Source organism: Buteo buteo, chromosome 10 (genome assembly GCF_964188355.1).
Source record: "Buteo buteo chromosome 10, bButBut1.hap1.1, whole genome shotgun sequence".
Lineage (NCBI taxonomy): Eukaryota > Metazoa > Chordata > Aves > Accipitriformes > Accipitridae > Buteo > Buteo buteo.
Genome location: NC_134180.1, coordinates 33,536,387 through 33,673,587, shown reverse-complemented (window position 1 = coordinate 33,673,587; position 137,201 = coordinate 33,536,387). Strand labels below are relative to the sequence as shown.

Here is a 137,201-nt window from a genome sequence, read left to right as displayed (position 1 = left end):
GGAGGAGGCGCCGGCAGGTCCCGGCACCAGGCGCTCGTTGACGAGGAAGATGGCGGATCCCCGTCGCAAGGCCAGCTGCCGGACCCGGGGCGTCTCCCGCATGGCCACCGGCTGGAAGCAAAAGGTGTTGGCCAGGTCCTGGGCCCAGCCCTTCCTGTAGGGCATGTGGAGGGAGATGAAGCAGGGGCGGCTCAGCAAGGCTGCCATGGCTGGGCAGGCTGCGGGGAGGACGCACGGGGTCAGGGGGGCCTTGCTGGGCGCAGGAAGGAGCCATTCCCCCACCTTGCACAGAGCCCGAGTGCATTTGCACGCACAGATGCACGTGCGTGTAAAGCTGCACCCCTGAAATTTGTGTCTTTTAAATAAATGGGTCTCACGGGCCAATATGCGTTGTGCAAGGGCACCCACCTTTGGGACCAGCTGCAAAGAGCTGCCCAAGGAGGCTGAGCTGTCCCGCCACCCTTTCGCTACGCTGCCCTGCCCCACGCCTGTGCCTGGGGTTGCAGAGGAGGAAAGCCCTTAGCCTTGGCTGCAGCCCAGCGGGTCCCCTCTGGACCCGTGTGTCCCTCAAGGGTGCCGCAGGGAGGTCCGTGGGGAATCTGGGTGAGGGAAGAGTGCTGCGTGTGTAAGCAAGACTTTGGGGACAAGGGTTGCGGGAGAGGGAAATGTCCTGTACCAGCAACCGGGAACACGGAAGTTGGACCGGTAAACATGGAGCGACACGCTGGTTACAGCTAAAAGGCTCCTGTGCCGCCCCAGCGCTTGTCAGCGGTGCCCCACAAGCGGCCGGGGGGAGCAGCGGGGTGACGGCAGGCTGGTGTGCCCTTCCCCTCCCCAGCAAGGACAGCGTGGAGCCACCCGGGGCAGTGACCTTGCCCTAGGGGCACAGAGGCCGAAACAGGAGAGACTCTGCGGGAAAAGCGACCTCCCTCCCCACCCAAATACCCGTCACGCTGAAGGGAGAAAAAAAGCTCTGTCCAAAACCGCGCTCCGCGTCGCCTCTCGAAAGCATCCCACTGACGTTTCCCAACCCCACGCCGCGCACCAGCGGCCCTGGCCCGACCCCACAGCGGTGCGCTGAATATTTCCATTTTAATATGAAGCAGGAGACCTGCTTAAATATCTCCTTCCACCCGCCCCCCCGGAGAAGGGCTGTGCACCGAGCTCCCCCTGCGCGCACAGGGCTCTGCCAGCCTTGGGGGACGGGGGGGGGGGGAGGCTGCGCTGCAACCGGGCACCCCTGCCTGCCAACGGGGGGAGCAAGGGACCCCGCAGTGCCCCGTTAGGACCCTCAGCTGCTCCACACCAGCCCGGGGAAGGGAGATCCTTTCCGGAGCCCCCGCCCCAGCGAGCACATGGGCAGGGGACAGCCCTCCCCGCCTCCCCCCGCGGCGCTCCACCATCGGTCCGGCCTCCCCTCCCCGTCACCCCCCCGTCCTGCCACCCACCCCCCTGCACCCACGGGGGGGCCCTGCGGGGCCCTCGGCCCGCCCTCGGCCTGCGGCTCACCGGGGTCAAGGCTGCAGGCGAAGGGGATGCCGGGGCAGGGGCCGGCCCCGGAGAGGCGGTTCAGTTCGCTCCTCCCCGGCACGCAAACACGACACGGCGGGACAAGGGGAAGGGGGTTGGCGGTGCCAGGGAGGCTGCAAGGCGACCTGCCCGGCCACCGGGAAGCTCTCCCTGGCGGGAGGAATTGGTGGGAGCCATCCTGGGCAAGGACAGGGCCGGCACACGCGGCGTGGGGCAGCGCCGGTGCGGCGTGGGAGCTGCCGAGGCAGCTTTAAAGCCGGGGACGCGTGGCTGCCAAAGGCTGCGGGCGCCGAAAGTTTCTCTCGACCCCGGGGGTGCCGGGCTGTGTTTGCGGAAGGAAAAGCTGCCCACGCTGATCGCCGCGGGCGCCACTCGGGGATGAGCAGAGGGAGGAGGAGAACCCGGCTGCCGGGCGGTGGCTGGGGGTCCCCTGCCACCCGTGGTGAAATGGCTGGTGTCTGTGCTGGGTCATTCCCTGCCAGCCCAAATCCCTTTGGGGCAGGACATGCAGCGGGGTGTAGGTGCCCGTGCTGGGTGCTTCACAGTTCCCCGGGGTACCTGGAGGGGTTTTGGGGGGAGCAGCCTGCAGATGGGGGGGGGGAACACACAGCTCTGCGGAGGGTCCGGTGTCGGTCACGGCGTGGGTCTGCTCCAGGCTGACCCTGCGCTGCTGCGCCTGCTCCCCGATCCCAACCCACGGCCCCACATCCTTGCTGACATCCCTGAGCCCCTCCAGCAGCGATCCCCTCCCTCCCTGCTGCTCGTGGGTGTTTTCGGACGAATCCCCCCCTTCTTCGTGTGTCCGGGACTGTGTCGCTGCCCCCATTGTGTCTGCGTCTGCTGCCCTTCCCTGCCTTATCATGTTTTTGTACAGAGCCCAGGTACGATAAAACTGCTCAAATATTTGCGGAGATGTCCGTGTGTGGCCAAAGTGGTGAGCTCCTCTTGTTTGGTTGGGGGGGGGGGGGTGTTGGAATCCACTGGCACTGTGATTTCCCAAGGGAACACCGGCTCCTCATGCCACCACAGCCCCCCCAGCATGGGGCCAGGCAGGAGGCACAGGGCTGGACACTGGGGGCTTGCTGTGGGGCCAAGTGTGGCCCAAGAGCAGCCGTGGCACCATGTGGCAGGACAGCACGGCCTTTGGGGTGGCACCTCACAGGGCAGGGAGCTCTGGCACCCCAGGGGTGTGGGGCAGGTACCCATCTACCCATCTTTTTGGCTGCAGGGTGGCAGAGGCTGCCCTGGTGGCTCCCCCAGTACCTTGTGCATGGATGGCACTTTTTGATGTCACCCTATGGTCCTGCAACCCTTTGGTGCAAGCGGTGCCCTTGGCAATGCCCCTGACCCTCCTGTGCCTGTGGGGTAGTTTCGAGCATCCGTGCCTGTCTTTCCCCCGCAGCACCGCCTGGCACCCTCTGTACCAAGCCAGCACCAGGCACTGCTTTGCCCCAGCATGGCTTGGGCTGGGCTGCGGCAGCAGGACCCCGAAGCCGCGTGGCACCGAGGGGGACAGTGCCTGCCTTGTTGCCGTCCCCCGAGGCAGGCGGTGGTGGCCGGGGAGCAGTCCCGCTGCTCCAGCCAGGCTCTTCTCCTCCCTCCTGGGCGGGGAGAGTGGACAGGAGATAAAAGGGAGACCAGGGCCAGCTGGGCATTGCCGAGAGCTGCTGAGGCTGGGAGCGAGGTCTGGCCAGAGGACAGCAGTGAGGAGAAGTGCGGTATTGAGGGCTCGTTCTCGCGGGGGAGAGGGCTGGGGATAGGGGGTACAACCATCCTGACCAGACCCTGCACCCCCTGCTCCCTCCCCACCTCCCTGGATCATTCCCCCCCAGCCCCATGTCCTCCCCCTGACCATTAAATATGCTGCATCCCGGAGGGACAGGGTATATTGTGGGGTGGGCAGGGTTTGGGGGCTGTGGGAGGAAGGGACTTCAGGCAGATATTGGGGGCAGGGGGGTTAAAGGCTCTGTGCCCCCCTCAAGCACTTCATGGGGCATTGAGGACTCTCAAGGTGACCTGAAGGTGAAACCATCCCTGTCCCAGTGACTCCCTGCTGGTGGCCGAGACGATGGGGGCCGCATCCCTGCCCATCTCCGGGGCAAAGACAGACCCCCGGGTGGGGCTGGGTTTGGTTTTTGAGTCAGGGAGGTGGAGAAGGCCCATGGGGGGGCAGGACCTTCACCCCCCGATGCATAGAGCAGATGCCTCAGCACTGGGGGAGACCGGGGCACCCGGCTGTGGCAGTGGGTGCCCACAAAAGCTGGCGGCGAAGGTGCCCCAATCCCCTCACCTCATCCCCCTTTCTTCACCCCCCCCCGGCACGAGGGTCCCGGCTCCCAGTGCCGTGCTGGGACCAGTCCAACGCTGCCCACCAGTCTTTGTTTGTCTGCCCCAGAGGGGGGTGCGCGGAGGCGGTTTGGGGGCTGGGAGGACCCCGTTGGGTCGAGCCCCAGGGCAGAAGGGAGGCAGAGGCCAGTGGTGGGGGATCAACGCCCTGTTTCCCCCCGCCAGGGCCGGGGGTCCGGGATGGGGCTGCTGGTGCTGGCCCTGGCTGCCTGGCTGGGGCTGGGGCCGGCCTTGGCCTCCGAGGGGGCGGCCAACAGCAGCCGGCTCTGCCAGGAAGCGCCGGCGTGGAGCGTCAACGGCTTGAGCCCCATGGCAGGGGCAGAAGGGCGGGTGACGGTGGTGGCCCTGCTGAAGGCCAGCTGACACTTCTGCCTGCAGCAGGCCCACAGGTGAGCCCTGCTCCCCCTACCCCAAACCTGGCCCCGCCATCTTGGGGAACGGCGTGGCGGTCCCCCAACCTGGCACCCCCCCTTCCCAGCACCTCCTTCTCTGCAGCCTCGGGGGCCTGCAGGAGAGACTGGCCCGGCAGGGCACGGTCGACGTCCGCTACATGATTGTCAACGAAAAGGCGCCGCTCTCCCGCGCCATGTTCGGGGAGCTGGAGCGCCAGGCCCCGCCGGGCGTCCCCGTCTTCCAGCCGGAGCCAGAGGAGCCCGACATCTGGCAGGTCCTGGGGGGTGACAAGGACGACTTCCTCATCTACGACCGGTGAGCGTCCCCCATCGCAGCTGAGGCTTTCCTGGGGGGTTACGGAGCATTTGGTGGGCTTCCAAAAGCTCCCCCATGGCTGGTCTGGGGTGCCCCCGCCTCGAGCTGGGCCATGGCTTCTCCCCGCAGGTGCGGCCGCCTGGCTTTCCACATCCAGCTGCCCTACAGTTTCCTCCACTTCCCCTACGTGGAGTCGGCCATCCGCTTCACCCACAGCAAGGACTTCTGTGGCAACTGCTCCTTCTACCCCAATGCCACCCAGGAGGTACGGAGCAGGGATGCTGACTGGAGCCAGGGTCCCTTCTCTCCTCTGGGATTGCACATCAGGAAAAAAACAACCTTATCTTCACGTCAGGGACAGGCTCTGAGTTGGCAGCCACCCTTGGCCGTGGTTGAGAGGGAAGGTGACGAAAGGTCTGGAATAAGGGCAGTGAAATAGGTCAGAGCTTTCAGGCTGAGAAGGAACAGAGTAAAGGGGTCATAGCCCAGGTGTGGAAAAGCTAACCAGCGTTGCTGGCTGTTCTGCTATAAGAAAGGGGCAGGCAGTGGACCCAGAGGTGGCAAGCTCAGAGCAAAGAAAAGGATGTAGCTCCGGGCTCAGCCGGCAATTAGTCACTTCCTAGAAGAAAAATCCATTTAGAAATATCAAATGCAAAGTCCCTTTCCTGGCTCAGGAATTCCCTGTACCACAGACAACTTGAGCCAAGGGATGTAGGTACAAAGGCTTGTGCTCTATGTGGTCCAGTCTCTCCTGTCCTCCCTGTGCCCTAGGTCAAGGCTGGAGAGCCTTTGCTCTGACCCACACAGCTTTGTGTATGATGGATGCTGGTCTGCTTTCATCCCAGCGCACAGGCATTCTCCCGGGCTCACTGTGGGGCTCTGTGTGCATTCACATACTGCACCAGCCTTTGTGTTGTTACTTTTCTCAGGCTAACAGTACCATGGAGGTCCTTGTAACCCCGAGCCCGCTACCCCAACAAGAGGGGAAGGAGTCAGAGACCCCTATCCACCAGCACAACCCCCTCCATCCTCACCACCACCACGAGGTCAGCAGCGAGAGAGCCACAGACCCGAGTGGGGACCACGAACCTGCCACCCGCAGTCATCACCACCACAGAGACCACAGCCAGCCCCATCACGAGGGGAAGAAGCAGAAGGAGGGAAATGAGCACTAAGCCAGGCTGGGCAGCCTCGCAGAACCCAGTAGTGTGCAGACCACGTCAACTTGCTTCCCAGAGGCACTGAAGGACTTGCTTTGGGCTGCTGGTCACCAGCAGCATTGGAATAACAACCCCCTCCAGCATTCCCCACGTGGGTTGTACTCCCACGATGTGACCAGGGATGAAAATCCCCCTCAGACTCCCCGAGGTGCTGCATTTTCAGCCCCAGGGCTCAGTTCTGAGCCTTCCTCTACTGCTGCCTGCCTTTCCGTGCTCAATGAAGCCTGCCGTGCAAACCGGGAGGTCCCTGGTCACTGCTGGCTGACACTGCACGGAGCAGCAGGGCAGGGATGGAGGGGCCAGAACTGGGATGGGAGCAGCACTACCGGCAGGCTTTGCCCATCCTGGCACCCCTGGGTGTCCTGGCACCCCTGGGTGTCCTGGCTGGGGACTGAGGGGAGGGACAGTGTGTGCCCCGCAGGATGTGATCCCAGGGGATGGGGACACTAGGAGCGGTGGGAGGTCGCAGCTCCCCATGGTCTAAACCCTGTACCCCCATAGCTGTCACATCCTGGGGCCCCTCCAGGCCTTGCACACGGGTATGTGCAGTGGTGATGGGTGGCCGCAAGATGGTGGCCTTGTCCCCTCTTGGAGACCTAGGGGCTGTATCCAGGGCCCACAGCCCTGGGAGGACGGGGGTGAGGATCCTGGGGTCTCTCCTGGGGGAGAAGCGAAATGGGAGGGCGGTGCGGATATCCAGAGTACGAATAAAACCTCTGTGAAGCGAACCCTGCTCAGTCTGGCCTCTGGTGGGGCCCCTTCCCCAGAGAGGGTGGGAGGCTTGCTCAGCACCGGGCTGGCCATGGGCTTTTCTCTGGGCCCAGGGACTTGGGGCTGGATGTGGACCCCATGAAGCAGCAGCCGGCGGTGATTTGCATTCCCCTGTGCAGAAGCCTGGAGGTAAAGGGATTGAAGACCGAAGAGACCCCATCTCTTCATACCTTACCTCCTGCCAGGGTGTGAACCCAGGGCTTAGTCCCCCCCCAGGGCAGGGCATTAACCCTGCACTGCCAGGAGGAAGTTTGGCATGGCACCTCGATCTCTGGCTTGTAGGTGTGATGTTGGGGTGCCTGCCCTGAGCGTTCCAGGGTCAAAGTTCCTACACGCAGTCCAAAGTCATCTTGGGCATCTTGTCCCCAGTGCCCAGACCAGTCCCCATTGCGTGTATATTGTGGGGCTCCCAGCCCTCAAGCAGTCAGATGCTGCATCCTTGGCAGGCAGTCGTGCCTGCCTGCACCTTGGGCAGCCCCCATGCCTGTCTCAGCCCCATAGCCCTTAACTCCAGCTCCGTCCATCATCCCACACAGCCCCACTCAATGCCTCCCCTAAACTCTCCATCTCCTCTCTGGGCCCCGCAACCTGAGTGGGGAGCAAAAAGATGGTTTTTTTCTGCTCGGTGTTATGCAGTGCCATGTGTGGTGCATGTCCTGCTGATGATGCTCTGAGCTGAATTTCTGCACCCCTCTACCCCATCTCTGCGGGGGGATGCTCTGCCCAGGGCGAAGAGGAGCTGTTCCTCGTGGGGATGAGGACAACGGGATCAGGTGGGTCTTTCTCACCAACCTGGGGGAGTCAGCCAGGCTCTCCCATGGGGTGCTGGCTGAGACCCTGCTCCCCTTCCTCCATCTCTTTTGCTCCCTCCCCCCTCCTCCTCCTCCCCCTTCCTCTTCTACCTGCTCCCAGCAGCCCACAAGGGCACCTCTGTCTGCTGCTCCTGCCATCAATATTGAGGTTATCTTTTTCTTCTGGCAGCTGCTGTAATTGAAACAAAGCAGGCCGGGCCTCACGGGCTCCACTCCTCTCGCTCATTTTGCCGGTGCTGCTGAGACAACTAATTCATCTTATCGATGCGTGGTTGGCCTCTTTTCCAACAGATCCAGGCAGAGCCGTCTCCCCACCACGGCTGATGGGAGCAGCCTGTGTCCCTGCAGCGTGCTGCTGGGTGCTGCTCTGACCCAGCCTCTAGTCCTCAGCTGGGTGTTGGCCACCAGCAGGAGATGCCAGGGGAGCCAGCGAGGGGGAAGATGTGCAGACTGGAAGGACGCTGATGGCTTTTATCTCTTTCTTTTGCCTTCTGATGCTTCCTCAGCCCTTTTGTTAAATTCCACATCCTTTTCTTGCACAGGTCCTAAAGGTGTCCCTGGCAAGGAGGTGACAGGCGATGAGTGGGGCATACAGGGATTTGCATTCCCTTGCTGACGACCGAATTTGCAATTATCAGTGGTAGATAGAGGGATCACATCTGGTGCTGGGTGGTTAGTCCAGTGGCACTGTGCTGCACTGCTACCATTCGGTTATCTCCCAGCAGATGAATTTCCAGCCCTGAAGGCTTGGGTTGGTATTTTGCTTTGGGTAGAGAAATTGAGGCATGGGAAAGAGCTGTGACACTTGTTTGGGTGAAGTTCTACATGTCTGAGTAATGGCAAGGGTTTAGGGTGAAGCCGATGCTACTCCATATATTACTGCCCAAAGGCCTGGAGGGTTTGGGGGTGCTGTGCTGGGGGCCCCCGTGGCATTGCTCCCTCCTGAAAGGTGCCAGAGACCCGGAGCTCTGCAAAACCTGTGTTGGTGTCTGCAATCCTGCAGCGCTGAGGGAGATCTTTGCTCTGAGTGGGGTAGAGGAGAGGTGTTTTGGAGGCTATTCACACCGCTGACGTCTCAGGGGGTGATGCTGTTAGTCGGAGTCAGAGAGCCCCAAGGAGTGCTCAGATGTCAGGGGGGCTCGCTCAACAGGGGAGGGTCCAGAGCAAGAAACTGGGGCTGACTTCAGGTCCTGGCAGTGCTGCGCCCTGGTACCCTGGTGTCTGTGGCTGTGCCACCACCCCGGAGGAGGACAGATCCCAGTCCCACATCACATGCAGCCTTGGCCCTGTGTGCTGCTCCTGCCGAGGGCCAGGCAGATCCTCTCGGGAGAGGGGGAACAGCCAGTCCTAATGTCAACAGAGGCCTCTTGTGCAGCAATGCTGTGTCAAGAAGAGGAATGGGTCCCTCCTCCTCCACCCATTCATCTGGCAGCCAGGGCTGGCATGCCGCCAAGCCAGGCTGCTTTGGAAACATTTCATTGAGGAGGCAGCTGAGCCTAGGAAAACAGAATGAAAATATACAGAGAGATCACTGTTGTTAGGCAAAATAAACGTAGGCGGCTGCATTTCTGTCCCCCAAGTCCAGCCCAGCCGGGCCCCTCTTGCTTCTATGGGGTGAGGGTGAATACTGCTGCCTGGGAATGGCAGCCATGTATCTCCATCTTGGGTTAGGAGCTGGGGAACGAGGGCTGGAGAGATCATCCCCAGCTTTGGCCAACTTGCTGATGTCCCTGGTGAGTAGGTCCAGAGTCATCTCGGTGTAGCATCGGCCAAGGAGACGGGACAGAGCAGAGGAACAGCCACAGAAATGAACCAGCCCCAGTGACTTGTGTCCCCTGTGTGGCCACCAGTGCTGGAGGCTGGTGAAGATGGAGCTGAAGAAGTGCATCAGATACTGGCCTTGTTCATTCCCATCTCCCTCCCCAGCATCAATCATGGGTCCTGGCTAGGCATGATGCCACCAGCGGAACAAAGCCCAGTCGCTGGGTTTTCAAAGCCCAGTTGCTTGGCATGGCCCATCTTTCATCTGCTGGCAGAGGGAGAGCAGAGTCACCCCAAAGCAGTTCCCAGGGACAGAGGGTGGAGGCACCTCTCTGACTTTTGAGCAAAGGTGCATTTAACAGGTTCACCTCTCCTGTTGTTTCCCCCATAACCTCTCTCCTCCCTTCAAAGGCCTCCAAGTCTCTCCATGGTCATTTGCTGACCTGCAAGAGACCCATCCCACCTCTTTCCCTCCCTCCTGGTGGGTCCAGAGTGGTTTGAGGGAGGCAGAGCTGGAGCCCCAGCCCCACGGGATATCAAGGCTCTCACCCCTGCACAGATGCTCTCAGTGCCAGCTTTGAGTGGCTTCACCTCCTCTCTTTGTCCACCCAGCATTGACTGGCTGTCACTGTGCAAAAACAAAACAGCCATTTCTCTGTGCTGCTGGTTTCTAGCCACTACCTTTGCTCGCTGTCGATGGACGACGGCATGGAGGGAACAGTTTGCTTCTGTTGTTTATGGTTTTGGTCTGGGGGTTGAAAGGAGCCCAGTGTGAGCAGACAAAGCCCAACCAGCACCTCAGGAGAGACACATCTCGCCAGCCCAACACACATGGATTTGCAGCATGGAGCAGATGCCCAAGGCTGAGACTGGATCCTGTGCTGGTCCGTGCATTCGCAGGAGCTTTGCTAAAATTCTGGCTCCCCTCCTCTTGCCCTCCCACCAGGAAAGCAGCTAGCAAGCTACTCTTTTTTTCACTGCCATGTGAGGGGAGATTTGCCGTGTCTCTCTCCACCTGTGTCTCCTCAAGACAAGCTGGGTACGACGCTTGGTTTCCAGCCAAACCACGATGCAGCACCGAGCTGCCATGTCCTGCTCTTGTGCCGGGTGGCTTCAAGCGGCGCAGCCTCGTGCCAGGACTGCCGGCACCTCTGCTGACGCTTTGCTGACGTCTGCTGCCGGCTCCTGCGCACAGAGCGATGTGTGAGGACAGGCCGTCGTGGAGGGGAGCTGGGATGGGTGGGCTGTTAAAGGGAAGGTCGGCGCGGTGCAACCTCCCCTCGTCCCACTGTCTCCCGACTGCCCAATGCCGAGGGCAGCACTGGGATCTGGCCTCACGAATGGGTCCCCGCGTGGGCTCTCTGCGCCGCAGGGAGCTGAGATTTGTGAGCATCCTTCACGAGGAGTATACCTGACCTCCTTGTAAAGGAGCTGAGGGAAGGGGACAAACCCATGGAGCAGCCTCTGAGAGAGAGCACTGCAATGCCTACCAAAAAGACAGGGGTCTTTTGGGGGTGGGCAGCTCCGCAGCTACTGTGAGGGCCATGATAAAACTATAAGAGAAAAGCTGAGTTAATGGTATTCATTGGTTTTTACTATGGAAGAGGTCCCAGGCTGGAGGCTTTTATTTCTATGTGGATGTGCCTGTGGAAATGACTTTGGAATCAATTGTTGAAATGGATGGTAAGGAATGACCCAGCCCAAGATGCTCCAGGTGTCTGAGTCCGGCTCCTGAAACCTGCTGCTGGCAGCGCCCTGGGCCCACGGCAGATGTGACAGTGGTGGACCTAGCGGTGCCTGAGGGACTGCAGCTCCCTAGGGCTGGCAGAATGGTGCAGACCACTGTAAAGACCAGTAGGACCAGGCACAAGGAGAAATATTATAAACTGGGCTGAAATGATTTGGCTTTCTATCAGTTCCCCCCCCCTTACCACCCAGCCAATCAGCATGCAGTAATAAAGTCACACAGCCAATTAGCAGCCAATGATGTCGTCAACCAGCCAATCAGCCCTGTGAGACTATAGCTTCCCAGCCAATCAGCCACGTGGCATTGTAACCTGCCAGCCAATCAGCCATGGGTCATTGTAACCTGCCAGCCAATCAGGCATGGCGCATTGTAACCTCCCAGCCAATCAGCCATGGGGTATTGTAACCTCCCAGCCAATCAGCCATGGGGCATTGTAACCTGCCAGCCAATCAGCTGTGCCCACTGCAAGTGGCGCGGGGCCGTGGCAGGCGGGTCTGCCCACGCCGCGGGAGCCTCTCCCGGCCGGGCCGGCAGCCAGTGCCCAGGTTTTGTCCCTTCTTCTCCCTTGTGCCACCATTAATTACGCTCCGTCACTAAGGTTCTGTAGCTTCTCTTTGAGTCTGAATTTGTCCGGCTTTCAGCCTCTTCTGCGTTATTTTTTAGCTCGCAGAATCTGTATGTTATCTTCTTCTCATTATGGATCTTCTTCTTTTTTTCCTGAAAAAGTGAAGTTGGTTCAGTGTGTTGTTTCCCACCTGTTTAATTTCTCCCTCCTGCCCTAGAAGACCATTCCCCTCCCAAAATTACTTACATTTTAATTACCATTTGCAAAGTGTGTTAAATGTAGAGCGTAAAAGGTTGGGACAAAGCAAAGGGGTTATGGTGCGATCTACCCTTGGTTCTCTGCCCAGGGAAGGGGAGCGGGAGGGATGAGCCCCTGCCCTGGCCTGACTCCGACTTCCCACCCGGCTGGACCCCGCGACCCGCTTGTGTCTCCGAAGCCAGGGCAGACCCAATTGTTTATGCCTCGCTTTTTGCCATCATACTCTTGTATCCTGCAAAATGATTCCCCAGTTATTTTAGCATCTCTAATTAAGGGGAGGGAGCTTCAGCAGCTGAGAGGGGGGCGATCGGCTGGGGGGCTGCTTTCTGCTGAGCTCAGCTCCGCGGCAGCCAGGCCGGCCGGGATGGATGCCGCTCTCTGGTACAGGGCTCAGTAACTTTCTGGAGCACTCTGTGCTTTTAGACTCCGTGCCGGGGAGGCGACTGTTTCTCCTGGAAGCCGAGGGCCTTCGCCCAGCAGCTCCTCCATGCTTAATTGCTGGCCTGCACAGCAAATGTGTTTGCTGGAAGAGTGCAGAAATCTCTGTGGCAAGGCTCAGCACTTTGCTAATCTTATGGGGGCCGGGGAAGGCAGCCTTGGCAAGCCAGAGCCATAATGTGTGTGTGGGAGAGAGGGAACAACAGCTCCTGACAGCCATAACTCTCTGGTTGGGTACGAGGGGGAGTCCGGGTCTGCCCGATCCCAGCCTGACACCTGGTGCCCGAGCACCTCGCTCCTTTTTTCTCCCTTCCTTGCTGCTGCCCCAGACCATCTACTTGTTCCTTCTGCTCCTGGGTCCCTCCTCTCCAGACATTCGACAGAGCTTCCCGACCTCCACCCTGCCCCGCAGACCCCATCCCTGCAGTAGGGCTTGCCGGCTCCCCCTGCTCACCGCCCCCCAGCCTCCTACTGAGGTCCTCCAGGACCCCCAGCCCTGCCAGGTCCAAACTCGCGGTGCCTGCGGTGCATGGCAGGCAGGGGCGATGTGTCATGGGGTGCCCTGGGGACAGCACGGTACAGTGCTGGATGCAGGCATCCTTGATCCTGGATCAAGGATGGCCTAAGGTTTTTCTGGGGGATTGCTGTCCCCCTTGGCAGTAGATGAAGGGCAGAGAAGCTGCAACACCCTGAGCATCTTCTGCTTTAAACTTACGCATCCCTGAACAGATACATGGACATACAGGCAAGCAGAGCTGTTCCTGTGTCAAAGTGAGGGTGAGAGCAGCCATCCTGTACCTGATCTTTGAATTCAGCCTGTGCTTGGAGAGGGGAGATGGAGTACAGAGACAATTGCAGTCACACCTGAAGGAGGTCCCTGAGATTGTCAGTTCTGGAAAGTTTCATAAAATAACTGGCTGGCTAGCAAAAAGCAACTTCATTAGAGTCCCTGCTGAAAGAGGAGCACAGCAATAACTCAGTGCTAATGAGTTGGTGGAGAATCCACGGGGGATTTGAGCAGTTTGATGGCAAAAAGCTCCAGCTCAAGCTTCCGCTTTGTCGGAGACCTTACTAGGCACTGGAGAATCTAAAAATAGTGCTCAACTCCACGGGCAACCAAACCAAGGTATTCCTCCTCTTACTTGCAAGGCCAAATATTTCATAAGGCAATGCTCTCTGTCTCTTCCTGGAGAGACATTGGATCCACAGGGTTGCTAAGGAATAATTGTCCTGGGCAATAGATCCCCCTGCTCCCGAGTGCATTAAGGCAGGGGAGCTGCAGGCTGTGTTACTCCCGGTGTCCTTTCCCTCCTGCCTCTGCTCTGAACAGCACCAGCAACATGGGAAAGGCAGAAACAGCCACACTTCCAACCAGTGCCTAGGGCCGGTGGCTGTAGCAGGGAGCTTGGCTGCTGCTAAGCCCAGCTTCGGCTGCTTCGGAGCAGCAAATCCTCTGGGTGGCCAGAGCAGAGCTTGGTGGCTGCCTGCACTCTGCTGTCTAGCTCCTTTCCCATCGTTAGTTGGCCATAAAGCTGCTGCTGCTCTTGTATATCTTCATCTGTCATCAGAGGACTTCCTTGGCGCTCACTGGGTCTTGCAAAGCTCTGCTGTCGTCTCTGCAAGGCTCAGCCGGCGTTAGCCATGTTAGCGAAGGCACAACAGTGACTTTTCAGAGTCAAAGCAATGTTAAAGAGGCACAGGAGCATCCAAGAGAGGGGAAGATGCCCAGGGAAAGGCAGTCTTTCTGCTGAGGATGGGGTTTGGGCATGATGGGGAGGGAGGAGAGCAGCTACATGAGGGTGTGCAGGTGGGAGCAGCCAAGGAGGTGGCATGCCCGTGGGCTGAGATGTGGCACCTAGCAGCACTTAGCTTGTCTGCCACAAAACACAGCACAGGTGCCAGGAAAGCCACAGAGGGCATCTCAGCAGCATCCTTTTCCTCCCTCTTTTTTAGGGCTCTTGAATTTACTTTCTAGCAAGAGGAAAGCAGATTTCTTGCCCCACAGCACCTGCAACTTAAAGCTGGACTTCTGACTGAGCTGGCACCCAAAGAATTTCCCATGATATTCCATTGCACTGCTGCCTAACTGCAGTGTAGAGCCATGAGGGCTTCAGCCCCTTTGGTCAGTACATTTTCTAGCCAGGGACTCAAAATAAAATGCTTTCTGGGGCCAGCAGGAAAAATCAGCGCTTTATGAATAACACCACTGCTCAGGCCAGAAGGGCTGGAATCGGTGGGTCGCAGCACGGGCAGACCCCGACCAAACAGCCTCCAAGCCAGGAGGGGAACCGAGGCTGCCAGTGGTAGAGGCTCAGCAAATGGCCGGGCTCAGGAAAGCATGCAGTGAATTATTGATGTACCTGGTTCCAGGCTCTGAATGAGCAGCATCAGGGGCTGGGCGGGAGGCTGACATTTTGCATCCTTCCCCGGGGAGAAAAGGTCTGTCCGTGTTCTCTGGGAGGAGGAGAGCTCCCCCCTTGCGAAATTCAAGGCAGTAATGAAAGGCACAGGGAGAGACGGGGAGGAATGGGGAGCAACAAATGTTCAGATGAAGAGGGAGAGGAAAAATAGATTGATTTGTCTTTGAAATAACATGCTAACCCCCCAGAGACAGGCTGGCCAGCCACTGCACCGACCTTGCTTTGATTTGAGTCTGGATTATATGTTTTATGCAGTGAAAAGTCACCTCATTGGGAATGAATAACATCCCTGCTCGGGCTGAAGTCTAAAATCCTCTTTATTGGCACCGTCTGGGGACGACGTAAGTAAGGACACTCAAGGTTGTCACTAGGTGAGCTCTGCGGAGACTGGTGACAGAGGGACTGGACAAGCTGGGGTGCTGTGTCCGAGCTCTCGTGCAGGCTCACCCCCTGCCTGAGCAGACCCGGTGGCTGCGGGGAGACGCGGGTGCCAGCAGAAGCTCCCGGACAGTCGGGCTGCTCTAAGACCAGAGCCCGCAGCCTCCATCATCGGAAGAGCTTAAGATCCTGCTGGACTGGTCTCTGCCAGCAAGGCCTGCTCTACCTTGGGGCAGCAGGGTGCTTTGGGATGGCCCCCCGAGGTCCCTCTGTACAGCCAGGGAGGGGCAGAGGTGGACGAAGCCCTTCTGGTCCCCCCAGGTCCTGCCGCCACTGCGGCGAGCACAGGTCACGGGCAAAATGCTGCGCTCGCAAGTGCTCCCTGTCGCAACAATCCCTTACGGAGAGCGAAATGCCCTTCGGGGTTAAAGAAATGGGGATGTGATTCCTGGGGAAAATGTAAACAAATCTGTGTGTAGCTGCTGCCCGAGGCCAGGCCCTGCTGCCGGTTAGCACTGATTATCTTGAACAAGACCAGAGGCAGCAAGGAACACCTCAGCCTTCAAGGGAAACCTTTTCCTGACCTTCATCGATTAGCATGTGGCTTATTCTCTAAAATGGAGATCTCTCGTTGCAGTAGCTCTGCCTGCTTTCCCTACCTGCCTGAGATCTGATTCCTTCCCTCCGAGTCCTGTGAAGGAGATCTTGGGCTTGGAGGTACCTTGTGGCATAGCAAAGGTGCATAATTATTTTCTGTTCCCTAATTGCATCGCCCTGTTATTCCAGGAAATGTACTCTTGCTCTGTCAGTAAGAGTAAATAGGAGATCTCTGCAACAAGGGAGTAACCGGTAATGGTCTAGATGTGACTGAACTGCAGATAGAAAGGAATTGGTCTTAGATTCTCAAAGCACTGAGAATAACAGCAAGAAAACTGACCTCCGAGATCTGCAAGCTCTGCTCTTCCTCAGAGGTTTGTCACTTAAAATTAGACAGGACAAAAGAATGGGAATGTATTTCTGGGGTAAAGCCTGGGATGGTGTCCCGCTGGACACAGCAGCAAAACGACCTGCCCCGGCAGGGCAGCAGCCCTCTCCCCCACAGCCCCGCGCTGCGCTGGTCCCAGGGATGCTGCTGTCACCCTCTGCTGAAGCGGAGGCTGGCGAGGAGTCAGCTCCCTGGATTTTGGGGCGCCGCCTCAGGCGATATGTGCAGAAGGACCTCGCTTTAATGCAACCCCACCTCAGAGCAGAGGGAGTCAGCGCTGCCTTCATCCCCTCTCCCAAAGGCCGAGTGCGCCACAGGACCTGGTATTTTCTCCGCACCCACGGATGCTGCAGCGATGTGTGGGATGAGCGCCTTTACCACAGGGCTTTGAAAGAAAAAGCAAACCCTGATGCCCACTGAAGGGTAGGGCGCCGCTGTCTGCCCTGCTACCCGGTGTAAACCCCAAGGTGACGTGCGGGCTAGGTTGGGCGCTAGATTTGTGGGTTAGGCTGGGCGTCCAGACCGGGTGCCGCAGGGCTTGCGGCAGGAGCGGGCCCCGGTTCCCGCCGGACACCTCCGGGGGAGCGGTGCCGCGTCCGGCCCCCCCGTGCCCCTCTGCAGCCCCTGACTCAGCACAAGCTCCTTGCGCTCGCCTGCCCTCGACACCCCCTCGCCCACCCCCCTAGCGCCGCGGGGACCGCCAGCCGCGGGGGGCTCTCCCGCTCCCCCGGGCACGGGGGGAACGCAGCGTGTCGTCCCCCCCCCCCCATCACTTGCTGACACAGCCAGGAGGGCGCCGGGACGCGACCCCCCCCCGGGGCGACCCGCTCCCCGCCCCGCGGAGCCGGCCCCCCGGCATCCCGGCAGGTGCAGGTCGGAGCGGGGGTCCGCCGGGGGGACGGGCAGGGGGGGGCTGCGGAGCGTCCCGCCCCGGCGGGGGCCGGCTCCCGGCCGCCGGGACCACCCCCTCCAGTCTCCACCCCCGCCCCCCCCTCCCGTCCTCCTCGTCGTCTCTCCTCCCCTCGCCCGGCTCAGTCGGTCGCAGCCATGGCGGAGGGAGGAGAGGGAGAGGAGCTGCTCCGCCCGCCGCTGCCCGCCGGCGTCCCGGGCCCCAAGCGCTTGTGCTCCCGGGCCTGCCCGGCGGGGGGCACCGGGGCCGTTCACCCCCGTCCCGGGGCCGCAGGGACCGGCGCGGGGCCGGGCGCGGGGGCCAGCGGGGCCCCTCCGGCTCTGGCCGGTTGCTGCCCCGCGGCGGCGGCGGGTCCGGCGGGGGCGGCGGGGACGACGGCGGCGGCGGCGGCGGCGGCGGGGCCGGGGGGCGGCGGCGGCGGCGGGGCGGCGGGCAGCCTGCTGCAGCCCGAGTCGCTGCTGGACGCGGCGGCCAAGCGGGTGGCGGGGAGCTGGGCCTTCGAGCGGGTGGAGGGCCGCTTCCAGCGCATCCCCGAGCCCGTCCAGCGCCGCATCGTCTACTGGAGCTTCCCCCGCAGCGAGCGGCAGATCTGCATGTACTCCAGCTTCCAGCCCGGCCGCGCCGCCGCCGCCGCGTCCCCCGCCAGCGCCTCCGCGGGGGGACCCTCGGCCGCCGCCGCCCCCGCCCCGGCCGGCGAGGAGAGCCCCGCCGCCGGCCCCCCGCCGCCCTCCGCCCCCGCCGCCGCCGCCCCCGCCGCCGCGCCGCAGGGCGAGGGGCTGCCCTTCCGCCGCGGCATCCGCCTGCTGGAGACCGGCGCGGTGGACAACGTGCTGCAAGTCGGTGAGTGCCGGGACGGGGCCCCGGGGGCTTGTGTTCCGTCCTCCGTCCGTTCCCGTCCCCCCCCCCCCCCCCCCCGAAACACTTCAGCCTTTTGTCTGGCGCGGTTGTGGTTTGACAGGAAAATCCTGCCCCGGGGGCAGGGACCGCCTTGTGCTCTTCTGGGAAGGTGCCGGCTTTGGGTTTGGGGGGGTGGGAGGCCTGGGGGTGACCCCCCCCCCACCGGTGAGGGGTGTGTGTGTGTGCCCGGGTGTCACCGGCAGCTGCCCGCAGCGTGGACGCCGTCCATCCAAGCCCCTTGCGAGTGGGAAAATAAAGCCAGCCTCCCCCCCCCCCCCCTCCGCCCCCCAAGCGTCCGCCGGCGATATTTGTATGGAGGGCACGCAGCCCTGCCGGCACCGCCCCCCCCCCCCCCCCCCCCCCGACGGGGTCCCTCTCACCCCTGACCACCCACACCCGCGCTCCCACGGGGGTCCCGGCCCTTCCAGCGGGAGATGGGTTTACAAACACAACGCATCTCTCCGACAGCTCTTAGCATTTGCCTTTGTCTTCTCCATCAGGGGTTTTCCCCCGTTGGAAAATCTCTAGGGGGGCATCTGCCCCCCGCTTTCCCCTTCCCGGCCCCCCCCCCCACGGGCATCTTTGGTGGGGCCGGCTGGCAGAAGACGAAGGGAAGGGTTGGGGTGACAACTTGGGTACCACCGGTGGCCTGGCACGACGCGCGTTTCGGGGACGGACGCGCGCGGCCTCGCTCTCATTCGGTGACGAAGGGGCCGTGGGAACGACGGTGGGAATAATGGCATCGTGTTTTCTCTCCATGGGCAGGTGGCTTTTGTGTGCGCTGGCGGAGGGGGATTGTCAGGGAGGAAATGTTCTTCCTCTTCCCCTGTCCTTCCAGTCCCTGGCCCCATCCGAAATCTGCCTCCTATCTGTATACATTTAAAGGGAAACAAATTGTGGTGTTTTACATAAAATAATCAGCTCCTGGTCGTTATTGGAAGTGATTGAAATGCGCGTTCCCATTAAAATGACATTAGGCTAGAATTTGTTTTGCAAATGCGAAATGTAAATTCATCTGGTGCCAGAGTATGGCGTGAATGAGTGAAGGGAGGGTGGTTTTTGTTGTAAGGAATGGTTAGTTCGGCTGTGTCTATTTAAAGAGCCCTCCTTCCTTTGGGGGGAAAAAAAAAACCTGGTTTAGAAAAAAATAAAAATCCCATTTGGTACAGTTTACATTCAGAAGAGCATTATCAAAACATTTTCCATTTGAGACGTGAAAATAGGAGACAGCAGAACAATTCTTCCACCTCTGAGGATACGCAGTGAAAATTCCTGTAGCACAAAAGGTTTTTTTCTGAGGGTATGATTATACCCTTTTTTTGGGTGAATTAATATTTTGTAAGGGCTGCGTTAAGATGATTAATTATTCTGTTTAAAATACTTTGAAACTCAGAACCAAATAATTTTTTTAGAAGGAGAGGAGTAGCTCTTCAGGAACTTCAAAATTAGGAGGGGAGGGAAAATAATAGCTTACCGTGGGCGACGCTTTATTGGCCTGCCCACCAAGGCGTGGGAGCGGGAGATGGAGGTAACCGTTGCCTAAAACCAGGGCTGGTTCCATACAAAGGAATTTTCTTTTTTTAACGAGTTTTTAAATTTATTTATCTTTGAAGCGTGGCTCTGACGAGGCTTTAGCCAATGCTGTGAAGGATCTGGGTGAGCGCTGGGGTCAAGTGCGTGCGGGACACGCAGAGCGGTCCCGTCCCAAAGTGACGTCCAGCGCTGGCATCCAGCATCACGCGTGCCCCGTCTCCCTGCGCTTCCCACCGCTGCCTTGGGCTAGCCAGAGGACGGGGAAGGATGGTCCCAGCTCTGGCGTTTCATATCCCCTGACAAGTCTGAACCATCTCCCCGGCTTTGAAATCGGAGCTCGCGCCCATTGTCCTCCGAACCGTCAGCTTTTTAGATGAAGCAGCATGTTCTGGAAGCGCTCGCCGCAAAGTCGGTGGGTGATTTATCTCTTGTTTTTACAGCCTGAAACGGGCGCGCGGGATGCTCGCCGTGGGAGTTTGCCTTCGGGGGGGGGGGGAGGTCGGGTCTTGGCTGTAGTGCGGCTCGTCTTCAGACAGCAGCGGATGGGCGATGCGGGGTTGGACACCTCTGTTTTTGTCTCCAGAGCAGCCTTGTCACAGCAGTCCCTCGCAGCCCTGAGCTGGAGGAGGAAGATTTACATCAAACAAAAGGCTGTGAAGGGCTGCGTGTTTATCCGGGGCGGACGGGAGGCATAGCTGAGATGTCCTCCGCCAACTTTCCACATCCATCCTGCAGATGCTGCTGGAAGGTGAGGTGGAAATGCTCCAGCCACTGGAGACACAAACACTTTGTGGCTCTGTGTGTGTGTTTGCAATTAAGATAGGAGCTTGGTTGTTGGCTTATATGGGAACCATTATGTCTTGGAAAAAAATAAAACCCCAACCCTGGCTTACGTGATGCTCACCAGCGCTAAATCAAAACTACTGTTCCCCTCTAAGGATCTCTTTAATGGACACTGCCAGCTCCCGGCGTCACGACCTGAGGCTTGCACAGTTGAGATTTGCTGTTAATAAAGATCAGATGTTTGTACAGTTGTGTTTCTGACTCAGACCTGTGAAAAAATAAGGATAGTGCGGATGTGAAATTCCTTCTCTCTGTGGTTGGAAAAATCTCTTTGAAAAATTGAAAGCCAAAATCCAAGAGGAATGACCTTCTGGAGATGGAAGACGGTGTGGAGGAGTGAGGGTTGCACTCGTGGGGACAAACTGCTTTGGGCTCCAGCTCCCTTGTACTTACAAAACTGGCAGGTCTGAAAAAAACCCCCATATATGCCACATTATCAACCAATAATTCCTTCATGCTTAGTAAAACTTAAACGAGGCTTAAACCCTGATCTCACTGGAGTCATTAAATTGATTTTTTTTTTTCCTGCTCAAAGAAAGATCTTGGATGTTGAACACAGGCATCTTTGTCTTCTTAAAAACTGCTTTATTATTATGTGTACAGATCCTGTCTTTGTGTGTGTGTGGTGTGTGGGTTTTTTTTTTCTTTTAATTTTTAGACAAATGACAAAAGCATGCAGGAAAGGAATGCAGAAATGCCAGGCTTAATATAAAGCATGCAACTGCACTGCATGCCGGGAATCCTAAAGGATACAAAACCTTTAACGACAGCGGTTAATTTTTAACAAGTTCACTTGCATAAATATTTATGAACAAAAGTTTTTACACCATTATCTCTTGGGTTTTTGGAGAGAGACAAGACCTTTGGTGGATTTTGACAGTAGGCTGTGATCCGGCAGAACAAATTCATGTTTCTCGCCTGCGCTCCCCAGTACGGTATAATACGGTTTGCCCTCGAGTCGTCACGGCTGCTGATGGGTGGGCGAGTGTCTGTGGCAATTTTAGACGGGAATTCTCCTTTTTCATTGCCTTTATGATTACGCATGAGAGGGAGCATCGAGCTTTGTGGTGTTCTTTGCGTTGTAACCAGCCACTTAAGAACCTATATGGTGTGTGCTCCTTACCCACAGATAAGCCTTTGTGCCCTGATGGAGAGGTATGCAGTCCAGCCATAAGTACATAGGCAGAATTTACTTTTGCTGTTTGAGTAACAGTGAAGCAGGGCTTTAAAATGCACTGGCTTTGTAAACACTTGGAGTCTGGTTTTTTTCAAACCTGCGATTAATTCTGAATATTTTATCTGATGCTTTGCAGGTCAGTCCTGGGTACCTTCCCATGGTTCCTAGTCTTGGTGATTAAGCGGGACATCCAGGTGCGGGGGATTTTTGTGACCCTGCTTCAACAGCCTTCTGCCTGGGCTGAGGTTAGCTAGATCTGATACCTGTAAATAATACCTGTGAATGCATTTTAATTGGGGGAGTTTTGATTTGGAAGCTTTTTGTTACACTGTAGTTTTCAGTTTCTGTTGGTGTATATTTGTAATGATGTGTGTTGAAATGCAGCTTCAGAGGTAAAAATACCAGTGGGTTCCTATGCTCTTAACGTGGTTGAAACTACTTTTAGGTTTTTTTCCAAAACTACTTCTAGCTTTTTTAGATTTTTTGTGTTGTTTTTTTTTTTTTCCTAAAAATGCTTGCTTTTAGGCAAGCATTTGGTTTCCCTCCCCTGTGACGTGGTACAGGGCAGATTCTAAATTTGTATCCAGTTGTTTTTAAAAGTCTAGGTGGTGTGCTGCTTTATAGAGCTGGTTATTTTGGGGAAAACACTTTGATGGGGCTCTCTAGGGCCAGTTGTGGTTGCCTTTGTTTTGTGTAAAGATTGGTCTCCTCCTGGGTCTAGGTTTGAGGCTGTATCCAGCGGGAGCAGGTTTGGAAGGAACGCCATGGGTCATGAAACGTGGTTGTTTTTTTCCCATGTTGAAACCCGGTGTCCCTTTTCAGGGTGCTGCTAAACGAGTTTTAATTTTTCTGTATCCTCTTAGTTTTTGGGTGGAGTGGTTGTACAACATGTTTCCAATTTGCTAATTAATTTTTACTTTATTTTTCTTTATGGGTAGATTACTTTATCCTACTGTATATATTAAAATACTTTAAACCACATAAAAGGGGCCAGCAGAGGTTCATTAGCCCAATCGTGATGGAAATTGTTGAGTATTTTAAATAAACATTAAGCTCTTTATGTTTCTAATTACTTTTTTCTTAACATATATAATTAAAATGAAGGATTATTAGGCATTAAAACTTACGATCTGTTTATTGCTGATCCCTCATAGGTGAGATGTTTCTTGAGCGTGTGGTGGACTGTATTACAGAAACTGGAATTGGAGATGATGAAAACCACTAGAGCTTCTTGCTGGTAGTGCAGAGAGAGCTAGAAAGACTTTGACAGCTGGAATTTTAACTTTTTTTTAAGCAGATTCATTTATTGGCTTTTGAGTCTTTTTTTTAAGAGTATAAACAGACCCTCTGAAGCTGGGATGTCTTTTTAACTAGGTGGTTAATTGCTCCAGGCAAAGTGATGCTGGCTTAAAAGAGTCTAGAGACGTGAAAAATAAAGCACAAGAAATTAAATATTTAGTTCTGGCTTTAAGAATAAATAGGCTTGAAGTGTTTTTTAGAGAGGAGGTGCGACAAGTCCTGGTTTCTGGCTTGAGCAGGCAATGGGAGTTGGTTCTCAGCTTACCTGTGCTTTATAAAGCTTAGCCCAGGTGAGAAGCTGGCTTTCTCTGCTTCTGACCCGCATGTCATTCACAGCAGATTTTAATTTTGCTCACATCTAGAGGGAATCTTTTAGGAAATATTTAACTGTGCTAAAACTGCAGTAACATAAACCACATGTGCCTGTGTGCTTTGTTTCTGAAGCTTTGTGTGAGGGAATGTGCTTTGCTGTTATTTGACGCTCGCTTTGATGTTAGATGTTTTATGATTAGTCCCTCTAACCTCAGATAGGACTTTTGGAAAACTTAAATGAGCTTGTCTATACGATAGCTCTGTAAAGTCACATTCAGCTGTGAATCGTCTCTTGTGGTGTGTCAGCTTTTAATTTTCTTTGCAAATATATATATTAAAAAAAAATCTTAGTAGCATTAGGGTTGAAGAGAGAGTTCGTGGGCTTACGTGTTTCCTTGGCATGTATGTGAACCTAGCCCTGGAGGAGGATCTGGTCCATGGGGGAGGTGGCGAATCTTTGGTGGTTTTGGGATTACATCCTGCTCCCCTTTCCCAGCAGGAGACCTGCTCCCATCTGGGGTTAGCTCAGATGAATGGCATGGCCAGCCTTGTGCTTGTGTTTAATTTTTAGGGGTTTTGCATTCAGGTGGCACAGACAGCTCTGTGTTTAGTGGTGATGCAAGTTTCCCCCCCCTGGGGATTTTCAGTGAGAGGCCAAGGCTTGTTGCTGCATGATGATGCTTTGTGCTTAAAGTGGGTGAATTTTCTTCTGGAGATGTAGGGGTGTTGCTCTTTGTCCTGGGGGTGTGAGGCTCTGAGTTCTGTTCATCTGGCCGCTTGCTGAGGAGCCAACCTTGTGTGATGCCCCAGGTGAGGTGGTGGGGAAGGAGCCTTCTTTGCTTGCTCCCCTGTCTCTTCACAGTGCTTGTTTCTTCGGGTGGGGCGGTGGATGAGATTTGCTGGAGACCTGGGAAGGTGGGTGTCGGGGTCCTCTCCTGGCTTTGCTCAGCAGGTGATGGCTGAACCTGTGATTCTCCATCAATCTCCCCATCTGTGGCTGGTGTCGGTGACTTTTGCAAGGAACTGAAGGTGTGGAATAGCTATCTTGAGAGTATTAAAAAGAACTTCTAGTATGTCCTACCTTACATTTGATGTTGTCTTGAAGAGGTTATGTCATAGGAATGTCATACTCCTGGTCTTCTGGGGATGAGAGGAGGGGAGGAAAGCGGCTCCTCTGAGTAACTGGTTCCTGCCTCTGCTGAGTCTTGGCTTTCTCTGGCATCAGCATCAATAGAAATCGATCCGTTTTCCAATGAAAACAAAAACTCAAAGACACCAAACCTTGGCTATGTTAATAAGTGCTGTAAGACAAGTCCGTCTTCTGGACGGAGCCAGTTTTGGAGCTAGAGTTCCAAAACTTTTGGGATGGTGGTGGGGAGGTCTCCCTGTCTGCCTCAGAGCTGCTGAGGCCCTGGAGATGCTCTCCTGCACGCTCGGAAGGGCAGGACTGAGCACCGTTTCATTTTTCACCTGGTGTTCACAAGGGTAGGGTTTGGTGTACAGGCTTGACCCCTGACTTCTTGTGCCTTTGCAGCGGGAGTTGGGAAAGGGCCTGATTTACATCTCGCAGAGAGACACAGGTCCTGCAAAACCACTTCTCGGCGGGTGTATGGGGGGAAAGCATCTTCATGGTTTTACAATGCAATGTCCCAGGAGTGAAAATTCAATTTTTCAAAGGCTTTTTTTTTTTTTAAACCCTGATGTTTAAATATGAATAGATTCTACTTGGTTGGTGTGGTGGGTGTGTTTTATTAAATGCCAAGGATTCACCTGTGCACGACAGCACCACATTTCTCTCCAAACGGATTTTCTAGCGCTGCGTTTTTAAGAGCATTTGCTTTTTTGTCTCAAGCTTATGGCTTAGGATTTTGTGCAGGATTGGGGTTAGTCCTTGTAAAATGGTGCATTTAAAGTAGTGCACAAATTAATAAAATCCTGGGCTTTTACTTGTCGCATTCTAGGTGCATGTTGCCAGGGATTTTTCTTTTTTTTTTTTTCTTTTTTTTGTGTTTCTCACATCATTAAAAACAAAGCCACGAATGTGCTTAGGAGGCAGATCTGCCGGGATGCCAGCTTGGAAGGGTTGCATGCGGATACGTTGGTCCAGCTTGTCATCTGGAAATGTCCTGCTGCTGTCGCCCCTGGGTTACAGTGGGGGGTGGCGGCGGTGTCTGTGTCCGTCCCCCTCCCGATGCCCTGCTTATTGCTGGATGCCCAGCTACACCACCCAGCCTGTTTGACCAGGGGCTGCTAATCGTTATTGAGGTTCGCTCAGCGGGATGCGGCGTGGTATCTGCCTGGCTGCTGTCTTTGCACCTGGAGACGGTGCCCGTGCCCCGCAGCTGCCGACGGGGAGGGATTCCCCGTGGGAACGCTGGAGACTCGGTGTCTGGGACCTTGGCAAGGTCAGGACAGGCTGTGCCTCTCCGCTCCGGATGCCGGCCAGTAGCCCTGGCCTCCATCCTTCAGCTGATGCCGGTGTGTGGGTGACTGCTCAGGACGCCAATAATAGCCGTTGCTCGTTATTGGTGTTATGTGGTTTTTAAAGGCAGGGATCGCAGGAGGTGCCGCGTGCTGCGCTCTGGCTGTGGCTGTGCGGCTGCCTTGATGAAGACGAGTGCCCTGTCAAAGGGGTGGCAGAGCAACAAATGGGTTCCCGAGATAAATAAAATTTGCATTAATGAACTACAGTGGCTTTGGATGCCAAATTAAAAGAAGTGTGTCTGGAGGATGAAAAATAAATGTATTTTCTGTCTCACTCGCTGGTTCTCGTCTCTTTTGATTTTCTTTATCATCAGACAGAAATTTTTAATTTTTTTAAAGCCAGTTGTGTTTATTTTGGTAACAGTTCATTGGCTGCTCTGTGTACAGAAGCTTTCTCTTGAAAGTACTGAAACTATATTAAAAGTGCTTTTGGCTGTCATCTTTTATTTTGCTTCTCCTTCTTTCTTTTCCCAAAGCTGGGTTGTTGCTGTATCAAATGCTCTGAAACTGTCTGGTAGCATTTTCCCTGCGGTGCTCTGTATAAACTGGAAATAAAAAGGGAAGAAATTGCAGGATTTGGATTTTTGCAGCTTTTTTTTTTCCCTCTGTGTGTGTGTGTGTGTCCCATTGAAGTCTGAGCAGCTGTCTCCATCCGCACAGCCCGCCGATGGCATGCACAGATCTGTTTCTTGTGATTAAAGGGAGAAATAATACCCCAGTGTTCCGAGAGGGGCCAGGGGGGTGTGTGTGTGAGCGAATGCCCGGGGAGCCGCACTTCTTCCCTCCTGCCTGCTTGGCCCAGGGACCAAGGGAGCTGGCAGTCCGGCTTCTTCTCCCTGCATCCTTGTGGCTTTATATCCCTGCAAAAGAAGCATCCCGTGCCATTTGTGGTGAGCTGCCCTGCTGCAGCATCTCCACCCGGGGTGGGCTCCTCCATCCTGCAGCGGCGACCTGCAGAGGCCCCGGGGTTTTTATTCTATTCTAAGGATGTTGAAACATTTCGGCGGCGCTGCAGCCGCTCGCTACCGGCGTACTTTGAAAAATACCCAGCAAGTGTTGAGCATCTGTCTGTGAAGGGGGAGGAAATCCGCCCCCGTTATTATTTTCTCTCGATTGTCCTCGCTTGGTGTGGCTTTGGCTATTATGGGTTTGTAAAATAGAACTATATATGACCTTTTATCTTACAAGAAATAGGTTAAGGCATTTTTAAAGAAAGTGGTGGAGTCAGCAGTGCTGCTGAAGGAGCTGCTTTCGCATGGTTGATAGGCTGTGAAGCCGTTCAATGGACTTTGGTTTCAGAGACAATATCTGTTTAAATTAATCTTTGTCAGATACATGCCACTGCAGACAATTCAAATTCCATTTGCTTTCTGATCTCATAACAAAAAAGCACCTTACACTGGTTCTTTTATTGTAAAATTAACTTTTGTCTGTGTGTCCTGGAAACAGGGGTGGCATAAAATCTAGTTAAAAGGCTCTGTTATAGGAGGATTCTGTTTCTTTGTACAAGGCGGACTTTTTTTTTCCCTTCTTTCCCCTGCGTGCATTTAAAAAGAAGACGAGTGTTTGAGATAGATTAGGGAGAATGCCAGCAGATGGACTGATTCTGTTGTTGCTGCTGGCAACCATCTAAGCAGCCATTTTGAACAATGCTGATACCGGGGTACTGATAACACAAAGATGAGGATGGGATAAATATCCAGCTAGTCCCTTTCTCCCCGCCTGCTCCTCCTCCCTCCCTTTCACGCCGCTGCTGCAGCCCTGTTATTAGAGAGCCTGATTGTTTCCAGAGAAATGCTTCATCCTCTTAGCTCTGCTGGTGGATGTCTAGTGTTGCTTATCGCCTTGATTTTCCTCATGGTTGATGGAGACACTGGCAAATTGGCCTCTCCCAGGAGTGCCCGCTGCATGGGTCCTGAGGGGAATGGGTGCTTTGCAGTCGTGATGCTCTTTCCTTCCCTCCTTATACACGTTTTAAGTGCTTAATTACAAAGTGTGATGGCATCCGATGTGTGGATCCTAGGGTTTCAGGAGGTGCACCCTGAACTAAATGAGTTTGAGATCTCCTTTATGCCAAAATGATTAGTATGGCGCTGCGATCGCAAATTGAGGGTATCCCCTTTGCCCATATACTGGTCTCCTCTTCCCCTTTTCCCACTCCTGTTGTCTGCTGGCTCTTGGGTATCTGGGTCGTGTTCATGTCCTGGACATGCTGCTCTTGGAGCTTCCTAAGGTCTGTACTGGTATCTGTTTGGACTGCTGGATTTTTAGCGCTGGAATTGGTGGCCTTCTCTCTCTCTGTTTTGTTTCCCATCTCTAAGGAGATAACCCCTTCATGGATCAAGAAAATCCAAGCAAGTTTTATCTTTTCCTAGCAAACAACAAAAAGGCTGTTTTGTGTTTTGGAGGAGGAGTTGGGCCAGGATGACCGTGGGGTTGTTCTGGGAAACCTGCCGGGCTTTGCCCTGAGCTCGCTGTGGTGTAGGACAGTCCTGAACGTGTGGTCTGCAGAGCCGGTCGGGGGATGCCGTGTAGCTTTGGCTGTTCGGTACAAGAGCATCTACGGGGTGTGAGGGAGCTCAGTAGCGCTGCGAGGCATCTTGGATGGCAGAGGTGCCTTTGGGATCTGGGGTTTGGGGTTGCTGTAGGAAGAGCGGGGATGGTGGGTTGGGAGGTAGCGGGTAGCCTTTGGTTGCAGTTTGGTGTCTGAATGTGCTGTGCATAGGAATTGCCTGTCCCCGAGTCCTCTCTAGGTAAGGCTGCCGTGTTGTCTGCTGCAACCCCTCTGCAGTGTTTCTGCTGTCTGGGAGCGTGAAGTGGCCCAGGCTGGGGCTGAGCCAGGCAGCCGGAGCAGGCACGGCGATGGGAACGCCGTGCAGTATTGATACTGCTGCCTCTGGTTCTTGGCGAACTGCTTTGGGTCAGGGGTTTGCAACTGATTTCCAAATTGCAGGTCTTTAAGATGTTCCTGGAGCTGCAGGGCCCCACGTGAGGAGCTGAAGGTGAGCAGCAATAAGCTGGTGTGTTCTTGCTGGCTTTCTTTGCACGAGTCTGCAGACCACGGGCTGTAATTCACCTGTTTACATTGCAGCATCTCTGAGACCTTTATGTGTGAGGTGATGCTCTTACTGCAGCTTTTTTTCCAGTTAAAACTTCTTTAGGGTTAAAAACTGTACAGCTAAGTCTCAAAGAAATCTGTATAGAATAGAATCATGGAACATATATCTAATTATACACAGTAGATGAAACTTTACTGTAAAGCAGCAGATGTAAGAATTAAAAAAAGGAGTTGGGCAAGCATTTTATGGTTTCCCTTTTTAATCTGTCCCCTGACTGTGTTATGTTTTGAGGTAAATCTTGTATTTCTTTCTTTCCTGTTGGGAAGTATCTTCTCCCTCTTGAGTCTCCCCTCTTTAAGCTTGCCTTACTTAATCCATAAGCTGTGGACTAGCCATATATGACATACTTGCTAAAACAAGGGACATCTGGCCTGAAAGTTGAAAAATCAGGCTGTAAACTCCACTTTGGAAGTGTTGCTATGGTGTGTTGGGAAGTTCTTGAGGTCAGCTGAGCTCTCTGAAGACTTGGATTGAGAGACTGGGGGTCTCAGCAGGTTGGCTGTCTCCGAGGTCAGCTGGCATCATCGACAGATGCTTTTAGTGCACTCAGAGGGCTCCAGCACCTGGTGTGGTCCTCAGCCACCTCCTCTCGTGGTGGCTCCTGCTGTGTTGCTCGACCTGTTGTGTTAGGAGATAACTTCTGGAGACTGAGGGATGGGTGAGGAAAGAGTGCCTGTTTTAGGTGATGAGTGGGACGATGAAGTGTGCTTTTCTGCCCCTTTGGCTCACGATGAGGTTGGAACTTAAAAGCTCCTGCAGGTTTTGATGCAGAGGAACTGTGACCAATGTGTGACCAAGCGTGATGGTGAACTTGGTGGCTTCTGGTGGGTGGCTTCTGGTGTGCTGCTTCTGTTCACTTGTTTCCCGCTGTGGAAAATGTTACTCACTAAAAACAGGCGCAAGGCAGGTGCTTGTGAGGATGACCAAGAATGAGCAGTGGGGTTTGGAGTGCTTTTAAGCTATGATCTCTGAAATGGTGCAGAGTGGAGCTTAGCCCTGTTGCTCTTTTCTAGAACCTCCGAGATGGCATGGAAATGTGCATTGCCTCCTGTTCCTAGAGCTCTCTCCATGTCTTACTGCTCTTGAGTTTGACTCAGTCTGGTTTAGTTTCATGGACCCCATCCCACTACATAAAATTCAGGTTCTTTGGCTAAGCCCCCTCAGGTGGGCTTGATGGCAGCCAGTTTTTTTGATACCAAGGAGCATGCTCAGAGAGTGGTTTATGAGGTTGCTGGTTTCAGAGCCAGGACACAGCACCTTGCTGTTAAAACCTGCCCACAACCTTCTGTGTTGCAAGGACAATGGCTTCTGGAGCCATCTTACCGAATGGAAGGTGAAGAGCAGCACGCGTCCTTGCTTTCTGCTGCTTGGGGTCGGGGTGGATGAGGAGGTGATTGGCAAGGTCAGGCTGTTCCCATGCAGGTGAGGTGTCCTGGGAGCAAATATCTGGAAGTTACTGGTTATTCGAGAAAAGATGGCTTCTGGTCACCTTCTGACCATGTTGCTGGAGGCATGTGGAAAGAGTGGGGTGTCTTGAGGTTCATCACTCTGTCCTCTTTGAGTCACAGCCTTCATGCAGCACAAACATCCATTATCTCTAAAATTCAGCACAGTGACATGATTTGAAAGATTCCCATGCCTTGTGCCTTGCTTAAGCTGGAGGTTATTTGCCAGTGGCTCATGGTGGGATCCCTTCCCTGTGGGGTACCTGAAGGGCAGAAAGGGAACTGAAAGTGTGTTATAACTGGTGCTGTGCTTGCTGGGAGAGGGGGCAGAAGGCAATTTTGCTCTGTTGCCTTTCTGTCTGTCTTGTGATAAAAATCTGCTGTTACTTAGGCCCTGGAAAATCATAAAAACTTAGAAAAACTGGACAGGATAAAGATGAATGATTAGATGTTCCTAGCTATGGCTCAGCTCCTTGACTTTCACTGTAGAAAAGAGTGGGTGATGTGGTGGAATGACTTCATGGGAATTGTCCAAATTTGGGGCTTTTGCTTGAGTGCACTAGTTTTTCAAGAAGGGTGAGCTTCTGGGTACTGAGGGCTCTTTCTAAAAACACCAATGTTTCGTTCTTTTTTTGCACTTGAGTAATGCATGTAAAATAAGGCTTAGGCGAAAAGGACCAACCCAAATGAAGTCAGCACAAGGAATCAGAGTTGTGTTATGCTGGAGACCTGCTCCTGGGCAAAGGGAGAGTTCAGATGTTGTGTGTTGCCTCTGCTGACGGTGTCATCACCCAGTGCTGCCTGTGCCACCCAGCACCTCTGGGGATTCGCAGAGGGGCTTAGCAGGCATGGCTGGTCCTCACGTGGGGATGCTGTGTTTTGGAGAGCATCCCAAACGGGAGATTGATGCTTTCCATGAGTGATCCTTTGCTCTCTGCACTCCCTGTATCTGAAAGAGGCAGAAGGCAGCGGTGAGGTTTTCCTTTGCCTGCCTGCATGGTTTTTGGCTTGTTTCTGGTGGCTCCTAGCTCAGCCCAGAGCCTGCGGTTCAAGCTCTGTGGGAAGGACTGATGCCCAAGAGGATTGTCTTTTTTTTTTTCTTCCCCACCCGTCCCCACACCCACACACTGGTCAGCCACACTAGAGTTTTCCTGGACTGTGAGGTTTGATGAACCATTAACCTAAAAATGCCCTGAGTAGGAAGAAAATGTTTCCAAGGTCTAAAAATCTTGCAAAGCTTCTGAAGTGGGAATGGGAGCTGTGGTTTGCCTGAGCAGCTTTTCTTGCTCCTGGCTCTGCTGTGAACTGGCTTTGCTTTGTGGGTGCAAGGGTATGTTTGGGATCTTGCAGAGACGGGAAGGCAGCCCTCCAGGGCTGGGTCAGCCGGAGGGGCCGCCTTCCAAGCAGATGTCCTCTTGGCATGAGGCTCGGCAGGTTTAAGACAGGATGTCCCTGTACTCCAGAGAGCTGAAAGCATTGAAATAAGTAACAGGCTGGGAATGTCTGAATCCAGCTACGAATTCCTGGGGAAAAAGATTTGGCAATGGCAGGCTGTGTCAGTGAGCAGGCTCCACGTCGCCGGTGGAGGACAGCACCTCGTTGTCCCGTGGTCTCCGCTGGGTGCCAGGTCCAGCGTTAACAGGGCAACGTGGCTGCGCGAGCCCCTTCCCCTTCAGGGCAGTGCCGGGTTGGGCTCCAGTGCTGAAGGAGACCACTGCCCTCGTGTTACTGAACGAGGGGAGAAGCCACTGACTGTAGCGGGTAGGGACTCTTCGTGGTGCCAGCTGGACGCAGCTATGGAGGGCTGCGGTTGTTGAGCCACGGCTGCGATGCGGCGGTGTTGCAAAGCAGGGGTCTGGTGGCCACGGGGATGGTCCGGAGGAGGACCTGATGGATGGGGCTGTGTATGAAACTGGGAGGTGGGGCTGCCTGGGGAGGTGAGTGCTGGGATGCCCAGGTGGGAGGAGGTTGGCTTTATTCCAGAGCGGGGTTTAGTCGCTGTGACTCGGAGCCTGTCCATCACCGAGTCCCAGCAGTCCCGCTCCGGAGGGCTTTCCTATAGCTGCCTCTGTGGCACGGGTGACGCTGCAGCTCGGGAAGGAGCTGACAGCAGGATCCTGACCCTATTTTCATAAATAGTAACAGCATCTCTGAAGGCTTAGAGGGGCCGGTTGGGAACAGAGTGGCTGGGTTCCCCCGTGTCTGGCAGCGGTCAGCAGCAGATGCCTGGGGGGAGGAGATTAAGAAACGGGGCCAGAGCAGAGGGATGCGTCCCTGGTTGTGAGCAGCCTCTCCAGCCAAAGGGCTGCCCTGGCCCTCGGCTGCGATGCGAGTGCAGAAGGAGATGGCTTGCGAGGGCAGCCCCAGCCTCACATCTCCTGCAGCACCGGGAATATCGCCGAGTCTCCTCAGGGCGTAGCATCCCTTCTGCGCAGGTGGTGGGATGGCTGCTCCCCTGGCAGGACCACCGGCACTGCTCTGGGAGACAGCAGTGGGGCAGAGCTGATGGGGCCAAAGAGACTTTTGGAGAGACCAGCACTTCTCCACCCCACTTCGATGCTGTCCTGGAGCTGCAGGCTGAGGTGTGGGAGAGGGGACCAAAGCCATTAAGAGCTGTGGATTTAATGGGGTGGGAGAACTGTGTAATCAAAAGATGGGATGTAGCACCAGTCTCTTATCTTTTCCTTTCCCCATTGCGATCTTCTCGGTAGTTTGACTTTGCTAAATATTTTAATGCTTTTCTAATTGGAGGCCAAGTTAAATTCCCCATGCTAATATTTGAACAGAGTTAGTGATCTGGAGGAGACGACTCTCTGAAGGGTTGCCTCATCTTGGGGTGTCTGGTGTGTTGTCTGGCCCTCTCCAAGATGCCTGAGGTTATCTGTCGAGAAATAGCCCTTAGTGTAGGGATATTTGCTGGAAAGATGAAGGGCTCTTTGTCCTCCTGGCTACGACTTTTTACCATGCGGCTTGTTTGCTGTGGGCTGCAATGGAGGAGTTCATAGCCAGCAGTGAAACATGCGTGCAGAGGATGTCCCATGGACCACGCTGGATAAAATCCCTGCTACTCGGTAGTTCATGATGCTGAAGCCTGCGAGATTTCTTTGCAACATGCGTTTTGGGCAGCGTTTTTGCATTTGGAGATGCGGCTCTTATCAGGAGGTTGGGTGAAAGGTTTTCCTCAGAGCTCAGGAGAAAGTGTTTATTATTTAAAAGGGTAACTTGGGGTGAGAGAGAAAGAAAGAGAAGCAGCCTAATCTTGCAATTTAAATACATTCAGAGATTCCCTCTGTTCGAGTTTGCTTCCTAGCCTTGATCAGAAGGAAATGCTGTTAGCTACAGAGTGGAATAAATCGAGGGCACCCTTATCTGTGCAAGATAAATTACTATTGTTTAGGAAAGACACTCCAGGGATTGCAGAATTTAATTAAATACACAGGGATTATGAATATGCATGTAAATTAGACAATCTAGATATGACATGGCTACAACTGCAGGGAATTGTTCGAACTTAAAAGTGTAATCATTCTTTTTATCGGGATGTGGGGATGGGTAACAAATGAGAAGATTCCCTTTCCCATTTGCCTCTGCCTCGGCTGGTCTCAGGTCATTAAGCAGTGGGAATTACCCGTCACGGATCAGCCCTCGACAGGCCCACAGAGATGATGCGCCGGCTCCTTTCTCCACCCTAATGAGCTGCCGCAAGAGCCATCGGAGAAATGGGAGTTCGGGCGAGGGGCTGCCGCTGCCCTGACCCAGATAAGGGGTTTGGGAAGGTGGGGGGATGCGGTTTGCCTTCTGCTGAGAGAGGGGAGGAGAGCGCTGCTGGCAGGGTGCGTGATGCCGGCTCGCTGCCTGCTTGCTGCCCGTTCTCCTGGTACGGCTGCCAGAAAGGAGCATCCTCTCCGAAGGACTTGGAAGGATATTTGCTGTGGTTTCAGAGCATTTCCCTAAAAATCATAGGGTTAGGGGGTGGAAATATGATTGGTGGATCAGCTTTTCTGCCTTTTTCTGGTGCTTTTACAGGGGTGCTCCCCTCCAATTTGATCACTGCTGTTTAGAAAGCAGTTTGGAAATCACAAAATGCTTTTTTAGAGACTAAGGTCTAGATCATCATGAACGAGAGGCAAAATTGAAATGTTTCTTAAGAGTCAAGACTCCCAAGAAATTCAGAATGAAATGTGGGAATGTGCTTGTGCTGCCCTCCCAATTGGGTCTGGGCTCCTTGTAGTGACCTGGTGTCTGTGCTGAGCCAAGGCAGGTTCTTCAAAGGACATTAACTGCAATATATGGTACTGCCTTGAATGTGTTTAATTTGCAACTCTTAGAGGTGGCATCTAATAACAATGCAGAGAAATATTTTTCTTTTTTTCCCCCCTGTGTTTCCTTTGTTTGACTTTACCTCCATCCGCTCAGTTTCATTGTTCTGCTAAATCAGATTTCTCCGTAGTTTGAGTCCAGGACCTGCAAATGAAGAAATAAATTGCTACAAGCCCCCCACCTTGTGAATTATTTTTAATTCTTAAATAGGCAGTGAAACATGGACATGATCTGACTATGAACTTGACTAGTTATTAAAAAAAATAAAAAAATTACAGAGAGGCTGAATCTTGACTAGATGTTTTCTGGGTTTTTTTGTTGTTGTTTCCCCCCATCTTTCTGATTTTTGCTTCTCAGTTGGCCGGAGCTGTACGAGATGGACCTGTTCTGATGGGGGGTCCCCATCGGGCCCCCCGTGGACCAGGGGCAGGAGTGGAGCTGAGCTTCCTCAGGGAGCCGGGGGTGGTCTGTAGGGTCAGGGGGTGATGCTGCCCTGGGTCACCTCTCCACAGGGCATCAGCTTCTCCCACCTCCTCCACTCCCTCGAATTGAGGGCTTATGGTAATCAGGAGCTCGTTCCCGTCCTGTTCAAGCCACGTGGGAACAATTCCTATTTATCACTTTGAAAAGTGGATGATTTTTCCAACCCCTGGCTCATGGGTTATGATTAAAAAACAACAAGAACCCTCCCCCCGCATCTGAAAATGTGAAATATCTAAAGCATCCACACTGTACATTTTTAAAAAAAACCTTTGAGGACCTCCTTTTTTTTTTTTTTAAGGAAAAATATAATAGTGGGAGAGTATTTGTATGGGTGCACAAGTGCATGGAGACAGGTTTGAACCTTTGTAATAAAGTATTTCTAATAAAAATTTAATGTCCTCAAGACAGTGTTATGGCAGCTCATTACTATTAAAGGTCATTTGAAGAGTATTGATCCTAAATGTTACAGCTGAATGTAAACTTTGACTGTTACAGTTATTAATGTATATTTATGATCTATGGGATATGTGTAAAAGGAAAATGAGAATATAAATGGTATGGTGAGCTCATTTGTTTCAGGATTGCCAAAGGCTGAGTTCACGCAATTCACTTCAGTTTTAAGTGTGTCTGCCGTCTTCATGTTGCATAGATTGAACCTTATTTATTTTTATTTTTTTAACTGGCAAAATCTTTTAGTTCTGCCCTAGAAAAGGAATGCGTACTTGAATTTCTGGTCATGCTCATGACACGGCCTGAGCTCTGTATCTGTTTCTAAATGTATGTTGGGGAGCCATATTTTTGCGTTCAGCTTCCATGCTAACACAGAAGTACCAAGGACTGAACTTTGTGTGTCACCAAATTGTTAGCATAAGTAGGAGATCCGAGAAGCATGCATCTACTCCAAGTGTAATTAGAAGGTTATGCCAGCGAAAAGCAATTGTGGTTTTTTTTAATTGAATTAATGAAAAATGTTAAAGTTGTATTCTGAGAGAGCAGGTGGTATTATATTTATATTTTTGCTATACTGTAATGCACCTGTGTTTGCGCATCTGAGGCAGAAGGGCTGTATTCACAGTGGCTTTTAAGGTTCTTTGTATTTAAAAAAAAAAAAGACAAAAAGAAAAAAAAAAAGACAAGAAACCTGTGGTGGCAGGAGGAAGATAAACGGTGCTTGTGATATTTCAAAGTCACATTAATCTTTTTTCTCCCCCCACCCCTTTTTTTTTCTTTTTCCTTTTAATGTATGAATTTCTCCAGGGAAATTGTCTCCTCATGACTGCAGCGGATTAATGTGCACAGATCAGCTCCTGCATTATTTTTCTGTTTTGACAGAGTGGTGATTTTTATATGCGCGTCCCTTTCTGCCAAGATTACAGCTCGTGTTCTTGGAGTTTGGACCCTGCCAAGAAGTGGCAAGTATCGGGAAGCCGCCTTTCTGATGCACAATGCTAGCAAGAAACTCACCGTGGGTGCGGAGGCTGTGGTTTTGGTGGTGAGGATGGGAGCCTACTGGAGGTTGGTGAGGGTGAGTGCCTGGGGCCAAATCCTGCTGTACGTGCTGGGACTTGTGCCACAGGGTGCTCTGCATGGTGGCATGAAGAAGGTGAGGTGGTGGTTAGCCTCCCAGCGAGTGTCCGGTGCTGGTAGCAAGGTGTGGGCATCCAGTAGCACAGAGGAGCCAGCTTTGGATGGGTTTGTAACTGCACTGAGAGTCCTTCAAAAGATCCTGCTGTTCTTCAGGCTTGTTGATGTCAGCTTATTTATTTTAAATTGCAGTTAAATATACATTTTTCTGGTGAGCTTTGGTAAAGTTCCACTTAAACAGAAAAAGTGACAACTGAGCCAGCTCTGGCCAACCTATGTGAACGGGACAGATTTGGCTTTTTCTTCTCTCCCTGTGGCTCCTGCAGTATCTCTGGGCACGAACTTGACGTTGCATTTCTGATGATCATTGCATCCTGTTTTTAATGGTTTGTCTAGACAGTGCTGACATAACTATGAAAATAGTTTGGTGACCTAGTCTAGAATTAGTGTGCATAAAGAAATCAACCCTTGCTTCTGATGTTTGCAATCAGTTTGAATGACTATTGTAGCACGACTTAAGAGAGAGGCAGATTTGGAGTTGCTCCAAAGAGCAAGTCATGAGCAAAACACATCCAAACAAACCCGTGCGGTAAATATGCAATGGGTAGGGAGAACGCCTAAATGCAGGTTAGCTAAGGCTTGCTTTGGAGCTGTGTGGCAGGCTTATGGAGTCTGGTGAAAGGTTGGAGTTCCCCCTTGGTTGGCCCAAAGTTTTTCTGGGAAGCTCATAACCCAAACTCTAAACTTGGTCTGTGTGGTGGTGTGCCCTGTATTTGGAGAAGCTTTGTCAGCATAAAAATAATGTGTTCCTTGCAAACATCGGCTGTGTTGTTGACAGTGCCTTGGATTAGGAGTTTGTAAACTTTGGGATTGGTAGTGCATCCTGTCAGTTAGCTCAGAAATACCTGGCATGGCAGTGCTGGTGACCCTCAGCAGCGTAATTGTCCTGGACTTCTACTCTGGTCCTGGATTTGAGGCCAGTTCCTATAGCACTTGACTACCTCCCTAAGGAGTGTGTGACCTGCCTGCTTATGTTACTAATCCCAGGTATTTTAGGATAACATAAGTCTCCTCAGCTGTAGGGACTGTGTCGATGTCTCTATGGACCACCTCCCTCCTGTCATGGGGTTTGTTGTTGCGGTGATGTCCTGGGCACCCCGGGAGAAGGGTGCAACTTGAACTGAGGTCCTTGGTTGTAACATAGCAGCAACGAAGCTTTGGGACAGCTTCGGTTTCAGCAGGGGTATGCAGAGTGTGGTCTTTGTTGGGTTTGGTAGCCTTTGAGCTTGCTGCCCTCAGAGAGGACAGCAGTGTATCCCCCCATTCCTGTAGCGTAAACGGGGTAAAAAGGGCAAAATGTGAAATGTTGAGCTCATTCGCAGGGAAATAAATGATGTGTGAAAGGGAGTTGTTTGGCAGAGCAGTTCAGTGGTTCTGTGCTTCATGCATAGCAGGGTAGCATGTGGAGGCACTTCTCAGATGTGTGAAAACTGGCCTCTGCCCTCACGATCTCCCAGTCTGTGTGGGGATGGGAAGAGGTTTCCAGGCAGTGTGAGCAGAGGAGGAAGAGGACAGGCAGGGTGTGCGCAGGGGTTTTGCTTCCTTTAGGGTGGAAGTAGAGGGAGGGCATTGCAGATGGAGCCAGGAGCAGGGCCTCGTGCCAAGGCTCTTGGGGGACTTGTGGGTTTGTAGGCATTTAGGATGGAAAAGACCCTTTGGGTGGCGATGCAGTTGTCCATCCTGTCAGCCTGAGGCTTTGCTTTGTTTGCCCAGCGGTAGCTTTTATTCTTGGACTGCAATGTTGAGAAACGCTGGAGCTGCAAGTGTCTTGGTAGAGAGGGGCGAGAGCAGGAACCCACGAACAAGGCTGCCCTGGGCAGCTGGGATAGGGTGAGGGCTGGGGACAGGTATCTGCTTGGTGTGCACTGAAGGGTCTCCTTTCTGGTGTGTTGTAGGATTTATTGGTGCAAATGCCTTAAATGCTCCTCTTACTCTTCTTTCTCCTGGAGAAACCACAGGGCAAGCAAGAGCAAAGAAAGACGGCCAGTGAAACCTGTGGATGTGACCTAAATCTGGTGTTGAGGAGAGCTGGGAAGGTCTCCCAGGTTGATATCTGCATGAAAGAGCCAGGTGTGGGCTTTACTGGGGAGAGCGATCAGGGATTTGAACAGCTTTCTGAAAGTGGGAGACCTCTCCCACTCCTGCTGTGGGTGGATGGGAATTGGGGCGGGGGGGGGGGTGTGTGCCAATCCCATGTTGCACAAGGGGATGTGTTGGGACCCTCAGCCTGCTGCCTTCCCTGCCTGCACCGGCTGCTCCCCGTGCTGGGGAGAGGGCAGCGGGATGGAGGTGGTGTGCAGCTGTGTGCAAGACCGGCGTGCAAGGGCTTGGATGCCTGATGATGGCACGGTGACTTTCCATGCCCTTGAGCCTTTGCAAAAACACCGTCGTGATAACCGAAGGGAACCGGTCATGACATTTCCAGGCCGGCGGGGAGCCTGGCCCGCCTGCCTGCTGCCATTGGAGGAGGTGTTTCATGACTGCCATTAGTTACGTGCTTGAAGAGGGAGGAAACAAATCTTTACTGAATTGGAAACCTTGTGAAAAGGTCACACTTCTGAAAAGCTGTGCATTTTAAGACTGCTCAGCTCTGCAAAGCTGCCTTTGAACTGGAAGAGTGGGAGTTTAACACCCTTGCGACATCTCTAGGCGTATTAAACCCACAAAGTGGGAGCTGGAACCAGCCATGAAGTTAACTCTTGCTGGGTGCGTGGCCTTGGGAGGGGAGAGAAGCCTATCCCTGGTAGGTCTCCGGGGGGAGCAGCATCAGTGTGAACCCAACCCTTCTACCCTCAAAGTATCTACTGAGGAGAGAGGTTGTGCAATTGGGGGAAACTCCTGTTGTTGCTCAGATTTTGTGGACATTAAAGGGCCATGTGAGGATGTGGTTCCTAGGGAGCCGTGCTTCCCCAGTGCCAGTGGAAATACTCAGCTTTTTAAATTAAAAGGTAGGGTAAATGTATTTCTTCTTGCGTTTGGTCAATATATTGTGCTCAGTTAGTCCTTTTGTCTTGGAGACTTCCCTGGGCAGGCCAGAACAGCCCATGTTAGTCACTTACTCTTCTGTGATAAAAATACCTTTTTCCTGGCCCCTCTTCTGGGGCTCTTTGGGCACCTGCTCCTTCACTGTCCCTCTAAATTGCAGACTTCCCAGGGTACCAGCATCATCTCTGCCTGTGTCTTCTCTCCTCTGCTATGGCAAGATGAAGGTTCGCTCACCCCAGTGAACACTGATAGTGAAATTGCTGTTTATCATCCGCCCTGCTATTAGCATAGGTAAAATCCCTTAATTACAGGCTATTAGTTTGAGATTGTAGGTGCTAATGGCCCCATTCAAGAGAGCACTAGGCACTTGCAAAATCCCGCTGATGCACAGGAATTGATTGCTATCGATCAGTCCTGGAGTGCAGGCCGGATGTTTTGAAGAGGCTTTAATACTGCTTACAGGGCAGCTGGGCCCTCGTTATCTTTTGGACCCTTTTGAAGCTTATAGCTAAGGATCCCAGACTCTGTCTGCCTGGAAAGTCAGGACCTGGTTCCACATGCTGGGCATGGGTGCCCTCATCCTCTCAGCTGGAGGTTGCCCTCCATTCCTGTACTGGGAAGCACAACAGGTAGCTTAGCCCACTGCTCAGGGTCTCCTCACCTCGCACAGGGCTGTGGACGTGTCGGCAGATGCATCCTGCACCCTAGTCAAGGGGGTGGGACCATCCTTAGCCACCCAAATTCCTTGGGTTGTGATTCTTTGTCTGCATTCGTGGTGCAAAGTGAACTGGAGAACTGCAGGGAGAACATTTGCTGTGGTGGATCTGGGCCATGGTGGCATCTGGAGAACTTGGTCTTTTGTGGTCATGCTGTAGCTGAAACCGATTACCTGCTCCTCATTGCTCCAGGTAGATGCTTTGGGAATGTGACACGGGTTCTCCTGACGGATGTTTCTCTGCAACCCCAGTCTATAACTGAACTGGAATAAGGTGACAATGAGCCTGCAGATGGTGTTGGTTTTAGGAGCAGTATCTGTGGGCAGCGGGAGTACCTGCAGATGCTTAATTGACCATCTGAAAAACCAAAGTGTGTCTTGTTGACTGCGGTCTGCTCGGGCACAGAGGCTGAGTGCTCTTTGCAAATGCAGCATCCAGTCTGCACCGTGTGGCTTTTACTTCCACGGCTGGTCCGAGAGAGATTTTGTTAGAATTCCCCCTGTGGGTAAAGCATCCCCTGCTGCTGTGCCCTCGCCATTCCTTCTCAGCTGGGATGTACCTCAAGGTCCTGAAGCAGTGGGACAGGATTGAGAGGGACAGGAGACACTGTAAATAGGATATGCTGCTCCTGATGTAGCCTGATGGCTTACAGAGTTGGCGAGAGCTCAGGGCACTGGGAAGAGCACATGGGAGGGTGTCTGAAGTGAAGACTTGCTTACAACCAAGGGGAAAGAAAAGCAGGAGCATGGATGAATGGAGTCCAAGCAAGTTTGATGTCTGCTAGTCTCTGGTCAATATCTGAGCCACTGGGCACCGTGTTCAGAGGGACCTCTGACTCCTATGTTGTGAGTTGACGTCATTTTAATTAAATTGTGTCTATCTGGCTGGGTTCCTGCTGGCCTAAGGGATTATTCTGTAGAGTCAGCTGGGCTGCATAGGCACCTGTCTCACTGCTTCTTGTGTCCAGCCCAGTTTTCCCATGACACATTTTCATTCCCCTCGTCATTGATGGTAGCCGTGTCTTTTTCCTGCATCCCACTGAGTGAGGTGGGAAGCAGATCTGAGGAAAGGCAGGGTGAAAGGCTGGGCTCTGGACACCCCAGTAAATACCCAGAATATGGCTGTAATGCACTTGTGTCTCTGTGAGGCTGGGGCTGCTGCCTGAGGGTCAGCCCATGGTGGGTGAAAACTTCTAGCAAGTTAATAAATCAATTGGATGCCTTTCCAGGCTGCGTGGCGTGAGCTGGGAAGGAATTCTTCATGGCGATGAGTCACCTGTTTGTGGCCCGTTGGCAGACGGACCGCTGCGCTGCCTCCAATCTGCAGTCCTTCCCTGTTCAGACACCATCGGCTGGAGAAACTGCTGATGCAGCCTGCAGCGTTTGAAACGCGCCGTTGCCATCTGCCTCCCTGACGGAGTTGGAGCGGCTTCTTTTTTTAACCTGAGTTTGCTGAGTCTTGGCTAATTAGCCGCCTTTGGAATCTGTAACGTAGAAAAACGCCTTCTAAGTTTGGGATGGAGTGGGGGTGCTAGGGCACTGTACAGTCACAGGTTTTTTTGGGTTTTGGTTTTTTTTTTAAAGTCTAATTTGAGCAAAACCAGATATACAATAGTCTGATTTGCTTGATTTCTAAATCTGAACTCTGATGGCTTTGCTGTTTCCAAATGCAGTGAAAGCAGACATTTCTCTTGGTTGTGACCTTACCCTGTGCGGAGCTGTAGGTCATGCCCTCTTGCTGGTTTGTGGGGTGGTGATGAGCTGGGGGAGCCTCACAATGTGCCAGTTTGGAGCAGGTTGGTGGCATGATGGGAATGGGTGGGAGGTGCATGGAGATAACCATGGTGGGTTCCTGGTATGTCCCAGGTGAGATCTGGTTGGAGACTGTCTCTGTCTCAGTTCCCTTTGTTGAGGAAGGAGATGGGCACTTTGGGGGTGCTCTGACTGGAGAGGGAGGGTAGATGAGCTCTTAGGACAGAGGGTTTGTTGCTTCAGTCCAGAGTAGGACAAGAAATCCTAACTGAGGTGGCTCAGGGTGGTTCATCTTGGAAGACTTTTTCTATGTGAATGACCCACTAGGATTCAAGGACCCATCTCGGCTCCATTTTGTGATCCCTCTGTAGGAGTTAGTGTTTTGGAGTGTGGTAGGGATGTTTCTAGGTGGGGTAAGAAGTCCACTTTCTGTGGGAAGGGAACACCATTCACTGTGGTGTTGGCCCCAGGGTCAGGTGAACAATATGCTCAAATAGCCTTTATTGCTTTGGAAGGAGATCAGCATGTGAGGTCCATCTGGCACTTTAAACAAGTACGTTTATTTCAAAGTGAGCAGGCTTTTTTGATCTTTGGGGTTGAATCACCCGCTTGGACCTGTAACAATCTTTACCGCTCTATCACATTTCTCTAGACCTACTGCTGCCAGTGGGCAGGAGGGCACTTCAGACAGGGAAGTCAATTGAATTAGTTTTCTTTAGGTTTGGGCCTCCTGTCTGCTCTGGACATGCTGCCAAAAATTAATCCAGTCTTATTTTAACACAAATCTTCAGCTTGTAGACCGGAGTGACAATTAGATGGTGCCTGGGCAGCAGACCTAATGAGAGGCCAAGCAGAGCTGATGTTTCACCCTTGCTAACTGAGTAGCAGACTAGCTAGCTGAGACACATACCTTTTCTAAACAACTTTGGCATCCAGACATTTCACAGCAGCTAAACTAAATAAGCCCTTCTCCATTTTGTCCATCAGGAGAGGTTCTTGCTGTGCTGGGGGAGGTATCCTGGAGCCTTCTTCCCTGGGAGAGCTGGCTGTGAGCTGCCTGTTCGTGGCTGATGCAGATCCCCGCTCCTTTTCTTGCTGCTACAGCATGCAGGCAGAGGGAAGGTGGTCTGCCGCACTGAAGGCTTGAGAAGAAGAACACTCAGTCCTCAGAGAACTGTCCTCCTCTGCCTTTTCTGACCACATTTCCTAAGGCTTCTCTTTCTCTCTCATTTAAAAATATCCTCCTGGGTTTCTTTGAATAACTCATTCTGTTTGGGAATGGGCTCTTAATGTTTGTCCTTCTGTCTCTGCTTTTTGCAATTGGTCTTTGGGTTCCCCACTGAGCCTCCCTCTTGCAATCATGACCCCGTGTTGCAAGAGGATCTCTTTTGATGTCCCTGGTTGCCTGGCATCTCAGGAGACTTAGGGTGTGGGAGAACCTGGCCATTTGCTTTCCTTAGCACTTGCCTGTTTGCTCCTGTGAATGTCCTGCAAACAGCATGATGAAGAACGGATTGGTGGGATCGGTGGATCTCTGTGCCCTGCTGTTCTGGGAGGGGCTTATCAGGGCTTGGGGTGCTGTAGAAACCAGGCTCCTTTCTGATTTAATGCTTATTTGATGTTCAGATTTGTATTATTAATTGCAGTCACCAAAGAGTCAGGGAGGTGGACTTAGCCCTCTGGGCTTGGGACGTTCGTGCTGTTGGGACTAATTTCTTTGCACAGACGGAGCATTGCCTCCCTCTCTGCGTCCAAGCTGCTTTCTTCCCTGTCAGGTGGGTAAATAGGATGGGAGATTTCCCACAATCCTTAATTGATGAATTTCACTCTGGACTTATGTTCTGTGCCATTGGACAAAGAAGGGGAGCCTGTACAACTGCTAAGTGAAGAACTTGTCACCTGCTATGTTTGAGAACTTGCCTGTAATTGTGCATCCCTGCTGTGGCATGTTAACTTAAACCAAACCTGCACCTGGCAGGAATATTATAAGGCAAGAAGTTGCAAATGCCTCCAACATCAACCTTCTGCAGTACCTTTTAGCTTGGCCTGTCAGCTGTTGAGTGGCAGGGGGTATCAAAGGAATGGAAACATGTTTTGCTGATGCTCCTGCGGCAGGGATTTAGTATCCTTCCTTCCTTCATTTGTATTTTTGTAGTTCATCTTCTTTTCCAAATTCGTATTTCTTGCCCCCCCTGCCTTTCTTTTCCATCTTTGCCATCTTTTTGTCTCTTCTCCTGTCCCAGTCGCTGTGGTCTGAGGGCCTGGGGATTAGAGGATTACCCTAAAGAATCTGCAAAAGTAGTCAGGCTAAGAAAACCCATTCTGTTTTCAGGAAGCTGATGTTCATGCCGTGGCATTGCATCTCCACTGGGAAAACGCGTAGAGATCTGCAAACAGAAAAGGGCTGAAGATGTTATGCTCTTGTCTCTGTAGCTTCCCATGGTGTCCAGTCAAGCCGGACATTGCAGAGAATAGCTCTGTTGCAAAATTGGAAGGACGTGGGCAGTGTAGCCTGAAGGAGCACAGAGGATGAAGTTATTCAGCACATGTGAAATGCAGCAAGGCTTTTTTTCTGAAATCATTGTGCTTTAACTAAATAGTGACTCCCTGGGCCAATATATTCTTTGAGTTGGAGAAGCTCAGAAGATGACAAAGTCTCCAGTTTTAGGGAATATCTGGATGTAAGATCTCAGGGCTATAGGAGAACCTTAGCCCTGTTTTAGCTGATGGGCTATGCACCTGATTTCACCCCATGATGACTAGAAGTGATGTGTGCTAGTGGGACACTGCCTCCCCAGGTCTGTAGCAGAGACCAAGGGCTACGTGTTCGAAGGAGCTGAGTTCTCCAGGGCAGTTTGTGGAGAACCTCTATGGGTCAGGTTAGGGCTTGTAGTGGCCACTTTGGCAAGGCTGGTGGCAAAGCCCATAGTGGGAATGAAGTGGAAGATATCAGCTCCTCCTTTCCAAGCGTGCTGGTATTAGGCTGTTCCAGTTCTCAGGATGCCAGGAGCTTGGCTTTCTGCTTGTAATGGTTAATTCTGCTGTAAAAATCATTCTTGGTCGCTTGGGAATTGTGCTGCAGACGAGTCTCCAAAATAATAAATGGCTTTCAAACTCAGAAGGAACAAGCGTTATAGATTACACTTCTCCCCCACTTTCTTCTTTTTGTCTAAACCAAATTCATATTGCAGAACTTAAAAAAAAATATACAGTCTAATCTCCCTGAAACCTAAACCCATTGATCTTTCCTGTGGGGCTTCATGAATGTGTTTCATTTTTGCAGTGTAGCTGTCATCTTGAAGATCTGTGATTAAAGTAAGGCTTTTACCCCTAAAACCCCATTTTCATCTGCTGATGAAGCTGTGGTAAAGTGTTGAATTGATGAAAGATTCATAGCAACTTTAGCATTAGGAAGCAGAAATAACTAGTGCTTGTTTGCCACCAAGTAGCTGCCTCACCATCAGTGCCCTTGGTCATGTTTAGGTTATGTGACCATAGTGTTCTTGGAGTGAGGGGAAAGAAACACTTTCTGGGATGAAAAAAGCCTTGCTTGCAGATAATTTTTTTGAGCTATTTTGGGCTATGAGAAGGTGTGCTCTTCTCATGGAAGATGTCGATTGTGTGTTACAATGCTCAGCTGATGTCTTCTTTCCCAGTGATTTAGTCCCTGTGAGGACAAGTCCTCAAACCAATTAGATGCTGGAATGAAAAACTCCTGGAGAGAGAAGCTTTGCCCATGCGCGATGCTAAACCTCTGTGAAACATGTAGAGGTGTATTGGCAAACAGGGAAGGATCCCACTTGAGGGTAGAGGAGTGGGTCCATGCCATTTTGCGCTGTTGGGATGTCATCACACGTGCACAAGTCTGCCTATATGTCATAAATTGGCCTGTTTGATCCTTTTTCTGTCCAGGAAACTAAATGGAAGCGCATATCCTAGCTGTGAGCAAGGGAAATGTGTTTTTGCAGAGTTCTTGTTCCAAGCAGTGCCTTTTGGCGAGGTGCTGATCTCTGGCCACTCTGCGGCTCCTGACGTGACTGAAGCCGTGCAGGGGCTTGTTTTGGGGTGGGAGCGTCAGGGGCTGGCTGGTGGGTGGCAGTGCCAGTGGGGCTGTGAATCATGAAGGTGGACAGCACCATGTCCTCATAGCATCGGCAGTAGAGGAATCTTCTCCCAAATGAAGTTGTTGCTTTGAAATCCTGTTTGTACCTTGGAGGCCGCCTTCTTTTGCGGGAAGGAGGTGGCCCCAGTCTGCTCTGTGTCACAAGCTGCTTTACAGGCTTTACTGGGAGGTGTGGCCGAGGCCAAAGTTTGACGTGGGATCTCTCTGAATTCTTCTTTTTGAGCATTTCATGTGTACAATAGACTGATCTTACATTTGCACATTTGACACTTAGTATCTGCCTAGCATACAGCATGGTTGCGTAAGGTGTCCTGGTTAATAACCAGTGGGGAAAATACACAGTGCTAAACTCATCCTTCCAGTCTCTTGGGAAGGAGGTAGGACATTTTATCCCAATAACAGGCATGCTTGTGTTCGGTGGCTGCAGGGGCTTTCTTGTTCTTGGAGCCTGTGCTTTTAAACTCAGGGCAGAAGTTTGTGAAACTACAGATTTACTGCTTTATTGTATTGTATTGCTTTATTGTACCCTCTGCTTGATCTTCAAGTAGATACCCAAATTATATGGGTGTATGCGGATTTACAGTATAGGACTAGAGAAGTGCTAGGCAGGGCAGGTAGGATGCTGGTTAAATGGATCGTAGTGATCTGTAAATGTCACCTTGCCTTCCAGGTATTTATATAAGTAGAAATCAGAGTAAATATTTGTATTAGGATAGACCCTACCATTATGCCAGCTGATGTACTGACTCGGGAAGAGGTGATGTTGCCTGCCAGTGTCATCTTGGCAACGTTAAGTGGGGGTGAATGTTCCTGTTTACTCTCTAGGTCTTGAGGTAGACTTCTTTTTTTAAACGTTGTTGAATCAGTTGAATGTGGGGTGGTTTTGTTTTTTTTCTTTCAACTTTGAGATCAGAGTTATGTGCCCTCCAGATTAAAACCCAGCTTTCAAAACCAGAGTGAATTTATGGAGTGTGGTGCATTTTAATTAGAACATTTAATTAGGAGAGAATTCATGAGAGTGGGTCTTGTTTTAAAACGATCAAAGATGTTAAATGAAAACAAAAGGGAAAGAAATTATGGGGAAGCATAAAAGATCATTTATTTTGGGTATCTTCTCTACCAATCAAAGGAGATCACTTTCTGTCCTGTGCTTTTTGTTCCAAAAATAGCTAAGGTGCTGCCTGATTTCTGCAGGTCGATGTTGATCTCTCTTTGTAATTAACTATGAAAACAAATTGCACAGTTGGGAGAGGAGAGAAGTGAGTGTCAGCAGGCTGCTGAAGATAGCTCAGGTGTGTAAAATGGCTACTCTGTCTTACTGATGACTGCCCTGGAAGTAAAGCTGTGGATTTCTTGCTTGTGTTTAATGTCTGTGTCGTCTCCTCAGCCTCTTGCTGACGGTCATTTTGCATGTGTGGCAGATTAATCTCCTGATACTTGTGCCCATCTCCTCTCTGAGCTGCATTAGCATCTCCTTGCTTTTGGTATCACAGCATGAGCAGCCAATGTGGGCATCATATTTTTCTGAAGGGCAGTGAAGGAAGCAAGGAGGTGGTTTTCTTGACAAACTACTTCTGTCTTGCTGTCTCCAAGCAGCAAATCATGCTAGGTACTGATGCCAGGGTGAAAGACTAACCTGCAGGTCCATCAAAGGTTTTGCTGTCCTGACTCCTGCTCAGGTACGTGCCCTCCCAGAGATTTCTGTGGAAGCTTAAAACCCAGCATGCCTTTGCGGACCTAAAATACAAATCCGTATTTTTAGTATAGAGCAAGATCTGATGTCCTCAGGAAATGAAGTCACTGACTTCACTGCATCACCCGTTTCTGCCATGGAAACAGTTGGTGAATTAATGCAAGTTTTGCACAGGTTTAACAGCCATCCTCCTCTTCAGAGTGAGGGGTGGGAGGAACATTTTCTATTAAACTCAGAATTGTTGTTTTAAGTTATTAATTCCTTGCATCCTAATGTATTTATCTCTGGCTGCAGTGAGGAGTGGAGAGCTTTGAAATCTAGCTAGCTCAAAGGATGCTTTCTGCACTGGGGAACAAAGCAGCAGCATTGCTTTGGTAGGACACTACATGGATTTAAAGACTACTTTACATACAGTGTGCAAGCAGCATAGCAGAGCCTTGCTGCTGGTTTTGAGGGTGTGCAGGTCCTTGTGTCCTTCAGGAGATGCCATGTGTGATACAGGTTCTGTGTAAATGGAGTGTGCAGCTCCTTGTGCTTCATCCAGGTGAGGTCAGGACCACCACTGGCAGTCACCAAGCTGTCCTGGCCACTTGGGACTGAGACAAAATGAAGAGGCACTAGGATGGTGGCAGTGGAGGCTGTAGACCCTCCATACCAACGTGCTCTCCTCATCTGTCTTTCCCAGGTGTTATAGCAGGAAGGAGAACATTTTGTCCTAAAAATCTAGATCTCAGGACCTGGTTTTACCAGGAGCAGGATTAGATTTGGGATATTTGTGACTCTTAAGTGGTTTTTGCACTTGGTTTGTCTCCCTGCCAGCTTTGCAGTACATCTCCCTTGATAACTCTGGGCATGTAGGAGCACATTGCGGGGTGCAGCGTGTGTCCCAGTGCAAAGCACTGGCCTGCCCACCGTCTGCGGGGTGCGTGTGTGCGAGCTGCAGTGAAGGGGTGCTAGTTTGGCCATGTGGCTCTGAGCACCGTCCCTTTTGGGACCTTTTCAGACTGTGTTGTGCGGTTGGCCAGGCTTTCTGAAGCTGTTTCCATCTCCAGTTCCTTGGGCTTGCTCTTGGCCAAGAAAACATCAAGTTGCTGAAATTATAAGCCAGGATCATGCTATTTATGTTGGAGGAATGGTGCAGTTTACATAGACGGGCTCTTTGCAAAATCAGCTTACGCTGGCTTTTAGCAGTTGAAGTGAACAGCTGTAGCAAGTTAGAGATGTTGAAAGAGAGTCCAGCTTGAGAGCGGTGTGCTTCTCCGTCATGGCAGCGGTCTCTTGGCGAGTGGCAGACGTCTCTGACCGGGTTGTGCCGGGGTTTGAAGCAGGAGTGGTTTGGGACAAGGGGCCGAGCGCCTCGCTCCCCATGAGGAGCTGGGATCCTGGGGGCCTGCTGCGTTGTTTACCCTGTCCCGGCTCCAGCCCCGGTGGTGAAAAACAGGCAGGGCCCCGCTGCCTCCATCCAGCTTGTGCTGAGCAATGCCGTGGCGCTGGCTTGACGTTTCTGGCCTTGCTGGAGGCTGAATCTCCTTGACGTGGGTTTCTGAGCTCTGCTTTTGCCCTCTCCTCCATTGTGTGTGAGCCTGCTGCCACCCCAGCCTTGCCCCCCCCACCCCCTGAACTGGGAGCAAAGATGAGTTTTGGCTTGAAAAATCTGTGGGAGAGGGTGAGGACTGGGAGGCCAGTTTGGGTGTGGTGGGAGAGCTGGGGGAGATCAGGCTTCCTTCTGGTTTTGGCTCTGGTCTGAACAGGTTTTGATGCACTAGTCTGGTCTGCTAGCATGGTCTGGGGGGTGTTTGGGGCACCCCTGTCTAGGCATGGCATCTGGCAATGCGTGGGAAGGTGGTGGATTTCTTGGACCATGGGACAGCTGGAAAAAAGACAACTGTTGGGCAGATGTGTCCTCTTTGAAGTGGCTTGAAGGGTCTGTTGGCCCTCAAAGAGGGAAACTGTCTCTGAATGCAGCTGCCTTGTCTCTCTGGATGCTAACGGTCCCAAAACCTCAGTGAGTTCTTGCAGGGTGAGCTCAGGCTCCAGCACCTGGACCCCAGACAGGCACCAGCACTGCTGGAGGAGCCAGCTCCCTCCCACCACTGGCACTTCCCACGGACCAAGGGCTGGAGGAGGCTTTCGCTCTCCTTTCCCTTCCAGCCTCAGAGCTGCTTTTTGGACAGGACTGACCATCCCTGTCCTCCTGGTTTTCTGCTGGCAGCTTTGCCTGGCATCGGTGGATGTGTTGAGTAGGGGACTAGTTTTTCATACCTGGTGGCATGTTTTCTCCATAGAAGCTGTTTCTCTGACGGGCACCGTACCTGTCTTTGTAGGGAGCAGGCTGACCAGGGTCTGGAAATAACCATTTTTAAGGCAGCAAGGGAAGGAAGATGTTACAAATAAGATTAATGGCAGTGGGTGTGCAACTTAAACCTTCTTTTTGTTGTTATTTGATCTTTCTCCTGCAAACTCAGCAGCTGACTTCTACAGAAGATAAACACATGGGAGGAGAATGGAGAGGGGCTCTTTGGTCTTCAAAAGCAATTAAATATTGAATGTCTGACTTGAGACATCTTGAAGAGGCCCAGACTTCAGCAGGAGGGTGTTCATCCTTTTCGATAAAGCAGGCGCCATTTAGAGGGCTCTCAGATGGACAGCAGCAGTTGCAAGTCACTTGGGCAAAGTATGATTTCTTATGGGGGAGGTGCATGGAGTTGTGCTGGTCAAAGGCTGCTCCCATCAGGGCCACGTTCTCTCATATAATCTGTATTTAGGTTGTGTTTTGTGTTCACTGCTGTTGCTTTAAAATGGCTTGAAATACAGGTGATGTTGATAGAAGTTGATGTGTGTGATTGGAGGTTTGGGTCCAGGTCACTGTGAGGAGATGTTCTTGGTGCGATGAGGTCTCTGAGCAGATGGAAGCACTGAGATGAGTCAACGGGTCGTGTTTTTCTGGCACACAGGAAAGCAGATAAGTCTGGCCACCAGCGTTTCCGTAGCACTGAACTGGCAATGGTCAGCTCCCATAGGGCAGGGGCTGCTGCTGGTGAGCTGGTGCTTGAGGGGTTCCTGGAGGTGGCCCTGGGTGAAATTTGGCATTCCTTTGAAATGGGAGGTGGCCGCCACATGCTGAGGTAGCTGGCAGGAGGTGAGGGCAGAGCACAGGCCAGAAGATCTCTCTCCTTGGCTGCACCGTTTCTGATAGCGGGATCTGGCCAGACGTGCCGTCTGTCCATGCAGGCTTGTACGGGCTGTTTGCCCTTTCTGAAAGTGGTCCTCCCGTGTCCTGCAGTGCCCCACTTTGTGATGGTCTCCCATTGTTTAGCCTGATTCAAAAAGGAATTTTAAAAGACTTATTAAAGCAGTGACCAAGTCCATCAGCTGCATCTCTGTGTGAAGGACAGGCTGAATATCATCTCAAGGGACATGGAAATAGTTCTTGTTTGACTGCTTTATGTGTGAGGAAGGTGAACAGGGGCCAGGTTGCTGCATCCCCTGAGACCCTCTGCCCTCCAGTGTCCATGCAACAAAAAAAGTCTTGAATTCAGTCAAAGCTGAGGAAGTGGGCAAAGTTTAGAAAGAGGCTCGGTGCATACTCTTGTTCCTGGTCCAAGGAGCATGGTATCTGCTTCCGAAAACAGCCAGGGGCAAATTGTCTAGGATCCAAGTTGGAGGCAGAACAGCGGGGCCTCTCACTGGTGCCAGTGAACTTTTGATATGCTTACTGGCTGAATCCCACATTTGGAAGGTAAATCCTGGGGGGAAATTGCATCCATTACTCAAGCAAATGCTGTTTGAGAGGGATTCCTCTTGCCTGCTGTCTGTCATCTAAAAGTTGTGTGTCTCTTTTCAGTATAGTCCTCCTAGATCTCTAATAGCCACTGGGGAGACCGGTGCTGCCTGGAGGTGATGCTAGCTGAGTCCTTTGGGGTACGTAGATGATTTTCTTGCAGTTGATGGTAGAGGAGCCTTGTCTGCTAGCTTAGACCCTCAGTGGCTAGGAGGTGAATACCACCATTAGCCATGCGAGTGGGAAACAGACTGCTCCATTTTGCAGTGCTTTTAGCTAAATTGGCACAACATTCCCATAGCCATGGGTCCTTCCTGCTGGCTTGGCACCCTAGGACCAGAGGAGATGGCCCTGCTGTATAAGGACTATACAGGCCAGTTGAATCTATGGCCCCTGTTTGAGTGTTGGTCATATGCTCTGTAGCACACGTGAGCATTACCATGAACAAACCTTGAGAGCATATAACCTTACAGAGGTAAGGGGATGTGTTGGGAAATCTGGAGGAAGAAATAGGTGACTTATTCTTTGGGAACATTTGTCGTCTGCTCACATCTGTTACTCTGCCTTCTCCCACTTTTTCTCCACCCAAATTTGCACTTTGTCATTAAAGCCAGGAAAGAAAAATCCCAATATGCATATGACATTTTACAAAAGTGCTCTCTGTGCTCTTAAAATCCAACAGTTTCGCTGCACAGCATTCATCTGTAATCAATTAGAAGGTTTTCTGATCAACAGAAGCTGGAGGTTCTGCTCCCTGGAGCTTAACACTCTGCAAGAGGAGGTGGGATTGCCTGGCACTTGGTCTTCTTTCACCTGAAGAAGGAAATTGGAGCAGCAATGAATGAAACTTGGTGAGGCAGAATGAGATCAAAAGGCTCCAAATTTGCTTGTTAGCCCTATTCTAGCCCCACTTAGTGCTATTAAACCAGATGGTCCAGATGCAGCTTCCAGCTCAGGAAGTCCTGAAGCTGCTTCTTGCCAGAAGCAAAGGAGAAGCTCTCACTGTGTCTTTGTAGGGGTTGTCAGCCTCTGCCAGAGACCAGATAGAGGTGAAAGCTGTGATCCAGTGCAGACTGGCTTATTTTGGGGTCCTCTGAGATGTGCTACTGGTGGTAGGATTGAGACCTCGGGTACCTAAGCAAACCTGGCGTAATTTCCGCCCTAGACCCAGGAGCTGCTCGCCTCTCCCTCCTGAAACCAGCCCCGTGTTGCACAGATGCTTGATTATAAACCTAGGGGAGCAGAACTTTCTGGGGACAAAACTTTGCTTTCACACTGCCTGGAGCCTGCTCTGGCTGCTCTGCAGTGTGGGGACTTCCACAAAGGCCTTCATTTCCAGTTGCCCCATGGGCTTTGGAGAGGGCAATGACTGGGCGAAGGGGAGGAAGAAGAAGAAAACTTAAGCTAGATACTAGGAGGAAAACAAATCTCTCCAAGGGGGGATAAATGATCTGAGTATTTGACTTCTTAAAAGAGGGACAAAAACCTGCTGAGATGTCAAAACCTAGGTTGGGCCAAGCCTGAGACATGATCATGCAAGGAGGGATCAGTTCTGGATGTTCTTGGCCACCAAAACAGGTCTTTTTCCTCCATGCTCCTAGGAGAGCTGGCTCCATAGGAAACCTGTCCAAGGCTGGCGCCAGCTTCACAGCAATCGGGAGCAGCAGCAGAAGCATCATCCTGTCCGGTGGTCTGCGTGTCAGGATGTTTTCCTCCTTAGAGGGGGCAGGGGCATAAAAATTACAAATAAAAGGCAGAAGGGCTTTCGAGAGGGTAATAGTGTAAGATGGAGTATTAAGCCCATCTCCAACCATAATTAAACCTGCAGTTGGAGGGTCTGTCACATTGCTTCAGACCCTTGGAAAAAAAAAAATACTCAGTTGCTAGCTTCATTAGTAATTAAATGTCCAATTACTGTATGTAATGTTTCTGCTTTGCTGAACTCCACAACTGCATTCATAAACAGCCCTAAGGAAGGCCTCTAATCTGTGCCATTGTTCTTCAAGTGGTTTGCACATGCAGAAAAAGAAAAGAAAAATCAGGCAGACATTTATAATATGGAAAGGAAAGGGGGAAGGGGTGGGAAGAGGAGGAAATCAAATCAGCATCTTCCACCTCCCTCCCCCCCTCCCCGAGGTAGGATCTCTGCCAAGCCCACAGAGAAGCCCTCAGGCCCCTCGAGCATGCAAATGTAATTTTCTATCCAGACAACACACTATTTTTTTTAATTTTTTTTTATATAAAATGAAGTCCACCCCCACCCCCCAGAAAACCTCCTCAAATCCCTGAATGCACAACAGAAGCAAGAACAAAATTACAATGAAAGGAGGAGAGACGGGAGGGGAAAAAAAAAAAAGCAGCAGCAGCAGCCCACAAACAGAAGGAGAGATGGAGGGAGAATTGAGATGAATATGCAGTGTCCAGAGTTTAAATAGACATAAAAGATAATGAAGGTGGGGAGGGGGGGGAGGAGGGAGGGGAGATTGTAATCAAACAAAATGATTTTGGTCCTCTTCAATCATCCCTGGTTTGCAGGCTGTCATTTTATACAAATTAGAGCCGGGGTAATTTTATGAATATTCACTGGGATTGAAATCACGTTCATTAAAGGGAAGGCACCCTTCTTGGGGCCCACTGCGCCACTCGGCTTTTGTTCGCCTAGAACAACAGGAAAGCCACTTGCGCAGTGGATGAGCGCTGGATCCGTGTCCCCCTCCTCTCCTCGCCCCCGGGGGGGGCCGGGGCTGGGGTCCTGGGTGGATGCTGGAGGTGGCTGGGCACTCCAAGGGATGGGTTCCCCCCTCCCAGGGCAGGGTGGCCCTGGTCTTTGGGGCGAGAAGCGGAGGACTGGGTGGAAATGCCCTTCTGGGGGCTAAGAGCTGTAGCCTGGGAATTGGCTATTTGCTTCATCTGTGGGGGTGGGGGGACCACAAGTGCTCTAGCCTTTAATTTCCAGGCAAGCCCTTATTGAACCAGTAATAGCTGGAAACCATTCGGGATGAAATAATTGCTACATTTTTACTTTTTTTTTTTTTCCCCTCCCCTTCGAGCGTGGCTGCTGAATTGAATTCTTCTTCCTGCTTGAGAGTCCAACCCAGGTCTGCATTGCACATGTCTGGCACCACGCTGGGGATGGTTCCTCTCATACATAACCAATCAAAGATGTATTCAGGGCCGTTGTGAGGAAACCGGGGATGATTATAAATCGAGAGATCCAAGCCTTTTGCTGACTGCTCACCCTCGCATATTATGAAATTTCTCTTAGAAGGGCAGACAAAGCCTTTTGAGCCCATGTGTGGTGATGGCCTTGCTTGGATGTCTGGCTTTAACTGCTTCACAATGTTGGCCTCTCATTTCTGAAAAAAGGCAAACGTATCCTATTGTGGCATGTCAAGTACCCAAACTCTGCCATTCAGCAGCCTGGTGATGGCTCTAACGCATCCTTGGGTTGTCACGGTAATGCAAGGAGATCGCTCTGCCGCTTGGTAGCTGCTGGCAGGAGGAAGGCAAAGCTGACCTAGAGAAGAAACATTCATTTAAATATTTGATTGCATCTTAGCCCAGCGGTGGGATGACTTGTCCCTTCTCCAGGACAGCTGGACTGCAAGTGAAATCAGGGTGACTGGGTGTCGTGTTTGCTTATCATTGATGAAGCCGTCTGTAATAAATTGCAGTGCTGCGCTGTGGTTGCCCAGGGAAGGTGATGGGATGGCTGCGGGGGTTGGCACTGTTTTTCTGCTGCTGGTGGGGGCAGGTTCTCCATCAGCCTGGGTGCTGGTGGTGCTGTACATCTGCATGGCAAATCCAGTGGAGAGCAAGAAATCACGTGGTGGGGACCAAAAGCATTTTTTTTTCTTTTTAGGGCTTATCTTTTTTTTTTTCTCTTCAGATCTAAAAAAGATGAATTAAGATCTGAGGAAGCCAGTCATGCCAATGTGCACTTTTATAGTTACACAGGTAGTCAGAGTCTAACTTGAACCTTACAGTGAAAACAGCTAACTTAACCTAACCAAAAGGAATGTTTAGGGGTTGGTGTTTTTTTTTTTTTTTTTTTGCTGAATGCAGGAGCATCAGTGGGGCAGAGTGCAGAAAAGTGGTTGCACATGTAGTGGCAGAAGTTTCCTTCTGGAATTGGAATGACTGTAGCATCTGTCTGTGCTGTGGAGGGTCCTGCCTTCTCCAGATGGTAAACCAAGCACAAAGGGCTGACAGATATTCCCAACATTTTCCCAGAGCTCAACTGAGGCCACAGGGGTTTGGTCCGGTAGCACTGACTCTACAAGACCAGCCCTGATAGAGCAAAGTGTTGGGTTCTGTTGCCAGCAGTGGTTGTGTGTTGGACTGGGAAATCATCTCAGGTCCCTCTGCCTGCTGCTGGGTCGAGTAAAACTTGGCTTTCCCCTCTTCTGTCTGTCCTGCCCAAACCTTCCCGTTAAAGATACTGCCCCACCAGTGCAGTGGCTCTTCCTCAGCCTGGTGCTGCTAATGGCAGGGCTGGTCAGGTCATCTCCACCATGAGGGGAGGCCATGTCTACGCTGCTCATTGGAGCCACAACGCTATCTCGGGCTGCCCTGATTCAACACAGCCTCGTCTACAAACAATCCTTCGAGGCTCTGATGTGGTCGGCAGTGTGTGCTCTTTGGGGTTGTTGGGCCATGTGGTTCCTGGCTTAGCGTCCTTGCTGGGGGACCCTGTCCTTTGGATGTTCAGAGGCATCCTGAGCTTCCTGCAGGCTGATACAGAACGGTAGAGCTGCCCATTTGTTTTTTATCCAGGGTTTTCCTGTTCTGGCAATGTTTTGTCTTTAAAACGCAGCCCAAACCCCCACGGAGAGCCCCCCTATTGAACTGCTTGGTGCTGGGGGTTGTGCTCGGGGAGCTGGTTAGGATCAGAGGCTCCCTGCAGCGTCGAGGGCAAAGAGGAGGAGCGGGTGATGGCTTTAAGACACGGGATGAAATGGTTCCCTGTCTGTTGTTGTTGTCCTTATTGCTTGGATTGGTGCACGTGTGCTGGCCAGACCCTGCAGACCCTGAAGGCCAGATGAATTGGAGCCAATGCTTTCTCCTATGTGATGGGGGTCCCCAGGGACCCACAGGTGGGTGTGAAGCTGAGGTTCTTGTAAGGGGGAAGAATGTAAAGGTCAACCCCGCAGGCAGCCAGGCGGCAGCAGCATCTCTGCTCTTAGGTCTTGTTCTCTTTGGTGTGTGTGTTGCCTGGCTCCTCTTGGGCTTTTCCACTACAAATAACTTAGCCAGCCAGGCTGGGCTGGTTTTCTTCTCATTTGGATTCAGGGACCTTAAAACTTCTGAAGTGTATTTGAGCTTTTGGAGACTATGATAAACATTTTCTGACTGCTGGGATGTTCGGTGAGGAAGCTAGAGCCTGGACCTTTAAGATCTAGGTTGCTTTAGTGTCATCTAAATGGGAAACATGCAAGGACTTCTTGAGGTGGGGTAGAGGAGAAGGGGCTGTTCGTTAGGTCTGTGCTTTTTCGGTCTCCACGTAGGGAAACAGAATTTTTTTGTTGTTTTGTTTTCTTAACTCTGAGCTCAGCACTTGTTTATCATTGTCCTAGTTTTTGAGCAAAGCTAAGAAGAAGAGTTCTCAAATGGTTCAATATTTTATGATACTAGGAACGAGGAGTCTTTCCAACAGAAGAGATAATCCCCTGTCTCATTAAGTTTATGACTTTAAAAAACTCCTGCTGGCCATTTTCTGTGGGGACCATTTTCTGAGGCAGCTTCTTGGGTTTTGAATGGTTTCATTCCTCAGCGCTTCTTTTGAGTGGAAAGTTTAAAGATGCGTCATCTTGCTTGAGCAGGGCGATAAACTGTAAAGCAAATCTGAAGAGCCTTAAAAAAGGGCTGTACAAAATGCAGATGTAGGGGATTAGAAAACAGAACTGCACTACATCCAGTGATAAGTAAGGTCAGACTCAGCAATTTCTGAGCAGTTGCACCAGGGAGGAGCAGGGAATGATTGCTTTTTGGCTCCCAGCGGCAGGAGCAGAGAAGTATCTAGCGTTGGTTTGCGCCTTGGGTGCTGCACATTGCAGTGGTGGTCAGTAGTGTTCTCCTGTAAGGGTTGGGGGCAGCAGGGAGGTGAATTACATAGCAGCATGCTGTTGGGGGCTGTAATCTTGTCACCTGTTAACCAGACAGGGTAGAATGATAAAAACATCCCACCGTTTTTCACGTTTATCAAGTGTCGTGCACTCCAAAACAGTTGGCATTTCCATGGATGAAATATGGCTGCTGGCAGCTATCTGTTGCTGCTCTTCAGGAGATACAAAGGGAGAGGAAGGACTTCCAAGCAAGAATGATGCTTTCAGGTAAGGAAAACCCAACACACAGCTATCAGGTAGCATACCCAAGCTGTCGGTCTTGGGAGGTCGGAGAGCCCCAAACCAAAACTCAGAAGTATGGCTTTGGTGTCTGAGAGAAAATCAATTCCTGCCTGGACACAGGACCTCCTGGAGCAGGGGAGGCAGGGAGGGAAGCTCTGGACCATGGCTCTCATCTGTTCGTGCTCTGATTTATTCTCTTGCATCTCTCTTGGCCTAATCAAGGCTCAAAGTTTTGCAGTTTCCCCAGGGCTCAAGTTGCTCTCTTGTGGCTGCGGGCACCATACACCTTGTGTTTGTTCCTGGAGGGCCTGCCTTGCTTTTGCATTGCTGATCATCACCTGTCTAAGCAGCTTTGCAAGGTTTTTGTTTTGCTGAGAAAGTAAGCATGCAAAAGCTCCTGTTGAATGTTCAGCTCCCTGCTTCTAGCTTAGGGTTACCTGCACAGCCCTTTCCCGGTGAGATGAATTTCATGCCTTCTTTGGCTTGTTCATCTTACTGGAGAAGCAAAGCTGCTGTCAGTCCCTTGTGCGCTGGGGTAAGATCTGTTGATGTATCCTGAGGCTAGAGTTACTTTTTGTTTCCGAGTAGTTCCCAGGGCACAGATTACAAGTGCTATGATAAAAACATTGACTTGGATGTCTTTATTTTTTTTCTCCTGTGATCAGGTCTTTCATCGCTCGCCTCTCGCTAGCCTGGGAGCTCTGAGAGTTGGGCGGATTTCAGAATTTCCATCTACCCCAAAAGCTGCACAAATTTAGTCCAATGCAGTGTTTGGCATTGGCCCAGCCTCATGAGACTTAAAGCTTTCCAACTCCTTTTGACTTAGGGAGTAGCTGTGCAGGCTTGTTGGTGGACCAGAGCAGCTTCCAGATCTGTTTTTTGCTTGTGATGAGCCTCAATATACATTGACTTCCAAGGTCAAAGTTGCAGCACTCTGGTCCACTTGATTCTTTTCTCCTCCTAGCACCTCTCACTGCTTATTGCTGCTGTAACACGTGATGAGAACATGTCTTGAGTGTATGAAAGAGACAGTGTGAACAAGCCCCAGGGGCAACACAGCTCTGTGAAATAGATTAATTGAAGGTATAAAGCTGACGAAAGGGAACATTACGCTCTCTCTTAAGAAGCTCCTGTATCTCTTCCATCAAGGAAAGAGTCTTCCAGGAGGTCTGGGGGAGTGGAGACTAGTCTCCTGAGTGATACACGGGATATCCTCCTGCTTGGGAAGCCTAGGGTGCAAAGACAGCTGCACGCCCCATCCTATTCCTGCCAGGTGTGTCCCACCAAGATGGGAAGCCATGGATGTGGGTCTCCTTTCCACTTCCAGCTTCTTGTGGGAATGCGCAGGGAATGCTATAAGACTTCTACTGGATGTCTTTTGCTGTTTCTTTCTCCTAGTTTCCTTTCTGAAGACTATCCAAAGACATTAATATTTTGTGATGGACTGTGAAGGACTTGAGATTGAAAGCTGTAAAATGCACGTCAGCCACTCCATAAACATCAGAGATGCTGCGCAGAAGCACGGCTACTTGAGTTTAGCCAGTTCTGTGTATCAAGTGATCCCTGCAGATTTATTAGATGTTTCAAAACGGATTTGAAATAACTGGATTTAGTGTTTCTGGCGATTCCTTGAACCATCTTGTTTTTCAGCCAACTTGCATAAATGTGCCAGTCATGGGCTGCGGTGTATCAGCCAACTTAGCAAATGGTTTTATTTATAGCTGAAAGAGTGAAGCCAAGGAGTATAAATCCTGAAAAAAGTATAAACTGTATCGTGGAAATAATAAACTTCAAATTCATGGAATTTCTAATGTTCCACTGATGGCTAAAAAATCTGTTTAATGGCCGCTGAGTGATATTTGGCTGCAAAGCAGAAACCCCAAAGTTGTCTTAACTCAACAGTGATATTTTTTAGTGTTTCTTTATGTGCTGGCGCTGAACCTCTTTGCTGAATGATGGAAAGTTGACCTTCTCTGCCGCATTTCTGCAGCGACCAGATAAGATTTCAGATCACAGCTTTGCTTTTTCTGTTGATGATCTATGGCGGTAGCCCAAGACTCACTGTTAGATGTCGGGCTGTTTATCTGGAGGATCGGTTGTGTGCCTGGCTAACTTTGTGGGTGTGAAAGAAGTTCAGCACTTAAAGCAAGTGCAGGGGAAGGAGCTGACGATCAGACAGTAGATCCTGTGCTTTCAGGGTACATCTGCCCAGCCGAAGGAGGTCCAGCCATGTCTTCAGAGATACCAGTATGTGTTGGACTTTGAGAGGTAAGAAGATCTGGACTGCTGAAGAGGCATCCTCCTCCTTCATCTCTCCTCTCCATTGAAATTGCTAATGATAGTATATTTTTTAAGCTGGTGACTGTTGTATTCTTTTTTGAGGTGATTCATTAAATTTTAAGGACCTGATTGCGCATCCTTCCTCCTAGGTCAGTGTCCGGACAAATGTGTTGCAGGGGCCTCCTTGCTAAATGTATTCATGTGGGAATGCGTAGAACCTGTGTGTGCATTTAACAGCTGCTGGTTGGCAAATTTGTGTGTGGGTGCATTGTCCTGGGTGGTGTTGATCAGGGATTGTTCTCGGCAGCCTGAACTTGGGGTCCCTTTTCTGGGTGGGAGGTATGGAGGGAATGGTGACAGCAGAAACCATTGAGGCTTCATGGTCTCCAAGGCAGGGGGTTGCAGCATGGTGTTCTGAGCATGTGGGTGCTGCTTTGTGACTGCAGTAGAGGTGCTTGTGTGGCCATTCCTCCAGCCTGGCTGACCAGCGCCGATGTACTCCATGGCAGCCGTGGCGTGTCTGTGCCTGCTGTATCTGCAGGTGGTGGTTGAGTCACCTGCCCGATCGTGGGGTCCCTCATGGTTGGGTGCCCCTGGTCCCACACCAGAGCTCTCCCAATGCACCAGCGTCATTCCTCTTGGTCGCTCATCTCTTCTTGTGCTTTGTCAGCCTGGACCAGCCGGGCATTTCGTGCATTCCGTTGCTACTTCCTATTCGAGAAATGGTCTCTAAAAAAACCTAGTACTGTTTTATTTATTTAATTTTATTTAATTTATTTTAGGGCTGAGTTCAGCTAAGCAAGTTTGCAGTTTCTCTGGGTTCTGGTGATTGACATTGTGTTTGAACACCGCATTCAAAGCTAATACTTCTTGCAGATGCTGAGATAAGTATCTGTAAATCTTTGCATTTACCATTATCCCCAATTTTCTTGTGCAGTGCCTGCTGTCACCGTATAAGGGTATTTATCCTGGATATAATCTGATTGGAAAATAAGGCTTTGAAACAGAAAGGAAAAGACACATTTCAGGTGGTGTTAGAAATGTCAGTTGTGGATGCTTTAACAGTCCTGATTGCCTCCGGGCTTTGGGGCATTTGGGTTTTCAGCCCCCTATTGTTAGATCTAAAGCTGCTTATTGGAGTCCGAACAGGTTAGAAAGACATCTTGTTCTTCAGATCCTCAGAAGTCTGCCTCTCCCCCACCGCGGGGGATGGCCTTCTTACATCCCAGCCAGTCAAGTTTTAACCCTTGGCTTAGACAGCGCGGGGCTGAACAAAGAACCACTGCTTTCAGATGGAGCAGAATAAAAAGCTATTATTTCATAATAATACTCTGCTCTTCCCTTCCAAGGATTTCCTAAGGACTTTACAAATATTAAGGCCTGGGCAGTCACCCTCGTGACTGAGAGCTGGCGAAGTGGCTGTGTGTGGGCATCTGAAGGGTTGAGCGTGAGGCGTCACCTTTGTGCTGGGGTGGTTCCAAGCCCAGAGGTCCCCTGTGCAGTTCGTACTTATAAGAGGCCGAGTTGTGGCAGGACAATGAGGATGTTTGGGGCCAGGGGAGCCTCCCGATTTGCATTGCTTTGTACCCATTTCTTAGCCTTGTTCCAGCTCCTTGGCCCTTGCCAGTCCTTGTTGGGTCTTACATTGGGCTGGTGGCTGTGGGATCAAGGATGCTCTCTGCGCAGTCCGGACGAACTCCTTCACACCATCCTTCAAGCAGGGAAGAGGGAAAGATTTCACTGTTCACTTAGACACCATTATGGGGATGGTGGAAATCCAGCTGCTGTTTCCTGGGCTGGTTATACCCAACCCTCTGCCTCCGCTACCATCACAGCATCAGGTGGGTGACGGGGTGGGATTTGAGGTATCTTTGTATGGAGGCAGGTGCTTGCTGCCCCATGTCCCAGCAGTGGGAGGAGAGATTGGGGGAACAGGAGGTCTTCCCTGTAATAACTGGTCCTGTCATTGAGCAGGTTAGACCCCATCTCAAATTAAACATTGAAACTCCTTTTACAGTGAGATCGAGAGTCTTACTCTTTCATCCATCCTTTCCTGCCTGTGTGCTCCTCTAGGGCACAAACAGGAGCTGGTTTAGGTTGTGGGTTTTTCTTCCCCCGCCTCCTCTTCAATTGCTCCTTAAAATTGGCACCTCCAGGGAAGTTGCGGACTCTCAGCTTGGCGTCCGGCACTTTCTGCCCAGCCTGGGGTTGGCTGTCGCTTGGCGGTGAGCAGCAGCGGGTGAGCGATGCTGAGGACCTGCTGTTCCCGTGGATGTGGGTACCACTGCAGAGGGAGCAGGTGGCACTGCCCTTTTTGCCCACACTTCAGACCTCTGAAAAAGCTGCCTCTGGCCAGCATCACAAACGGGTAGATGGATCAGATGCCATTTTCTCCCTTGAACAGCGACAATAAGTCTCTTTCCTTTGCGGGGACAATTAGTTTCTTTCCTTTGCGAGAAGTTTGGTTGGAATGGGCTGACCTCTCTTCGTGGAAGGAGGGCCGTTGTCCCTTGTGTCCCTGGGAGAAGCCGCAGCATGGACCGTTTATGTTTTTTCCTTTTAACACAGTGACGGCGGCTTTGTTTTCTACATTTAGTTTGCATCTAAGACCAGGACATGGCTCATGCTGTGTCCCTGATCCAGTGTTTAAAGCTTTGCTGTGATTTAAGTTTGGCCTGGGCCCTGCAGGGTTTAGCTTAATTTTTAAAGCTCTCAATGTGAATAATTCCTTGCTGAATGCAGATCGCAAGAGGGGATATTGATTTAAAGCTTTAAAGCTGGTGGTTATGGATTAAAAAAAAAAGAAAAAGAGGAAGGAAGGAGATTTACTGTAGTCAGAGCTGGTTGCCTAAATGTTAGTCCCTTACAGACAGGCTTTTGCTGAGCTAGGTGTGGGAACAGCAAGGGAGCCTGGTGAATTTTAGCTTTAAATTGTTGGTTGCTGAGAATCAGCCCTGGGATACACTTGACTGTAATTCCCCGTGCCCAGGGACCATTTGCTGTAACTCCTTGCCCGGACTTTGTGTGGGTACAGCCGTTGCTGTGGGGTTGCAGCAGCTGACCCAAACCCTTCCCCACGCGTGGGGGATTGGGAGGAGGATGCGCTGGGTCGGGTGATGCTGCTGTACATCTGCACACAGGGGTGTAGCTGTGGTGGCAGGTGGGGAGCAGTCAGCAGAACAGGGGTGTAGGGGATCGAAAAGTAAATTATGGGAAAGGAAGATTTGGTAGAGAGCATGCTATGGAAGAAGGAGAGAATTAAAGGCAGGGAGTATGTCCAGTTAGCAGGCAGGGCTCTGAGGTCACTAATGCTGGTTATTTGGATTTCAAAGAGGATCCTATTAGCTGCTGTGGCGGAGAACCATTAATCAGTGGGGTGGGAGGCAGGAGCTCAGGCTGGCCAGAGAAATCAGTTTCCAGTGTCCTTGATGTCCTGTCGGGCTGGCGCTGCAGAGTATCGTGCACAATGATGGGTTTGTCTCAGACGAGACGCTTCCAGCCAGAGGCACTGGGCGGGATGGGGAATGCTGAGCCCCTCTGCCTGTGATCAGCGGAGGGGTACAAGGACGTTGTGTCCATGCAGACCCCTCTGCAAAATCCCATCTTGCTGCTGCTGTCCCGGGAGGTGTTGCTGAGCTGCTCTTCTTAACAAGTACAAAACCTAAGTTACTTACCTTTGGCAAGTGTCCCATTAAAAGTTTCTTGTTGCTATCCCACAAGTGCTAAATGGGATTTGGAAGAGGATTTGGGGAAAAAAACAGCGTTTCCAGGTGTGACTGTTTGTGATCCCTTGGAAGTATAATCTCTGGCCTGCCTTTTGTTCCGATCAGGAGTTTTCTCATGTGCCCAGGAGCCGTGTCCAAAGGAGCTTTAAGCACAGGACCTGAAGTCACACTGAAAGTTTGTGAGTTGGACTTGCACAGCGGCCTTGTTCTCCAAGCCTGGTGCTAGAACCTCTTTAAAAAACCCTGAAAGAAGCCTCTGACTGTTTGGAAGAGCCATTTGCTGTAGAAAGATGCCATAAATAATGCAGAAGGAGAGTTGTGAGTTTTGTCAGAGAAGGGTTGCTTAGATAAAATTAAGTTGTGGACGTGGTAGTTGAATCTGGAACAAAATTGGCTTGGCAGTTTTTCCCCAAGAAAAGTGGCTGAAACCTGCTTGCTTGCAATATTTAAATTTTTGCCAAAAACTGTTTATCTGGGATTTGGTCTAATGCTTCCTTTTTATTTAAATCCTCCAAATACCATTAGGAGGAAGATAATGACCAACAATTGTTATATCCAAACTCCAGAAACCCTAGTAATTTCTTCTACATTTAGATTTAAACCCGTAGTCTGACGCATTCAGACTTTGTAGGTACTGATAAGCAGAGCTTTAAAAAAGGACAATAAAAATGGTCTTGTGTACAAATAATGGCCATCACTGCAAGAAACTTGATTAAGATCAGCAAGATCAAGTCTCTGGCTGGACCAAGTATGCTTAAAATCCCTAATTGTCTGGCTTTTTGTCTGCAGCATGAATTTATAAGAAAAAGGAGAACCCAAGCCTACTATTTCAACACCCCTGGAATTCATGAGTAGAGTTGGGTTTCAGAGACTCCCGCCCCTTGTTTTGGCTAAATCCTTAAAATGGAAAGCTGGAGATTAACATGGTAGGCCTGGGGTCATCTCGTTGCAGAACATAGAGTCTCAGACACACAAGATCTTTTTCTTCAGACTTCCCTTCTAGTTGTGATGTTTGAGCCTTTGCTTTGGTCCCTGGCTCAGAGCAGCGTTAATCATAGGACTGGAATTTGTGACTTAACCAAAGAGGCGTTTTAATGCTTTTCCTGTCATTGATGAGCAGGCTGGAAGCCACTGTCTCGGTAGCCTTGTCATGTTGACCTCTGTGATGGTGCTTGATAGGTTCCCGTCCTGGATGCCTCCCAGTCCAGGAATGCCTTCCAGTGTGCCTGCCTTTCTCCTTTCAGAAGGGATGCTCTGAACTTGGACCCCTAAAGACAGAAAAGAGGCTTATTGTGCAGCCTGCAAAGGGCTCCTCTGTCTGCGGCAGGGCACAGCGAAGAGACCTTCCTTCCGAATCTGTACTGCTAGAACAAAAAAAACCCCTTGCATCAGAACTTGCTATTTATATTTCTAGCTCTGAGACTCCTCAGCTGCATTATTAATGAAGCGTTTACCAATTAAGATAGATGAGTCTGCTCTTGAGGGTGTTTGTTAAGGTAAGGTACCTTATTAGCATATCTGATAGATACAGTGCCAGGTGCTGATTAAAACCTCGTTGACTCCCCAGGGACAGAAGTCTTGAGGAAATAAGGTGGAGAAAGTTGTCCGTTTCCTGGCTTTGGCCATGCAGGGAGCAGGAAGAGGAGCTCAGCATCCCTCCCCAAAGGCACATCCCAGACCTTGTGAGCAGCTTGAAACGAGCACGGGGAGGAAATTAATCAGCCCGGATCAGAAATTCCAATAGCTGGAGCAATGCAAGTGTGATTAATGCCTCCTGAACACAAGAGGTGGAAAGATGCTAGTTTTGCTGCTCTTGCAAGGCTAGCAGTCTGTCAGGCGAGGAATTTGTTTCCGACGACCCTACGGATTTTGGAGGTCTGGAATTGATGCCTATGTTACAGTGTTTCAGCAGCTCACTAAATTAGGTTTGCAGGCAAAATGATGCTGCGAGGTGCAGTCAGCCCACATATGAAACCAATTTCCCTTTGAAACAGCACTAAGGAGGGCGACCAGAAGAGAAACGAGATCATCTTTAGGTCTCTCGTGACCTACAGGAGTTGAGAAGTGTGTATTCACTTTCCATATTTATTATAATATGGCAAAGGAACTATATTGTAGGCTTTAATGATCTGCATGTGAAGAGCATCTTAAAATAGACTTCACATCTCCTTGGAACATACATATGTGTTTATAATTTTATGGCTATAAAAATACATATTTACTGAATACATGTACTTTGTTTCTCCATCTGCTAAATATAGTCATGTATGAAAGTTATATAGAAAATGTAATTTTCCCCTAAATTATCCCGCTGTCAGTCTGCTTCAATTTCAGCGTCGGCATAGGCGAAGAGCAAGTTGAGATGGGCACTGTTGTGCTGCCGAGCGGCTGTCTGGAAGCAGTTTGCCTGAGGATGGGGATTACCGGAGGCGGGGTTGGTGGCACCAGCTATTATTAAGATTTGCCCAACAGTTCACAAGATAAGACCCTGTTTTCGGTTTTGCTTGTAATTTTGTGAAGGTTTTAACCATCTATGCTTTCAATTTCCGTGCTGGATGTTGGCCTCAAACTGTTTGATTTTAGGGGGGGGAAAAGAGGAGTGTAAAATGGTCCTGCCGTTTTGGAGAGCAAGCTTGGAGAAAAATGTTGGTTTTGCCCTGCTGAAGAAGTCTGAGGAGCTTTTCTTGGAGCTTGCTGTGAAGCTCAGCGCAAGAGGAAGGGGGAGGAGGTGCCCATTTTGCGAGACAGTCTTTGCCATCCCTCTGCAAACGTGGCCAAACCGATGAAAAGTTGGAATTTGCATGCACTCAGCAGAGACTTCTTTGATTCCAGCGGCGGGTAATTACCCGAGTCCCTTCACAATGGACAAGGCTCCTTCCCACATGGCTCCCCGGGGAATCAGGGCTGGATGCCGGCCATCCCCAGCCAGTGACTCCCTGCGTGCTAGCCTGGGGCAAGCTGCACCAGAGCAGGCTTTTCCCCTAATAGCTGCTTTAGGGAGCAGACACAGAGCGGGGAGCTTGTCCCCGATCACAGCTGGGCAGACAGGTGGGACTGGGGCTGGCGGGGCACATGGGAAAATAGAGATGCTCTGGACAAAGGCAGAAGATGGGATAGCGACCGGAGGAGGGAGACCTTCCAGGGCTGGGGAAAAGCATGGGGATGGTGTTGTGCAACAGGGACACACCAGGTCAGTTTGTCTCACTCTGATATTTCCTAATTGTGCAGCTTGAGTAACGGCCCTGCCCTGGGTGCTGTGTCGCCAGCACGCAGTCCTTGCAGAGGTCTGCAGAGGTGCTTGCGCCACGTTTGGGAGATCAGCAGATGGTTTCTTTAAAAGAGAGCCTGAAATGTAACTGTTGCTAAAATCAGTTTTTACAATAACCGCACGCACTTTAAAAAAAGGATCGTTCCTCTTGCAAAGTCCAGCTCAAATAGTCACTTTAAAATAAATACACTTCTGTACTGTCTGCAGTTGGGCCTGGCTGGAGAGCCTGGAGTCTGCCTCGTGAAAAGTGTCATGACGCTAGAGTTTGTTTTTCTTCATTTTTGGAGTGTTTTGCTGAGAAGGAAGGAGCCAGGCAGCCAGCAGAGCAGTCCCTGGGTAGGATCTGGGATGGGGGACTCCACCATTCCTGTTTCTACTCCACCAGGTTTGGAGCAGGAATTTGGAGAGCCCTGAGAAGCCAGTCACCAGCAACATGTCTCCGGACAAGAGACTGGTGAAGAAGATGCTGTCTCTTCATTGTTTGTTCCTGTCTGCTCATCGGGGACCCCATCACTGATGGATGTGAGTGCTCCTGGTTCGCTTCTGCAGCAGAGTGAGCGGGTCAGTCGAGCTCTCTTGGACCTTCTGCTTCCGAACTTGCTGGTGTCTGATGGCAGTGTGACAGGACATGCCACTGTCAGCGGCGACGTGGGAAGACGCCACTGCAGATGTGCTGAAGCTCCAGAAGTGACCACGGTGACCCCAGCACACAAAGACAGGTTTCATGTTTGTACCCCTAAATGCCAAGGAGGAATGTGCTACCTGGACTTGAACTGATGCTGTGTCCAGCTGCCAGGGCAGAAATTTATAGCCATGGGGAGTGCAAAGGTAGCAGCAATGGATCAGCTTTAAACGGTGTTAGTGGGTTTTCCTTTCAGAACCACAGTTTGCTATCAAAGGAGCGTCGTGGTAAAGGGCTGCCGGCACGTTGCTTTGGCCCGTCTTCCCCTGCCACGTGTGCGCTGTGGTGGGGTTGGATGCTTGTGGGAGTGGGTGGGTCCTGTGTTTGAGACAAGTTTCTTTCCTCAAGGATGTGATTTACTGAGAGGCAGCAGAAAGGAGAGTTTGCGGAGGGAAGGTCTGTGCGAAATGGGACCACATCGTGGCCTTCCAGCTCTCCCTGTGGGGAGCGGGGTGGCTGGCATGCTTGCCAATGTTTTCAAGAAGGATTCCTTGTAAGCGTTTGAGGAACATTTGCTCTAAATTCACAAATTCTTTCTTCTGTTGTACAAAAATGCTACCAGTGAAAATAGACGAGCTCTCTGGGTCATTTCCAGATGCCCTTAGTGAGGCAGAAGTGTTTATTTTTTATGGGCCAATTTTTGTAGTCTACCAGAACGTCTTGTACTGTCTAATGCCGCATGGAGCAATAGCTCTGCAGAGTGTGTTTAATAAAAGCAATGTGCTCTCAGGGATATTCAAATCAGAGTTCGTTTCCTCGCATGTACGCGCTTGATAGCGTGTGTTATAAAACATCTGGGTCCAAAATTGCACTAAAGAAATCAAATGGCCAAGTCAACCTGAAAGTCGTACCAGGGCTCTGCCTGGAGAATCACTGTGTGCAGCCCTCTCCTCTGCGGCAGGGACCTTGAGCAGATGGCCTGGCTTTTTTTTATTCCTCTTCCTCCTCCTCCTCCTCAGGATCTGCAAGTCAGGAGTAAAAATCAGCTTTGAATTTTCTGTCAGCATGAGGAACGGCAAGTCAAAAAGGGGCTCTCTGGCCGCGGTTCCATGGCAGCGTGGGAGGTGAAGAGCCCTTGCATCCACCCTTCTCCTGCTGCTGTTCTTGGCTTTACCTTCCAGGTCTGGACCGCCTGTTGCTGGTAGTGCTGGTGCAGCTGGTGGCTGATGTAGGAGGATGTTGGCGGCAGCAGCTCTACCACAGCATCCTGGCTGTCTTGCGTGCCTCCGGCCCGGGTTCCTGCATCTCAAAGGTGTGCAGTGTGATGCTGCCAACTCTGCCCTGCTTTGGGGCTTCTTGCACCTTCCGCCTGGTCTGTGACCTGCTGGGCAGGTAGCTGAGTGTCGTGCCTCCAAGGTGAGTAATGGTAGGTGTCTAGGGGAGAACATACGTGCAAGGAAAGCTTGCGTAGATGCTTCTGCAGAGCCCTCGCTGTGAGCTGTCTTGCTGTTGGACATACTCCTGGCAGGGCTTTTCCATCAGCCCCACAAGGTATGGGGTTGTTCCTTCTCAGAAGGACCCTTGTCTGCCCTCTCTGCTTTTCCTGGATTCTTTGTGCCTTCGCTGTGGGAAGGGAGAGTGATGGGACAGGCAGCAGCTGGAGGACTGCGCTGCTCTGGTGGCAGTGGCAGTCATGGCACCACAGACTGGGACACAGTCATTTGGGTGAATTTGCTTCTTTTGTTTGACCTTAAAGTCAATCTTGCGCTTCGGGATGAGCATGTAGGGGCACGATCCTCAAGATTTAACCCTTCCAATAGGAAATCTGTTCAACAGTGACTTTCATCAGTGGCCACTGTCCTTCGGAAATGTCCCTGGCATCCCCATGTCCCTGTCTGGTGTGACTTGGTTAGAAGACTTTGCTGCAGAGATGGAAGAGGGCTGTAAGCAGCTCCATCTCGCTGAAGGAGCTGGCAGAAAAAGCAGCTGTCAGGGAGCTGCAGTGCTTTCTCTGTCTTTGCTACATTAAGGAAAGCAAGACCAAGAGCTTGGCTTTAAGGCTTTCTGAAGTTACTCTTTGCAGACTCGGAGAATGTCTCCCCCTTGGCTTGGAAAGGCAGTGGGTTGTGTTTTAGACGAAGCCTGTTCAGCGCGGCTGGCATTGCACCATGTACAACCAGAAAACCAGCTATCTCCCATTTTAAATAAGGATGGGAGATGCAGTGGGAATCTGCCCTGGAACAGGCTGCTTGTTCCTGGTGTGGGCAGTTTGCCTGTGAAGTATGTCAGTGTGGGTGAGGGAGCTAGGAGGGACTGAGAGGCTCGTGTCCAGGGTTGTTCCCTTGGTGCTGCACCAGTAATTTCAGTGATGTCTGAACTACTTGCTGTAACCTGCTTGTGGATGCTGTAAAGCAGTGCTAAGCCCTTCCCAGCGTGGCTTTCTGAAGGGACCAAGTCTCAAGGACCTGGGACCCTTCTCCAGTTCACGTTCACTCTGTATGCTCTCAAGCTACGTCTGTGCATGTGGAACGAGCTGTGTCTGCAAAGAGCTGAGCTTAAGCCTGAGCTACGCCAGTCAGTGCTGGTAGGTCAGGGACCCCGAAGGGGTGTCTCATGCTCTCATACGCGCCGTGCGTGCTTCATGGGCATGCTGAGAGCAAACTGAAAACAAAGGGCTGACCAGAAAAAGCATTTCCCCAGAATGCAGCGCCTGGGTTCCCCCACCCCACAGCTGATGCCCTAGAAACCAAGAGCCCTTCTCTGTGCTTGTACATCCCAACTGTGCTCTCCCTATTCAGCAGGAGAAGGAAATAAATCAGGGTCCTGCTGGGGGAAGCAGGGGAACTTGCTGCTGAAACAGGTCCCTGTACCAGCACAGTACAACTCCAGACTGCACTGCTTTGGTCTAATTAATAATATACAAGTGGCATGATGAATTGTACACAGCACCACTCAACCATGCAGCTAGGTGTGTAGTGGCGGAGATGGGTCTTTTTATGCCCATGCAGCTGATAGGGGGGAGTCCTGCTGACTCCTTCGAAGATGCAAATCTTGGTGTGACTGCCTTGCTTGGGAGGCAAACCCACCCTTCAGTCTGATCCACTTGCCATCACATCTGTATGGACTGTCTGCAGGAGAGGAGGTGGTGAAGAGCATGGGGTGGGGCTGGTGTGCCAGCAAATGTCCCAGAAGACTTTGTGTCCCTTCCAGGGGGGCTTCACGCTCACTGTAGCAAGAAACTGGATAATACATCTCCTGCGTGACCTCAGGTCATTTTTTGTACAGCTCAGGTGCTGTGTGCTGAAGCTAAACTTATCAATGTGGACAGAAATCATGGGTCGCGGTGAGTCCATGCTTTACCTTGCAGCCTAGGTACAGTCAAGGGCTTTCTTCAGGAGCTGGGTGGTTGAATAACACTTGAAGGAGAAAATGTTTGTGCTGAGCCCTCATGCTGGATCCCCTGTTCCGAACAAGCCTTGCAATTGTCTTTATTTTTTGTATGTCTGTCTGCAGAGCGAGAGCGATAATTAATGCGGAATTGCTCTCCTGGGTTCTGGCAAAGCCAATACTAATTTTCCGAAGTCAGCTCAGAAGTACTGAAAGAGCAGTTTTAGGCAGGGCTGCAGGTCGAACATTTCTCCATTTGGCTTCTGCTGCTTTGATTGTCAAATATCACTTGAAGCTCTTCAGTCAGCATTAAAGTGAAAGCATCAATCTAAACTGGGGAAGCCCTGGACATCAGATGATTACATATTCCAAAAAATTACCTTAGCTTGACCTTGGAAGAGGGGGATGGTCAGCATCAGATTTATATATTTTTAATGCAGCTTTTCATTTTTAACTTCTTTCAAACGGGCTTTTTTCCTTTATAGATCTTTCTTTCTGCAGTGTTTTGCAAATACACCAGTCATTTCCTAACAAGCCAAACAACTTCAGCCTGCTCCTTAAAATACCCCTGTGAGACCCAGAAGGGACATTATTCCGGGTTTGCAGTTGGGGAAACCAAAGCCCAAAGAGGGCGAGAGCTTCATGTCAGAGGTGCCAGGCAGTCGCGATCCTCATTACAAGCAATAGAAACCGGGGTTGTTTTCAGTGGCATTGAGTCTACAGCCCCTGCAAGCTGGGTGGAAGACCAAAGGCGTTTGGAGAGCTGGAGCTCCCATCTTGCCCAAGTGCCGTTTGCCAGGAAAATGCTCATGTTGGAGAAGCACCGGGGAGTTTGATGGAAGGGTCCGTGTCCGGGACCGATGTGGGCTGGGTGGGTTGCTGCCACATCACCTCCCTGGCTGCACAGAGCAAAGGCGAGAGGGATGCTCGGAGGCAGGGTGCTCAGAGGCTGCCAGCCGGTGGGGCGGGGGAGAGGTGGGCGTTTTCGGAGGGGACCTGGGTTGTTTGACGGAGCTGAGACCACACAATGGCTGGTGGTTTCGCGTGTGTCTCTGGAGCAGAGGGGGGTGATGAGATACATACCGTTCGCATGCCTGTGCTCTGGCTTGATGTGGTCTCGCTGAGCGAATCAAAGCTTTTGCTTTGAAGGCGGCAGAGGGGGGAAGGGACTGCCTTTGTTCTGCTCTTTGGAGAGCCCTGGAAATCCTTCAGCCCAGAAGACTACACCCTTCATTACCCTCTGGGTTATTGGCCCCAGATTGGAAGTATGGTTCTGTCATGTGAAGTATTTGATTATTTATACAGTTAATGTTTAACAGAGTCAGACTATTAGAATTAAACAGGGGATGAGCTTCCAACTTTGCATGGTTAAGGGCTAATAAAACTTCTCTGATCCAGTGTTGTCCTTTCACCAGAGGGGATTTTTTTCATTAGCTTTGGAGTGTTAAAAAGAGATCTCCTGTATTTGAGGCAGATTGATCTGTTGGCTTCACACAAAGCGAACGTGCAAAAGTGTCAGCTTAAATATCCGGTCGACACAGATGCAGGCAGCCGAAAATTTCAAGGTGAGTTTAATTGACATCTTCAGTGGCAGTAGCTGGGTTCAGCAGCATCTTGCCGTAGAGACTGGGTGACATCCGCAGCCTTAGCCCCAGGTGCGGAGGAGCGGAACACAGGCTGGACGAACAATGGACTGCAAGATGGAGGGTAGCAAGAGGCTGGACTGCCCGGTGTTGGCTTTGCCACTTGCGCCAGCCTCCACTGTGTTGTTTCGGCTGTCAACTTGCTGCAGGAAAGCCTGGAAATGTCAAGTGGTGATGCTTTGGCCATCACATCTTCCATGGGTGTTGAGCTGGGATACCATTTCCCAAGTGTTCGGCATGGGGATTGCAAAGGTGAGCCTGGGCAGCCCCTGGGGCTGGCGTGGTCCAGGGGACAGTAGGAGAAGGGGACAATGGTTGAGGCTGGCTGAGCTTAACAGAGCCTGCGATGGGATCGATGTAGCAATGGGTTTGGTTCATTGCCCAAATCCAGCAACATCTCTTGGTGGCACAGAGGTCTCAAACCTGCACTTCTTACCAGTTACATGATTGGAGATGGTGATGACACTAAACATGGGTTTTCATACCTTTATTAAGGGCAAGGCTGAGGAACAAGGGCTTTGTGGCATCCTAGAGGTCCCGCAGGGTGGAATGGTTGCAGCTGCCCCAGAGGTTTCCCTAGTGTTGTTGCTCAGCTTTGCTCGTTTATAAATCAGGTTGATTTTTAGTAAACCACCAGGACTGAAGGCAGCCATGACTGCAAACTCATCGCTTGTATTTTAGGTGTCCTGATTATCTGCTGCGCGTTTTCTTTCCCTCTTATCTCCCACACACTCCTGTCTGCACAAATGCTGAGTATACTGTGAATGTAATTTGCTTCTACTTTGGCCCAGTGTACCGATGCGACTGATAACTCACATTGTGCTGGTGACAGCCATTTTTAATCCTTTCCTTATGACTGGATAAACAAGGGGGAATGTATGAAAGCAAGGCTTTTGGAGCGGCTGTTGCACGCGTGGAAGATGCAAAGGCAAAACATCATTTGTGTAAATGTACATCGTGAGCGTGATGGGAACTCTGCTCCTCGTCATCCTTCCAACCATTTCTCTTCACTGTAGATGATGCAGGAAACTACTGAAGAGTTTCGTGCCTCCAGTTCCACCTGCGAGCATCACCTGCTTATTGGCTGGGTGGAGCGAGACTCTGCTTTCAGGTCTCCTGAGAAGTGTTGGTCTCTCCATCCATTTGTCTCTAGGTTTAACGGAGTGGTTTCTCTAAAGACGGAACTGAATTGATTTTAAAAGAATACATGTTCTCTGCAAGATGTCAAGGTCACGATCCATGAGAGCAGCCAGTAGACAGATGTGTTCATCACTAAGATGCACTTAGCTTTTATTTCAAAATTTCTATTTTTATTTACATTTCACCTGCTAGGTCTCAAATTTGGTGCTTCCTCCCCTCGAAGGCGGCTGAGCCCTCGACCTGCCATAGAAGCCTGTGGGGTTTCCATCTCCTGTGGAGGAAATGCACAGTGTGGAAATTGGCGCCTAGGGGAAACAGCAAGTGGAAAGTGTAATCCAGTGTAGAAATATTTATTTTTTTAAAGACAAGTGGCAACTTCCTGTCACTCTGCTGCCCTGCATGCTCCTCATCTATTTCAGATTTTAATAAATTTCTTGTTTATCTTGAGGAAGAAAATTAATAAGTAATAGCAATTGCTCTTTAGAGACAGAGGCTGCTGAAGGTTGCAATTGTTTTAATTTGGCGTGTGTGTTGTCGCAAGGACTGTCTGTTGTTGAGGTGGGCGCATCGGTGTCAGAGCCGGTAAAATGTGACCGTTCCCTGCATGCACAAGCGTTGGGTGTAAAGTCTTGCAAGTAGGTCTCCAAGCAAGGGCTCGGGGGATTTAAGCTGGTCTTGCTGGGAGCTCTGGGACTCCTGTCTCCTTTAGCTCTGGGTAAGTTTGAAACCCAGCACGACTGGACAGGGAAATCCCAGTGTTGCTCTTCCAGGTGAGCATCGTCATTTGATGTGTGGTGCCAGTCGGGTCTCAGCCCTCTTTATGTGCCAGAAACCCACAGCTGCTTCTTTCAGACACCCGCCTGAGGTGATGCTGGGTTCGGTTTGGAGGTGGCCTGGCCCTGGGCATCGTACATACCCCTTCTGTGGGAATGTGGAGATGATGGTGGAGCCTGGCTGTGTGCGCATCAGGGTGATGTTAACATCACCAAACAACTAAACCTAACTGCTTAGAAGCCCTGAGCCATGACAAGAACAGTCGGATCTAATTAAAATGTTAGGAGCTTTGGAAGGAAAATTGAGTTTCATTTCTGTATCTTTCTGTGTAGTTTCAAGCTCATGCTTGTATCTTCTCAAAGTGCCTCAAAGGCTTTTCCTGTGACTCCATAGGTTGGGACTTTTCCACCCCAAATGGTTTGATGGTTGTTGTTCGTTGGCATGCACTGTGGGTCAGCATCCTGGTGGGGGCTTGCCAGGAGTCCAGCAGATGTTGAGATGGCACCTCCCAGAGGAGAAAATACCCTCTGTTTTATCTCCTGGCTGTTCCTCATCTGCAAAACCCAAGTGTGAGGGACACAAAATGCCTGACACGCAGTTGATGCAGCAAACTGTGGGAGTTGCTCAGCAGCTGGGGGAAGCAGGGTTAGCAGCATCCAGCCTCAGAGCAGGACAGAATCCACCCACATGGATCCATTCTCAGGTGTCATCTTGGCGAGGGCGAGTTTCCCAGCATCAGCCCTGATCCCTGTCATTACAGCAATTTAGTTTGCAACTATGCGCCGTATTCAGCCCGGCAGCTGCGGTTCCCGGAAAGCTGGACTGCGGGAGTTTACCCAAAACCTTGCAAATATTGCGGGTTGAGCCCAAGGAGGTCGCCTGGGGGGGGAAGGCAGGGCTGGAGGTTTCCTTCCAGGGGAGGCAGTGGCGAAGCGTGGGCTCCTTGCATCCCTTGCCCACTTCTTCCCAGCCGGCTGTCCCCTTTGCTGCCGGACCCCACTGTCTCAGTTTCCCACCCAGCTGGAGAGGGACCCTGCTCCTGGCTCAGCACGGGACGGGGAAGGCAGCGGGTGCTGCTCTCGGGGGAGATCCCCAGTGGGGTGCAGCTCCCCGGGTGTGCTCTGCCATCTGACCGGGAGAGAGACCCCCAAGCTGGGACGTGTCACCCACAGTGTGTGGCTGCTTCCCCTTCTCCAGGGACATCTGTGGACCTTTTTTCAAGGGTCGGGGGAAGATTTCCCCCTACTGCTTTCTAGTGTCTAAGTGGAAGCACCATGTAATACTTGGGTTATGTGCTAATTAGGGCGATTCCTAAAACCCTTTGCTGAGATTGTGGGTAAAACCATTTTCTCTCCAAGTACCAGCTTCCCTTTTCAAAGGAAGAGAGGAGTCAACTCCCCAGTTGCTCATCTGGTTTTGCTTTTTACTTCATTTCTGTCCTGTTATGCTGAGCTCACTGTATTTTTGGTTGCTTCTAATTCCAAATTGAGATAAATCTGATGATAACCCTCTGGCATGTGTGTTGTCTGCTGCCAGGGAGCCCTGCCTGGATTGCCCCATGGAGGGTCAGGGCAAACCAGAAGCTGCAGGAGGCTGCAGGGGTGAGGTTTCACTCTGGTGAGGCTTTCAGGTTGTATTTCAGCCAGCCAGCGGATAGTTGGCTGGGATATTGCAGCCCTTTTCCCTTTCCCTTTCCTTTTCCCTTTCCCCTCTTAATTACTGAAGTAGGTCTGTGGTTAGAGGAGCTGGAGACTCTCCCTCCACCGCCAGAAGGACCTGATGCCACATAATGGGAGAAAACCGCCGCTAAATGTCTCATGTTACACTTTTCCCCTTTCCCTTCAGTCCTGTGTATTTAGTGTTAACTGCACAATATAGGTTTCCTTTTGTTTTAATTGTGATGAATTCCAGGGAGAAAGAATGGATCGCTCCCTCATTTTTCTTTCTACTGTAGCCCCAGCCATCCCGATGACAGATCTTGTCATTACGCGGTGTCATTTTAGATGTTTGCACTGCACCAAAAGCAAACGGAGGAGCCTGCAGTCTAGGCTGTGGATTGAATAACAATGTTTTTCCAGCAAAAAGATCTGTGAAGTTTTTAATCAGAAACACGAGTTTTGCAGAGGCAGCCTGTACACCACTCCTGACCCAGCGAAGCAATGTGTCGTGTCTCCTTGGGTATCAGCTTTTGTGACCCTTTGTGTTTCTGAAGGCTGCAAAGCCATGGAGTCATCTTGACTTGAAAAGCAGGAGGGCTTGTGTTTTCACATGCGCAGTGGACCCTCCGGGACAGCTTTCCAGTTGCAGGCTTCTTGCTAAAGCAGAGGTTGGTGATATGTGGCTGGGAGATGCTGGGGACAACACATGTCTGGAAGGAGAAATGGTAGCACTGAGGAGCTTAAAATCACTGCACGGGAATCTGCTTCTCGTGAAGTGCTTGTGTGCTAAAGATGGTGAAAACTGCTGATGCAGGAGAGCGGAGCATCTTTGGTAGGCATCTGTCTCCCAACTGCCTTCCTTTCAAGCAAGGAGAGCTGCTGGGGAAGTGTCTGCTCCGCAGACCTCCTGCTGCCTTCCTGACTTCTCAGAAGGGTCATGTGAAAACTAATGTGATCAAAAGGGGTTTTAAAGTGTTATTTAAAGCGTGATGACTGTTCTGCAGAGCATTTTTGTCATGCAGAAGTGGGTGATTTGACTGCTTGTCAGCTGTGACCCCAGACTTCACTGTGGGGTCTCACCAGAAAAGAGATAATGGTAACTGAGAACTTGTATGTGGTTGCCTCGCTTGGGTTGGTCTTGTCCCTCTTCAATTTTTCTTACAGTGCCTGAACATGCTGCCTCGCTGTTGCCCTGTGAAGTGTGTTGAGCTTCGTGGGTGGTGGTGGACAGTGTATCAGGGATCCCTTTTGTAACACCATTTTTGGGGCTTGGGGAAATGGCCATGCCCAGGAGATGGCAAGGAGTCTGGCTCCTCTGGCACAGCCACCAGGCTCCATGGAGGCTGGCTCTAGTTGTCTGAGTAATTTTGGGTGTGATGTATAGTTTGGTAGGACTGGAGGATATGCAGCAAAAACCTGGTCCTTGTGGAAGAGGCGGAAAACTCCTCCACCAGCAGGTTGAGTTGGGCTTGGGAGCTGCCAAAGAACACTTGGATGCTCTGCAGGTCTCTCCACTGTCAGAGCTGGTGCTTCTTAGATACCATCAATGCACTTCACGCACATGATGGATGTGACTCCCCCCGGACACGTGTTAAGTGCTGACATCCTTCCTGTGAGGGACCAACGGGGATGGGAAACTTCAGTGTGGGGTCAGGAGTCTCGGAGGAAGAGTGCAGAGCCAAGATTGAGATGTGGGAAGCACAACATGACTTGAGCAAGTGTTCCCCCCTCCAAAGTGTGGTCCTCCTGGAGGTCCCCATGTAGCTTACCCTTTCCTGGCTCTGTGCAGAGGTCCCAGGGACAGGAATCATTTGCTTTCCCCAGTGCAATGGGGCAGATGTTACACCTCATGATGCAAAGTCCTCCAACCTCTCACTAGATGGTTCCTCTCACTTTGTAGCTTATAGGTTGAAAGCAAGCTGGAAAAACATTTTTTCCGCAGGAAGTCAAGGTGTGTGCCTTTCCTTCGCTTCAATTTTGCTGGACGTTGAAATTCAGCATCAACCTTCCCAAGCTTGACACCACCCCTCACCTCCTCTTCTGGGATTGCTCTGGTCAGGGTTGTCACCAAGGGCTGGTGACCAGCCCAGCCACTGGTGTGCAGCAATTGAGTGACTCCCTGTCCTGGAATTAAAAGTCCCTTCCTTTGGAATAATTAATATTCTCACAAAGTTTCCCAAAATGATTCTGGAATGAAGTGTCCATAGAGGAGACTGATCTGGAATAGCAATTGCTGAATAATTTATTCTGCAATGAGTAGTTAATTTCCCTATATGGAGCAGCCCTAATAAGCTCCAAAATTTAAGCTTTATTGGTTTGGGGGTGAGGAGGAAAGGAAGCCACAGAGTTTTTGTGAGGCTACTGAAGTGAGCTAAGCTGTTTAAGTATAATATTTCTACAATATAATAAATGTTTGGCTGTACTCTCCTTAGTGAAATTCAATAGCAAAAAAAAAAAAGAGATGGGTTTATTACAAATGGGGACTGTAAAAGTTGGTAGGAGAGGGGGATCGTCCTGGTCCTGCTCCTGGGGTTGGTGCCCAACTCCTGAGTGGGGGATGGAGAGCAGAAACAGCAAAATGGTGTCACCTCAGAGATTTTTCCACTTTGGGGGAGCAGTTTCAATGCAGAGCGAGCCCTTTTCTGTGCTTAAAAGCGAGGTTTTCAGAAGGAAGTTAATTGACCTTTTCAGCAAATCTGTTACTGAGGCCATTACCACAAATGCTATTGAAATGCTTTGTAAATATAACGTTCGTTTAACAACATTGCCAATAACTTAGAAAGTCAGACTTTATCCTCCCTTTAAAAAAAAGAAAGAGCTATTCTTAGTGGAAAAAAAGTCTTTTTTGGGAAGAATTTGGAGCAGATTTTCATACTGAATCTAGGCTGCCTCATTCCCTCAGAAGGCTTCTGAGGGCCAGGAAAATTATAACTAATAACTTCCCTATAAATTGTAGAGCTGCTATTTTAAGGTCTGGTGTCTCAGGGAGGATCGGGGTGGTGTCCTGCTTCCCTCCATGGCTGCGTGATGCCCTGGTTTGATTCTTTCTGGTCCTTGTTAAGCTGGCTGCTGGTCCTGTCCCATGCAAAACCTAAACGTGGGAAGAAAACAAGTCAGGAGGCTCTCAGGCTTGGTTTTGCTTTTGATTTTCCATATTGGTGGGTTGAGTTTGGGTTTTGGTTTGGAGATGGCCAGCTCTGGAGGCAGCTTTAAGTTGCAAAATATACACTGAATACAATTTATCTTTGTGTATTTGGAGACAAAATCCAAAGCTGCTCCCCAGCCTGAGGCTAATACCTGGAAAAGCTGCCAATACAGGAGGAAGGCTGTGTCTTGGAAAAGCAGATAAGTGAGGGGAGCAGATCCATAGAAAAGGATGTCCATGGCTCTGGAGCAGCTTCTTCCCTGACCAGAGGGTACCCAGGGATGAGCCCTTAAGCCAGGAGCAATGGGTTAAGGGCTCTGGCACAGGACATACTTTCCTTTTAGGGGCTGGGATTATGTTTTTGTGGGGCTAAGAGTTATGCGAATTGCCACATGAAAAAGACAACGAAGGGAAGAGTGCTGCTCCGCTGGCTTTTGACTGCGGTGAAGATCAGTGATCCCATCGTGGTGATGCTTGCATGGAGGGATAAGAGGCATTTCCTAATTAAAACCCTTTTATGTACTAGAAGCCAGCGTCTCAGCTGTTGGAAATCTGGGTGGCTCCATTGAAGTCGGGAGATGACCCCAGCTCAGCCTTGCGTGTGAGTTTTGGCATCTCCCATCGGTTTCCTTGAGGCAGCCAGGGTGGTGACAGCCCGGGGGGCTGGGTCTTCTCTGTGGCAGCCTCGACTGATGGGATGCACGAACCTGGAAGCTCCAGCAAAAGTGAATTTCCTCCCCATGGATATTTTCTTTCATGCTTGAAAACAACACTGCATCTGTTGAGAAAACACCTGAGCTATAACAAGGAACGGCGTTGCTCCTTATTCAGATACAGCTGCTCATGAATGCAGAGAGAAGAGGGATGCTTTTGAGATGGTCACAGAGATGTGTTGCTTTTTCTCCCTTGATGTAGAGATGGTGCGTTCACCACTTCTACCAAAAAATGTACTGCACATCCTCATCTTTCTAATTTCTTAAACCATGAGAAAGCTCTTTGTATTCAAGCTTACCATAAGATATACTATACCAGTAAAGAGCAGAGACTTGACAGCATTTTGCCACCAGTTATTACGTGGGCAGGACGTTAGCTGCGGTGAACTCATCCTCTCTTTAAGCCCTTTCTATTGCTTATGCTGCTGCAGAAAATGGCATTCAGGTTGGTTTTGTGTTAGATCTGAACTGCTAGCAGAGGAATTCAGCTTGCAGGGCTGCACCTTAGCAGAGGAAATCAGTCTGAGCTTTAAAACTGGTTGTATTTTTTCCTTCTTCCCCCAAACCATATGTCTTTGGAGCAAGGGTTGTGCGTTGGGGTAGATTAAAAGCCCATTTGCTGGCAGGCAGCAGAATGATCTGGAAGGTGGTGCCAGAAGGGGTGGTCTTGGCTTTGGGGCTGGCAACAAAGACCCCCCAAAAATGGGTCATCGGGTTTGGATGGGCAACAAAGAGCACTCCAGGCTGGGGAGAAAATGGGGGAACAGTTTTGAATATTTTTGGGGAATGCCACAGATTGGGACCAGTCATCTGGAGCGTGGCCTCGGTCCAGCCACCCCCTGAGCTGGGTAGGGGGAGGAAGAAACCCTCCATTTCAGACTCCTAGATAAACAAACACCAGAAATCTCGTAAGGGTAATAATGGAAATCACTGGGAAATTGAGTTAATACAAGGGCGTCTGTGTAAATGAATGCTTGGGACAGGGAAATGGCTTTGTCCTTTAACTCTAGTAATGCTGGAGCAGATGGGAAGCGCGGTGCACTTCACGCGTTAGCTGGCTCAGATAAAGAGCAAGGCAGAGGCTGGTCCTCTTGGCTGATTAGAGGTTAACAGGGATAGAAACCAGTGGATTGACTCTTCATTTGCAGGAGGTGGTGTGGGATCAGAGCAGATGGCAGAGAGAGCGTCCCTCCAGCTTACTCAGCTGCTCAGAGGAGCTTACGACTCCCTCCAGCACAACAGCCCCACTTGCATCTCCTGTGTTCACAGCTGCAGCTCATGCTTCTTCCCTGGCCTACCTGGAGACACAGTATTTCTTCTAAACCTGTGGTAGTTGGTGTCTGAGGCCATAGGTGCGTGTGGGGATGATACTTGCAGGCATGGTGCATCCTCTCCAACTCGGCCGCATCCCTTTGTTACGGCTCCTCCAGCGTCAGCTCAGCTCCTTACCAGGGGTTTTTAATGGTCTTCGTTAGCTCTGGGAAGGCCAGAGGTGTTTTTCCAGGGTGGTAATGACCGGGCAAGGGCAAGAATATGGTGGGGACCGGGGAGGGCTGCGATGGAAAAACATACAGGAGAAGAAGCACGGCTGTGTTCTGCTGGGGCAGCATCCTCCCAGCCAGCCATCGCTTGCCTCCTTCATCCCTGCTAAGGTCTCGCTCAACACCTTTGCCTGCAATCACAAAAAGAAATTGCTTTGGGGAGGAGGGAGGATGTAAACTCATACCAGCTCTGCTCATTGACTCGCTGGAAGCCTGGATTCCCTATTTTGCAAGGGAGAAATGGCAGTTGAATCAGCCTTACCCTCTTTCTTTTTGTCTGCCAGCACTCTGAAAAGGCACATTTTATCTGTGTGTGACAACACCTGCCTAGGGTGCCTCTCATTGAGCCACGCTGAATCAAAAGAGCAACAAGAAAAGTGGGTTTAATTGCACACATCTTCAGTGGAGTCTTTCTTGCACTGGCAGCACAAAAGGCCGGCCCTGCGCTAGTTGAATGGAGCCCGGGAGGGCTGGGGCGCTCCGTACTCTCTGTTACTATCAGAGGCAGATGATTCACTTTGCTGGAGCATTGTCATGTGCAAATGAGTTCATGAGCCCATCTCCTTTCCAACTGCAAGGTCAGGGACTGAGCAATTGTCAGCATCAGCCGGCTGGAGGAATTGATCTAGAAGCTGGAAAGCTTTGGGAGATTTTACTAACCTCCGCTTCCCACCGCATGAGCACACCGACACCTTCCTCCCACGGGTGTTGCCTACATTACAAATATTGACTGATTTTAAGTTCAGGTTTAGAAAGCTGCTGTTTCAAGGCACGGAAATGTGACCGACAATGGCTTATAAATAACACTCGGTGCAGCAATTATTATTCATTGCTAGTTACGGCTTTCACACAGTGGAAAAACAAATGGTTTTTCCACTAGGAGCTGGAGCTGTAGTCCGTTTAATCACTAAAGAGCTTGGAATCACGTTAGTTTAAAATACCTTTCCGCTGTGGTTTGGAAATTTAAAAAAAATATTTGGGTCATGTTAACCTAGTGTATATGACTTGCACGGAGAACTTCAGTTTACCTCATCTACATCTGCTGAGCCCCATAAATATCTGTGTATTTGTTCCTGTTCAGTTCTGCAGAGCTCCTGCCTGCCTGAAGGCAGAGCTGCCCAAACACAGATTTGAAATGGGGTTAGTCTGACTAGACGTGGGGTCCTGGGAGCCGAGCACCAGGCACAAGAGCAGTGAGGAGCCAAGCTGCTGTCTGCTGCAGCCACCTCTCTCTGGCTGGGATGCAAGGGGATGCGGCTGGTGCCTTCAGGAAACTGCGTGGATGGACTTTCCATCACATTGCTCCTGACAGAGGCTGCCCAAAACATCAGCCTCAGTTACTAGGAGGTCACTTGAGCTTTTGATAGCCAGATGTGGGGGTGAGTTCTTCAAGTACAGGGTCCAGCTGCATCCCACCAGCAGTCCTTGCTTAGGGGTGGATATGGTTGCACGTTTCCTTCTGCAGAGCTGTTCCTTGTCCCGCTTCAAGGTTTCCACAAAGACCGAGAAAAGCCTGCAGAGGAGACAGAGGAACCACAGTGACATGAAGAAATGCTCCCCGCATTACCCATGCATTACTGGTCCCCTCTTCTTGTGCAGCAATGCCAGTGCAAGCAACCTCGGGTGGTTTTTGCTGGCCCAGGGTTAGGTCCTAGAGATGGCTGCTCTTGCGTGAAGGCTTCCTTCCTGGCAGGATTGCGCTAACGCTTCGTGAAAGGCAACCGAGTGCCGCGCTTGGGAAGAGCGAGCTAATTTTTCCAAATGGCACAACTTTGCGAATGACAACTGTGACTTCTGCCTGGGCTGCAGTGTGAAATCTGGGGGATGGCTGTGAGCAGCAACTGCCAGAGGGAGCAGAGCTGAGCTCTCAAGTTCCCGGCTAGTGTTGTAGCTGTGGAGTCCTCCTCTTCCTCCTCACGAGTGTTGGAGGGCTCTTGATGACACAGCTATGAGAATGGAAGGGGTTACGCCTGGGTTTTGCTTGTTTCTGGGGTTTGAATTTCCACCTGTGGTCTGCCCATCTCTGAACTTCAGGTATTTCATTGTAACCAGCTTGAACATTGGCTTTACCTTCAGTGGTTTGCTGGAGGACCCAAGACTAGGGTCTCCACAGCCCTCCTGCTGGTGGGTTGGAGCTGCAGGACGGGCTAGTAGTTTCTCCTGGCGGGTGGCTTGTGGACATCTGGGTTAAAAATGCCCAGCTGGAAGACTCTGGCTGCTTTTACAGAACTGGAAGAGTTTTCAATGCTCCTCTTGGTTGAGTAGGTTTAGAGATCAAAGAATTCTCTGTCTTGGTTAAAGACACTTCTGTTGAGGCCTTAATGGTCTTGTCTAAATAGTAAAGTCTCTTACACTGAATCTCCTGCTAAAGGCTTGATCATTCGTAGCTGTTTCAGAGCCAGGGATGTTTTGTGGATCTGTGCTTCTCCCAGCCTACGGACAGGAAAGTGTTGCCCAGCTGATGAGTTTGGAAGTCCTATTGGTGTGGAGCTCACGAACTCCCAGAAGACATTTCTAGGATCTGTTTTAATTTAAATCAGAGGTACAGTGTCCTGTGGCACTAATGCAAGGTCCTTGCTCTGGTGTTTTGTCCCTATTTGATGGATAAGTGGGATTAGGAAGGAGATGCGCTCATTGTGCCCTGTGTGCCTGTGAACATTTGTGGCACCTTTCTGTGCTCTTTCTGGGGCAGGTATGAACACTCAGCTCTTTTTGCAACCTGGATCAATGAGACATGCACTGGGGACCATCTGTGGTAAAAGTAGGGGAGGCTGTTAAGGGGCAGGGAGGAGGCGATGTCATTCTTGGGACAAAGCTAGGCTCTGATGGGGTGTAATGAGTCTGTAGTTACAAAGATGGTATTTAATTATTTCTTTTCCATGGTTTTCAAGCCCTGGCACTGTCACTTTGCTGGCAGCAAATCAAACAGCAAGTTAGCTTATGTTAAGGAACAGAAGATGAAGTCCTAGATAAGCACTCGGCTGTAGGAATGTCTTAACTTGAAACATGCAGGGGGTACATGATGGAGAGCATATTTTTGCTCTCAGCGCTATCCAGACCCCGTGTCTGCGGCCAGGGCTGTGTTTCTCTCTGCTGGAGTGCCAGTATCACCTGCCCGATGTGCTTCTAGGATGCGAGAGGAACAGAGCGGATGGTACAGTGACAGCTGTCCTTCTCCAGGGTGACCTGTAGCCTCTTGGTGACTGTAGCATCAGGGTTTTGTGTGGACCGGGAATGAGTGCTTTGATGGATGTTGGAGTAACCACACCATAACCTACCTTTTAACTACCACTCTTTTCTGGGACAGTGATACCCATCATTGCTGAGCTGGTGTGCTCAGTATCCATGGGTGCTGGGGTGCATACCTGGCCATAGAACAGGGTGCAGCATGGTAGCTGCAGGCTGACCTCCCGTTTATATAAATATTCCCAAATAATGCCTCTGTTCCTGCCAGCTCCTCTCTTTCCCCCTCTCACCGTGTTTAATTTCTGACTAAGCCTTTGATAAATGTTTTGTATAGAGTTCCTAGTTTATCTTAATTAGACCTGCTGCCACCACAGCTAAAATCTAAACCAACACTTGACTTAGGGCTTGAGTGCCAGATGAACTTGGCAGCTGCCAGTGAGCTGAATGGTCCTGTTTGATGTGCAGACCCCAGCTACGAATTGCAAGGACCAGCTCTCGCAGTGGATGGAGGAAGCATAGCTTTTAGGATGCCTGAGAGCCACCTGGGAAGAATCTGAACAAATTTCCTCTGTCGGGGGGCCAGATTCAGACCATGGTTGATGTATTTTCAGACTCACACCTGTCTGAAACAGGTCGTTTGGTTAAATGAGTTCCTTCAGCCTTACACCAGTTAGCCCGAAGTGGGGTCTGGCCCATGATCTTGCTAGAGTAAGCATTTCAAGGCAGTGTTTATAGCTAGTAATTTGTCTTGGAGGGTTTTATATATATATGTGCATATGTGCCTATGGGTGTACATAGGCGTATATACATACATTCTTGCTCAGGAACGTGGTTTCCAATCCTTCTAACTTGTTCAAAAAGTAAACTAGGGAGAAACTGGCAGTGAGTCGGAGCCGCCTGCCAAGCATCGCAGACCAGAGAAGTGGTAAAACATAAACACTTTGGAGTTTATCCTCAGGATTTATATAGTTTGGCTGCCGGGGGATGGACTCATGGCGGGAGGGGGGGTGGGTGGGGGTGTGCTCGTCAGCCCCCTGGCCACACTGCTCCTGCGACCCCGAGCCCAGCATCTCCGCCGCTGCGCTTCCACTCCCAGCAGTGTGTGAGCGAGAGGGTAGTGTGGGGTTGTCCGTCCGTCCGTCCCTCCCTTCCTGCTCCGCTGGCCACGTGGGGTGGGTTTCAGGCGATGGCAGCAGAACAGGTCTGCTTTCCCCCTCCCCTGCACTAAAGTAAAAACAGACCTCCTTGACGCTTAATCAGATTTGAATGTGGTTTTTGGCGTGGCTTTAAAGAGACTGGCAGTGAATAGCTGGTTTTGATGCCATTTATTAAAAACCTCTGGTAGAATTTGTCTCGGAAAGGCTTTGTGAGAGCTGGCAAACGCACAAGGGTTTGATGCAGTTAATGTATTTTAATCTTCACCCCCCCCACTCCTTCTCCTTTTCTGTCGCTAATTGTAGGGCTCTCAGCTGTCTGCCGCCTTCTCTGGGGGACGGCAGGCTCCACAGGGACCTCTGTACAAACACGGGCTTAATAAGGTTGCAGTGACATGGAGAAAAGTGAGCATCCTCTTTGGGGAGGAGGGCTGGGACAGGTGGAGTGGAGTGCCGGGTCCTGGGTACAACACCAGGCTCTGGCACGGGGGCACTGGTTGGCCCTAGCCATGTTAATTAACTTCCTGGTGCAGCCTCATTCTCCTCAGATGAATGGGGGAAACAAAGATGTCCCTTTTCCAGGTGGCTGGGCAAATGCAAAGTGCTGGTGTTGGACCTCCTGGGAAGGGCTCCCTGGGCTTTTGGGTTGAGGTTGATGGGCATCCAGTCTTTTCTCACTGACTTTATCCATCGCTTGCTTGGTGCATCCACCTTCCTTGGACCCAGAGGACCTTCGAGCCTGTTTCTCGCTCTTCACCTGTGTTTGGGACTTGTTGCGACTTTTTTTCATGGTTTGTGCCCAAAGGCGCTGCACCCCCTCATAACATGGCAGGGGCAGTCGGGAGCACCATAACGCTTGCGTGAGCGATTTGAGCTGTCCGTGCAGCCTGATGCATGGATCGCACCAACAAGTGGCTGGCTCCCTGGCAGCTGTATTTCAGGGAAAGCTCAAGAGCTTGCAGGGGAGCAGCAAATGCTGTGGAGATCAAGGAACAAACAGTTTCCCCCCAGCCCCCAGTTCGGTCTGTGCATTGCTCCTGTCCTTGCTCCTTGTTCCTGCTGCGTGATAGAGCTCAGAGCTGTGGCCATGCCCTGGTGCGCTCTACCTGGTTGAGAGACTGCAGTTAGAGTTGCATTGCGTTTGATTTGTGGGGTTTTTTGTCTGCCTCATCAAAGAAAAGAAAACCTGGCCTTTTTCTGCCAGCCCTCACTCACATGAGTTGCAAATCCAGTGAGAGGGAGGCGTGGATGAAGATGACTCCCAGGAGAGAAACAGTCTGAGAGACTCTTAAACAAATGGGAACCGAGCAGCTTTGCTCTTCCCCTGAGGGTTTGGCTGTTAAATAAACTCACCGATGAGTCTGACTGCATGTGTGTGTTGGTGCAGAAGTGTGTTCGTATGCGGGCTGGGTGTTGCTGGGTGTAAGCCACTAGGATGGCATGCGTTGGGTGGTGCGCTCCTTGACATAGCGATGCAAGAGCAGCCCTGGTTGGCCTTGTTCTCCTTCCAGAGTTTACATGGGTGGTCGTGGTCAGACGGAAGCTAACATGGCCTTTCTCTCTTCTCCTTTCCCTCTTCAGGGTTCCACCTCAGTGGGACAGTAACGGAGCCGGCGACTGCAACAGAACCAGAGATGACCTACAAGGTGGCCATCAGCTTTGACCGCTGCAAAATCACCTCCGTGACATGCGGCTGCGGGAACAAGGACATTTTTTACTGCGCCCATGTCGTGGCGCTTTCACTGTACAGGATCCGCAAGCCAGACCAGGTCAAACTCCGTCTTCCCATCTCAGAGACCCTTTTCCAGATGAACAGGGACCAGCTCCAGAAGTTTGTTCAGTATTTGATCACGGCACACCACACCGAGGTGCTGCCCACCGCCCAGAAGTTGGCTGATGAGATCCTGTCATCCAACTCTGAGATCAACCAAGTGCATGGTAATTCCTCCCTCCTCCCTGGGTGGCTTGGCACTGATTCATTCTGCATTTGCACCTGGGGTGGTGGTTTCACACTGACGGTGGTGACCTTCGTTTTGCCACATTTGTCTGTTGCTGTACAGAGAGAGGTGGCAGTGTCAAAGTGATGCTAATGTATGGGTGTTGGAACTACATCGGTGTTGGCCATGCATCCCGGTTCTGCCCTCTGTTCTCCTTTATGTGTTTATCTGTCAAACACTGGCTTCGACAGGCAAGAAAAGGCAGAGCAGACAGGCTGGCGGTGCACAAGGCACATCTCAGAGTAGGATGGAGAAGCCAAGGGAGCACGTTTAGTCCCCAACACAGAAGGATGTGGTGCTGGGACCCTGAGGAATGGGAGGTGCAGTGGGGACATGGCTCCTCCAGCATGCAGGGACATGGTGTTAGCCCAGCCCTGCACGTTGCTAAGTCAGATGCGGCTGAGCTGACGGGAGACAAAGCTTTAATCTCCATGGGCGTTAATTTGCCCATAATAAATGAGCGCCGCTGTCCTGACCTACTGTACAAAGGCAGCAGAGATGTGTCCTGGGGCTTTGTGTTTGGAAGATGCTTTTAACTTCGTCCCCTGGAAAGCACTGGCTGGGGAGTGGTGCCCATCCTAGCCCCGCTCCAGTTGCCCGCTGGTCCAGGAAGTGGCCCAGACTCCCTGGGGAGTTGCCCTGAGGTTCCCTTCATCAGCCCAAGTTGGGCGCTCCTGCTGTGTCTTTCCAAGGAGCCCAGGAGCTGAGGTTGTACAGGGTCTGCAACAATGAGCTGCTCCCCACCGCGCCTGTCCCACCAGCTGTAGCACAGAGATAATAAACACTTATCTGCCACGGAAGGGCGTTGTGGAGATTAACACATGCCTGTTAAGTGCTCCGAAGATGAAAAGCCCCATATGCAGCCTAAAATAGGATCTGAACTGGTTGAATCCATGTGTAGAGGTGAGGCCAGGGATCCACCTCGAGCATAGCAATGATGGCAGTTCTGATCTTAGATATTTTCCCCTCCCTCTATCTGGTCATTCCTGCTCCTACCTTGGGAGAGGCTTTTGTCTACTCCACTGGGCCACATCTGTTGCATGTGTGGTTATGCTCTAAATCACTGGCTTTTGGGGGGGTTTCCCTCATTTTTTGGCATTAAAAAGAATGAGGAGCTGTGGTACTGCAAGAATATGGTGAGGTCCGTTCCCTCCCTGAGCTGATCCGCTGAAGCTGAGGTTGGGCAAGATCCCTTCTTGGCCATTGTTTGAGGCTGCTTTCTCCTAAGCAGATTGAAGAAAAGCTTTTAAGGCTCTGAATATTTATTGCTCTAGAGTCAGCGAAAGGCTGGTGATGAGAGTCTTACAAAGATACAGATGTTGGCTCCAGTTCAATATATGCCTCTTGTTTTTACAAGTGGTTTTAAAAAAACAAAGCAAAAATTCTCTGTCCCTTCAGACTCGTGCAAATTCACACACTCCAGCGTGTGATTTTTGAATCGACAGAGACACGTTGACTTAGCCAGCAGAAGGTGGCACCTATCTGATATCTATGTGGCTGCCTAGCCGGGGTCACAAGTGAGTAAATGCCTCTGCAAGCAGGAGAACAGCCTTGTCTCATCCTGGGGGAGGATGCAGATCAGCCTTAGGATGATGGGAACATCTGAAGATTGTCTAAGATGATCTAAAACTCAGAGATGTTGCACCCTGTGAAAAGGAAGGCTCAAAAACCCTCACATTTAAGTTCAGAGTGATGTTGCTCAGGGCTTCGGCTCTCGATCCTGGACAGTGTCATAGGCTTTGCTCTCCTTGTCCTGCCAGTGAAGCACAGCCGCAGTGCAACTACATCGCAGAGCTACTTGAGCAACGAGCCCAGGGTGAGGAAGGGCTGCAGGTGCATGTGGCTGTATATGAGAGCGCAATTTTGGGGCCTCCAGTTGAAGGGGATCCAAATTTTTCCCCCATCTTGCCCTTCCCAGCTGGGGTTTGTGAATTCATAGAGGGTCACTGATCCTGCGATTTGAAATTCTTCAAGGTATGCTTTAATAGAGCTTCATGGGCTTCTGTGCGCATTTCTTGGCCGTGTCTAGTTCAGACCCTTGGGGTCACACCTTTGTTCACCTTGGGGTTGAGGCCAAGGTGGCTTTTGAGAGGCCAACCTCTGCAACCCAAACAGTAACCCCGTGTGTGCATTGGACACCTGAGGTTATTACACCTTGGAGCAAGAACAGCCTCTCCAGAAATCCTTTCTTTGTTCCCCCCATTTCCTCTGAGGAGAGGTCTGTTGAGCTTCAGATCAGCATTGGGTCTTCCCCACCTGCCTCTGGTCACCCAAAGAGCTGCTCCTTCCATGTTGATGGTGAGCACGTGGGGTGGAGGAGCTGATTCCGCACCTTGGGAGCGCTCTGTTCCGGGCTGGCTGGGGAATGCTCCTTGTGCAAGGGGATCTTCGGGTTTTGTAAAATAAAACTTTCAGGGCTGCTTCTTCTCCCCCCTGCAGAGCCTGAACAGCAAAGAAAATTACAGGCCATTGTCTGGTGCGCTCATCTCAGGGAGTCAGAGCTTTGTTCCTTGCTGGAGTCTGTAGCTGCGGGCTATGCACCGCATACCGATCTTCCCGGCTGCCTTCCTAGAAGGAAATGCAAACTATCCAGTAATGACAGAGTCTCGGGAGTGCAGCCAAGGTGCTCATGTGTTCTCGAAGGATTCAGTCCGAGCAGAGAGCCTAGGTGTACCTGCTGCTCTGCTCCCCGCCTGACCTCTGCCTGCTTAAGTGGTCACGTTTCTCCTCTCGCAGCTGGCTGCAGCGGGCAGCGGGCTCACAGCGAGAGCATCTCACGTGTCTGACGCCTCCACGCTCGGCGTCTGAAGCGGCAGCTGGAGTGAGGAGACCGGGGTGGGTTTCAGTACTGCTGTGTCCCTTCCCTGAGTACGTTCCTGCTTGGGGTCAAAGTCATCGGCATGACTGTCCGGCACAGAGCAAGGCTGCGAGGTTGTCATTGTGCCAGCAAATGTGACTCGCGGCTGCTTGACCTTTCCTGGGGGGGTGGCTGCTGGGGGCAGCCAAGACCTGCAGCTGGAGAGCTTGGATCCAACAGCCAGGCCTCCGACAGAGTGAGGAGCATCTGGTGGTGGCCACCTTGGTACCCTGCTCCCTCCGCTTTTCCGTGAGCATCAGCGCAGGGCTCGCGTTGGTTTGCAGTGGGGCCAGCCTGGCTCAGGGGAAATGCAGGCTGAAAAAGAAGTGGCTCAGGGCCAGCAGCCATGGTGGGATGTGCTGGGGATAGGTGCAGCTTTGCCATTGGGGGGATCCATGCTCTACCACCACGAAACACGGGAAGAATGTGTCTTTCTGAGGTGCGAATGAGGAGCAGAGAGGGATTTTTTTGGTGCAGTAAAGTATCGCAGGGAGGGCCAGGAGGTATCGGAGAGGGCAAGGCTGTGAAAAAGAGCTGAATTGGGAATTGTAGGCAGAGAGGGAGATTTTGGGGGCAAAAGCAAGCAATGTGGAGGAGGGGCAACTCAAGCACCAATGAGTCCTGACAGCAGTGCTGGGTTTCCTGCTCTCACAGCGTGGATCCAACGTCCAGCAGCAGCGAGTGCGCAGGGTCCGAGCAAGCCATCCAGCAAACTTGGGAGGTGGCATTCGTCTCTTCTTGTGTTTTGGTTCATGCTTGTAGGGAATTATTTGAATTTATTTTAGGAGGAAGACAGGATCAGTGCGGGGTGTACAGAAGGAAAGCTGCTGTCTCAGATACATCCTTAGAGCCCTGATTGGGATGTCTGGGCTTTGGAGGCAAATGGATTCTTCCTGAGGGCAAAAGCAGTCTGTGGCCAAGGAAGGAGAGGAGGCTGATGGAAACCACTGCAAGACCAGAGACGGTGGTCATTAAAATCTTTAATTAGAAGCTTAAAGACAGGAGAGGCAGCTCTGAGGACTGACAGTGCCTGTGGGCCCAGAAGATTTGGGGCTTAGAGGTATCCTTCGTGCATCATCAGTGAAGTCTCACCCTTCCTTGAGTAAGGAGCCGGAGGTTTTGGCAGGCCCGATGTTTGCAGCTTGGTAACTCGCCCTGCCTGAGCGGCGCTTAGGCATGGCAGGGAAAGCTGCTGCCCTCAGCCCGGGAGACATGGTTGGGGCAGTCTGTCTGCCCCACGGAAATGCCAGTGGGTGACACAGTGTCTGTGGTGCTCAGCTGATGCCATCAAAAGGCTTGGGATGCTCTTCTCAGCCAGAAGTGGGAATAGCCACAAAATCTCTGCTGTCTCGCAGTGCAGGGGCAGCTCCCTCCGAGGACAAGCCAGCGGAGAGTCAACATGAATCACCAAGGGGCCTCTGTGGTTCTCCAGGGTCTCAGGAGCTTCCTTGGAGGAGAGGACCTTCAGAAAACTCTTAGTGGGAATGGTCCCTCAGGCTTTGGCATGGGAAAACCAGATCTGCTTATGCAAAAGCCATAAGGAGCTCTCTGCCTCATCTTTTCACTTTTGTCCCAGATGTATTCTTGGCTACCTTGAGCCCTTCCTTCAGCTTCTGGGCTAATACTGTCCTTCATCCGTTGGCCTATCTTGCTTCTTGTGCACAGCGAGTTGGCTGCCAGGTTGGCTGTGTGGAAAGTCCCTGCCTGCATGTCCTGTCACACTGAGCCAGGGCTAATGTTTGAGGAGTCCTCAGGCAGTCTTTAACTTTGAGGTCATCCCATGACAGCATCTGGAGGGCAGCACCACTAAATCTATTTGAAATTCTGCCTTCCCGCTGGGGAGGAGGAGAAGGTCAGGTCTCCAGGGGATTTGTGTTCCTGGTTGCTGAGCTGATGTGAATTTCAGGGAAAAAAACCACACCTGAGTGCTGGAGAGAAAGTCTCTGCTGGCAGCAATTCCCCCTTGTCTTGCAGAGTTGCTGGGGTTGCTGAATGACCCGAGAGCACATGCGTGGCACTTGACAAGCAGCTTCCAAAGACAGCTGGACCAGAGAGCTCCCAGCCACCACGCTGGGAGCTGGTCCGGTTTCACTTGCCCCATCACTGTCAGATGGGTGTGAATCTTCAGGCTGCCCTGGAGGCTCCATCCAACCTTCCTCCCCATGAAAACAAACCAGGAGCCTTGGCGGAGCTTGACTCCTGGCTTTGCTGCTATTTTTAATCCCTTGTTAGAGTTCATTTCCTTTCTGGTGCCTGGTTATTTTCTCTCCGAGGTTTTCTGCTATTTATTTATTTGTGCGTGTCCTCCCCACCCCCGCCCTGAGCTGTTCCTTCACGTCTGTTTTCTCTCTGGATGCTGGAGAGGCAGCCCGGAGGCATTCAGCAACGCCACCACGTGCAGTCATGAGATGGCCCTTGTGAACCGCCGCCACGACGGCCAGCCCTGCTCTGGGCGGCTGCGGCTCGGCCGGCTGGCAGAGCCCTCCCTGGCACCGCTGACCCTGGGGCCAGCACGGCCAGACCCCGAGCCACCAGCGTGTGCTGGGCACAGTTGGCTGAGACAACTGCGAGGGAGATGCCAGGGTGGCCACCTGCATCCCTTGGTTGCTTTTGCCATCAGTTTATCAGCTCCAGACACTGGTTAAAAATAATAATGATCCCTTTTTCTTTGTGTTGCCGCTCCTGCTCCGGGTGAGACGCTCTGGGAGTGCTTCCCACACCACCCAGCTGATGTATCTCCCCTTTTTGGATTCAGGAGCTTGGGTTCGGGATGCACCGATGCATTGGCATGACCCACGGGGTCCCACCACCTCCTCAGCCCTGGAAACCTGCTGCTTTCCAGTCCAGGAGCGCCTTTCATTTTCTTCATGTTGGGCAGCTAATTTCTGAGCAAGGCGTTGAATTTTCCATGCCTGGCTTCACTCTGTTTTCTAATTTGTAGATTTTTCCAGTCCTTACTTCTCAGTCTTTGTATCCGCCTGGAGAAGCCTTGCTTGGCTGTCAAACAGTTAAACCCCAAGCCCACAGCGAGGGGGGGGGTCTTGCTTGGAGTGTGATGGATTGCATTTTTATCTCTGTTTCTACAGCCAGTGTAAACGGGCTGGTGAAACACTCTTTCCACTCAAGATGTGCAATGGTGTTTCCTTAAATCTGAATCTGGCAGGACCAAAATCCAGCACATCTGAAACAGGGCTCTTTGGAGCAGGAATGCTGCTATATGAGAAATGTGTTACGCAGGCGCCGGGCTGTTTTACATGCCGTTCCCTGCTCCTTTGGAGCCGAGACATGGAATCGCTCATCGGCTGCGTCATGGCATGTCGCTGCTGAAGCCCCCACGGTGTGAACGTTGGCAAGGGGAAGTGGGCAAATCCTGCCATTAATATTTAAACCCAGCACAAATCCCGTTGTTTGTTCTTAAATGTTTATCCATCTCCCCAGCGTAATTGGGCAGCCTGTTATCTGCCGGGTTGCATTGCACGTGTGGGAATCTGCTATTACAACCCCCTCTCTGAATCTTTTATAGGAGAGCAAAATACATTTACAAGCAGATTTGAGTTTTATTTGGAGGCGCGGGAGGCGCGTTACTAATTTGGCTGCAGCCCGAACCCCAACGTGTGAAGTGCTCAATGTGTTGCGTGGGAGGAGGAGGTTTTATTTAGCTGCGTGCTTCTTTCCTTGCTGCTTGGGCTTTCCATCACTAACGCTATGTGTGAGCAGCGAGCACTGAGGGTAGCCCTGGGAACCCCAGAAAAATGCAGCCACTTTTTGCATCTTGCTAATTCCTCCACCTTTATCTGTCCCAGCAGCCTCCGTGAGGGACCAAGGATGAGCTGAGCTTAGGCGGGATGGGTCACCCCAGGCATCCATGCCCTCCTGGTCCCTGTAGATGCAGCCAGGTGACCCTATAGAGGCAGCTGAGATGACCCGGCTGGTCTGGATAGCTGCAGCTGGGAGCGGCGGGTGGGATGGTGGGGAGGAGGATATTAAGAGTGTGATCGTCTGGGATACCTCAGCGATGGGGCCGGATAAGCGCTCATGGTAGACAGATTAGTCATCGGTTCCTGATAGGGGATAATCGCTGGCTTGTCTACTCTTTATCTGTGAGATAAGGACTGGTTTGGGGGAGGGAGGGAAAAGGCATGGAAAAGCTGAGATGGCCAGGATGGACTATCCCTGACGTGGTGGTCCCTCGTGGCTTACAGCAGGGCTGGGCCACCGGCAGCGGGGAAGCAGGATCAGGGCACGTGTGGGGCTGTAGGTGAAAGCCCTCATGCTCATCCAGGGGCCATGATTTCCTTTCTGCTGCTTCAGCTCCCATCCCAATTATGTGGTTGTGTCGACTATAAATTATTCTGCAGAGGGGGCAACAGCATCCTGTCCCTTCAGCATGGTGCAGGCTGCACCTAGAGCTTGCTGGAACCGCTCTTGGGCAGCGACTCTTAGCAGAAATTAAAGGAATTTTGTAAAGGACTTTAAATACCGGGTCAGGAGTGTTCTCAGCCTTCGCCAGAGGAGCAAAACCCCTCGGGTTGATGTCCTCTCGCTTACAAGCCAAAAAGAGACAGTTGTACTGCTGAGCAGTCATCCTGGAGCTCGATTTTCATGAATTGCACTTGAGCTCCTGGTTCAGCAATGTGCAGAGCAGCGGGTGTGTAGCATCCCGAGCTGTCTCCGCATGAAAGCGATGTCTGCTCCCCAACCAGATCCCAGTTGGGTGGGAAAGACATCATTAAGATTTCATTGGGAATGTGTTGGCTACAGCATCCTTTGGCTGTCCGTGCAGCACCTGGCTCTTCCAGTGCTGACCCCCTTCCTCACTCAAGAGGGAGACGAGATGGGAGAAACAGAGCAAAGTGGAGTGGAGCATCCTCCAGCCACGCTGGTCTCTCCCTGAGGGTTTTCCCTGAGGAGTTTCTGCAGAGCAGGACTCAAAAGCAGGGAGCTGAAAAAGTGAGTTTCTGTTCCCTTCTGCGCTCCTGGCTGCTTGCTGGAGCCGTGCTGCTGCCTGCCCCGCAAGCCTGGGGAAGCCAGGGCATGGCTGGGTGGTAGGGCAGCGCTCCGGCGGGGGGGAAATGGGAATTGAAATGGGCAAGGCAAGGGGAGGTGGATCTAAGTTGCTGTTTAAAGCACTTGTGGTTTGGGTTTTTTTTCTTGTTCTCTGGAAGATGATATACAGCCTGTGAACACACATGTGTGCCTGGCAAAGGCCCTGCTCTGGTCACAGTTTGCTCTTTGAAGGATTATTGATCCTTTGCTCTTTCCAGCGGAGGGTCTCTCCCAGGCAGGTACACTGATGCAGAGGGGCTCGTCCCCTGTCCTAAAGCAAATGAAGGGCAGGACCAGGTGTTTAACTTGGGGCTCTGGGGCCCCCAAGCAGTGGTACCTTTGTTAGACTGCTCCTAATGTGTGGAAGGGCTTGCAGGAATTGGAGCTTACTGATGCTTAAACAAACTGGTGATGTGGAGCAGGAGGAGGAGCACCCCGGGCAATCCCTGGAGCCAGGGAGTGCTCTGGGCTCTGCAGCTGCACTGCCTGCACCCCCGGGGCTTTGAAAGAGGGCAGGTCCCCGCTCTTCCTCAGCCTCACTTCAGCTGGGGTGCAGGGGGAGAGGGGCTAGGCATTAGCCCTGTGGTCAGGATCCCTCCTAATGGCTGCTGCCACCACCATGGAAGGAGAGCATAATGCTGCCAGCTGGGGCTCATTGCCTGGGAACCTGGTTGCGTTTCCCTTGCCTGAGCTGATAAAATAGGGGTGGGTCCACATAAAATAGAAGTAGGTCCACTTCTTGCTGGTGGGACTGCTGACCCTGCTGCTATAAACACAGTTGTCTCTTTTCTCCTCCCTCCCCGTCCCCCCAGGCGCTCCCGACCCCACTGCTGGGGCCAGCATCGACGACGAGAACTGCTGGCACTTGGACGAGGAACAGGTCCGAGAGCAGGTGAAGCTGTTCCTATCTCAGGGAGGGTACTACGGCTCGGGGAAGCAGCTCAACTCCATGTTTGCCAAGGTGAGGAGGAGCCAGCTGCTCTCTCCCCTCTCCGCTCGGCGTGTCACGTAGCCGGCAGCTCGCCGGCTGCCCTGGCAGGGTGCCCGTCACAGCTGGGAATCTCTGCTCCAGTGCCTTCTTGCCCGGTCGCAGAGCAGGCGGTTGTAATCCAGGCTCTGGGTCAGGCCTGGGTTGTCTCACCCGCTCTCCTGGCAGGTCCCTTCCTCCCATGTGATGGGCTTGCCGTGATCCCTGCAAAAGGGAGGGCTTTCCCCCATCTCCCCATCAGCATGGTGGGGGGAAGGCGAACCCTGCAGAGCCTACCGAGACCATGGAGAGGTGGCACCAGCCTACAGGCTCTTCTCTTTCTTTGCAGAAGGGCCTTGTTTTCATGTTCTTGATTGTTTGGTCCTCTTCACAACCTATGCTTTGACTGCTAATCAGTTGGACTCCAACCAGCCACGTCACAGCCATTGCATGAGTGTCGTAATGTACAACTATATATTATACATACATATTATATATGTATATATTTACAGTCCGGACCCCCAGATTGAGGGACCTGTGGTTTGCCAGCAAGGTGACCGTGTCTTAAACACCTCTGAAGGACCATGGTTTGTCTCACCAAAGACCTTCTCTCTGTCCTTTCCAGGTCCGGGAGATGCTGCGCATGAGGGACTCCAACGGGGCCAGGATGCTGACGTTGATAACGGAGCAGTTCATGGCCGATCCTCGGCTCTCCCTCTGGAGGCAGCAGGGGACAGGCATAACGGAGAAGTGCCGGCAGCTCTGGGATGAGCTGGGTAAGGGTCACCACCTTGCAGAGAGCAGCAGCAGAGTTGCCTGGGCTGCTGGGCCAGCAGACATTGTCACAGAGGCCTTTAGGGCTCTTTTTTGGGGTCAGAGACCCTGAGAGATGCCAGGAGCTTACTCTATCCCCTGCTGGGGAAATCCTGGTGGGACAGCTGGACCAGGCCCAAACTGCACAGTTCAACACCTTAAACAAGCCCCTCTCCTGGAAAGGGGTCAAGGACGATGGGTGCGCAGAGTGTGGCTGGTCCCATACTTGCAGCAGCCTGGTGTTTGGTGCGCTGCCCCAAAGCCTTTGTGAGGGAGGACACAAGGGCTGGTGAACCCCAGGGGCTGGACGTAGCCTGGACATGGAAGTGCTGTTCCTGGAGGAACTGTGATCCAGAGGGGGAAAGGCAGGTTCTCGGGTCTCATCCTGTCTAACAGATTTCTGCCTAACAGATTTCTGCCTGCTCTGGTGCACGTTTCCAGGGTGAGGGGGGCAGGATGGCCAATATAAAGCCTGGCTTTAAGGGAAATGCAGTTCTGAGTAATTCTAGCTAAGCACCTTAGACACCGGCTCAGCTGGCTGACACCGTAATATCATTAGAATAAAACATTTAGATGACGTGGGCCCAGGGAGGATGATTGTGTGGTGGAGTTAACCCAGCAGTTCTGGGATCTCCTGGACATCTGGGATCTTGGGTGAATAGTTTGACTTGTGACATAGTTTTATGAGTGAGTTTGAGCTTCTCTGCAGCCTGCTGGTAGGAGTTGCTCTGTAAGAGCAAGAGCTCATGGGCTGGGACCAAAAGGATGTTGTAGTCCTGGAAGAAGGGTGAGGGTGGTCCAGGGTCTGGAGCACCTGAAACCACAGCTGGGATCATAGACCCTCCTACCAAGTGCCCCAAAAATGCAAACATAGCTTTGAGGCCGGAGAGCTGGCCAAACTGCTCAGACAAGGGCCGGGCAGGGGTGGGATGTCTTGCTTCTGTGTGAAGTTCCCTGAATGGAAATAACCACGCCAGCTCTGGAGAGCTCATCTGTGCTTGCTTGCCAAGAAGATATTTCCAGGATTTTGGGATGCTGCAGCTAGATGGTTGGATATGCAAGGATCCTAGAGAGGTGGCCAAGCCAATCCACCAGGCCAGAATTTCTGCATGGAAGAAGGCAAACACATCAGCAAAACATGGATGGGTGGGTGTCTGGGCAGGCCTGGACACAGGAAGCAGTTTGCCCAGAATTACAGTTATTTGGCCAGATTTCAAACACGCTATCCAAGCCAAGAGCCCTCCCTCCCTTCCTGCACACACGAGGGGGGGAGTGGTTGGGTTTCAGTCCTGGCTTACCCATGCAGGGACCAGGTTGGTGCACATAGTTTTGGTTGGCAGAGTGGGAGGAGGCGACAGCACGTCCCCATCAGCAGATGGCAAGGTGGGTAGGGAACGTCAGGGCCCTATGAAGGCTGGATCAGTGTGACAGCAGGTGAAGCGTGGTGCCAGCCAACACACGTCAGAGCGAGCGGCTCACGTGGCATAGGCATGTCACGCAGGAGGGTCTGGGCATCTCCATGCTGAAGAGAAGCCCCTGAGGATGACATGGTGATAGTCCAAGAAGCGGCTCCAGGGCAGGATGGGCATGGACTATACTCAAAGCAGGGATTATTCCCTTCACCTTACAGGAGCCTTTTGGATTTGGCCTTGGGCAGCATTTGCTGTAGGAACAGAGCATCCCTCTGAAGTAAGGGTGGAGGCACAGAGGGACAAGAGCTGCACCAAGTTGGTGGTGTTCACCAGTAATGAACATCAGCAACGTGGAGAGATGTCCCAAACCATCACTGGGCAGGTAATGGTAGCTGGGGCATGTGGGGCGGTGAAGGCACATTGTCCAACTGCCTGTGGGTTGCAGATGCCAAAGCTGCCCGGCATTACCACTGCTGCCAAAGGGAGGGATGAGGGGCCTGTTGCCAGCTGCTGCGGGAAGCCCCAGCATAGACTGTGTTCCCCTGACACGTGGAAGAGAAAAATGGGCCTCACGGAAATTATTTTGGGCATGACTTTAATAATTAATCATCGATTTTAGCAAAGACTGCATCACAGACTTGTGTGGGATTGGAAGAAGATCAGTCTTAAAGAAGATTGTGGATTTATGCTGGGGAAAATGTAAAGGATTTTGCAGGATTTCAGAGTTTAAAAAAAAAAAATTAAAATAAAAAGGGCATCATTTGCTTGCGCATGTGCTGGCAACTGAACATCTATTGCCCCGTCTGCTGGGGAGCCAAAGGAAAGACCTGCTGGATGGAGAGCTCTGCAGCGTGGGAGTATTTGCCCTGGCGCATTAGTACTTACGATTAAAGCCTAATTACAAAAAATAGACGAAAAACCAGCTGAAGTGCAGCCTGACCTTAATCTGCCTGGAGACGGGTTTATTTATCTCGGCCACTTGTTTACAGTGGGGAATTTCAGCAGATTAAGCCAGGGAGCGACCCTGTGGGAAACGGGAGAATTTGTTTGATGGTTTGGAAACTTGGGCGCGGGATCGGAGCGCCTGTCCTCTCTGGGGCCAGCAGCCGGGACCGCTGGGCTGGGAAGGCTCCGACCCCCCCCCCGTCCCTGCACCCAGCCCTGTCATCAAAAAGCATTTTTGTTTAGAGGCTTAGCTTAATCGTGATCTGCCGCTTTGTTCCCCACTTAACCTCCTGCTATCAGAAAGTTCAGATGAAGGTTTCTGCAGCATGTGAACAGACACAGATTCTGACCCGGTGTGGCGTTTTGGCTCAGCACAGGAGTAACTTGTGCTGTCAGCTGATGTCACTTGACCATAGGGCTCAGAAAACCCCTCTTTTCCATGTCCCAGATAACTACTGCGGCCAAAACAGATGCAAATCCCTCTTCCTTTCTTGTCCTTACCTCCCCACCACATCTTCCCTTCTGCAGGAGAGCCCAGGGACATAGCGTTTTGGCAGGCAAAGGATGCCTCAGAGGGCTCCCAAAAATAGGTTGCAAAGTCATGAGGCTTCCGAGGATCGCATCTTAGCCGAGCTGTGGGAGCCAAAAATCCAGCGGGCGCATCCCGTTCCCGGGGGCAGTGGAGTGGGGGCACCAAGCTTTGTTACCGCCGGTTAGCTGAGCCACTCTGCTCACTGTTGGAGGTGTGAGCCAAAATTGCTGCAGGCCGCTTTTTGCCTCAGGAGCCCTGGAACCGGTGAAGAGGGGCAGCGACAACAGGCGGGAGTGCTGGTGGGAAGGGGGTGCCTGAAACCAGTCAGAGTCCTGGGATGCCCAGCACCAGGAGCTGAGCGCAGGATTTAGCTCGTGGCCACCCGAAGAGGTGGGGAGTTTGATGCTCTTGGGGTGGCAGTGGGCAGGCACCCACTGCTCAGCTGAGGGGCAGTAACCAGAGCCTTAAGGAAGCTGCATTTTCTGGAGCTGAGACTTGATTTTTTTTCAAAGACACTGTGTCCGTGCAGCCCCCGTGGAGCCTGCAGAAGCCTGGGAGCGAGTGACATAGGCCTGCTCTGGGAGGGATGTGCCCCGAAAGCCCATCAGGAGAGAGCTTTTCTCTTGCACATGCATTAATCACTAATGTTGCAGCTCAGAAGTCTTATTCCCCCCGTTCATCAGAAAGGAGTGAGGTTTTGATGGGGTTTCCTGGGATCAGTGAAGCCGAGAGGTGGATGGACCTGGACCAGGCAAGGGCTGCTTTGAATATTTGCTGATCTTCAGTGCCTGCAGTTGCTTTTCCCATGCCCATTCCTGGATGCGATGCTGCTGCCACCATCTGTGTTGTGACGCTGTGACGTCTCTCCTACTGAGCCAAGCCGCTCTGAGGAGCTGGACGTGCACAGCCTCCATGCCTTATTAATGATTTGAACCGAACACGTCCCCAAGTCCCAACTGGCAGAGGACAGGTCCTGGGCGATGCACCCCAAAAGCACTGCCAAGGTTCAGCTATAACCCAGAGGAGCGGGGAGACACCGGAGTGGAGCTGGAGTCAGGACATTGCTGCTTAGCCTGGTTTTGCCTTGCATTGCCTGGAAAAGGGACTGGCTGCCTGTCTGGGAGTCACAGCCTCACTTGGGGCTGTTTGGCTTAATGGTGTGGCTGTGCAGCTGGGGAGCTGCCACACAAAACACAGCGAGCGAGGGAGGTGGTTTGGGCATGTGGAGGAATCCCCTTGCCATGTAGCAGAGCCATATCGGGTGATGTTGTCCTGCCACTGGCTGTCACTTAGGGATAGGAACTTTGGCTCTGGGAGTGATGGAGAGGTGGGGGAGAGCAGCTGGATGGGCAGGGAGAAGGAAGGTGCTCCAGGTTTCTGCTGGGCCCATGGAAGAGAGGCAGGGAAGGGTGTTTCTGTGAGAGGCTGAGCTGTCCTGTGTGCATGGCAGGATCCAACACGGGCAGAGAGAGGAGCAGCACAGGCTATTCAGCCTGGGGGAATCCCCAAGGACACTGCAGCTGTGCCAGTATGCAGCCATCTCACCCCATGGGGCAGGCACAAGGGAGGGGACATGCTGTATCATGGCAGCCTTGCAGGGAAATTTGGGCAAAAATGCAATTAGCTAAAGGAGAATTCACCATTTTGCACTTATCTGGGTTGCTGCAGCCCTTTTCAGAGCAGTGGGTGACCCAGGAGAATCAGCAAGGCTCAGCTAGCAGCACCAGTGTCAGCCCTGTCTTATGAAAGTATGAGTTGGATCTTAATGACGATAGATGTCCTTGGGCCTGGGTTTGCCTCTCACGCAGCAGACAGCATCATCAGGTCTGTGAGATCCCATGGTTGACCCAGAGGGTGTCAGCATGGGCATCCTACTGATGGGCACCTCTGCTTGCGAGACCCGGAGGGTTTACCCCTTGGAGGGCTCTTGCCTGCGAGATATCAAGCCAAGCTCCAGGTTTCTCTGCTGGTTCCTCTGCAGGCTGGGGGCTACTGGGGATTAAAAAAGAAAAAGAAAAAAAAAAAGGGGGGAAGAAAATACACCAAATCTCCTTTTTAAATAGTTGAATGCAAATGGCTTGAAGAACAATGGCAGATGAAATAGCATTCGAAGCGGGCTTTAAAGCACTTGGAACGTGGGTAGGATCAAAATCAGGTTAGTCTTTAGAGATACAGACGCTGCAGCTTGCCAGGGTGTTTTTAAGCATGCTTTGATGTGTAGTTCAAACACTAGATTTGTCCTGGCAGACAGAAGCACTCACAAATTCATACACAACCGCTCTCTCCTTCCCTCCTCCCCACTGTCCCCCATCTCATGAGATTATAATTTAGCTTCATTACAGAGGAGTTTTACTTTTATTTAAAAGCTGTCTAAATCCCCCTCCTGGGTCCATGCATTATGCTGAAATGAGTTTATGAACGCTGATGAAACCTTGCAGGCTCCAACGACAAGTGCAGCAGCAGAAGAGCTTTGCCCCGCGGGTATGGTGGTGGCACCTCCTTGATTTCTTGGCTTTGTTTAGGGGCACTGTGGGTGTGCGTGGTTTTAAACCCGCACTGCAAGCTGGAAGAGAAATCCTGCTGGCTCCGGCAGCTGCGCAAGTGGGGCGAGATGGACGTCTGTCCCCTGGAAGATGGCAATTACGGTAATGAGCTTCCCAACATCACCAATGCGCTTACACAGAGCTCCAGTCACAGCCAAGGTGAGTCCGGGCAAGGAGTGGAAATCCAGCCGGTGGCCACAGGGGTTGGGTCCGGGTCAAAACTCACCCCAAAGTTGAGAGATCTCAATTCACCTGCTGGTGATGTCTCTGGGAGACACAGGAATACAAAACATTTCTCTTTACAGCCTCTGATTTTAGATACACTTGGAAACGTTTGGCTCTTTGCTACATCTTGGGTGAAGTGACCTGTATTTTGAACATTAAATTAGAGGCCATTTTAAAGCAATTTGACCTTGGGGGAGTTTGGACCCCTATGGTCTGTGCAAGTTTGGGTATGGAGTTTTACAGAAAACCAGTGCTGCTTAAATCAGAGCAGAGCTGAGCTCAGAAGCTCTGGCTGTAATGTGAGAGTGAGGAGTTGGAGATGATGCAGAGCTCCTTTCCCAGCCCTTGAGCCTTGCTTACGGGCTTTGATTCAGGTGGTAGATAAGTCATTAGCCAGGAATGTTAAATGCAGTTCAAGTGCAGAGCACAAATGGAGCAATGTAGTTATGGCATTGTTCCTTCGTGCTAAAATATTTTCTCAACCCCTGACAAAGCATTTGATCCCTTTAAATTTAAGCACTTTTCCCTTTTCTTTTTGCCTGAAGTATAGAATCATAGAATCATTTAGGTTGGAAAAGACCTTCAAGATCATTGAGTCCAACCATCAACCATGCCCACTAAACCATGTCCTGAAGTGCCCCGTCTACTTGCTTTTTGAATACCTCCAGGGATGGTGACTCAACCACTTCCCTGGGAAGCCTATTCCAATGTCTGACAGCCCTCTCAGTAAAAAAATTTTTCCTAATATCCGACCTAAACCTCCCCTGCCGCAACTTGAGGCCATTTCCTCTTGTCCTATCTCCAGCCTCCTGACAGAAGAGACCAGCACCCACCTCACTACAACCCCCCTTCAGGTAGTTGTAGAGAGCGATCAGGTCTCCCCTCAGCCTCCTCTTCTCCAGACTAAACAGCCCCAGTTCCCTCAGCCGCTCCTCATAGGACTTGTGCTCCAGACCCCTCACCAACTTGGTTGCCCTTCTCTGGACACGCTCCAGCAACTCAATGTCTTTCCTGCAGTGAGGGGCCCAAAACTGAACACAGCGCTCGAGGTGCGGCCTCACCAGTGCCCAGTACAGGGGAACAACCACCTCCCTGCTCCTGCTGGCCACACCATTTCTGATACAGGCCAGGATGCCGTTGGCCTTCTTGGCCACCTGGGCACACTGCTGGCTCATATTCAGCCGGCTGTCAACCAGCACCCCCAGGTCTTTCTCTGCCGGGCAGCTTTCCAGGCACTCTTCCCCAAGCCTGTAGCGCTGCATGGGGTTGCTGTGACCCAAGTGCAGGACCCGGTACTTGGCCTTGTTGAACCTCATACAGTTGGCCTTGGCCCATCGATCCAGCCTGTCCAGATCCCTCTGTAGAGCCTCCCTACCCTCAAGCAGATTGACCCTGCCTCCCAACTTGGTGTCATCTGCAAACTTGCTGAGGGTGCACTCAATCCCCTCATCCAAATCATCAATAAAGATATTAAACAGAACGGGACCCAACACCGAGCCCTGGGGAACACCACTTGTGACCTGCCGCCAACTGGATTTCAGCCCATTCACCACAACCCTCTGGGCTCATCCATCCAGCCAGTTTTTCACCCAACGAAGAGTACACTTATCCAAGCCATGAGACGCCAGCTTCTCAAGGAGTATGCCACGAGAGACAGTGCCAAAGGCCCCGCTGAAGTCAACGTAGACAACACCCACAGCCTTTCCCTCATCCACTAGGCGGGTCACCTGGTCATAGAAGGAGATCAGGTTGGTCAAGCAGGACCTGCCTTTTGTAAACCCATGCTGGCTGGGCCTGATCCCCTGCTTGTCCTGCACATGCCATGTGAGTGCTCTCAAGACAAACCATTCCATAATCTTCCCTGGAACCGAGGTCAGGCTGACAGGCCTGTAGTTTCCCAGATCTTCCCTCCGACCCTTCTTGTAAATGGGAGTCACACTGGCAAGCCTCCAGTCCTCTGGGACCTCCCCTGTTGACCAGGATCACTGATAGATGATGGAGAGTGGCTTGGCAAGGACCTCTGCCAGTTGCCTCAGTACTCTTGGATGGATCCTATCAGGTCCCATAGATTTGTGAGTGTCCAGATGGCGTAGGAGGTCACTATTTCCTCCTGGGTAGGGAGGTATGTTCTGTTCTTCATCCTTACCTTCCAGCTCAAGGGGTGGAGTACCCTGAAGATAACTGGACTCACTATTAAAGACTGAGGCAAAGAAGGCATTAAGTACCCCGGCCTTTTCCTCATCTCTGGTTGCTACGTTCCCTTCCGTATCCATTAAAGGATAGATATTCTCCTTGGGATTCTTTTTACTGTTAACATATTTGTAAAAACATTTTTTTGTTGTCTCTTACAATAGTGGCCAGATTTAGTTCTAGCTGAGCTTTTGGCTTTCTAATTTTCTCTCTGTATGATCTAACAAGATTCCTGTACTCCTCCCAAGTTGCCCGCCCTTTCTTCCAGAGATGATAAACTCTCCTTTTTTTCTTGACTACTAGCAAAAGCTCCCCGTTCAGCCAGGCCGGTCGTTTTCCTCGGCAGTTTGACTTGCAGCACATGGGAGTAGCCTAGTCCTGAGCCATTAAGATTTCCTTCTTAAAGAATGTCCATCCCTCCTGGACCCCTTTGCCCTTCAGGACCGTCTCCCAAGGGACTCTCTCAACCAGTGCCTTGAAGAGGCCAAAGTTTGCTCTCTGGAAGTCCAGAGCGGTGGTTTTGCTGACCACCTTCCTTGCCTCACCAAGAATTGAAAATTCTATCATTTCATAGTCGCTAAGCCCAAGACGGCCTCCGACAATCACACCTCCCACCAATCCTTCGCTGTTCGTAAACAACAGATCTAGCAAGGCTCCTCCCCTGGTTGGGTCACCCACCAGCTGTGTCAGGAAGTTATCTTCCACACACTCCAGGAACCCCCTCGATTGTTTACTCACTGCTGTGTTGTATTTCCAGCAGATGTCTGGAAAGTTAAAGTCCCCCACGAGGACAAGGGCACACGATTCTGAGACTACTGCCAGCTGCTTGTAGAACGATTCATTCAAGTAGATGTTAGTTGAAAGTTCCTGCTCTTACAGTGCCTCCATCTGCTGCGCTGGAATTGCTCTTTGGTGTATTACATGTGGCCAAAGTGGGAAGAGGAGAGGGGGACGGCAGCCATGCCATGAAGGAAACTTCGCTCCTCTGGGTGGGATTAGTCCCTCAGCAGCGGTTCAGGAGCGTGGCTGCCCTGCCAACCCACCCCAGCCATGGCAGGACTGCAGGCCTCGGCCACTCGCCGCACCTCCCCGGGCGCATCCTCGGGGAGCAGCTGAATTTAAACCTGGCCTTGCTCCATGTCCTGCACCAGCCCCAGCAGTCCGCTCTGGTGTTCCCAGCTCCACTGAGGATTCGCTCTGGCATTCAGGGCAGGTTGCCGGGGCTGAGCAGGTCACTTTTTTTAGACATGCAGGGAGTTTCCGAAGCGCATGCCGGGGATGTCCCCTTGTCCCCACGCTCCTGCCTCTGTAAGCAGGGGACTGAAAGCAGCACGGATCTTGGACGTGTCCTGGGGTTAATGTTTGTGCATGTGCAAATACTGCTGCAGATTGTTGCCAGCCTCTTTTATTACTGAAGGGAGAACAGCTGATTCCTGAAATCCTTCCTAGTAAAGTGAGCAGGCTTGGTTCTGTACATATGAACACCTGTTTAATTTCTCTCCACCTCAGGGTGCCTACAGCATTCAGGCTAATTGCTTGTTGCCATCGTTTCCAGAGCGTGTTTATCTAGCCTCCCTGGATCAGCTTTGAGCAGTGCCTTTTGTTTTCCCCCCTTGAATGCATTTAACTTGGCCAGTCTTGCAGGTTGCAGGACCTAACATTCAGTGTTGCATCCCCTTTGGGGCTTCCCGTTTTGCAGCCTGCCAGCTGCATTTGGCCCTCATGATCTGGTGTGATAGCAGAATTGCTCCAGACAAGCTTTTTCCTCCCGACAAACCACTTGTCTGATCTGTCTGGATGGAGTGAAATGCTTGTCCAGCATTCTATAGCTTCAGAAATGTCAGTGAAGTTACAGAGTAGCTCTGAAGAGGAGCACAAACAGCTGCTGCAGAGCAGCGGTGGGGTTGCAGACGATGCCATCTCCTCCCTTCCAGCCCTCTCCCACAGCCCGCAGAGGCTGCTGGAAGGCGATGGTTCCCGCCATCACCCAGAGGTGGATGAGACATGCTCATGCGGTTCCCTTCACAGCTTCAGGTGCTGCTGATCTAAGCAGCTGTGGTTCAGTGAAGCTGGGGCTTTGCGTTGGAGCGGAAGAGGAATGCTCGTAGTGCTTGCAGTACTAATCCTGAGGAAGCCCAGCCCTGACCCCTGGCAGCTGCCTGCACGCTGGGCAACACAGAGGTGGGAATGCACTGCCACATTTCAAGGCATCAGCCTCGTATGTGACAGTGGATTATCATCAGAAAACTAATGGTAGGGCAGTCCCTGCCTCTTTTCTCATCTCTCTGGTCAGGGCAGCTGTTCTAGCCAGTTATTTAGCAATGCTGTCTAAGGAGACAGCAGTCTCCATCGGAGATGGGATGGGCAGCAAAGGTATCTAAAAGCAATCTGCTGCAGCACGGGAGCCACAGTCCCTGTGCTTAGCTTGGAAATGACTGGAGTGGGACCAGGTGGGGCTTTGTTCTCATTGTAAAGACATTGCTCTGCCTGGGGAGGTCATGTCTGGGGGCAGGAATGGGCTGCCCCTGCCCCACCAAGGCACTGACGTTTTTTCTCTTTGCAGACTCGCTGGCCAGGCCCAGACGAACTGTGTTCACCCGGGCGATCGAGGGCTGTGATCTCCACTGGCAGGACAGCCACCTGCAGCGCATCATTAGCAGTGACTTCTACGTGTCTCACTCCTACCAGCGGGAGGGCGAGAGCCTCCTCTTCAACTCCCAGGGACAGCCACTGTGGCTAGGTGAGCATCCAAACCAGCAGCCCCTTGCATGGCCTGGGTGGGTAGGGTTGCTAGTGGAGAAGAGCCACCCAAAGCATCAAAGAAGCTTTGCTGCCCTGGGTCCTTGCAGACTTCTTCATCCTAGACTGAAAGTGCCTCCCTGGCCCTTAGCCTGAGGATTAGGGCAAGCCGAAGAACTTAATGCCCTCCCACACCCCAGCCACAGTTCTTATAGCAAGGCCCCCATCTTTACAGTCTGGGTTCCCCTTGGGTAGCTTGGATCAGGCTTTTTGTGTCCTCTTTCGTCCTGCCAGTGTTTGGCTGTCCCCAGTGCAGGCTCTCACTGTTCCCAGTACAGCGGGACTGGAAACTTAAAAGTCCCTTGAAAGTTGTCTGGGAAGCACAGCTGTATCCTCTGGATTTTTTCTTTCCTGCTCTCACCCTCTCTTTAGGCTTCCCTGAAAGGCAATTAGCAGGCAGTACAATTGAGCCTTGTATGAGCTTAAGGCATACTGGACCAGTCAAGCCCAGTACCCTCCGGTGTTGTAGACCTTTAGTCCACGTACCTCAACCCACACAACTTCTCTGCTGCAAAATCATGACCCTGGGCAGATCTGCAGATCCTTGACAGCTACATGTCTGGGATGAGAAAGAGTGAGATGAAGGGCTTGGGGGGATGCCTGGTGTGGCTGTCAGCCCTCAGACTGACCCCAAAATGGGAGACGCAAGCCTCCCACATCTCCAGGTGGGTGGATGCCTCATCCCTCCAGCCCAAGAGGTGAATGTATGGACATGGAGCAGGTCAAAACCCACCACTGCACTGTCATCCGTTCCAGGAGCCAGGGTCTGCCATCACCCAGCCAAATGGGAAGAGAATATTTAAAATCACCCAGAGATGTGGTTTCTGGAGCAGCAGGCACAAGTTGCTATTAAGGCCAGGAGATAAGTTAAAAAGGGTCCATGTGAAGGCTGCTGGTACATCTCTGCTAGCTTAGCTGGAGCAGGAGAGGACATTTCTACTCTGGGAAGAGTTTTGTGTAGCTGCAGGCAGCAGATCTCCTACCTGTACAGCCATAGGCAGCAGTGCTGGGTTAATGCTTCCATGGACTCCATCTAGCAGGGACGTGGTGGCCACAGCTCCCCTGTCCCTAGCATAATCTGGGTTCTGGAGCCCTTTGGCCCAGCTAGTTGGTGCATGTTATTTTTCTGATGTATTTGTTGTGATTTTTGGATTTTGCGCTTTCACTTTCTTGGCACCCCTTTAGGGACTCATTGCTGGGAGAGGAGTGCAATTTGTCAGCAACTTCCAGTGATGAATTCAGGGAGAAGCAGAATCCTTCATCCATTTAGCAAACAAATAGAGGGAGCAACAAGAAGCTTTTTTACAGATGTGTTTGTTCTGAACTTCTTCCTCGTATATTCCTTGCGGGGTGACCTTTGGGACGTAGAAACCCCATTTGTGGAGGCGGTTGTCTGCATTTCCAAAGCTTTCTGAGCTCTTCCAAGAATAGATATTATCCCTTTACCATAATTTTAGATCTTCTGTGTTTGCCTTTCCACCACCACCCCCCACGTTGGTGGGACATTTTGCAAGAAAATGGGATTTTCGCTGCTTGTTATGCGGCATGTCATGTCATCTGCTCCTGCTAATTTCTCGCTCAGTCATAATCCTCTCCACAGTTGCTTGTGATTTCAGGTGAGCAATGAGCAGCAGGAGCAGATGAATTCCTAAGCAACTGCGAGTCTTGGGGGGGAGTTTCATGCAACTGTTCCTAATAATAAAACACAAGGTAGGAGAGCTGCAGAAGAGATAGGCTGTCTGCAGAGCTCACTCCACGGAGGCATTAAGGCAGCGGTTCAAAGCATCACCCAAAATCTGCTAGGGCCCCAGCGCAGTGCTGGATGCACAACCTCACCCCATGTATCATCACCTGTGCCATGAGAGCAGGGAGAGGTGTTGGATGAGACGCCAAGAACTGTTTGGATGCACAGCAATGAGAGAAATCACCATAAGCCATGAAGATTTTAGAGAAACGAGCAGCAGGTTTGTAACAGCCTGTGTTTGGAGCCATCGTATTGCAGCAATGGCGTGTTGGAAATGCTTCCATTAGATAAGGTTTGTGGAGGTGGGGATTTGGATATTGATGTGGCTGCTGTGGGTTGAACGTGGTAGGAATCCCATTAGTATTGCTGGTAGGCATCCCTGCTAGGAACAGGGAGAAAGGGATGAATTCAAGACAGAGCAAGCAGGAGTTTAGCTGGGGTGTGGGGAAGGGAAAATGCCCTGAAGCTGTCAGGTTCTCTACCCCCATCAGTACCATCCCGTGAATTTCTGTGCTCCTCTGGCTCAGCCATGCCCCCATGCTTCTCCTTGCCTTGCAGAACATGTCCCGACAGCCTGCGCTCGGGTGGATGCCCTGCGCTCCCACGGCTATCCCAGAGAAGCTCTCCGACTAACTGTTGCCATAATCAACACCCTGCGATTGCAGCAGCAAAGGCAGCTGGAAATATATAAGCATCAGAAGAAAGGTATGAGTAAAGCTATGGGAGAAGCGTCCTGTGAGGTCTAGCTGGGGTGTCCTAGCTGGTTGAGAAAGTCTTCTCCATCTCGGAGAGTAGTGCTGCCCCATCCAGAGCAGCAGAGGTTGACAGTGGGTAGCACTGTATCAGAGAAACTGATGCATCTGACTGCTTGAGCCAAACTGCGTTGGTACCCACCTGCTAAGGACAGAGAGGTGCCCACATGCTGTCTTGGGACTACTGGAGTGGGGGTGTTCTTGTTCCCACTGTGCCGTGTCTGGTTGCCTGCAACGATTGCACAGGCGATGGTGGGTGATGCCTGCATTAAAGAGGAGCTGCTTGTCTGCAGAGCTGCAGTAACTGGCTGTCTGTGCTACCTCCACGTTGCATTCACTGAGTAAATTGTACTAGGAGACAAAACCAGTGTTTCTCCTTTTGCAATTGCAGTTGGCAGAAAGCTGGGGTCAGTTGCTGCAGTGCTGCTGGTGGTTGGTGGCTCCTGGGCCTTGCTAGCTCAGCCAGCTTGAGATCATCAAAAGATGGAGCTTTTAAGACTCACTGGGAGTCTTTGTCATCTCCAGAGAGATTTCTGCTTGTGTTTCCAAAACGTTCAGGCTACCATTGCAAATGAGTCCATAAGCTGCAGGTCTGTCTTTATAGACTCCATCTTGGGACTCTGCAGCCTCTTGTGTCCTCCTGTAACAGAGAACAAACCACTGCATCTTATGTGGCCTTGGGGACACCTTTTTTTGTTGGGTGCCTGCTCCCTCTGATGTCTGTGGCAGCCTGTGGGGTGGCTGCTCTGAGCTGTTCCTTGCCCTCGCAAGCTACCATACCCGAGCTGGCCCTGGAGGTCCCCATGTCCCAGGCCTGTGGGATAAGAAGAGGCCTTTGGTCTCTGAGACCTCTCTGGGTGCAGAATTTGTCTCTGAATTCCTCATTCGTAATGTCTTTCTGTTCCCTTTTTTGCAGAGCTGCTGCAGCGAGGAGCAACAACCATCACCAACTTGGAGGGCTGGGTAGGCCACCCTCTGAACCCCATCGGCTGCCTCTTTCTCACCCTGACCGAAGCTTGTAGATTAGAAGAGGAAAATTGCCTTGAAATTTCAGGTATCGAGCGCTCCTCCTGGCTCCCTTCCCAGGGGCTGCGGCTGAACCAAGCCCGGCAGGCAGACCCTGGGTGCAGGTCTGGGGCTGGGGACTCCTGGGCTCCAAATCTCCCTCCTCTCCGCCTTTGCAGGAGCAGCCAGGGCAGAGCTGCAGTGCGGAGAGGGGGAGTTAGTGCCCTGAGTTTTCCCAGCCTTCAAGGTTTGCAGCCAGAGCAGAGCAGGAGAGCAGCTTAGCAGAGCTGGCCAAGGCATGCTGGTCCACGGGAAGGCTCTGGTGTCAGCTGTGCACACTCTTGCACAGGTCTCAGGTCTCCTGCTTCTCCTAGTGAGAGCAGGAAGGAGGGTGAAGCCCACATCTCCCATAGGAAGCTTTTATCTATCATCTCTGGGTGACTGGAGGCAGGCAGCAAGGGAAGTGTGGGTCTCGCTTCTGAAGTTGAGAGTTTTTTCTTTCTGCTGTGGTTCTGCCACCTTGAAAGGCTCTTTTAACCTCACTGCATCTCTCTCCCTCCTTCCAGATGCTGGGGACTCCAAACCCCCAGTGTATCAACATGTGCCCATCGCGACTGGCAGCCAAGACAGCGGCGAGTCCTACCTGTCCCTAGCCTTAGAGGTGGCCCTGATGGGGATGGGTCAGCAGAGAGTGATGCCTGAAGGTCTCTATGCCCAGGACAAGGTGTGCCGCAATGAGGAGCAGATCATTGCCCGGCTGCAGGACCTGGAGCTGGACCCGGTGCTGGTGCAGACCCTGCGAAAGCAGTGCATCTTGCTGCTGGAAGGTGGGGGCTTGGTCCATCTAGCTGGCTTCTGTGTCTTTGCTGAGTGTCGGTAATGTCTCTGGGGTGCCCTTTCCAAGTATACGCCTGGCTGACCCCATCCTTGCTTCTTCCTCTGTGGGTGTTGTGCTGAGTCTGTGGGATGACTGCTCTGTCCCATCATCTGGCAAAGCAAGGGTTTGTTGACATCCCTGGAGTGAGACTGCCTCAGAGGCATTATGGAGAAGGGTGCTCAGTTTCTGAGAGTTCTTGACCTGAAAGGGTTTTTAGAAAAGGAAAGAGCAGCCTTTTGCCCTGGATCCAACTTGAGTAACGCACCAGGGAGCTGCTGAGCAGATCCTCAAAGCTTTGGGGTGGTGCAAACCCCGGCCACAGATCCTGCTGTGCTAATTATGGCTGACAGGCTCTGCTTCTGCCTAGGTGGTCCCTTCAGCGGCTTGGGAGAAGTCATCCACCGTGAGAGCGTCCCCATGCACACCTTTGCCAAATACCTGTTCTCTGCCCTGCTGCCTCACGATGCAGACCTGGCGTACAAGCTGGCTTTGCGGGCCATGAGGTTGGTGCATGTTTTATTCTGTCTCTTCCCCCTGTTTTGCCCCTCCCCTGTGCTCCACCAGGAAGCCAGGACGCTTTGCAACCCTAGAGCAGGGGTGAGAGCGGAGGCAGGCTTGGAGCTTGCCATCCCTGGGATCTTGTGCAGCGTGTAGGGCCACCCAGGTACAGCAGCAGTGCAAAGAGACTCTTGCGCTCCTTTTGGGTGATTCCTGGTTTACAGGCCCCATCTGTAGGTATTTGCATGGGTTTGACAATGTCTGCTGGTCCAGCCCTCCGCCCAGCCCCTTGCCCCAGGCTGGACCGCCACCTGCCTGTCCTGGTGAATAGGCGTTCTCTGCCGGAGCAGGTCCCAGGCAGGCATGGTGCTGTCATCTGCCTTCTGTCTGCCAGGCCTCGGGCACCCTGCAGCCCTCTCTGCCTGCAGGAAGGGCTGTTATCCTGGCACAGATGGGCAGATGATTTGCCACAGGCTCCAGGATGTCGCAGAGTTGGGTGCAGAGCACAGTCACACTCTGTTCTCCATTAAAGCCCAGCTCTGGACTGGGGGCAGGGCTGATGCCAAAAGCTGACCCATCTCCCTCCTTGGTGCGTAACACACCTCAGACATCAGCCCATATACTGCAGTTTTTTGGCAGGGGCTGGATGGGTCTTGAAAAGGCTGGAATTTCCCAAATGACTCAATGCTTGAAGAGCTGTCAGCCCCAGAGCATCCCATTGCCCTCTCCGTCTGACACCATCTTCTTGCAGCATTTCCTTGATGAAATGGGCCATCTTTCTCCAGTGCCGAGGGATATTTTGAAATCGTCCTGTCCTGGGAAGAGCTGCTCAGAAGGACAGCCAGACCTAAAAGAGCAGCCAAGGGCCTCTGCAGTGCATTCCGAGCAGGAATGGGACTCGAGTGCCCTGGGGGTGCATGTTGCTCCCTCGCCATCTGTTACTGCCCGTCCCCTGCTCCCAGGTGGGAGCCCCTGTGTTGGAGTGTCTCTGACCTAGGCTGGGAAGGTTGGGCTTCTGCTTCCCTGTGGGTACCCCAAGCCTGCAAGTGAGGAAAGCAGAGACAGTTGGATGGTCTCCATCTCCAGGGGCACAATTTCCCTCCTGCACATCTCAGCTGGCCGTCGAGTTGGTGCTGGTATCACTAACTCAGGGGTTTAAGAGCCAACATGGTTTTGTCACCATGACTGGCAACGTGAGGCTCCTGCTCCCCTTCCTTAGGCTTCCTTCTCCGCCAAGTTTTCCAGGCTTTTAGGTATCCCCACAAAAGCAGGTACCCCAAACTGGCTGCAGGGGGCCCTGGGGAAATATGGCACTGCTTCTGATCATAACCAGGCATTTTAAGAAGAACCAGATGATAAAACCAGGAGTTGTGCTGGGTGCTCTGACATGAAAGGAGCAGGGAGGGAGGGGGAATTTTGTCTTTTTTTTTTTTTTTTTCTTTCTGAGGCTTGTGCTTTTCCTTACAAGTTTATAAATCACTTCACGGATCATTCTCCTCCTTTCAAGTAGGTCTGAGATTGATCCCCATGCCCATGTGTTGAGCACACAGCCTCAGGAGCCCCCACACGTGCATGGCAGCAGGAAGCTTTCAAAGGTGGTGCTGCGGGCAGCTGCCTGCAGGCAGCCCCTGCATCGCCTCGCCAGCGCCTCGGGGAGAGGGGGTGAAGTCGGGGCTGGGCTGGGGTCTGATGTTTCCTCCTCCCATTTGCCCTTCAGGTTGCCCGTCCTGGAGACCACAGCACCGTCCGGTGATGTGACTCACCCCCACCACCTCGTCTCGGTGGTCCCCAGCAGATACCCACGCTGGTTCACCCTGGGGCACCTGGAGTCGCAGCAGTGCGAGCTGGCCTCCACCATGCTCACGGCAGCCAAAGGTTGGTGGGGGGGACGAAGGGTGATGGGACAATGCTGCACAAGAGTATTGAAGGGATTGTCCTGGAGAAAAGAGGGGGCTCCTGCTTCTGCTCCCTCGAGCACTGGCAGAGACTGGCTAGGTGCCCCACTGGCAGCCCGCCATGGGCAGGGCACGGTGAGCTGGCCTTGGAGCAGCCCACCAGAGTCCAGGATCTTTGGGGCTCTTGTCCCAAAGGGCCTCAAGGCTCGTGATCCAGCAGGAGGTGCAGGCAACCCTGCAGGGATGCCAACCACAGTGCTGCGGATCCTGGGCAGGGCCCCTGGGTGATGCTGGACCATACCTGCCCTGCAGCATGATCAGCTGCCAGGACAGCTAGCCCTGCCAGACGTGTCATGGGTTCATGCCATGGTTTAGTTTGAAGCTGCTTATCCTTTTACCTCTGCTTTGTCTCTCCCTGCCCTGTGGTAATGATCTTGCACAGGCTGTAGAGGAGAAGACCTCCCTGTGCACCAAACCACATGTGGCTTTCAGCAGGGCTGGAGACGGGGATGGCTGGGTCAGGGTCCCAGCCTTGGGGGGCTCATAAAACACCTCCTTGCTGGTCTCTCGGGCCTCCTCAGTTCCTACCGAGGCACAATGATGAAGGCAAGCACGGCCCTTTCATTAAACATCACTCTATCCAGAAACCAACCCCACCGGGACAGTGAGTGCCTTGTGCCCTGTGATGGCTGGTGAGCTGAGCAGTTAGTGCTGCTCGCTGCTGTCCCGCATGGTCTGCAACAGCCTCCAGTCCCCAGTGCTGCCAGCCTGATGGGGAAGGTGCCGCTTCCCTAGTGAGGTGCAATGTAAAGGAGCCATCAGAAAGCTCTAGCCTTGCTGCCTCGGCAGCCTCTGCTCTCCTTCCAGCCCTCCTCTTGGCTACTTTTCCGGGGCTAATGGTGTCCTGCCCCTGCCTAGCAGTGCCCTGATGGAGAGCTGGTACCTTAGTTTCTTCTTGTTAGGTAGCTTATCAGTTTCTTCTCCCTTCCAGCCCTTAACAGGAATAAGATTTTTATGCCAGGGGTTTCGGGCTGTTGGATTACATATGTTTTTCCCACTGTCCCTTTCCCTGGGTGTTCCCTGCCGCAGCATGTCCTGATGCGATCCTGCGTCCTCGCAGCCTCTCTCGCCCACGCCCCTGTGAGCCATTTTAGGGAGGCTTGGATTTTGGTGGCGGTGCAAGCGGCTGCTGTGGGTGGCAGGCGATATCTTTAGCTATTAGTCATCCGAGATGTCTCTGTGGGCCCAGGTGCAGTGCTAGGTTTTTCATACTGCTGTGCGTTACTTGGTTTTCTTTGCATGAGGTTCATCTGCTCAGTTTATGACTATGGGAGTAGAAATGGGAACCCGGAACAAAGCAGAGGGACCTGATGTGGCACATTGGCATCTCTGGCCTACGCTCACGCCAAAGGTCCCTCTCCTCACCCTGTGTCCCACAGGGGCTGACAGAGGCATTTCCCAAGCCAGATCAGATGCAGGATCATGATACTAATATGCCTTGGTGGGTCCCTCTTCCAATATCCTGCCCCATCTCCTAATGCCATCACGTATCCTTCTAGCATCCTTGGCCTCCTGTGGCAGGAGACCCACAGCATCACTGGGTTTTGTGCCAGGAGCCCCCTTCCTTGGGGGTGTCTCGGCCATGAGAGCTGTGTGCCTGATCTGGCACATCGGGGACCAAGCTGCAGTGAGTCTGCGTGACCCTGGCCCAGCCTTTGCTAGCCTTGCAGAGGGATGGGACTTGCTGGGCAAGACAGTATGTGTGCAGCAAACAGCTTTTCTTCTTCTTTTTAATATTCCTAAATGAAGACTGACCTTTCTGCAGCCACTCAGCACTGGGCATCTCCCCAAACCCCTCCTTTGTTGGGAAGAGTCTGCTTTACAGCTGTCAAACTTGAGCCCAGGATAGAACATCCAGGTGCCTGGAGATGTCTGCTAAAGTTCCAGGACGTGTCTGGGATTGCTCAGGGTTGTTTGTCCTCTCCGTGAGAGGATGATATTGAATGAGAATGGGTGCTGTAGGATGTGTCAACCCCTGGGGAGGATGCCCCATTTTGCTGTTGGACTGCAGGGCCTGATCCAGCCTCCCTGTGCGTCCCTCCATGTGCATGTCCAGAGGGGCTGACCATGTTGAAGTGGCTGTTCACCACCCGGTGCAGGCAGGAGATGGGGCTTGAGGGCAAGGTGGGGGGAAGCTGAGCCATCTGACCATTCTCGCCTGCACCCAGGGGACATGCTGCGCCTACGCACGGTGCTGGAGGCCATCCAGAAGAACATCCACTCCTCCTCCTTGATTTTCAAGCTGGCCCAGGATGCGTTCAAGATCGCCACGCCAGCTGACAGCAACTCGGACACGACACTGCTCAATGTGGCGCTGGAGCTGGGGCTCCAGGTATGGGATGGCGCTGGGGGTGCCAGTGGCCCTTCTGCCCCACGCGCTGCGGCAGCAGCACTGGTGATGGTCTTCCACCAAGCAGGTGGTCTCCTGGGGAAGGAGTAAACTCATCCCTGCGTGGCCCTGAGCAGGGGAGCTCAGCCCTGGGAGGTCCCTGTGCCCGCTGCGGTTTGGGTGGAGGTGAGGCAGCACCGGGAAGCCGGTAGCCAGCTGGGCCAGAGGGATTTTTGGGAAGCACCACTGTGTTGGGTGGCCTCGTTGGAGCCCTGTGGGGCAGCCGGTCACCCTGAGTTTGTCTCGCAGGTGATGCGCATGACCCTGTCGACCCTCAACTGGCGGCGGCGGGAGATGGTGAGGTGGCTGGTGACGTGTGCTACCGAAGTGGGTGAGTGGCTCGCCGCACCGGGGGGTTCTGGCCCGCATGTGGTAGGAGCAGGGTGGGCACGGAGATCTTAGGGTCATTCATAGCCCTGGGCAATTGAGCTCTCCTGGGTCTCCCACTTCTATCTGGGTAACTGGATGCACCTCAGAGCACTGGGTGGCAGGGCTGGGGTCACAGCGGTGGTCGGGTTTGGGACTGGGACAGGTCCCCTGTACCTGGGCCAGGCCAGCAGTGTTTGCTGTGCCCTGCAGCATGGCAGCGTGCCTGTCCCCCTCTGCCCTGTCCCTAGTGGGGCAGAGGCAGCAGCTCGGCGCTGCCGTGGGCTGGCTTTGCACTGGCTCCAGGCACCTGGGGATTCGGAGCAGCCCCGTGATCCGAGCCAGGCTCCAGGGCTGTGCCATGACCCTGGTGTTTTCTTGCAGGGGTGAGGGCCCTGGTGAGCATCCTGCAGAGCTGGTACTCACTGTTCACTCCCACGGAAGCCACCAGCATTGTGGCGGCCACGGTGATGTCCCACAACACCATCCTGCGCCTGAGCCTGGACTACCCGCAGCGGGAGGAGCTGGCCAGCTGCGCCCGCACCCTGGCCCTGCAGTGCGCCATGAAGGACCCGCAGAACTGCGCCCTGTCCGCCCTGACCCTCTGCGAGAAGGACCACATCGCCTTCGAGACCGCCTACCAGATCGTCATCGACGCTGCTTCCACCGGCATGACCTACACCCAGCTCTTCACCATCGCCCGCTACATGGAGCACCGGGGCTACCCGCTCCGGGCCTTCAAACTGGCCTCGTTGGCCATGACGCATCTCAACCTGGCCTACAACCAGGACACGCACCCGGCCATCAACGACGTGCTCTGGGCCTGCGCCTTGAGCCACTCTCTGGGCAAAAACGAGCTGGCGGCCATCATCCCACTGGTGGTGAAGAGCGTGCACTGTGCCACAGTGCTCTCGGACATCCTTCGCCGCTGCACCATGACGGCCCCAGGGCTGGCCGGCATCCCCGGCCGCAGGAACTCGGGGAAGCTGATGTCCACCGACAAAGCCCCCCTGCGACAGCTGCTGGACGCGACGATAAGCGCCTACATCAACACCACCCACTCCCGGCTCACCCACATCAGCCCACGGCACTACGGGGAGTTCATCGAGTTCCTCAGCAAGGCCAGGGAGACCTTCCTCCTGGCCCAGGACGGGCACATACAGTTTGCCCAGTTCATTGACAATCTCAAACAAATCTACAAAGGCAAGAAAAAACTGATGCTGCTGGTGCGGGAACGGTTTGGGTGAGCCCTGGCCCCCGCCACGCTCACTGGCAGGGTCTGGCCGCAGCACGGGGACTCGGGAGAGAAGGAAGGAAAGTGGAGATCACCTTCCCCCCATCGGCAGAGGCTGCTCTGTTCTGGTCTTCTGTTTCTTTTTTTGTTTGTTTTCTTTCTTTCTTTTTTTTTTTGTTTGTTTTTTTTTTTTTTAATTTTTTTCTTTCTTGGATTTAACCATTTCACACGCTGAGAGGATCCAGAGATTCCTTGGGCACAAACCAAAAGGCAACCATGGGGAAAAAGGATGGTTCGCTCAGCCCCCTGCCCTCCCTTGCCAATACCAAAAGCTAACCTGGAAATCTAATACCTCTTTCCTGAAGGAAGCGGTCGCTGGAGGGATCTGAAGGTTGCAAAGTGCAAAAATCTTTAAAATTACGTGGGGAATTTAAAAAAAAAAAAAAAAAGGAAGAAGAAAGAGCGAGCAAAGAAACGTGCGACACTAGAACCTCATGCGTCACCAAAAGCGATGGCTTTGCAGAGAGCTTCTCCCGCCCGCCCGAGACATGCAAACTCCTCTATTTGTGAAGATACTTCAATAAAAACAAGTTAAAGTAACTGTTCTCAGGGATTGCTTACTAAAAGTAACACAAAAAAAAAAGCATTTATGATACTGTAAATACTATAGTATATGTGTCAATTATTAAATTGTAAAGTTATAATTATTTATAATTCTGTCTTTTATTTGGGGGATACTTGAAATTGTGGGCTGGGGCGATTATTTTTATTATTGCTATTATTATTATTATTATTATTATAACTATTATTTAAAAAAACCACACAAAACAAAACCACATACAAAAAGAGGAGGAGGCACGCGAACATTTCTCAGGTTCCCACGGCATCGTCGGCAGCGAGAAGGGTGTGGGGGGAGGCGAACGTCCGCTCGACTCGCAGCCCTGGGACGGACAGACGGATGGAAGGAGGAGTGGCAGCTCAGCGCTTGAGGACAGCAAAGGAAGGGACTCGGGGCAACGCTCGCTCGGACACACGTGGATGCTGGCGATGGAGGACACGAGCCCATCGCCTCGTACGCAGCTGTCTCCCGGCAGGCGCAGGGGTGCGAGGCGCCTGGGCAGGCGTGCGGGCACCAGGGCTGCCCGGCTTCTGGGGAGGGGGGGGGGCAGGTGCAGTCGTGCCGCCTCCCTGCACCGTTCTGCTTCCCGGCTCTGTGGTGCAGCCAACGCTCAGACCTTCCCGGCTTCGCCCCGCGGCAGGGGCAGACTCTCCAGCCCTGGGCCAGCAGCTCTTCGGTTTTTGGTTCATTTCTTTGCCAGCGGGTCGGGAGGGCTGGGGGGGGCCAGGGCCGGTGGCTGGACGGTGACTTGTAGTTAGAGAACGTGGGCTAGTTATCTGCTGTCTGGTTTGACTTTTCATTTTTTGGCAAGTGACTTGTGTCCGCGCTCCGGCCAGGAAACCAATTGTACTCGGTCTGTTGCCACCGAAATAGTGGTCTTCAACCAGTCTGTTTCTCTCTTTTTTTCCTTCCCTTTTTATTTTTTTTTTTTTTGCGTGTGTGTATGTGTGTGTGCGACCTCTTCATCTGATGTTTAATAATAAAAGGGATGAACGTTACTACCTGTATCGCTACTGCCTTTCTCTGAAGTTGGAGGGGTCACCACGCTTGCTGGGCAGCCCGGTGTGGCAGGCAACGCAAGCAGAGCAGAGCCCCAGGGAGGAGGTGGCATCGCAGCCCCCTATGGTCCCAGCTCCTGTGCCCCAAGGAGGGGGACGGAGCAGTGGCAAGGCACCCTGGCTGCTTCGGAGTGCAATTCCCTGCCACGCTGTGTCAGGAGGTTGGTGGCACTACCCTGTCTGTGCTGGCTAGAGCAGTGTTGGCGCCCATGTCTTGATCCATCCTACAGCCAGCCTGGACCACAGTGAGTGTGCTGCAGGGTGGGATGGCACAGAGTCATAACCCAGGGTCCCCAGGTGCTGCCAGAATCCTGGGCTGCTTTCTGCGGGGTTTGCTGAGCCCAGGCAGACTTGGCCCCGAGGATCAGAGGAGGTGGGGAAGTGTGTGTGTGTGTGGAAAAGATCTCCAGGACCAGTGAGATGGTCCCAAAGAGGCTCTGGGAGCTGGTGGAGGGTGATGGCGGTGCTAGGGCCCTGGTGTCTCTGTCACCAACCCAACCAGTGTGGCAGGGTGCTAGTGTCTGGAGGGCTCCTGCCACATGGCCAGCTGTTCCCCAGGTGAGTCCTGCTAGGTTTCCCACCCACTCAGGGATGCCCTGGGTTGATGTTGTGATGCCTACTCCCACCTGAGCATGACTGTGGCATGGCTCACACTGAGCCTGTGGCAGTGGTGGGCTGTGAGCCCCCAGCTCCCAGGCTGTGACCCTGCCAGCCTTAGGCAGCCCATCTCCCCTAGCAGGCCTGAGCACATCTGTAGTGCCAGGAGATGCTTATTGTGCTCCGGGCTCGCATCCTCTCTTGCAAGCCCTTGGCACAACACTGTGCAGCCTGGCAGGGAGAAGCATACCCCCCACACACTTTGCTGGCATCCCCCGTTTCTCCATCATTTTGACCTGCAGGATGGGACTCAGGGGGTCCCCGTGACCTCACATGCCCCACTGCCAAGCTGCCATCAGTGCCCGTCTCCTCCAGGGCCATCCAGTTCCCCATGTCCCCCCCCAGCTAGAGCCACAAGGCTGCTGTGGAGAAGGTGCTGGTTTAATGCTGCAGCCCAGCCTGGAGCGAGCCCTGTGACAACACGCTACTTGGGGTGACTGTGCCCAAACCAAAGTCCTGTCCCCAAGCCCCCAGGCTCAGCTGTGTTTGTTAATGTGGCGGGAATGAGCATGCACAGCCTCCACGAAGGCACCCACGTGCTCGGGGTTCATGTCAGGGTAGAGGCCGTGGCCCAGGTTGGCAATGTAGCGTTGGGTCCCGAAACCCTCCAGCATCTTCTTCACCAGCTCGCCAATCTTCTCCTGTAGGCATGGTGGGAAACCATGTGTCAGCCCTATCCAGCCCACGGTACTCCACCCCCACCAGTCCCCAGCCAGCCTGGGGGACTGCTAGGACATAAGCCAGCACTGCAGGTGGGGAAACTGAGGCAGGTGGCCTTTAACACAGGCTGGAACTAGCCCCCATTGCTGACAATGGCCATGGCTCACCTTGGGTGCGTAGAGAGCGCAGGGATCCAGGTTCCCTTGCAGGGTGACATCTTTCCCTGTCTGTGCACTGCAGCAGGGAGGAAGCAGGTGAGTTGTTGCATGTGGTGCAGAGGCTGGGGGTAGCCACGTTGCTGCAGCCCCCGCTGCAGGGTACACAAGACCCCTCACTGCAGCTCCTGGTTGCTGTGAGCTCCACGTAGCCTGGGGGCCCAACTATCCCCACCTCTGGAGCAGAAATCTCCAGGCCTGGGATGGCTCACGGCAGAGGAAGAGGTCAGTGTACCCAGCCCAGGGTGCTGCCCAGGCACCTGAGCCCTCTGCCAGACTCTTACCGAGCTTCCTGGGGCCGGATGGTCCAGTCAAGACCAACCACCTCGTAACCGGCACGGGCCAGGTCGCGCAGCGCGTAGTGCGCGTCCTTCGCAAAGATGATCTGGGGAGGGAGGAGATGGGCAGTAACTCTGCTATGGGTCAGGCCCCTCTCCACCGGCTAGACTGGGGGAGGCAGGTACCAGGGGTTGCACCCCTCTCCAGCAGCCCCCAGATGCCAGGGCCAATCCAGGCAGCCTCGACTCACCATGGGCACCAGGGGCAGCGCCTCCTCCTTCAGCTTGCTCTTGACAGCCTGGGAGATGTCTCGGATGTAAGGCAGGGCGAAGTCCTGAAACTGCTCCGGGCCCAGGTGCCCCGCATGGGACTCAAACAGCTGGAGCGCCTGCCGGGGACAAAGGGCTCGCGAGCCACACCTCAGTCCCTCCTCCTCCTCCCAGAAGCTGGACCCTCTCTGCTCCCTGTCCCCCGTCCCTGCCTTCCTGCCTGGCCCTGTCCCCATGCCCCAGGACACACCTGCGCTCCAGCAGCCACTTGCCCCACCAGGTAGTCAGTGACGACATCGGCCAGCAGCCGCAACAGTCTGTGGCTTGCCTCGGGGTGACGGTAGAGCCAGCTCTTGGCCTTGGCCATTGTAGTGGAGCCGCCACCTTCAATCATGTAGGACATGAGTGTCCACTGCGGGAAGGAGAGGAGTGGAGTGAGGAGGGTGATGGTGACAGAAGACAATGCTAGGGGCCGGTCACAGTGCTGAAGGTAGGACCTGTGAGCACCCCAGAGTGTGGGGCACAGCTGCTCCTGCATTTAACGTCCCCCACTTATGCACCCCTATAGCACCCACAGCTCTGGGGGTGTCATGGCCAGTGTCACCCCAGAAGAGAGAGCAGAGAAGCCCAGCTGGGAGGCCCACATGGAGGGGCCACATCACTTACAGGCGCCCCGGAAAAGCCGATGAGGGGCACCCTGCCCTCCAGGCTATGTCGTGTCAGTGTGATGGCCTGGAAGACGTAACCCAGCTCTGCGGTCACATCCACCTTCTGTCGCAGTTTCAGCAGATCCTCCACCTCCTTCAGGGGCTCTGTGAAAGTGGGTCCTTTACCCGGGACCATGACAACCTCCATGCCCAGTGCCTGGGGATGGGGGAGAATGGAAGAAGCAGGAATGGGGTGGCCCTGAACCCAGCCCTGTTCCCAGTTGCTGCTCCCTCCCACCAGCCATAGATCTCACCTGGGGCACCACCAAGATGTCGGAGAAGATGATGGCAGCATCCAGGGGAAATCGTCTGAGCGGCTGCGAAGGGGAAGAGGCAGCGTCAGTGAGGGGCTTGGGACTTCCTCCCCATGGAGGACCTGGACAAGCACATGGGGCAGTGGGGTCCCCAAGGGCTCCACAATTTACTGGGACAACCCCGCGTGGCCAGACCCAAGGTTTCTCGCCATTCCCATCTGGGCGGGGAGAGGCGGGACACAGACCTGCTGGGGGATGCTCACCTGCAGTGTCAGCTCACAGCAGAGTTTGGGGCTCCGGCAAGTGGCAAAGAAATCCTGTGCCGCCCGGGTCTCCCGGAACTCTGCAAGGGACCGGCATGTGTGTTACGGGGTGCGTGCTGGGCCCCCCTTGCCATGTTCCCCCCGCACACCTCTGCCTGCTCACCGGGCAGGTAGCGCCCTGCCTGCCGCATGCACCACACCGGGGTATGCTCCGTCTCCTCCCCACGCGCCGCTCGCAGAAACGTGTCGTTCTTCAGCTTGGGGAAGCCCTTGGGGCTGTGGATGAAAGAGCAGATAAGGTTTGTCACCCACGAGGGCTCCAGGTGCCCCGCCGGATCCCTGCAGCTGGGGGCAGGGGGTGTCAGGGCCAGCGGCTTGTCCCCACTCCCCAGCCAGTGACCGCAGGAAGAGGCTTGCGCCCAGCTGTGACAAACGTGACGAATGCTCCCCATCACGGTCCAGGGCCTCTTCCTGCTCAGCATCGTGGGGCCCTCCCCGGGGAGAGGCGATGCCTGGCCCAGGGCCCCGCGAGATTAAGTTATCGGGGCCAGCAGTTACTCCCGCCTGGAGAGACTTGGGGCCAGCAGGGTGTGGGGGCAGGCAGTCCTGCCACCGGCGTCCCTGGCCCCTATCTGTGCCGTGCAGCCCCCAGAGGCCCAGGCGCCCGCCGAGGTGGCAACCACATGTCCCAACGTCCCCCCCGCAGCGTCACCGCCGAGGGGCTGCTGGAGCCCGGCCTGCCCCAGTGACGGGGACCCCGGGGAACCGTGGGGAACGGCCAGCACCGTCCTGCTGTGATGGGCGGGGGTCACGGGGACAAAGTCCCCAAAAACTCCGGTGTGGGACCAGTGACTTCACTGCCACACCAGTGGCCCTGCTGATCCATCCCAGTGCAGGGTCCGTATTCCCAGTGCCTCCAGTGCGGGGTCAGCCCCCCCCAGCGCCTCACCAGTGACTCCAGTGCAGGACCCTGGTACCAGCACCGTATCCCCAGGGCCACACCAGTGCCTCACCACTGATGTCCCCGGGGCCGCACCAGTGACCCCAGTACAGGACCCCAGCGCCAGAGCACTGTCTCCAGGGCCGCACCAGTGACCCCAGTACGGGACCCCAGCGCCAGATCGCCGTTCCCAGAGCCACACCAGTGTCCCCCGTGCAGGCCCCGGTTACTCACAGGAGCCGCTCGCCGCCCTCCATCCTGCTGCGCCGCTCCCCGGCCCCTCCGTTGCCTCCCGACGCGGCCCGCTCCGCTCCGGCCGGCCCCGTCCCGCCCCCGTCCCGCCCCGCCCCGCCGGCGCCGCCATCTTGCCGTAGTCCCGCCTCTCCGTACGCCGCCATCTTGCCCCGCTCCTCGCTCTCCCGTACTCGGTACGGGCGCCGCCATCTTGCCCTACGTCCGCCCCACCGGGCGCCGCCATCTTGCCTTGTCGGCGGGCGGGGTTTGCCGTAAACCCGCGAGTAGCGACCCCGCCGGTGCGGGGCCCGGTCGCTGCCCGCCGTGCACGGTACCCGGTGCGCGATGCGTGCGGGCGGGGAGGCGCCGCACCAGGTGCTGGGCCGGCTGCGGTTCCTGCTGCAGTGCAGCGAGTGCTTCCGCCGCGCCCGGGCGCTGCCCGCCGCGCTCTGCTACGTGCCGCGGGAGGTGCAGTACAAGATCTGCAAGGACCCCTCCGCCGCCGCCGCCGCCGCCGCCGCCCGCAGCCTGCTCAGCGTCTGGGACAGCCCGGGGCCGGCGCGGGGCGGCAAGCGGGCGGCGCGGGCCACCATCGAGGTGCGGAAGGGCGGCTGCCTCCGCGCCACCGGCGAGGAGTACTGCAACGGCGCCGGGCTCTGGGTCAAGCTCAGCAAGGTAACGGCGGCGGGGCGGCTGGGAGGCCGCCGCGGCCTGCGCTGCCGGTGGCGGGGCCTGTCCGTCCCCTGACGGGAGCCGCCTGTCCCCCGCAGGAGCAGCTGGAGGAGTACCGGAGCGGCTGCGAGCTGGAGGAGGGCTGGGTGCTGGTGTGCAAGCACGCCGACGGCGGGGACCGGCTGGTGCCGGTGGAGTCCACGGAGCGGATCCAGCGGCAGCAGCAGCTCTTCGGGGTGGACTACAAACCCGTCATCAGGTGCCGGGCCACCGCTCTCTGCCTCTCGGTCACCATCCCTCGCTTCCCCGGCTGCCCCTTGTACGGCAGAGAGCAGGGAGGTTCTCACCCCCCATCCCCCAGGCCCAGCTGCGTGGGGTTTCGGTGTGCTGCCCCTCAGCTGCCCGGGACTGAGGAGCCCCGGCCCGCTTGGCCGCTTTTTCCACAGAAGTGAGGCAATAGGGATGCCAGATGTGGCGTTAACTGGGTTCAGCTCGGTCCCTGTCCTTGTCACCCGTCCTGCGGGGTGTGGGCTGGAAGAAGTAGAGATGGGTGGAAAGGAAAGGACGGCAGATGAGGCTGGAGGTGATGGAAACTGGAGTGCGGTGGGGCTTTAAACCCAAGTCTTCCTCTTCCAGCTACTCCTCGACCACCAGCTCCTTCTTTCCCCTGCGTTTTTCTCACTCCCCCCTTCTCTGGGTTGTTTCAGATGGGAGCAGGTGGTGGATCTGACGTACTCCCTGCGCCTCGGAGCGAAGCCCAAGCCCATGGAGCAGGATGAGGCCGCAGTAGAGAAGCTTCGGTATGAGCTGTTTCCCAGCTTCTGCTGTGGTTGAGTGCAAGCCACTGTCTCTCCCTGGGTGCTCAGACAGCCATCTCCTGCAAATGGAGGGGAGAGGGGGTTAGACAGGCAGCGGGGAACAGCTCTGCTCGGCACAGTCTTGTCCTAGATAAGCCTGCACAAAGCAGAAAATGGGGCAACACCAAGGCAAGCAGGCCATGTACCTGTCCTCCCTGACCCGTTTGCCTGGCTGTCCCTTGTTCTCCAGACCCATTAATCCCTTTTCCCTCATAGGTTTGTGCCCCCAACATGGACTTATGAATGTGATGAAGACCTGGTGCATTTCCTCTATGATCACATTGGGAAGGAGGATGAGAACTTGGGCAGCGTCAAGCAGTATGTGGACAGCATCGATGTGTCATCCTACACGGTGGGTTAAAGGGACAAGGTTGCATCAGCCTGACTGCCATGGGGCTGGGGAGTGTGGATAGTGCTTGGTGTGGTGCTCTGGGCTGCGTTTGAGGATGTGGGAAGGAAGCCTGGGGAGCGTCATGCAGCATATTGTGTAATGTGGCCCCTGGAGGGCCTGTGGTTTGAGAAGCAAATGCTAATATTAGCTGCTAAGCTGACTTTAGGGAGGCATTGATATTCTGTGCTGAGTGTGACCCCAGAGCACCTTGGAGGGTCAGCCCCAGTGTCCTGTGCGGTCTGTACTCCCTGTGTCTACCCACAGCCCAGCAAAGGGAACAGCCCCGTTTGACGCCCTCTGGCTCTAAGATCTGTGATGACAGTAACCATTAAGGGGAAGTTAATCCTACTCCCATCTGATCTTCCTTTCATTCACTGCCCTCTTCCAGGAGGACTTCAATGTGTCATGCTTGACCGACAGCCATGCCGACACATACTGGGAGAGTGACGGGTCCCAGGGCCAGCACTGGGTGCGGCTCAACATGAAGAAAGGCACCATTGTCAAGTGAGGCACCTCTCCCCTGCGCGCTGGCTCGTGGCTGGGGCGAACCCTGCAGCCCCCGCTCTCTGCATGAGTACGTCATGGCCCAAATTTGCCCTGCGCTCCCTGCCCCTCTTCCCTTGCTCTGGCTCTGGGCTTGAAGGGGTCTTAGCAATGTCACAGGTACCTGGGGATCCCAGCACTAGCTGCGTGTGCTTGATAACAAGTGTGACCCAGCAATGAGGGGGAGCGGCAATGGGTGTTCAGGTGCAGTTACCTTCTCCTCATTTCTTGCTTCCCTTTGCAGGAAGCTCCTGCTGACAGTGGATACCACCGATGAGAACTTCATGCCCAAGCGGGTCGCCGTGTATGGGGGCGAGGGGGACAATCTGAAGAAACTGAACGACGTTGGCATTGATGAGTGAGTGGATGGAGGTGGAGAGGGTAGCATAGCCCTTGCAGGGGCTGGAGGTGCTGGACACCCTGAACCTAAGCAGTCATGCCAGTACCAGCCTAGCTTAAGAGGCCCAGGGCCTTGGGACAGGCGTTTTCCATCTCTGAGCTGTGGGTTCATTCTGCCTACAATAGCAGACGGTACAATCATCACGGCTCTTCTGATCCGATTGTGGGACCCACTGGGATCAGTAGGTTCCAGCAGGCACCAGCAGGTTCAGGCATTCAGTACAGGCCATGTTGTAGGCAACTGGGTCTGGGTTCCTGCTGCAGGCTCCCATTTCAAAAGATGCAAACCCTCCTCCCTTACAAGCAGCTGAGTGGATTTGGGCAGGATGGGCGAAGGAACAGCTCTGCAGCCCTTGTCTGTGCTGTGTTTGCAGGAGCTACATTGGGGATGTGTGCGTCCTTGAGGACATGACAACACACCTGCCTGTCATCGAGATCCGGATCGTGGAGTGCAGAGGTAGGGGTGGGTGTTATGGCCACATCCATAATGCGCCTGTTAGATACTGTACATTAAGAGTTTGTTCCTGTGGCTTGTACTTCTTGGCCCTGTGGGCTGTTTCAGACAAGATGCAGAAGAACCATGGGAAACTCAAGGGGGACCTTGAGGTTTGCAAGCTCTCAGCTTTTATTCTGTCTTTCTCTGCCTTCAATTTTTTTTTTTTTTTTTTTTACTTCTGTAAATGCCTTGCTGCTTCTTCACAGAGGTATTTCAGGCTCTCAGTGCCCAGCCTCAGAGCTGGTGGAGGTGGTCACATTCCTGGTGCTTTTGCTGATAGAATTCCCATGCTGGAAGGCTTGCTTTCTCATGGTTTTAGCATATCATCCATGGTCTTCCTTGGCAGATGATGGGATTGATGTTCGCCTCCGAGGCATCAAAATCAAATCCTCCAGACAGAGGGACTTGGGCCTCAGTGCTGACATGTTCCAGCTGCCCAATTTAGTGCGCTACCCTCGCCTAGAAGGGACAGACCCTGACCTGCTGTACCGACGGGCGGTGCTTATTCAAAGGTACTGCATGGAGAGGGGCAGACGAGTGGGGTGGCATTGCCTGCAGGGGTTGGTGCCATCTCCAGCACGACTATGGCTGGAAGCTGTAAAGCTGTGTGACTCCCCTTGGGACAGGCGTCCTGGACCCTGGAGAAAACAGCAGGGTCATTTGGGAACAAAGTGGGCTCCCTGGGGTAACTCCTCTACACTTCCAGAGGAATTTTGCAGCTCAGGTTCACAGTGTCTTGTGTGTCAAAAGTGCAGCATATCTCTGCGGTGTGGGGGGCAGGTGCATGCAGAGTCTCTGCAGTGCCTAGGGAGTGGGAATTTAGTACCAAAGGCTCTGTGATATAAAATATCATGCTGGGTTGGGTTTGGATCAGTTGTAACTTTTCTGCTTGTGTCTGGTTTGGAATAGGCTTGTGCAGATCCTTGTCGCTCCTGTGTCACAATACCTTCTTCTTTGGGATTTAGGTTCATCAAGCTCCTGGACAGTGTGCTGCATCACTTGGTGCCAGCCTGGGACCACACTGTTGGCACGTTCAGCAAACTCAAGGTGAGCGATTCCCTCTGTGTCTTGTAGGGCCTCAGTCTGGCAGGATGATTGCGCTTGGGCTGTGGCAAGGGACGCAGTCACTGCTTGTTGCCGTTAAAGCAGCTCAAGGGAAATACCTGGCTGAGCTCATTTCATTAAAGCTGTGAAAGATGATGCTGTTTAGAGGCTAGTTTCCTGCTAAAACACTGATGTGGAAACATGTAGCTATGGGTTAACAAGTAGAATCATACCAGAGCACTTCATCCTCAAAAGGACTTGGACCATAGCAGCACTGGGCATGTGAGCTGGACACACATCCCCTCCAAGATCTCAGCCCAGGACACTCTGTTCCTGCACTTGCTGCCAGCGGCTTTGAGCTGGCTGTGTCCAAACAGCAAGGCTTTTACCAGTAACTTCTCTCTGGCTTTAATAAGCTTTTGATTTCCATCTTTCTCATAAGACTGAGTTCGTCCCTCCAGTTGTCTGTTTTCCTTACATCCTCTCTCAGAATACATGTGCTGGACATTGCTGGGGTAGCCCCATTCTGTGTGTTTGCAGGCCTGATGTCGGAAAGCACTGTGATTCCTGTGCCAGCTCAACATAGGACCCAAAGCATTTGAGGATTCTTGTTTGTTTAGAGGAGCTTGCTTTGATTACAAATAGGAGGGATAGTAAGACCAGTGTTCTGGTGAGAGTGAGGGAGAGTCCAAGCAACACTAGAGTACGAGCATCAGATGATGACTGGTGGAGAGAGGACGGGGCTTGGTATTTCCCTTAAGCTAGAAAGCAAAACCTTTCAGAGGCAGAGCTGGAGCAAATATTGTCAAGGAGAATGTGTGTGTGGAAGACAGTGGCCCTGGGAAGGGGAGAGACCTGGCAGTGCAGTGGCTTCAGTAGGAAGTAGGTGACGTGTTTTGGACACTGGGCACTTCTGACATTGTGGACATACCTGTTGGCAGCATATCAAGCAGTTCTTGCTGCTGTCCAAGAGGCGCACAGCTCTCATTACCCAGTGTCTGAAGGACTCTGAGACCAGCAAGCCCAATTTCATGCCGCGGCTCTATATTAACCGACGCCTGGCTATGGAGCACCGAGACAACCCTGCCCTGGACCCGAGCTGCAAGAATGCTGTCTTCACCCAGGTACTGTCCCTCCTGGAAGGGTCCCTGCTGCTCTGAGGAGAGTGGGGCATCCCAAAACCAAAATGAGCCACACAGAGGTGGGTGGAAGGGATAACTTGGAGCTGGAGGTACCTGGAGTCCTCAAGGCCTCTTCACATGACTCATAGGCTCTAAAATTACGTGTGCTGATGATCCCATTTCCAGGAATAACATCTGTGAGGGATTTGGGATCTCTGAGTTGAAGTCTTATCTCTATCCTGGATGCTCTCTGTGGCATGTTGCTAATGCAGAGCATAACAATCTCATTGCACTAAAAGGGCAGCAAAGAATTCTTGTGTGACAACAATGATGCAGCTGCATACATTCCTGTATCGTGGTTTTACAGCAGTGCTGATCTTCCTATCGTCATTCTCCTCCCACCTCCAAAAGATCTGTTGCTCTATGTGTGCACAAACAGCCCAGACTGCTGTGAGGTTTAATATGTGTTCAATGTACCTCCGAGGCCAGGAAGCTCCATACAGTGGTTAGCGCTGTAATTTATGTTCCCTTTCCAAAAATGAAGGGCTCCTAGACCATTTAGAGATCAGCTTTGGGGCAAACCAGATTTCTCCCAATTTCCTGCCTTCACCTGGCATCGGTTCCCCTGAAGAGGGGATACCAGCTGTGATCTTCTCTGCTTGTTGCAGGTGTATGAAGGCCTGAAACCCTCAGACAAGTTTGAAAAGCCTCTAGATTACAGGTAAGTGGTGTCTGGGGAAGGAAAGGGATCATGCAATGCTGGGAGCTATGTCCTCTGTCACAGCAGGGTGTTTGGGAAGCCTGTGTGTGTCCTGTGCTCTGGAGAGGGTTGCTAGGGCAGGAGCCAGCTCAGCCATGGGATCAGGGCCTGTTCCCAAAGGTGTCACCTCGCTACTGAGGATGCAGCTGTCTCTGGAGGATTGAGATCTTGTCCTGTCCTGAGCCCAGGCTGGTCCACCCTAGTCGCCTGGTGTCCCTGCTGTGCCTGCTGCCTCCCCAGCATCTCCTTGGCTTTGAGCAGCACCTCAGGCAATGCCTGGTTCTCCGCAGGTGGCCGTTGCGTTATGACCAGTGGTGGGAGTGCAAATTCATCGCAGAGGGCATCATTGACCAAGGTAGGGGCTGTGTGAGGCAAGGGCAACTCTGGAGCAGAGTCGGGGGTTGATGGGGTGACTTTGTTGCTGTAGGGGCTGTCGTTTGCTCCCAGTGTTACTGCCTGTGGAGGAGAGAAGGGAGGTAGGTTGCCTTGTCCTGCCACTCCTGTCCATGTCCCAGATAAGGAGTGCTGCTTGCTGGGATGGGGACCAGACCTCCATTAGTTACTAACAGCTGCTTTGACAGTGCCAATGCTCCCTCTGGCTGTTCTCCGCAGGCCAGGCAGGGATGTTATTTCTCCTGTCTCGTTTCCTCTGGTGCTGTAAGGCTCTGACGGGAGCTTTCTGCTCAACCCTGGGCCAGGTTGGACCAGAATTCCTCATCTTTGCTCCAAAACTCTGAGGGCCAGCACATAGGGAGTTCACATCACTAAAAATGCCCTTCTTTTGGGGTTGCAGGTGGTGGTTTTCGGGACAGCCTGGCAGACATGTCAGAGGAGCTGTGTCCCAGCTCAGCAGACACCCCCGTGCCTCTGCCCTTCTTTGTGCGCACATCCAACCAGGTGGGTCAGGGTATTTGAGGTGGATATTTCTGTACCTGGCAAGGCAGTGCTGTCTCTGTCCCCCTGCATGCCAGGGACGTACCTACTTTCATTGGTCCAAAGCTTCTCCTTGTGAAGGGTTGGGTAGATTGCTTTGTGGCATCTCATTTTAGGATATGCTGGCAAGTGCCTGGATACTTGTGTCTCACTAGGAATATTGCCAAGGAGGATGGGGGGTTTAGCCTACTTCTGAAGTGCCCAGAGGCACAGCAGGAACTGAGTTTGTGGTGCTTCGTGCTGTGCTGAGATTATGACTCGGAGTTTTGCCTCTCGCTGCTGTAGGGTAATGGCACTGGAGAAGCCCGGGACATGTATGTCCCCAACCCCTCCTGTAAAGACTTCCCAAAGTACGAGTGGATTGGGCAGATCATGGGAGCAGCTCTGAGGGGCAAGGAGTTTCTGGTAAGCTTTCAGCCCTGTCCCTGCGTGGAGGTTTGCCACAAAGGGAGTCGTTAGCCCCCTTCTGCAGCCTGTCCAACAGGAGTATGGGAGGGCTCTGTGATCACACACTGGGACAAAAGGTGTTTGGCAGGATTTGGGACCAACAGGTTAGGAGGGCTCACAGCCTGAGTTTTGGGAGATGCTGCTGGGAGCTTGGGAGAGGGTGTCTGGTCTCTGCTCAGCTACGATGAGCTCTGCATGTGGACAGGGGGAGTGCAGAAACTCCTTTGTGTCTGCACTGTTGACCTCTATCTCCATCTTTGGGGATGTCTCCATTCACACAGACTCAGCAAAATCCCTGTTCTCCTTCAGGTCCTGGCTCTTCCTGGCTTCGTATGGAAACAATTAACAGGGGAGGAGGTCAGCTGGAGCAAAGACTTCCCTGCCGTGGACTCTGTGCTGGTGAGAGGAACTGGGAGGCTGTGCCTATCCTATTCCTTGTGGCACTCAGCAAGGTGGTGATTTGTGTCCCTGTCCTCATGCTGTGCTTGCTTCTTCCTGTGATGTGTCAAAGAAACATGCATAAAAAGGGCACGCATAGCATTTAATGCATCCTATAGCTAATACAGAGATGTAGCCATGCTGACTACTGCTTCAAGCATGCAATGCCCCAGGGTCTGCTAAACAGGTCTAGGGCAGCATATCCCATGCTGTGCTGCTGTTGCAGTCACTCCAGCCCTTGTCTGGGAAGGGAGGAGATGGGGACTTCGGGACATCACTGCCCACTGGACATCTCTCTAACAAGCACTGATCTGGGGCCTGGGCAGGTGAAGCTCCTGGAGGTGATGGAAGTCATGGACAAAGACACCTTTGAGTTCAAATTTGGGAATGAGCTGACCTACACGACAGTCCTGAGTGACCAGCGCATGGTGGAGCTGATCCCCAATGGCAGCAGCACCGTGGTGCGCTATGAGGACCGCAAGGAGTTTATCCGCCTGGTGCAGAAGGCTCGACTGGAGGAGAGCAAGGAGCAGGTAACACTGTCCCATAGCATCAGTGGTCGTTGAATTCCCAGAGATGTATCCCCCAGTCTGTTTCTGGTAAAATGCATTGTGGTTAGTGTCCCTGTGCTCATTAGTGCAATAGCAGGCAGTCCTTTTTGGTGAGATCCTGGAGTCCATGGAGTTGTTGAGAAGCAAAGTGCCTTGTAGTAGCATGGGAGGCACGGGGTTTTATTACCAGCTCTGACACGGGCTTCCTGAATGAACTGAGATGCATCTCTGTGCGATCCTGTTCCTTTCTTCAGGTTCCTTGGAGCATTTGCTGATCAGTCACATGGCTTGCATCAAGTCAACTCCCTAGGCTCAACCACAAGCCAGAGAAATGGGCAAGTCAGGCTGCTTACCTGCCCTGTCTCCTTTTCAGATCATGGCCATGCAGGCTGGGCTCCTGAAGGTGGTGCCTCAAGCTGTTCTTGACCTCCTCACCTGGCAGGAGCTGGAAAAAAAAGTCTGTGGAGACCCCGAAGTCACAGTTGATGCCCTGAAGAAGCTCAGTAAGTGAAGGGCTCTGCTGAAAACTCTTTCCCTGAAAACAAGACTGTCTTCTCTCCATGCTGGGACAAGGAGAGGTGTGGGAGGCCAGTATTAGCCTTTATTACAGTGAGAATGTGGGCCTGTATACTTGTCTTTAGCTGGGTGCCGATGGGGGCAGGGGTGTCTCTTGTCTCCATGCTGGGCCTCAGAGTAAAGGCTGGGACATCCCTAGGCTGCCAGTATCTGAGCCTCTGTAGAGCTGAGATGTGTATCTGGATGTGCTTTCTGGGAGGGGCCTGACTGCATGTGTCCCTTGAACCTTGGGTCTACATGCTCGCACCCTGAAGGCACCTAGAGGTTTCTTCCTGCACTGGCAGAGGACCCCTGGGTGACCATAGGAGGCCCTGCTCTAATTTATCTAGGAGGAGCTTGGATCTTTAATAAACTCCTTTTCTGTATCCTTTCTGCCAGCCCGGTTTGAGGACTTTGAGCCATTGGACACCCGTGTTCAGTACTTCTGGGAAGCACTCAACAACTTCACCAATGGTGAGTGATTTGCTCTGTCCCTGCATATCTTGTACCATGACAGCCCCTGCATGCTGGCTGGGAACTGGGAGAGTGAAACCACCCTCAGTGCTGCCTGGGGAACAGATGGGAACCAAGAAGAGCAAGCAGCTGGGCTGAAGGAACTGCTTGTTAGTGCTGGGGATACGTGGAAGTGGCTGTACTCCATCTCGCTTCCCTCTAGGGTCTGCTGATGTCTTTGCTTTTGCTTCACAGAGGATCGCAGCCGCTTCCTCAGATTTGTCACTGGCAGAAGCCGCCTTCCAGCACGGATCTACATCTATCCAGATAAGATGGGGTGAGTCCGTTCTTCTGTAGACTGCAAGGCTGACAGATCCCACACCAAAGGGGTGTGTGGTCTCGTCTCCCCTGCCTCGCTGGCCTGCTGGTTCTGACCAGTTTGTCACCTTCTCCCCAAGCTCTGAGACAACAGATGCTTTGCCGGAGTCATCCACCTGCTCCAGCACCCTCTTCTTGCCCAACTATGCCACGTAAGTTTTGGTGCTTCCCTACATCTGGGGGGCTGTCTGGGCTTTCTTCTTAACCTTGGTGCTGACCCATAGGGCCCCATCGCTTTGCCACACTTATGTCCCCCTGCCTGTGCCATGTGGCTGCTGTGATTCTCTTTGTGAGCGGCTGGTGAACCATAGCTTCCATCTCAGAAAGTGTCTTGTCCTATCAGCTGGCAAATGCAGCAATGGCAACTCCTCCTTTTGTTTTGTTTTGTTTTTTCCTCCCACCTCCTGCCATCCCTAGAGCCAAGGTATGTGAAGAGAAGTTGCGCTATGCTGCCTATAACTGCGTGGCCATTGACACAGATATGAGTCCGTGGGAAGAGTGATGTTGCAGCCTGACCAAGCAGCATGGACAATCGTTCGACAAAACCGTGCAGTGGGAAGAGCTCCCTTGTCCCCCCAGGATGTGTATATATAATAAACATATAGGTGTGATGCCTGGCTCCCAGCAGTGGTAACCAACACCTCTTTGGACACGGAGGTTTAGGTCTTCAGCAGGGCGGGAGCTAGCTTGGAGTGTAAATGTGATTGCAATAATGAAACCCTGGCTCAGCCCTCGTGCATCAGAAATGTCCAGTAGGCTTTTGTAATGAGTTTCTTCTCCACATGTCCCTGTTGCAGCTCTGCAACTCTCGCTCCTCTCAGGCTATGCTCTGCTCCAAACAGAAGTGGGGTAGGGCTGCAAAGCTGCACAGCAGGTTACAGCACAGGACAGAGAACTGTGAGCTGCTGCTGAGACTATGGGGATGCTCAGAGATGCTCACTGCATCCTAGCCTGAGTGTCCTGACCACATTCCCTTGCCTTGTTCCTGCTCTCATCTGAGGTCAGTGGAAATGAGATCATTCATCTAGGCTTAAGAAGAAATGGGGCAGGCTGGTGGCAGGTGCTGTAGGGGTGCCTCTGGCCACCAGGTGTCACGACAGACCTGCACAGAAGGACCGCAGGTGCTGTCAGGAAAGGGCTCCCATGCTTTTACATCGCACAAAATCCCAGTTCCTGTGACCACCCGTGGTTCCCTGCACGCCTTGCACAGCAGCGACCGCTGGGGGAGCTGCTTCCCTACAGGAGGTGGGAACTGTCTGCTTCCCTCCTGCTCTGTAACCTTCAGTTCTGCATCCGGCATGCTGGTGGCCTAGCAGCTGTTCTCCCAGGCTCTTTCAGCCGTGGTTTTCCCCTAAAAGCCAGTGTTACAACTAATCTGTTCTAGTTCTCATGGAGATGTGCAGGCAGGGCCAAGCTCTTCTCCCAGGCAGCAGAGGTTAGAGCAGTAGCAGGCATGACAGCGCTGGACTCTGGTTCCTTCTGCTCTGGGGAGGTAGGTGGACACTTCAGGTGGACAGGGAAAGCCTTTGCCCCAGGGGAGTGGAGAGACTGTGGGTACAAAGGGTTGGAGCTCCTTGAGCAGATGGACATGCAGTGCATGAGTGAGGAGCAGGCAATGAAAGCTTTACATCTTCAAGACCACTGGAAATGTTCCTTGATCTTCTTAGCCCTGGGCAAGGCTAGTCATTGCCTAGCACTGTAAGCTACCAGATGTTGGTCCACTTTTATACCCCCAGCTCCATCCTCAGCCTGTGTGGTCTGTTGGACCACCAGTACTAAGAGCCCCTGAGTCACTGGGGCTTCACTGGGGTGGGGCTAATGCTGT

The 137,201-nt window shown here is 52.5% G+C and overlaps 5 protein-coding genes across 9 annotated transcripts in view; 3 read left to right on the top strand and 2 right to left on the bottom strand.

The window, feature by feature from the left end:
• HPDL (4-hydroxyphenylpyruvate dioxygenase like) overlaps positions 1 to 1,599 on the bottom strand; it is a 3,105-nt gene extending 1,506 nt beyond the window's left edge. The window contains exons 1-2 of one of the 3 annotated variants that reach the window (XM_075037598.1): positions 1,510 to 1,599; positions 1 to 111 (exon numbers count right to left, since the gene is read on the bottom strand). The exon at positions 1 to 111 is cut by the window's left edge and continues 1,506 nt beyond it. In XM_075037598.1, coding sequence (XP_074893699.1) covers positions 1 to 102 — 102 coding nt within the window. In that variant the 5' untranslated portion in view covers positions 103 to 111; positions 1,510 to 1,599. Of the gene's footprint in view, positions 219 to 1,509 lie in introns of all 3 variants that reach the window. The other 2 variants (XM_075037596.1, XM_075037597.1) reach the window with 2 other exon arrangements.
• A 1,590-nt stretch (positions 1,600 to 3,189) lies between these two features.
• LOC142035496 (selenoprotein Pb-like) lies at positions 3,190 to 6,532 on the top strand. 3 transcript variants are annotated; one of them, XM_075037593.1, is made up of 5 exons: positions 3,190 to 3,243; positions 4,042 to 4,265; positions 4,372 to 4,584; positions 4,714 to 4,849; positions 5,514 to 6,532. In XM_075037593.1, exons 2-5 carry the CDS (start codon positions 4,057 to 4,059, stop codon positions 5,757 to 5,759), a joined length of 804 nt encoding a protein of 267 aa, XP_074893694.1. In that variant the 5' UTR covers positions 3,190 to 3,243; positions 4,042 to 4,056; the 3' UTR covers positions 5,760 to 6,532. The 3 variants fall into 3 exon arrangements, with proteins under 3 accessions (XP_074893694.1, XP_074893695.1, XP_074893696.1); XM_075037594.1 differs by having other exon boundaries at positions 3,196 to 3,248; XM_075037595.1 differs by having other exon boundaries at positions 3,215 to 3,233.
• Positions 6,533 to 16,971: 10,439 nt separating this feature from the next.
• On the top strand, positions 16,972 to 119,885 carry ZSWIM5 (zinc finger SWIM-type containing 5). Its single transcript, XM_075039307.1, has 14 exons — positions 16,972 to 17,689; positions 87,619 to 87,975; positions 96,750 to 96,898; positions 97,530 to 97,680; positions 103,129 to 103,308; positions 108,128 to 108,304; positions 110,666 to 110,812; positions 111,776 to 111,913; positions 112,431 to 112,691; positions 113,109 to 113,244; positions 114,957 to 115,114; positions 117,363 to 117,526; positions 117,833 to 117,914; positions 118,334 to 119,885. Exons 1-14 carry the CDS (start codon positions 16,987 to 16,989, stop codon positions 119,194 to 119,196), a joined length of 3,666 nt encoding a protein of 1,221 aa, XP_074895408.1. The 5' UTR covers positions 16,972 to 16,986; the 3' UTR covers positions 119,197 to 119,885.
• A 51-nt stretch (positions 119,886 to 119,936) lies between these two features.
• UROD (uroporphyrinogen decarboxylase) lies at positions 119,937 to 125,563 on the bottom strand. The gene is given in 11 exon segments (XM_075039310.1): positions 119,937 to 122,158; positions 122,345 to 122,411; positions 122,677 to 122,777; positions 122,922 to 123,059; positions 123,191 to 123,352; positions 123,607 to 123,804; positions 123,902 to 123,964; positions 124,165 to 124,244; positions 124,328 to 124,440; positions 125,339 to 125,452; positions 125,454 to 125,563. Coding segments are annotated over 11 exon segments (1,296 nt in total). The 5' UTR covers positions 125,549 to 125,563; the 3' UTR covers positions 119,937 to 121,993.
• Positions 125,564 to 125,600: 37 nt separating this feature from the next.
• LOC142036160 (E3 ubiquitin-protein ligase HECTD3-like) lies at positions 125,601 to 135,995 on the top strand. The gene is made up of 21 exons (XM_075039309.1): positions 125,601 to 126,013; positions 126,109 to 126,269; positions 126,718 to 126,810; positions 127,084 to 127,219; positions 127,647 to 127,762; positions 128,046 to 128,159; positions 128,575 to 128,657; positions 129,043 to 129,208; positions 129,662 to 129,743; positions 130,682 to 130,864; positions 131,530 to 131,582; positions 131,912 to 131,976; positions 132,415 to 132,518; positions 132,840 to 132,959; positions 133,311 to 133,400; positions 133,766 to 133,972; positions 134,364 to 134,493; positions 134,945 to 135,019; positions 135,254 to 135,335; positions 135,457 to 135,528; positions 135,794 to 135,995. The coding sequence occupies exons 1-21, from the start codon at positions 125,684 to 125,686 to the stop codon at positions 135,876 to 135,878; spliced, it is 2,547 nt and encodes an 848-aa protein (XP_074895410.1). The 5' UTR covers positions 125,601 to 125,683; the 3' UTR covers positions 135,879 to 135,995.
• Positions 135,996 to 137,201: the final 1,206 nt, after the last annotated feature.

Coding starts and splice junctions, on each gene's coding strand:
- ZSWIM5 (XM_075039307.1), top strand. CDS start 16,987: ATGGCGGAGGGAGGAGAGGGAGAGGAGCTGCTCCGCCCGCCGCTGCCC. Junction 17,690..87,618: donor GGACAACGTGCTGCAAGTCG/GTGAGTGCCGGG, acceptor TTCCCTCTTCAG/GGTTCCACCTCAGTGGGACA. Junction 117,527..117,832: donor CGCTGGAGCTGGGGCTCCAG/GTATGGGATGGC, acceptor TTTGTCTCGCAG/GTGATGCGCATGACCCTGTC.
- LOC142036160 (XM_075039309.1), top strand. CDS start 125,684: ATGCGTGCGGGCGGGGAGGCGCCGCACCAGGTGCTGGGCCGGCTGCGG. Junction 126,014..126,108: donor TCTGGGTCAAGCTCAGCAAG/GTAACGGCGGCG, acceptor TGTCCCCCGCAG/GAGCAGCTGGAGGAGTACCG. Junction 135,529..135,793: donor TTCTTGCCCAACTATGCCAC/GTAAGTTTTGGT, acceptor TGCCATCCCTAG/AGCCAAGGTATGTGAAGAGA.